The sequence below is a fragment of the Diadema antillarum genome, unplaced genomic scaffold (genome assembly GCF_040938485.1).
Source record: "Diadema antillarum isolate AM-2024a unplaced genomic scaffold, OU_Dant_1.0 seq00000900_RagTag, whole genome shotgun sequence".
Lineage (NCBI taxonomy): Eukaryota > Metazoa > Echinodermata > Echinoidea > Diadematoida > Diadematidae > Diadema > Diadema antillarum.
This window is the reverse complement of record NW_027271760.1, coordinates 186,119-330,297: the sequence shown is the minus strand read 5'-3', so window position 1 is coordinate 330,297 and position 144,179 is coordinate 186,119. Positions and strand designations below refer to the sequence as shown.

The following is a 144,179-nucleotide window of genomic DNA, read 5'->3' as shown; positions in this document are numbered from 1 at the left end:
GTGAATGACCCTTGCAAAGTATAATTCTACTTCTTAAATCATGAAAGTGTTCTGCACGTGAATGTTACCCACTGTGTCAACCCACTGTGTTCATCTTCATATCAAATGGAGTTCATCTATACTTGGTTCAGTGTGGTTAAAGGGTGTGTACAGTTCTGGTCGAGGTGAAGATTTAGCTTTTAACGTTTTGTGAGATATTCAGAAACCACTCTATGAGATGTCAAAGAGCATGCAGTTCTAAGGGGTATCAAAAGTTTATTCGATGAAATCGGTTTTGAAATGGCTGAGATATCCAAAAACAAGGTGAAACAAAGAGATACTAATAAAGTTGGGGCATGTCGCCTTTTATTATTAGCACTTTTTTGGATATCTCAGCCATTTGAAAACCAATTTTCATCAAATAAATGATGAGTCCTTCTTAAAATTACATGCGCTTTCATATTTCATAAGAGGTTTTTCACTATCTCACTTAGGAATGTTCAAAACATGAATCCCTACCTCAAGCAGTACTGTGCAGTCCCTTTAATTTTAGAAGCATCTTTCTCATAAGACATTACGTAATGAATAAAATTATGTATGTGTATATAATATTTTATATATATATATATATATATATATATATATATATATATTAACATATCAAATGATTATGGTGAATATCAATAATCATTCATGTTTTATATCATTTCATATTCCTAAGATGTATCATGAGATATTGATTATGATTGACTGGTAGAACTATAAACTGTGAAAAAGAAACCAGTAGCTATATGGACTCACGTGCATTATTCATGACTGATAATTCCCGACAAGTTTCTTATCCAGCACAAGGAACATCAAATTGAACATTGGAAGGTGTTTGTGCGCTTCCGATGCGGAGTACTGTGTGCTCATCTTCTCAATGCATTTCAACGTAGATTGGGACATTATGGAGGGATGCCGCGGGACTGTTCGTCGCTTCTGTTGATTCAAATCATTTCCCCCTCTCTTGCGTCGGAATCCCCCGCGGTTATTTTTTTCTCCCACCTCGCTCGAGTGTAGCCTAAACATCGCACGTGGGCTTCGTGACTCGGTTTTGTGTCGAGAGAAAAGGCGTGCATCCAAGCTGCTTTAAAGTCCCATTCTGTCTCCCAGTACTCTTAAAGGGATTGTACAGGGAGATCTGGCAACGCTAGGGTAATAAAAATAGCAGGACCCTCTGGTAGAACAGTGGCAACACTGAAGAGGCTACCCTGGGTAAAAAAGACATTATTATTATTATTATCATCATTATTATTATCATTATCATTATTATTATTATTATTATCATTATCATTATTATCATTATTGTTGTTGTTATCATTATCATTATTGTTATTTTTATTGTCTTTGTTATCCGTTATTAGTTCTAAAGAAGTGTGGTTCCTCTTTTCGTACCGTGTTGGTTTTCATTAAGATATGGACGATATAGTTTCTCTAAATATCGATATCCTTGCGTTTATAAGTATTTCAGTGTAAGTATGTAATCAAGTATATAAGTATGTAATTCGTATGTCTATTAGTACAGCTCATAATCTTCTTCTTTATTGTTTCCATCTATTTGTCACATATCCGTGTAAACTGTTATGACAACTGGACATCATGAACATGGGTCGTAAATATGGTAAAGGACGAGATTTATCATTGCGCTGAAAAAAAAAATCACGTTATGTGTTTTCGTGCTTTTGTTTGAAGGTATTCTTTGAGTGTGTGTGTGTGTGTGTGTGTGTGTGTGTGTGTGTGTGAGTGTGTTTGTGTTTGCGTGTGCCTGTCATGCTGTATGTTTATGCGGGATGTCTTTTTTCCCCCTCTCTTTTGTTTTATGTTGAGCACACGTCAATGGTCAGCGTTGCAAGAAGGAAAATATGGATTGGCAACCGCAATGTGAGAATTATGAATAATCGATCGAACCAAATTCGTCCTTGCGCATTATTGCTCGATGGGCGCAAAACGTGAGGTCAGCCTAGGTTGTCAGAGATGTTTACTAAGAAAACAAGGAGAAAAATAAAGCAAGTATAAAATCTCAACGGCAAAATATGGTGGATGGACTGTGATGTCTTCTTTCTCTTTTTATTTCGGCAAATTCAACATTTCCTGTTTTATTATCTTATGTATATTTCTAAGCAAATATCCTATTTATCGCTCAATACTATTTTGTATAAGCATACGTTCGCGGGGTTTATAGTTGCACTGAAAAGAAATGAGCTAAAGAAATTGGCACTTTTAGTTAGAGTCTGATATGTATCTTATCGCTTATATCTTTCAAATGTTGATCAAATTTGGTCAACGTTGGTCAAGTGTAGGCTTAATGAAAATTGCCTTGCGTGAATGGGTAGGGGTTTTTTTTTGAGAAAAGAGGAAAGTATCGTGTTTGATTTTTAAATTATGAGGTGGAATTGCGTCTCAAATTTACTGACCACCGCTTGTGAGTAATAATAATGTGCATGTCTTTTTCCCAACAAAGAGGCCTACATCTAATGCTTTCATCCCGATATATTCCGAAAGGTTTAACGCAGACGACAATTCCAAGTGTAGTAATAAGAGATCACTTTTGTTTTCTTTTCCTTGCAGTTGGGTGTACTTTCAAGATGAAATTATGATCTTTATGTCACCTTTCATGAACACCAAATAATAGTCTTTCACCGTTTCAGCTATTGCTGGTGATGGAAATAACACAGTCTTCATATTGTTGTGTACTGTACATTTAAATACGATTGTCTAAATAGATGATTTCGAACGTATAGAAATGTGATACATCTTGTAGGATCATTTTTATATGACTTACACAGTTTTGTCTACCATTGTATACAATAGGCGAGTGTGTGTGCGTGCGTGCGTGTGTGTGCGTGTATTTCTTTTTTTTTAACATTTAACGAATTTCAGTGTGAAATAAGATTGCTGAGCTTTTGCTTGTGGAAATATATCTAAAAGTCATATACATCCAGTTAGCTCTGCGCTTTCTTTTATACATATCTCCAACTGTCCAAGGAGATGTACTCACGTGAGATACAATTAAGACTCACTCTGTCTCTTTAGCCATTGCATAGAGTGGGTCCTGTGCTAATACTTTGGCGAGTATCGTGGGGGAAAAAAGTTTAACAGAACATTAACCTCTATAGTAGAGAGTTGCGTCTCTCTACTAACAGTACATGTATAGTATCTGAACATTTAATCAAAATTGTTTTCTACTCCATTTTAATCAGCATTACATTGTGGTGAATGCCACTATATCATAAATGGTTGTCTTAAGTAAAGGGAAAATATTATAACAGAAATGTGCAAGCGAGTTTAGAGATACTTGAATGAACAAGATGAAATACCAGGTCAATGTTCCCGTGAATGTCGCATAACGCTGCTTGTGCTTCACAATGCTCATACCAAGCATGGGACAGTCATTCTACCGGGTGCATTTTTCAGCGGGCTGGATGGCAGCATTAACTTTAATCCTCGTGCTCTTGCTACTTGCGCACAGTAAATGAGGGATTTTGGCGCACGACTGGCCACACACGCGCTTCGTCACTGCACACCAGCCCTCGTAATCCCCGTAAGTAGCCGACGGCACTTACAGGACAGGTTCAAAAGTGTGACGAACTTGCCGAGAAGGTAAAACATGGATAATCATATTACATGTCCAGTTCATAAGAAAAAAAAAGTGACTCCGTTCTTAGCTGAATGGGAAGAAGTGGATTTCTGAAATAACTAGATGATGTCTTCTTTTGCTGACTTAGCAACTGTATCTTACATCTTTCCGATTGAATATATAGCATTGTAACAGATATATAGCGTCATCTGAGCTATATCATGCATTCAAATTGATAAAGCGAGATATCTTAGTGATATTAAGAGTGATTTGTGCTGATGGTGCAATCGAGTAGCTTTACAATTGCTGTTATTAGTTGTGGTTTCCTCTGAATGCAGTAAAATGTATTGCATCTCCTATTTGCTGACAACGGCTTGTCTGGGCTTCTTCGTGTCATGAACAACCCCCCCCCCCCCTTGACGATTTCTCCCCACGATCCTAGAAGCAAGTGGCCATTACCTTTGGTCAGCTAAAGTAGGCTTAATCTGTTTATCTCACTATGATCCTTCCCCGATCGTTGCTGATACGATCAGACAAGCCAAACAGATACATCCCAAATGTGCAAATATTTGTATGACCTTTGTTTGTGTCTCCCCTCTGATCCATTCAACATGATGCATGTAAAAAAGCGTAGGCTATTCCAGGACAATTAGCAGTTGACTGAGGTTATGTACAGAAGCGATCGAGGTGTGTCGTGGTGAAAACGCCGTTAGAGCACATTGTTTTCTCAGAGGTCGAGCAACGTTGGATATCGCGACACCTCAGGCGTTGTGCTTCGAGTGCCGACTGCTCCGTGGGCTTTTAAATGATGAGTGGTACATAAGTTGAGAACGACGAGGGAGAAATGAATATATGAGTGTCCGTGTGTAACTCTGTATTGTAGTGCCATGGGCGCGTATTACCGCGTATAGTATATAGCAACAATACCACAGGACAATGGTAACCATCATACATACATCCCGCCAAGCTTGTCGGTATAGAAAGCATGCAACTTGTGGAATATAAAGTGACACAGAACGATTCAGAATTTCATCACTATAGAATAATCTGATGATGAAATGTTCAACGATTTGGCACGTATAAACTGAAATAAATAAACTTTAAATCACATACAAACTGGTTTTCTCTTTACTTATCCTCCCCCCCCCCATTGTTTTGCGGTCCCTGGCAAGCTTGTAAGAGCATAATTGATTCGTCATCATCTTTCGTATTTTCTCGTGACAAATTTGGGTTTTACACCTGAAAATGAAAGCAAAATGATTTGATCGAACTTGAATGTGTCTTCAATCTCTGTATACATGGCAGTTTTGTCGTCATTGGACACATGTCATTCCGACCCATTATCATTTGAAAATACAAATATGTATGTATGCAAAATCATAATCATAATAATAATAATAATAATAATAAGAATAATAAGAATAAGAAGAATAATAATAATGATAATAATAATGATAATAATAATAATAATAATAATAATAATAATAATAATAATAATGATAATAATGATTTCATATGATTTGAATGGTCTGTGTATAGGGATAGGTTTTGTTTTAGACACAATCATGTCGGGACAAACATCTGGAATTTTGCCGAGATTCGTCTCCACTAGACATACCGTGTCCCGGTCACTGAAAGTGAATTAATCCTTTGTTTTTGTTTTGGTGGGACTGTATTGACTTGCCCAACAGACAACTAGGTCCGCGAGGAAAACGTCATCTGCGCTGGAAAAAGTGATGCTAATATTAATGTATACACTGCATAGAGAATCCCACGCGAGGGGGGGGGGGGGGGGGGGATGGTATTGGAGGGGTAACCTAATGGGGGAGTATGCTTGATTACAGGGTCAATGGACAACTGAGACGAAGAAATTGAGCGGACGCGTCATAAAATAGGAAAAGACTTTCGCACCAGCTATCAGGAAGTGTAAGTCGCCTCCCATCTGAAAGGCGACCCGGTGTTGATGATCTCGTTGCCTGCTTCGCTCAAGCCAGCGAAAGTGAAGGACAACAGGAGAATACATAATGGAGACACATTTACCGACAAGTCTTGGAGGGATGACAAGCATTTTCGATTTGGAAAAAAAAAAGATAGCAAAGACAAAAATGGACATGAAATGCGATCTTTTCTTTTCCTCTTTCACTCAAAGGAGGGACAATAAGGCGAGAGATTTTCTCTGCCACCTTTATTTAGAATCTCTAATGGACGTGTCCATGTCACGTGACCTAGCTGTACACGTCATGATCATTACCGAGTGTCGTTCCACGAATGTAAGTGTCCCCCTTTCCATGTTTCCCCAAGAGCAACCTAAATCACTCGGGGAGTTACGATAATATATTTTCAAGGTTCTTGTCTCGTTATGTAAAGAAAAATATGACAACGTTAACCCACGCGAAAAAAAAAGAGCTCACAAATGATAAACGCTAAATGGAGTTTCTATCACGTCGTTACTCGGACCCTGTCATATTGTCACCTGTTGCAAGAAAAAAAAAAGGTTGAGATCAGACATAAGTCAGAAAATCAAGCATAATTAGTCTCTGAATGCTCGATTCTGCTTGGTTGATACCTGACTTAGGTTTGATTTTCTGACTTATGCTTGATTGCATCTTTTTATGCAACAGGCCCAGAATTGTCTATGTTCTTGCGTCGACAGATGTTGCATTTTTTGTTTATCTGATGTGTTCACAACACTGTATGCATTTCGCTTAAGTGTATGTGAGTGAGTGTGTATGTGTGTGTGAATGTGTGAGTGTGTTTGTGTGTGTGAGGGAGTGAGTGTGTGTGTGTGTGAGTGAGTGTGTGTGTGTGAGTGAGTGTGTGAGTTGGTGTGTGTGTGTGTGTGTGTGTGTGTGTGTTTGCGTATATTAATCCATATGCGGGGCCTGCCACGTACCTGAGCGATTTCATACGCCCTTGGTTTGATTAATTATGACACAAAATTAATCATGACAGAATCTGAATCTAATATTTGAAAGGTCTAAAGGACATCATGAATAGCCGATGATTGATCTGTCATATTGCCTGTTTGTTGACTTGGAATTATTGTCAATCCTTAATCATTTATCATCCATTAACATGATAACATACGCCCCCTAGGCAACGGAACCTTTTGATTATCATTCCTTGTTGGCGAAGGCATTTATTTAGGGTTTTCTATATTATTTAATCAACCACGAGTTTTAACAAGATTTAGCATACCTAATCTTCCCCACAGACATGACCAGTGTGTTTGTATAGCATATTTTAGAAACAATTTGGCAGCATGTTGTCATTTGTCTCACACAGAAGTCTTGAAAGTGTGTGACGGCATACTTTCCGAAATCAAGAAGGCTTCACTGTTCTTGTTTTGCATACATTAAACTCCACTATACAGCTCACATGGCTCAGCCAGTTAAAAGGGATGGTACAGTTTTGGTGGAGATGAGAATTTGGCTTTTAACTTTTTGCGAGATACCAAGAAAACACTTATGATATAGTACAGAACATACCATTTTAAGAGGAATTCAAAGTTTATTTGACGAAAATCGGGTTTTGAATGACTGAAACATCCAAAAACAAAGTAAAACAAAGCGATCGTAATAAAGTGTGGGTCCCACACTTTATTAGAATCGCTGTTTTTTGATATCTCAGCCATTTCAAAACCAATTTTCATCAAATAAACGTTGAATTCCTCATAGAACTACATGCTCTTTCACATTTTATAAGAGGTTTCTCATCATCTCACCAAAAAATGTTAGAAACCTGAAATTAGGTCTCAACCATAACTGTATGATCCCTTTAAGTTTGTCTTTTTTGTTAGCTTGAAAGTTTCTGAAATAGTCAGTGTCTTTGAAATAACTTGTGGAGTAGAAACTGACAAATAGATATACGTACATGAGTTGATAAATACATGAAGAAAGAAAGACAGAAAGAGAGACAGACAGACAGACAGACAGAAGGGGAGAACTGAATGCGTATATAAATATACGAATAAATAAATGACGCTAAAGTATCGTGCTATGGCTTTCCCGTTGTGGTGGCAGTTTGACTTACTTTTTGAAAAACAGGATAACAATCTCATAAACAGAATCCCAAAGGCATTCAAAGACGCCTTGCGCTTTCAGGTAATTAGAAACTGGAGAAAAATATAAATTTTCAGCGCTACACCTGTTGGTTGATTTAGGTGGACATCTTGTCTGAGCTATCCTGATACTACAAAATGTCATCTCCAAAATTTGATATCGAAGCAACAAGGAGACTATAAGGACATCGGGAATGGATGGCGTGTAAGTTTGGACTTTGGACTTTAAAGTGGAGTGAGTGGCATTGTTACATTTTTCTAAAGCAGGGGATGTAGATATTTTCGAGAATGCAAACGCAATCAAAAATCTTTTGTTGTCATTCTTAAGGAGAGCCAATCAATGATAGAATCAGGATATGGTGTGATATTGACGGCGATAGGATTAACATGTCCAAAACGCTCCGTTAATCCCAAGGATTGGTCAACATTTTCTTAGCATGAATTCGCGTGACGTCTTTTCTAAACTGATTGAAATTCGACGCAATGACGCAATCTCGATGATATATATATATACAGTATATATATATATATATATATATATATATTACATAAAACATGTTTCCTGTGGATATATTTTGCTGTGTGAATATGATGACGGTAAAGAATTGAAAGGTTAAAAATATATATTTCTTCTTATTTTACTAATGATTTTCCCTATAATGGCCTTCATGTGCTTATAAATGAGTGCTTCAAGTTTCTCTTAAATGACGTTTCTTCCCGAACACTTTGAGGTGGATGCGCACCAGAAAAAATCAACAACCCAGGAATGCCACCCCATGATTAATGTGATAGAGCCGCATTCCAAGAAGACAGACCATATTACCGTGCTTGCTTGTGACGTCAGTATCTAATTTCCATAGCGGATATTATTTTCGCTTCGGGCGTCACAAACGTCTTCTGCAGCTCCGTCGGGACATCTCGTGCCACTGGACAGCGGGTCCGGACATTAAAGGGATGGTACAGTTTCCGTTAAGATGGGGCTTGAGGTTTCCTACGTTTCGTGATGATGATTTCTTGAGATAGTGAGAAACCTCTTATGAAATATGAAAGAGCATATAATTCTAAGAGAAATTCAAAGTTGATTTGATGAAAATTGGTTTTGTAATAGCAGAGATATCTGATGTTGAACAAAGCGATCCTAATAAAAGGTGTAACCCATCTTTTATTAGGATTGCTTTGTTGTTGTTTTTTTGTTATCTCAGCCATTTCAAAACCAATTTTCATCAAATAAGCTCTTAATTCCTCTTAGATATTGTATGCTCTTTCATTATTTCATGAAGTAGTTTCTAAGTATCTCGAAAAAAAGTTTAAAGCTGAACGCTAACCTCAACCAATACTATGCTATCCCTTTAAGGGGAGAGCAGTTGTCCTATGAGAATCATTTGACTAATAGTATCTAAGGAATACATTTGTGACATAAATATGTGTAATTTATGAATACATACACATATACATGAATTATAAGTAGTGGACATTGTGTTAATTCATTCATCGTTTTATATCATCATACATAAGTATTTTGCAAAATAGATAAAGAGCTTAATCGTATCATAGAGTTCCCAGTTTTGGACAATGTAATATGTAAAAAGAAAATTCTGAAAATACTAACGTTAAAGTGATTACAGGAATCATGCGACTTTAAATATCTACATAAAAAACTGAAATGTGTGTAGATTATCGAAGATGATGCATAATGTTTGATGCAAAAAAAAAAACTTAGTATAATTAGTGGCGACTTTGCATAATGTTTTGACTTCCTGTCCTTCAGCAGGATACGTAAATGATATCATATTTTCACATATCTTTAGGGCTATGTGAGTCATAAGTCGAGAGTCAAAAGCTAGAGAGTTGGTGATTCACTGATCAACATGGTAGTCTTTTCTTCGTGACGTCATGATAGAGACCCCGTGACGGCTACAATGACGAACCCATTCGATGTCTCGCTACTTCTTCTCTTTCTTGCCCGTTGGCATTGGTGATGATGATGGAGCAGATATTATATACTGACTTGCAAATCTTCCAAGGGAGTTTGACTGACTCTTTATTTGGGTAACGGTGATGCTGGATGATTGTCACAGTGACGTGTCAAAAGATTCCAAAAGGGTTTAACAATTGCTTTTCAGCTTCTTGCGATACTGTTCACGTCTTTTCGCAATTAATCTCCATCTTTTAAGCTGTTTTATAATGAATTAATATAGTATTCTTTCATGTCATGCATGTGCAGGGTGAGGTTTTTTTTATTTTTTTCGTCTATCAAGTCACGTGACTGGTTTTTAACCAATACCATACGTCGTCCATATTCTTGCCATAGTGAATATTGAGTCAACTCTTCGGCTTCGAGTGGTCAAAGCATGGTTAACCTATAAGTCGAGATCCCGCATTGGTGATGATACATATGATGACGTTCTTGCATTGCTATTTGACATGGCGCCATCGCATAGATGTTTTCCCCTTGTTCTTTGTTACATTGCTGTAAAAAAAAAAGACTTTGTCAGTAGACTCGTCAGTCTCGGAACTATAGTCATTGCACCGTTTATGTTTTATAAGCATTCTTTACTCACTTTCGCCTCGTTTTACACGGTGGTGTTCAAAGTAACGTATTTTGCAGTTGAAGTGATTAGACCCTTTGCTTAAAATTCATCATAACATTAGCTACTGAACAGTAGGCCTACGTTACCAAATTGCTTTGGAATCACGGTGACTGTCTCAATATTCTTCGAAATATGACAGCAACAAGACAAGTAAGCTCTTGCTGGTGAATCATGTATATGGTTTAGAATTCTTCCAGTACATAACGACGAATTTGATCGCAAGGATTTTCTCCTCGAGCGCTCGCCGCAGGAGGTAGACGAAGATGATCAGGGGCAGTTTTGATGCAAGGACAGATGCAAGTACGATGGCAGAGGATAATTGTTGTGTATATGGATATTTCTCTCGGGCTTGGTCAGCATGGTAATTTCAGTAATTGTTCACATTTGATTTTCTTTTTCTTTGAGAAGTTGATGTGGCAACTCATGATGTGAAGAAGGATTTATATGTGAATTTGCCTATTGCGAAGATGCCCGAGTATGCCGTATACTATTTAGATGGCTGCCGCAGATGTAGTTGTACATTTATTTATTGTTGTCTAGTGTTATGCTGGTGAATACTGCGGGATTCTTTAAGTATAGAAGCTGGGAACACCTCTGAAAAACATCAACCCCCCTTTCTCTCCCTGGGAGCGCCTCCTGATCTTTTCGATGGGTGTAGAAGGTGATTCCAGAGGGGAGGCAAAGAGGTCGCAGTCTACTCCTTCACTGAGCTTTACACCTGTACCTCGCTAAGTGTCAGGTGACGGTCACGTGACGACACATTGCTTCGGTTGGAAATTGGCCAGCTCGTATAGTTACAATTCGCTCGTGAGGTGAGCTAGTGAAGCTCACATAAAGTACCACCGAAAAGGTGAAGACATTCCTGAAAACCAGCCACTAATATTGTCAAGTCAGCTGATGTAGTCTAATTGACATGTAGGGCCCTATATACATCAATAATGCAGATATGAGATAACAAGAGTTAGGTTTAAAAAGTTAATGATTCATCACCTTTACATGGTCTGAATCAGATTTAAAAAAAAAACAACCTTACTACCTGTTTGTCTGATTTTTAGTTTGATTTTTATTCGATTTCTCAAAACGAACTAAACATGGTGCAGAATTACACTTTATGTTCGCTGTAAGAAAAAAAAAGTGCAATGAGGACAAAAGCCTTGCCTGAGGTCATTGGGAGTCACGTGATGTTCTCGCTTAGACTGCTTTCGCTGTAGTCGACTTTGGCAGGTGTATCCGGAGCTTAAAAGGAATTATCGATCAGGGTACATACTAACCAGTACAGCTTTATAATGGTATCACGTTTCGCATTAGAATGCATGCCTATTACAATGTCAACATCCCATACCTTCATTACTACCGTCATACCACTTTTAGGGTTTGAAAACTATCTGTGTGTGTGTATGTGTGTGTGTGTGTGTGTGTGTGTGTGTGTGTGTGTGTGTGTGTGTGTGTTTCCTCCAATGCCTGAATTTTTCTGAGTAGGACAGAGAGAAACGATGCACGTGTATTTTAATTCTAAATATTTACATGACATACATACAAACATTGTCCAGGACAAGTTTTATAATACAGTATACTACAGCTTCGCTTTAGGTCCCTCAAGTCCTTAACATTATGTTGCAAGTTAGAAATTGCCGATATCAGCTTTTTTTTTTTCTTATTCGTTCGGTTTTTCCTCTTCTTCAGCCACGAGAGCTGATAAGTTTTTCTTCTTTCATCTGCCAACCGATGTCGATTCTGTTGGCCCTTATATCAAACAGCTCTAAAAGGGAAAAAGGCGACTTTTACCCTCCCTTGAAAATCAGTCAGGAAACTGTCGTGCTCTAGATCATTACTTACGATCTGCAGTTACCTTTTGCTTTGTTTATGATGCACTCACATAGATTATTTCAGTCGGTTCGTATAAGACTTACACATAGAGAATCATGCGATAAGGATTTGGCTGTATTCCTTTTTATGACGCAACTCCATTAAAAAAATTATTCCACTGTGAGTTTTCGACTCTTGCGTTTGTTTTCGTAATGGCTACTATACTTTCTACGCTGCTCTCGTCTTTTTCTGATGCATCACCACTTTAACTAATTATATGTATTATATACATTATATGGTCACTATAAAATGATGTACGTGCTTTGCTGTTTTCGTTTTCATTAAGTCAATCATAAATAAATCTATATCAAATGCATTTCGTTGTGATTATTCAAGTGAAATTGTCAGAAAGAAAGTATAATGAAATGCGATTTCAATCTATGTGCCATTTATCACCTGTTGCCACTAATGAAGTATCTTTCTTTGATCTATTTATCAATATGAAAACACATTTTTGTCAGTGTAAAAAAGATGTAGTTCCGCCTATAATCTTTTACCACGTATGATAATCAGTACTTGCCAGGTATGTATTGATGCCCTGATTTCGGACTGCTCTTGTATGATTTCAAGGTTGTTACGTGTTCTGTTCTGGTTTTTGCGTATCTCTCGCTTTGCATGAAGACGAGAGCGTTCGTGTGCATCCGATAATCGTGAACACAGGAAATAGTCGATGCCCTCATTGAAATAATTTGTGTCTCGTCCGAAACTTCACTCACTCAACCGTGGCTGCGGAAACGGGTAATTTCGTTTGGAATGTCAGTGCACTCCAAATTGCGCGCACACGAACCAGTGATCGACATGCGCAGCCTAGATGCCCAGTACATTTTGTATATCCGCGAAGTTTGTCCCCTACTCGCAAAAACCAATTCGAGAAGCTGAACTGATCCGCCTCGGAGGATGAGTACTTAAGTGGAATAATTTGCATTGCAATCTCGTTTGCGGTTAGGTCGGGAAAAGTCATGCATGTTTATCCCTCTGCGAGTGATATCAGTGGCACGGCACATATAAGATAGAAGGCACCTACCCCACACACCCACACACACCCACAACACACAGCACACTAAGCACAAACTTACGCTGGTACACACATACACACAAACAAGCAAACAAACAAACAAACATACATACATACATACATACAAATACGACTGACTCACATTTTAAAGGTCCTGTATAGAGAAACAACAATGAGATGATTATGTGCACACGCGTACAATATCATACACAAAATACACAAACGCACAAGGGGAAGGACAGGATTTGATGTGATGTGAATAGTATACTGTAGTTTTCTACTGATACACGGGGTGTGAAGGTACTAAGTGCATGGGAAATGGATATGATATGAGTATTCTTGTAAAGAATATTTCCACGTCTATTTAGTCTTTAAAAAAATGAAATAACCAAGAAGCTATCATCAGATTTCCTGCCTGTCATTGGTACGAGATAGTGTGCGAGGAAGGAAAAAAAATTTCAAGAAATCGATTTCGTTAATAGCAAGAGAAATTTAATGAGGTTGTCTTTAATCTCGGTCTATTCCTGACACCTGCCATCTTCGGCACAGTCAAGTGATGTGTGTTTGTGTTTGCTTCTTTATGTTAGGAAGGACTTAATTTCTGTATGCGATGCACGTCTAAACAAAAACATTGTCATGTAAATCAACAGCAAAACGAAACAAATATAAAGTAGTAGATGGCAATCAATCAATCAATATTTACTTCAAAAAAAAATATATGAATAAACTTAAATTGTACTTGCATTATGGAAGAACATAATGTAGATAGTGATATATAACAGCTATAGAGGAAATGCAGATTATCACCATGTTCAGCTTTGCTTAAAAAAGGCTAGCTGACCGTGTAACGTGCTACTAAAAAGTTCTTCTAGGTTTTAACAATTTTTATCTTAGACTTTGTGATTTCATGGCGCTGAAGTGATCGTCAACACCGTAGGACTAAAGTGTGTATTTTGATCGCAGGGATAAGCCTTAACTTCTTCATCACCACCATTAAAGGGATCGTACAGTTTTGGTCGAGACCTGATTTCAGGTTTCTAACATTTTTTTGGTGAGATAATGAGAAACCTCTTATTAAATATGAAGGAGCATGTAATTCGATGAGGAATTCAACGTTTATTTGATGGAAATTGGTTTCGAAATGGCTGAGATATCCAAAAAAGAGCGATTCTAATAGAGTGTGGGACCCACGCTTTTAATTACGATCGCTTTGTTTTACTTTGTTTTTGGATGTTTCAGTCATTCCAAACCTGATTTTCATCAAATAAACTTTGAATTCCTCTTAAAATGGTAAGTGTTTTCTTGGTATCTCGCAAAAAGTTAAAAGCCCAATTCTCTTCTCCACCAATACTGTACCATCCCTTTAACATCATCCAAGCTGTAATAGGCCTCACACCTAACGACCGAATTCTTCTCAACGTGATCAATTGTCTTCTCCCTCTTCATTTATTCTGAGAAGATATTATTTTGCCTCGTCTTTTCCCATCAACATACCAAGCAGTCTGCACATGATGTCATCTGGTTTCCTCTGACAATTTTCTCATACCCCCTCCCAAGTAAACGCAATAATCGTATAAAGTCGGGCCTATTGGATTCGGGCTTCTCTTATGGAATCCGTTCCACTAGGTTGCGGACCATTTCCCTGGGCATTTCACAGCTTCGTGGAGGTCGCGGGCGATGCTCCCATTCGGAGTGACCTATTGTGACGCGCCTTCTCTTTTAGAGTGATTTTTCGTGGAAACATGCTGTGAAATGAAGTTTGTATTTTGAAGTTTATATTTCGCGTCCAATATACAGCAAAAATGAAAATAAAAAAACAACATCACACAAAGCTAAATTGAATCAAAAAACATGACGTATAATATCAAGTTGCTTGCTGAGTTTACACTCAAAGTATAGTAGTAACCAATTTGAAAATGATGTCCATATTATTTCTAGAAAAAAGAAAAGTGATGCATATAGATGGATGATAAAGATAAACGGTTGCGTGATTTTGATTCAGTAACAGTAACCACAGTCAGTACCTATAATCTACCTTGTGTAAAGAGTCCCTTAGATGAGAATTTCAAAGCAGTTAAAAATGAATCTGATAAGAAAATGAAAAATTGTATAAGCACAACAGTGAAAATTTGATATTAATCTGTTCAAAATTAGTGAAGTTATAAACTTGTAAAGTTTCGCTTATTTTCAAAAAAAAAATCTTGAGCAGTCAATATGAATATGCAAATAAGTGAACTGATGGTGTCATGGTCTTGCAACTTGTAGTTTGCTCACAAAATCTTGAACTTTCCGGTTTATGTTCAAACGCCATTATGCCTTACAGTCTCAAAAACCTATGTCGGACTAATCATTCAGCCAGGAATAACATTGCATTGCACACTTTTCATCAGGTTTTTTTAATGTACACGATCGATGGAAAATTGTGTGGCAATGACATCAGCTCACTCATTTGCATATTCATATCAACTGTTCCAGAACTGAGTGGCAAAATTCAGCGAAACTCACAATTTCATAACTTCACTCACCAACATACCTACCAACAAAAATGACATTTCGTAAAATGTGTGATATTTCCGGTGAGAGCTTAAAGACGACTTCCAGACATTTTAAGGTGAAATGATGACATAATTACTTGGGTGAAACGCCGCACTACGTGTAGGTCGTCACATGGCATAATGTGATACTGTTCCTGTGGACTGGATGTTGTGGTGGCGATATTTATTACATAAAACATTAATTTACCACATAAAGATTTTCTTGTGTGGTTGTGTGCGTGTGGGGGTGGGGGATATTTTCATCAACTAGACTCAGCCCAGATATACACAAGCACATGACACGTTTACCGACAATGATAAAAAAAAACAGAGAAAGATTCGCAGTTTGATTTGACTTGACTTGATTTGATTTAATTTGATTGGATTTGATCTGATCTGATTTATTCACAAAATGCATTTACGTTGCGTGCACATTATACACAAAATAAATATACGAATAGTTCAAAATTATACCGCTTCTTCTTTTCATATACACTTACCATCCTAACCCCGAAGTATAAGGAGGGAATGATATAATAACTGAATGCTTATTAAAATGAATAATGATTGTATAAATAACGCGAGTATATATAGTGGCTTCATACCTTTGCTTGTCCTGACAAGAGGCTTGGATTTCAAAGCTATTGATTATCTATCGCAGTGGTTTTGTATGGTCTCGCACCAGTGCATAAAATTGACCTTTTCCTCCCGTATATCACTGCATGGAAGCAATGAGATGTTGCTTCCTTGGTGGAAATAGATCAATGCAACCCGAGTAGAGTTTGATGACATTTTCTTGATTCTGGTAATGAGGTTGAGTTTCATCACAGAGTCCACCCCAACTGTCATCTTGACACATTTGCCGTCAAAGTTACAAAAGGAATACATTTGTTTCACAAAACATAAGCAAGCTTTTGAGAGAAAGAAAAATTTTGAGTACCTCAAAGATGTAAAACATGTTAGTTTACATTAAAAAGAAGACATGTAACAATTTAGATATTTCGTGAATAATTTTATGATATATTTACATACATAAATCATTAATCATAATGCACGCCTAAATATACGCGATCAGACAGCTAAGAAATACACAGAGAAAACTCTCGTAATGTGAATTTAAAAGTTATCTAGCGATTGTTAGTAAATAAGATGCGCACTCGGATAAAAGTCATCGAAAACAGCAACAATGCAAGAGTCAAATCAATGATAATTATATCTACGAATCATCAATCCACTGGCTCAGAACACTCAAACGAAACGAGCCAATTGGGCAGAACGAGGGAAAACTCCCTCATGACGTGGACATTAATTATGATGTGGATACGGTTATAGTTTAGCTCCTATCGGCGTGTGATTACAGCTCATGTCAGTGATGTATTGGTCGTCAAGGACTTTCTCGCGGCGGCTTGAAAGCAACTCCTCAAAGTGACGATGGACGGGGAAACCCCCATCCCCACATTGTTGTGGTCTGTTATAGTATAGTTCATGGATGAAAGCCACTTGTCAGACAATAATTATACCGGTACTCGTTTCTGTTCAAGTGCTATAGCAGAGAACAAGGTTTCTCATCCATGAGCCGACTTAATTGATAAAAAAATGCGTATCGATACTAATATAGTGTACATTGATGTTCATTGTCCTGCTTTATGTAATTGCATTTTTGTTGTGATCATTCCCACATTGTTGTGGTCTGTTATAGTATGGTCCATGGATGAAAGCCACTGTCAGACAATAATTATACCGGTAATATCGTTTCTGTTCAAGTGCTATAGCAGAGAATAAGGTTTCTCACCCATGAGCCGACTTATTGATAAAAGAAATGCGTATCGATACTAATACAGTGTACATTGATGTTCATTGTCCTGCTTTATGTAATTTTCATTCTTGTTGTGATCACTCCCACATTGTTGTGGTCTGTTATATAGTATAGTCCATGTATGGATGAAAGCCACTGTCAGACAAAATACCGGTAATCGTTTCTGTACAAGTGCTACAGCAGAGAACAAGGTTTCTCACGAGCCGACTTAATTGATAAAAATGCGTATCGATACTAATACAGTGTATAGTGTACATTGATGTTCATTGTCCTGCTTTATGTCATCGCATTTTTGTTGTGATCCATAGTAATCAGTGGAACACGCAGTAAACACGGAAGGAATATTACGACGCTTTCTTGAATTGCACAGAATCACAGTAAACATTCTGCAAAATTCCTCACGTGCCTCAATATGCATATCTTTAGATGAGGCATGAGACATGGGCTGTGAGACAATGATGAGATCATGATATGGCCTTACAAGTTAGAAAAAGGAGGAAATCCACTAACTATCCTGTTTGATCATGGGAATAAAAGCGTCTAGTAGAGTACGATTGCCAATGTCCAAAACTCCACAATGACAATTATTGTTAGTGTCCTTTTTTTATCATCATCAACATCACGATAGTATCATTATTTTGCAGTAGTAATAATAGAAATAGTAGTAGTAGAAGTATTAGTAGTAGCAGGTACCTAGCAGTGGTACTTTTACTTATCATTACAACTGATAATCATGATAATATTGCCATTATCACCATCATTTACCTCAATCACGTGTCAATATTATTATCGTCATCATTATCACTCCTGCTAATAAACTAGTACAACTACTAGTACATACTACATGTACTACTATAACTCTGTTATGTTGTGGTTCTTCTTTTTTTTCCAGCTGTCGGAACACTCTTCTTGGTTGTTGTTGTTTTTTTCTGTGTATTCCTCCAGATATCACGAAATTCAATAAATCAAAGACCACGGCAGGTATTAAGCGATTTCTTTCCCCTTTAGATTATTGAATATCATGACAGAAATGGACATTTCCCCTCCCCCCCCCCCCCCAAAAAAAAAAAAAAAAAACATAATGTGGCACCTTTATTACGCAGCTTATAATTGTATAGGCATTACATCACTCACAGAACTCTTGATTGGGGAACCTGTTGCGGCGAGGTACACTTCTCAGAAACGAGGCAGAAGGTTTAACCGTAGATGGCGACATTTCATTACCAGCTGCAGTCAACAATGAGTGATCGTAAATCTGATGCCGTGATAGCCTCACAGACCAAATGTCATTCAGGTTTTATTTATTTGATATGCTATATGTTCATTCATTAATTTGTTCATGTGTTGTTTATTTCTCAATTTTCTATTCATTCAATCGTTCATTCAGGTTTTATCTAGGTAATACTTTACACATTCATTCATTTATTCGTATATGTATAATTTATTTAATAATATTATTTGTTTCGTTTTTCATTTATTCATTTTCATATTCAACAAAAGAATATAAGTGCACAAAACGTAATATGCAAAAGAAAAGCAGTATGCATATTCTACATAATAAATATCGAAAATTAATATGATGTAAGATAAACAAATTGTTCAGCCTAGATGCAGTGAAATGTTTTAGTGCATTCCTTCATTAATTCCTTTTTCATTCACTATTCATTTTCACCTTTCCTTGAGCTAATGCATGGTGGGCCCACAATTTGTTAATTGCAACATAGAAAAGAGTGAACTTCAGCAAGTGTGAGGAGTCCTCCAAACATTTATATTGACACTTATGAATAATGTATCCATAAAACCCGATATATACACGGAGCAAGAAGCCATCCGAGTCAGGGTGATAAATCACGCATTCCACTGCCCTTAATTTCTGCTTTCTTCTATCTTGTCATTATTTTCACTCTCCCTCTCCTCTCCTCTCTTCTCTTCTCTCTCTCTCTCTCTCTACTCTTCTCACTCTCTCTCTTCTCTTCTCTCTCTCCTCTTCTCTCTCTCTCTCTCCTTTTTCTCCAAACCCCTTCCTTTCCTTTTTTTTTGTTCTCATAAACTCGTTTTTTAACATATTTCTTGTTGCAGCGTTTTTCCCCCTAATTTTCCCCCCTTATTTCTAATTTGTTATAACTCCATGTATGTATGGTCCTTTTCATTACCATGTTTCCATCACATTCAGACATTGTAAAAAGGTTACTAAGTAAATTGTTAACTGGCCAGGTTTTCTTGCCTTTCTACCTCTTGAAACATGTCATCGGTAAATTTTGTATGGTTCCCAGTTCTTATTTCATATGAACCATTGTAATATTTATTCGATTTCGCAAACTTTTTAAACCCATCTGGTTTTCATGTGATTTCAGTTTTTCAGGAACCTCCATCAGATCAATGACATTATGTATATGTCACTTTTGCACTTGCACAATGGTTCGTACCGGATATACCTCTTTTTATGTGTGATAAAATATATTAGAAATGAGAGGAAGGATAGAAGAAGATGGAGAGAGAGGGAGAGAGAGAGAGAGAGAGGGGGGGGGGTGCCGAAAAGGGTTACCATTATAATCGTAATAATTGTGATTAAAAAGGTTCTCCAGACTATAGTATCGATATACAAAATTGAGACTCAGCCTGTAGCCGTGCAGCTCCTGTGAAGTGTATTGCTAGCACCTGTTGCCATCGATCAGCCCAAATTTCTTTGACATCTACTTTTGTTACACTCCATTACAACTACCTCGAATTATCAAATGCCTTTCCATACTATAGAGTCCGATTTGCATGCATTAGTTGCTGCTATGTACGGCAAGCCTCGGACAAGCTCTATTGTTGACAGAAATAGCCTTACAGGTGGAGATAGAATTTAGATTTGATAGTAAACCTATGCAATGTTTAATAGGCAAGTCTACTATTACAGTATACTAGTACTTCTGCTGCGAGCTCCTACAGTACGCCTATACAGGTCATTCAATCCACCTGTATACTCATTTCATGTCGATAGTAGAATGTATTTCGATTTCATTAGATATTGCTATGTCGGGTAGCACCGAGACAAGGCTCAGACAAGCTTGCAAAAACATTGGGAAAGATCTGTGTTATAGAAAGATACGCATACATTTTGAATGTGTTATGGCAAAGTGGCTCATTTCGTCGTGGTGCCGAATATGATACGAGCGATACCATTCAGGTCTTTGCAAGTATAAAAAAAACAGCTGGAGACTTCGTTTGATATACATGCTGGTTGCGTGTTAGTCAGTGTTGCTTGTTTGTCTGTTTGTTTGTCTGTTTATTTGTTGTATTTTTTGTGTTTTAAGAGAGGAGTGGGAAGAAGTAGGCTGTATTGTCACAAGTCTGCTCGCTTTCTTTTCAACTGAAATATCTTCTCTAACTGCACGCAGTCGTAATCAATTCTTCAAAACAAGATTCGTCTCAAGCGAACGATAGTGCTTGAAAGAGTTACGATAATTTATCATAGCAGTATCTTCCCCCACCAATATTTTTGTTTTTCCGTGACGATGGTACTGCCGAAGTTGCCTGTGCTGTCTTTTCGACTTATTCAAGTGATTTCCTTGCGAGGGAGGGGAAAGAGAAGTAGCAGCCTCCTGTTATGATGCTTTGTAACCGTCATGACAATTAGCTTCACGTGACAGGCATATCATATTACGCATTGATATGAGAAGTATAAACTGAGTGCCGCTGAGGGCCCTCGGCAAGTATTCAAAGTGGTCTACGATTTCACTCGTAATATACATCTACCTCCTACCTGTTTTATATATTATCTTCGATAGATGCTTTGCTTACTTCTTACTCTTTCCCCCCTCCCATATTCCCCCCCCCCCCCGTCCCTCTTCGGATCATCCCGGTCCCTCTTTCCATGCGAGAACACACAATTCTTTTTTTCCCGAGTAAAGATGTTTTTCCTTTTTCCTCGGCTGACATAAAAAGAAGACACGTCCCTTCTCCTTCATTGTTACTGCTCTTCTCTCTCCCTTCGTCTGTCTTTTTCCTCTTCCTTCCCCTAATTTCTAGAGCAATTTTACCTCGGGTACCATCATTATTTGTTGGGAACGTGCAATTCGAGTCATTTGCAGGTTTTCTGGCGCACATCTAATTAGCCGCGATGAACACGAAACGCACAGTCTGATCACATAAAGAGACAGGCGGGCCGCGAGAGCGGGGGAGAGCGCGAACGGCCCATACTCGACAGTAAGACAACGGCCAACGCACAGCAGCCAGTATTTGGATGTCATTGCATTTGCCCATAGATTTTATGCTTTTCTCTTCGCCACGCAATTTCATCCCTCATTTTCGGACGAAGCGTATCATCATTACCGTCGTATTCGACTCGGTCGGCGGGCGGTTGTTCGCACAACAGGTCCTGATCAATCAACCACCGCCTCGCACGCCATGTTTTGCTGCAAGATATCGCTAAAATCGAAGAGGAAGACGTCGGATGGCGAGTACATCACCCCCTCCGAATCCGACACCTTCGCAGGTAAGAATTATTGGCGACGCCGCCGTCGAGTTGGTTAGCACCCTGTCTGTGAGCGTTTCCTTTTGATTTGAGTGGATGCTGGAGATTTGGTGTTTTCGCTTACATCACGTCTTGTTCCTTCCATCGGGAAGAAACAGTTTAACACTATATATATTTACAAATGCCTGCAAAATCATCATCATCATCATCATCATCATCATCATCATCATCATCATCATCATCATCCTCATCATCATCTTCATATCTTCACCATCATCGTCATCATTATAACATTGTCATTATCATCACCACATCTTTCTTTTAGAGCGACGCCACTGAATCTCATCCTGATGAAGACATAGTTACAGAAAGAAGAAGGCAAGGACGGTTAAGAGAGAGGGAGAGTAAGGGGAAGGGGGAGGGGGAGGAGGGGAGGCAAGAGAAAAAAAAAACAACAACAACCATGAATCACAAGCGAGTGAAGAAGGGAAAGGAGGTTATGGCTGATTAAGCCTATTCTGCAGCGCTTTGCACTGCGACGCAGCAGATAATCAGCTGATTCTGTGTAACGGTTCAGCGCGGACGCTGATGATTTACGCAACCAATCTCTGCACGGCATATATAAGTCTAATGGTGGAATCGCTGACTACTGAGTGCTGTCCTGAGTATTATATATATAAGATATGAATATATATATATGAATATATATATATATATATATATATATATATATATATTTTACAGATATTTCATATGGTCCAATTTGCATCTGTCTGTTGAGGTCTATAGAGATCAGTTGTTATGATTCTGAGTTGTTAGTTTCTTTTTCCTATATATAGCGCCAGTGATGACATATACCGGTACGTAACTACACACTTATCCTCTTAATGACTCCAAAACAACATAATGATAGAGTTCACGCATCAATAATGAACATTATTATTCGATTCCACACCATTTGTTTCATTAGATTTGATAAATTGAATAGATTACAGGGGCGGATCCATGAATTTTGTAAAGAGGGGGCGCCTTTACAAAATTAAAGGGGGCGTACCCCCCCCCCACACACACACACGCACACTTTCCCCCTTTTTTTTCTTCTGTTTTAACAAAAAAAAAAGGGGGGGAGGACACTCGCCGGTGCGCCCCCGCCTGGATCCGCCACTGGATTTAACAAACAAAATGATGGATTTAATATCGACATCGTGCACGTAGCGTAGGATATAATGGATAGCAATATTCCAACATTTTATGTGTTTTCACGTTACTGTGATTTCCGGCGACCACCTAATTTATGTAAATTAGGTGAGTTGATGACGGTGAGGCTTCCTAAGTCGGTAAGGCTTCATGAAACGTGAGTCTCTCACTGCATACATACTTCATATATATATATATATATATATATATATATACATATTATAGATAAATTATCTTATTATATATCACTTACCAAAATAAGTAAGAATATAAACATATATATATATACTATATATATATATATATACTATATATATATCACTTACCAAAATAAGTAAGAATATAAACATATATATATATGTACTATATATATATATATATACTATATATATGTTATGATACAAAATATTTCAACACGTATGCCCCCTTTACTACTGCTTATTTCTGTGTATTTTTGTTAATGCGCATGCGCAATTGTTTGTTGTTGTCATAGAAGAAATCATAACAAAAGAACGCTTTCATCCACTGAGTTGATCCGAGTCCAATTCCTGGGACTACCAAAGCCGGCACTGATTTCACTTCAGTCCCGAGCATTTGAATGTCTAAAAGGATGATACCGTCATGAGGAATGTCTTGACCTCCGGCTCCTTCTATTCTTACAGGACTTAACTGGACTTCTTGCTTATGTCACCGACGGGACAAATAGGCGTCCACTCGGTATTTAAGTAAATACAAAAGAAATATAAATATCAAAGTGGGAGAGCAATTCTCTAAATCTGTTGTTCAAATAAGAAGACTGGGGGAGAAAGAACGACGCATTATTAGCAATTGTTTTAAATTAAATAATAAATTTATTTATTCATTTACTTTTTAGATCTGAATAACAATTACAAAACAATATATTTTGGAATACATGAATACAAAGAATGTAATTAAAATTTAAACCTAAAACAACGCAACACTGTGTTCAAGGTGAAGAGCTAAACCATAAGAGCTACACCATCTTCATCGTGATCCACTCAGGCTGTGCACACCAGAAGAAAGAAAATGATTCAACAATAGTAGGAGTATATGAGCAACGCAGCCCTAAAGGAGGAGAGGTGAAGCATGGCCATGGTGAATCGTTAATAGGACCAGTGAACAGCACTACGGTGATAATTTGTGGTCAACCGTGTATGGCTATCTTAGACACTGGTTCTCAGGTAACGACGATCACAAAAGACTTTGTCTTAAGCAACCCCCACCTCCAGAAGCAAGAAGTCCAGTTAAGTCCTGTAAGAATAGAAGGAGCCGGAGGTCAAGACATTCCTCATGACGGTATCATCCTTTTAGACATTCAAATGCTCGGGACTGAAGTGAAATCAGTGCCGGCTTTGGTAGTCCCAGGAATTGGACAGGATGGACAAGTATCTTGCTTGTTAGGCACCAATGCTCTACGTGCATCCCGTGACAGAATTCACACGATATACGGAAAGGACTTCATGGGAAAAGTAAAGGAGATGTCGACTCCCTACTTCTTGGCGTTCCAGGTATTGAACTGTGATGGCCTTGATCTTGCTGACGAGACTGGATACGTTGGAGATATACGGTTTGAGGGAAAGAAACCACTAACAATAAATCCAGGACAGCGCATGGAAATCAGGGCCAGTACTCCAGAGTGCACATGTGGGCGCAGTTTTATGGCTCTGGTCGAAGGCTATGATTCGCACGGTATCAAAGTAGATGCTACATTCTCTCCTGTCGAAAACGAGAAGGTGACGGTAACAGTGTCCAACATGTCTGCAAACACAATGACTTTGAACAGAAATACACCACTTGGGAAGTTAGAAATTGTAACTCAAATGCCGGAGATCCAAAATGAAGCTGATGGCAAAGAAATTGAGTTGGAAGACTATGCCTCCCCTCAAGAGATATTGGTGAATATTTTCAGTCAAGAAGTCAAGACACAGATTCCTGATTTGAACCTACCGACTGGTGAGCTGACGCCTCCCGAAATGAAGGCACTGGAGGAACTGTTGCAGAGAAACGAAGATGTCTTTTCCAAGGGCCCGGAAGACTTTGGATGTACTGACACAATAGTCCATGACATCCCTCTTATTGACCCGACCCCCTTTCGTATGCCTTACAGACGAATTCCCCCATCTGACTTCAGTGAAGTGAAGGACCATTTGAAGGAGCTTCAAGCAGCCGGGATCATCAAACCAAGTAAAAGTCCCTTTGCATCGCCGATCGTAATCGTCAGGAAGAAAGACGGTAGAATTCGGCTCTGTGTGGATTACAGGAAGTTGAATACCCGAACAGTTCGCGATGCCTTTCCCCTCCCCAGAATTGATGAATCCCTGGATGCGCTGCACAAAGCTAAATACTTCACAAGCCTTGATCTGATGTCAGGATATCTCCAAGTCCAAGTGGCACAAAAGGACCGGCAGAAGACGGCCTTTACTACTCCAATGGGACTGTATGAATACACAAGAATGCCTTTTGGACTGATGAACGCCCCAGCGACTTTTCAGCGTTTGATGAATACGGTATTCGGTGACATGCATCTCAGCGAGTTATTGATATACCTAGATGATGTAATCATCTTTAGTTCTACTCTGGAGGAACATTTGAAAAGACTGGAGCACGTCTTCACCCGGTTGCGGCAGCATGGCCTAAAACTGAAACCAAGTAAATGTCACTTTCTAAGGAAAGAAGTGAAGTACCTCGGGCATGTCGTTTCAGAGGAAGGCGTAGCTACCGACCCGGAAAAGATCGCAGCCGTGAAAGACTGGCCTATTCCCAAGACGAAGAAGGAAGTCAGAAGTTTCCTCGGCTTTACAGGATACTATAGACGCTTCATTCGAGATTATGCAAAGAAGGCTAATCCATTGTTCGCTCTGGTTGGAAGCAAGGTGAAACCAGGCAAACGATCAGCCGTAGCAGATGTCTGGACCCCGCAATGTCAAGAAGCGTTTCAATGTCTGAAGGAGACTTTGATATCGGCTCCAATTCTTGCATACCCTGACTTTGAACTGCCTTTTATTCTACAGACTGATGCATCCATATCTGGTCTAGGAGCAGTCTTAGCGCAGGAACAGGACGGGAAGGAGCGAGTGATTGCTTACGCCAGCAGAAGCTTATCACCCGGAGAGGCAAGGTATCCAGCACACAAGCTGGAATTCAAAGCGCTACATTGGGCGGCAACCGTGAAGTTTCGAGACTACGTTCTTGGTAGGAAGGTGACTGCAGTGACAGACAATAATCCTCTAACGTATGTGCTCGGAAAGGCACACCTCGATGCGCACGGTCAACGCTGGGTGAATGATCTGGCTCAATGTAACCTCGATATCAAGTACCGACCAGGAAAGTCGAATGATAATGCTGACAGTCTTTCAAGACTCTCGTCAGAGGATGTTAGAAGGACGCTGGATCTCTCTTGTTCAGGAACCACTCACACAGAAGAGGACCCGTCGCCAGTAAAAGTTGTTCAAGTCAATGCCATGGAAGTGCGTGATGCAGAGGAAGAGGCTTCAACGGTGGTTCCAGGCTTGTCCCTCTGTGAAATCGCCCAATGTCAAAGACAAGATACGACTATTCAGCGCGTCATTGAGCTGCTTCAGACGCGCAACAAACCCAAATCACGGGAACTGAAGGAGGAAAAGGTCCCTGTGAGGATGCTGGTTCGTCATTGGAATCGTCTAGAGATTTGTGAAGAGGGAGTACTATGGTATGTCAGGCCGGATGACCGCAAGCTGTTGGTTCTGCCGAAGGGCATGAGGAAGAAGATACTGCATAGAGCACACCGAGATATGGGCCACCTTGGTGTTGAGCGGACACTGGCTCTCATGCAAGACAGATTCTTCTATCCAGGTATGAAATCTGTTGTCCAACAATATATCTCACGATGTCGACGATGCACTGTCAGGAAGACTAAGGAATGCAAATCGAGAGCCCCACTGATGCCGATCAAGAGTATGAGACCACTTGAACTGGTTTGCCTTGATTTCCTAAGCGTGGAGTCGTCAAGAGGTGGACTAGAAAACATCTTGGTGATAACTGATCACTTCACCCGACACGCACAGGCCTTCCCCACCAGGGATCAGACGGCATCAACTGTTGCAAAGACACTTTGGAGTAGATACATTGTACATTATGGCATACCAGAGCGCATTCACAGCGACCAGGGCAGGTGTTTCGAGGCAGCTGTAATTAAGGAACTTTGCGAAGTCCTTGGCATGGAGAAGAGCAGAACCACACCATATCATCCCCAGGGGAATGGAATGACTGAGAGGTTCAACGGAACTCTCCTAAACATGCTTGGAACACTAGAACCTTCACAGAAGCCTAACTGGAAAGAATATGTGGAGTCAATGACACATGCCTACAATTCCACAAGGCATTCATGTACCGGTTACTCGCCATTCTTCCTGATGTTTGGGCGTGAGCCTCGCATTCCTCTCGATCTCATGGCTGGAAACGACGATGTTGATGAAGACGAGCCCCAGGAAGTATCAGCCTATGTTGGCGATCTACACAACACGCTACGGGAAGCTTATCGCACTGCCGAGAAACAAGCGGACACTGCCCGCAAGAAAATGAAAGGGATCTACGACACTGCAGCGAGAGAAGCACCGTTTTGCAAAGGCGACAGAGTTTTATTAGCCAATAAAGCCATTATTGGTAGGCAGAAACTCGCAGACAGGTGGCTGGCAACTCCATGGACTGTAGAAAGTAGAATGCCACAACAGGACGTTTATGTCATACGTAACGACGAAGGCAATTGCAAAACGGTCCATCGAAATCTACTTACTGCCTGCACGTTCTCAAGTGATGACGAGGAAGAGGAACTTGCGGTCGAGGAAGCGGCGCAGACTCTAGAAAAATGTCGAGGCTCAACAAGAACGAGGAGGAAACCACAACGCTATGGAAGCGAGCACTCCACCTCAGTGTCTAATGCAGGCTAGTATGTTTGTCACTTTAATGTAATAACTTTGTTCATCTAATTCATATTGGTTTAATTTCACTTATTGTTGAGGACAACAATAATTTTAAAGCGCGGGTGAGTGTTATGATACAAAATATTTCAACACGTATGCCCCCTTTACTACTGCTTATTTCTGTGTATTTTTGTTAATGCGCATGCGCAATTGTTTGTTGTTGTCATAGAAGAAATCATAACAAAAGAACGCTTTCATCCACTGAGCTGATCCGAGTCCAACGTTACCGGACACCCCGCACTCTCGCTTGTTTTGTGGATAATTTATCCACATTTAACACCAGTTAATATCGGTGGCTGAGGCATACTCTCGCCATATCACGGAGTTTGTCAGGACTTTGTTGTCTGTCTCCTGTTTTAACGCCTGGATCACGATGGAGATGGTTTAGCTCTCTACCTTGAACACAGTGTTGCGTTGTTTTAGGTTTAAATTTTAATTTCATTCTTTGTATTCATGTATTCCAAAATATATTGTTTTGTAATTGTTATTCAGATCTAAAAAGTAAATGAATAAATAAATTTATTATTTAATTTAAAAGAATTGCTAATAATGCGTCGTTCTTTCTCCCCCAGTCTTCTTATTTGAACAACAGATTTAGAGAATTGCTCTCCCACTTTGATATTTATATTTCTTTTGTATTTACTTAAATACCGAGTGGACGCCTGTTTGTCCCGTCGGTGACATATATATATATATATATATATACTATATATATATATATATATATATATATATATAAATTCAGAGGACTACACAGGATCAACGATACATTTAGACAACACGAAACAAAACAATGACTGAACTAATACAATACAATACAATACAATACAAAAACAAACATGCAGGATAATTGTCGAAGGTTTGTATGATGATAATTGCACAATTTCTGAAAAGAGACTGCACTTTGAGACAACGAACTTTTGGTGCATGCATTATAATACTATAGTAAATGGTACTGGCTTGGCTGAAATTTCATTAATCATCAACGACTGCCAATCTATATATATTTTTTTTCTTTTTGTCGGTGTAACTTAATTCTTCCTGTGTGTATTGATATTGTTTGAAGCAATATATAAAACGTTTGATCACAAAACATGTTTAGCTCCACTTCATAAGTAAGTCCATTGTCAGAAATAGCGAAATAAAGCCTTTCCAGTGATAACTTTTTACATGACAAGAAATATTCTAGAGTTATTTTCTTTGTTTTGTAGCAACGTTAATTCTAAATATTGTATCTCAATTCAAAAGAATACATTTAGCTCGTTTTGCAAACTATTTGTATTAGCGACAACACAATACTACGTGAAATCTTAAAGCATCAAGCATTTTCTCCTTCACAAAGTGTCTGAGCCACTGCGTATTTTTGATAAAAGGGGAAGCTCTTCCAAATAAAGATGTAAACTGAGTGGATGCAGCAGTGTTCATAGAATTAACAAATCAGTGAAGTTTAAGAAAAGTAATTTAATTTTGTTCAAAAGTGATAATTTCTTCTTCTTTTTTTTTAAATTTCGGTGCCGTCAACACATCCCATCACATCACGACGTCACGGCCCCAACAACGATATACAGAAAATGAAAAGAGAATTCCCTAAGATCTTATGTTTCTAGCATAATGAAAGAGCAATTGACTTACAGAAACTTACAGGAATATGTCATTTTCACACAACTAAATCTTGTTGAACTCTCTGTAATTATTTTCTTTATAAAAATTGTTGTTCTGCAGTGATGTCAAGAACTTTTGTAGTCTTGTCATCCAGCGATGGCTTCACCGAAATCATTCATATCAACTTTTGAACGGTAACGTCCGATTTTCCTCAAACTTTGATGATGTGTTCTATTAATTAACATCGTTGCATTCAATTCCCATATAATTTTTGATGAAACTTTCCCTTTAATGTTTGGAGGAAGAAGGTAAATGTTTAGTATTTGATTCAAGTATCAGTTCTAAGGCAACGAGGATGCGTGCAGGATGTGTTAGAGATGTTAAAACTTAAATAAGGTTGCAGAGAGGCAGTATCCAAATAGCACATTTCCCCCCACTCTTTCACATTCTGCTGAAATAGGGTCCTAAATCGAAAAAAAAATAAATAAAGATATAGCGACTGGTAAACAGTAGCACCTCTGTGCAGTCCAAAAGTTTAATCTTCTCCAACACGTCACCAATCCTTACTATTATAAAACCTGTAATTCTAATAACAAAGCGATTGAGAAATTCCGCACGATTCATGTTACCGTTAATAAGAGGACCGTTTTGAATTCTACGCAGAACGCCATGCTATGGCTACTGACAAATCAAACTTCCTCTTCACTTGTCACTTGCTTGTCCGATTTGAGTAAAGTAGGCCTATACTTGCTGTTGCATAGATTTCTTTTCCTTCTTCTTTTTAGATCAATTTCATACACAAATCTTTTCCCCGGTTGGCATTTTTTTCTTTCCATGCAGTATTTGATTAGACGCCATTTTGGTTCTGTTTTCTTGAATATCACAGGAAGACCAAGAGCAACTTCATGCCGGAGAACTATGAGGCTCTTGATGAAAAACACATAAATACGCATAAAAAATGCTATAAATGTGTATAAAATATGCTATAAATGTGCATTAAATGCTACATACACGTAACTATATACTTTCCTTCCAGCTTCGATCCCATTATGCAACGCAACTGCTCATGCGCGCGAGTCTTCTCCACGCGTCACGTGACATAATGCACTGAGCAGAAACCCGATACTTCAAGCGCTACCGACATATAACAAGTGATGCAGTCATGCAAATATGGAGAAGGTTCTTGCCGTCATCAGGTCGATGCAAAGCCCACCACACCTTCTGTGTGCCTTAGGACGCCATTTTATTATGCACCAGAGGCTTAAAGGGAGAGTTTGGCTTTCATAGAATCAATGAAACACAGGCAATATAGCCTCGTGGAACTATGTTTCAGTCAACAAGGCATCTCAATTGCACTTGAATAAGTTTTTGCCACAATTGGTACCGGGAAAGTTTTCATTGTCAGTTTGGAGATCACAGCCCCCTCCCCTAAACACAGTATTATTTAGGGTACGCACATACTCATTCCCTCCTTTTGAAAGCACCCCCTATCTTCGGAGGTGCAAAATTTCCTGAAACCCCTTTCGCAGGCTTTTCCTACCTTGAAGACCACTCTAAATCCGGGACACTGCTCAGTGCATGCCCCTATCTCAGGTGAGTTCTCAATCCAACCCTCTATCATATCTCAAGACTGAGTAATCCCCCACCTCATCTCAGGTAAGCTGTCATTACAGTAACTTAGGAGAGCTTTGTGTGTGTGTGTGTGTGTGTGTGTGTGCGTTCAAAATGAGATCTTAGACCTTAAAGTCATGACATGAACTTTGATTTACTTCTTTATGTTTTTTTTTTCAAGACACCTTTTAACCCCTTTATAGATTTATCAGAAGTCCAAAGAAAAAGTGAGAAAAAAAACACCCCTTTAAAAAAAAAAAAAAATCTCCGAATGACAATTCGGACTTCGAAAAGTTTAGCCCTTTGTCGGAGATTTTGGGAACACGCATGTTGTCCCTCCGACCGTGGAGCGAAGTGGACCACATTGCATCCTCAAGTTGGTCACTCTCACCGCATAACATCTTATCATGTTGCAGAAAGCTAGATGGAATTGATAAAAGTCCTTTAATCTGCACGATTTCAGGAAGAAATAAAAAAAAATCCAATATCAGAATCAGTTCTACATTTCGCAACTAAGAGACTTTTGACAATATCATTCTGCCACCAAAACAAAATAATTATGAGTAACATCGAACTCGAGTGAAACAGAGTTCTTTAATGTACTACAATGTATAACACGTGTAATGAACAGTATGAATATCTTGTGATTAAAAGATGTAGGGATTAATCAGAGGGAAATATTTCTGTGTAGGCCTACAAAGTTTTCATATAGTTTCGTCATTAGTACTTTGTGTCCTATCTCCATTGCATAACAAATTTACATTGGTATTTTTCTCCTGGTACCTGCGTTTTTCAATTTTTGCTTTTGCGGTTCCACCATATTTCACATGTGATGAAGAATTGTCTTATGTACATACATGTATGCTGACACACTTTTTATTCATGACCCGCTTTATATCATATTTTGTATCTTGCTTGTTTGTATTATTTTTGTTTTACTTAGTATATGTATAGATGTCAAGTGAAATGTGAAGATAAACGTGCTGTAACTGTTCACTGTGTCTCGAGTGTAAGACCAGTGCAGTTTCAGTTGTTCAATTCAAAACCAAAGACAGCGTTCTAGCGGGATGTAACATCCTCACCCTATGTTTTGCATACATCTGGTTGCGTGATTTCCATTTCATGAAAGCACATAAAGTTTTTTTATAGTTTCTTATTTACTTTTTTTTAAAGTTTTTATTTGTTTATTTATTCATTTTTTTATTTAATTTTTTTTTTTTTGCTGAGTGTCCGGTTTTCACGTAACTTCTACCATTCGATGTGATTGATATTCTATATGTATAAAGCAAGATTTAACACAGGGTGACATTTCACTTAACCCGCAGAAGACTATATTATAGTCCCGAGTCTACTCGGGCTGATGTCTATGGGAAATGCGTGAGATAAGCAAAATCGGGTTTGTCCTCTCCGAAGAACAAGACAATAGAGATAAAAAGGGCCCTGCCTGTACTGGTGCAGTACTTCGTATTGTTTGACTCCAACTGGCGATCTCACCCTGACCTGTCAAAAGTTAGTCTGAAGAGAAAGAATAAATCCTTACATGCACAACAGTAAGAATTTAATCAAAACTGGATAAAAAGAAGAAGTGATATTGTGGAGTGTCACTAATTTCACAAAACAGTTCCTGAACGATCAATATGAATGTATACGTTATATAGTGAGCTGATGATGTCGTAGTCTCACAATTCGCCATAGACATTGTACATAAAATCTTGAAATTTCCTCTTTTTTTTGGGGGGGGGGGGGCATACGCAAGTATGCCCCAGTCTCAAAAACATATCAGACTGATCATAAATTTAAAGTTATTCAGCTAGGAATAACGTTATGTATTGCACTTTCATCGTTAGTACCAAAAAAATAATAATTTTCATCAATACTTTTACACGATCAATGGAACATTGTTTGGTGATGACATCATCAGCTAATTTATTTGCATATTCTACTAGTAACTGCTCAAGTTTGTTTGTTGTGGTTGGTTTTTTTTTTTTGTAAAATAAGCGATTGAAAAAATGACGACTCCTTTACTTTTAATCCGATATGATCAAATTGTCCCTGTTGTGTTTGTAAAATCTTACTCATGTATTCAGACTAAATAATCATTAACTGGTCCGGAATTTGAGAGTCTGAAAGTGACGTATATCCTTAAGAGGATTTCTCAGCACGCCGCAGGCACTTATAGGGAACACTCGTCTTCAACTACTTAAAGGAAACAACTTGTTCAGGGAAGTGTTCAAGACAAAGAATAAGAGACAGAGACGATGAGGCGTACAGACAAACAACCAGACAGACAGACAGACAGACAGACAAAGAGAGACAAGGGAATAGTTGTTCCTAGCTCACATGAACTTTATTGTCTAGCTTGGAATTAGACAAAAACTATAGATGCAATGAACGCGATCAAGGTTATCTCTTCGTCATCACAGACGCTTGACATTTTACTTGTAGGCCTACACTTATCTTAAAATCTTAACTAAGTGTGGGTCTGCGTAACTAAGTTGACCGATTTGTTGGTGGCCACATGGCTCATTCTTTCACGTCTAAACTTAATTAAGAAAATTTGATGAAGAGAAAGGGTTTGTTTGTCGATTTATTCCCTCCCTCTCTTCTCTCTCTCATCTTGATCGGGAACTTACACTCGGGAGAGACCGTTGAAATGTCAGGAATAATGATAAAGGAAAGGGAGAATAACCACAATTACTGCGGGCATCGGTTTTTAAGGCCACATCGCTCATTTGCAAACCCGTGCAATTCCCATCAAATTTCAGCTCCACTGTACACGTCATCTTGGCGTCAGTATTTTGTGCGTGGAATTCTACAAGTTTACATAAATTTCCCCCCTCGGTGATATTTTCTTTCTTGCTGTTTTTTCTTCTTCTCCTTCTTCTTCACCCCTTCCTCTCATCGCGAGCTGTTACTCTCTCTTGTTCCTTACTGTGATACCCTAAGTGATCCATCCTCAAATCGTCACCAACACTCCGTGTCCTCGCGTATTTCATGGCATCTTATAACTCGAGGGAAGCTAACTTACACTATGTTCGTGATTGTGAAACAGTGTAAGTCCTGCCCATTTCCATCTTGTTCTTTTTTTCCGTTCGTGACGACGTCCGTCTATCACTCTATTCCAAAACACAGCAGGCCTGAGTTCAGCTCATTTACCCACCGGTCAACATGCAATAAGATATGAGAGAATGTTTAGAGTAATTCTCGTTTATCATATCCGAATGCTATTGTCATACATACAGGCTCATGATTACCCCCCCCCCCCCCCAACCCTCCAGTTTCCCACTATCTTCCGCATCCCTCCTCAACGACATTCTCTATGTAGTGAACGTAAGAGGAATATACGTAAACCCTTGGCATCAAGGCATACTATCATAGAGTTGAACAGATTCATTATGACTGATGACTTTTATTCGATGGGATTTAGTTGCGAAATAATAGACAAAGGTGTCTCTCCATATGCATGAACCAACTAGAGAGCTGTGAGGTGGAGACGCTGTAGCCTTGTGTAATGTATCATCATTATATCACATGCCCATACAGTCGCGTAAAAAATGCGGCTTTTGGATTTCACAACGTTTCTATTATGCTAGATTTGATAAAACTTGCACTTGTTGGACTAAACTCCAATTATTAAATTTATTTTATACATGAATACAACATGTGTTATGTATCGTGTAAGAAAAATGAATGCAGGGATGCAAAATGATAACATGGAATCAAAATGATTTTTTTTCCGTTTAGCGCATATAGGTAAACACAAATCATATCAGTGTCAATAGTTATCATGGCAACCTATGAATAGCTTGGTGCCTTGAAAACAAGAGAAAAAAGCCATATATTTGTTCGTTGATTGGATGAAATCATAGTTTTAACCTCAAAAAGTTCGTTTACTGTAGATCTTCTTTATAATCATTATTATGCAGTATACTCGAGTTGTTTTCCATGTCTATGATATGTGTGTGTGTGTGTGTGTGTGTGTGTGTGTGTGTGTGTGTGTGTGTGTGTGTGTGTGTGTGTGTGTGTGTGTGTGTGAGGGAGAGGGAGAGAGAGAAGGGGTGAGAGAGTCTAAAGTTGTTTCAAGGGCAAGAAATGTGTCGGACAATCAGTGTATAATTTACGCTGGTCATCTATACACATCTTATTTTTTATCAATTGCATCAACTTTGAGAGACATGCTTTATTCTATGAAGCAAAATGACAGATTATGTCTGAAGAGTCTCCATTAAAGGTACTGTTTACTATTGGGAGCAGTGATTTAAAAAATGTTCGAGATATCACATTTGATGTATATGTGTAGGTCAGTTATATCACAAAACATCCTTCCATGTAAAAATTTCGCAATAAAGCCTAAAATACAAGGAAATATCACTATTTTTCTCAATAAACCATAACTGTATCAGACGGTTTAGTCTAGAAACATTTCTACTGTAACTATTGTTCACATTTTGTATATTTAACAGTACTTAATACTTACTGTATTGATTTAAATTTTTACATTGGTTGTTTCTATCCATATTGACATTTTAGAAATATTTTGAAACACTTAAGCCGGGTTTTTGTTTCATCTGCAAATGGTAAATAATGCCTTTAAGAATAGGGTATGGGTGTCACGAAAGGCCACAGCAAAGTTATCGTTCCCAAGGAGCCATGGGATCAGGTATAGGGTCTTACTTACTTTTCTTCTTCTCCCATCAACTGTCAATGAGCATTTTGATGAGTCAATAATTTGCTCTGTGATATCTGGGTCTTTATGAATTCAGCAGAATCTTGATACTCGATGAGTCTTTCTATATTTTTCTTAGGGTTTGTATACAGCAGAATTCTCGCAGCAGTGTTAAGTCTATGAAGGTAAATGTATAGAGATGCACTCAAAATTACTCTGCGTCGTTCGGTCATCTGTTGGTGCCTACTGTGCATGATGAGGGGAATGTATTTCGATACATTAACGCTTTCATACCCAAAGGCAAGACTTACTGCGTATAATAGCAGGGGATTTCGAAGCAGAGGTCCACAGGGAATTAATTGCGAGGTGATTTGTGTTATATCAATCTACTGCAGATCAGGCCATCTGTATAGCTATGCGCAACACAAATCGCATGCCATCCTATGTACTGTTCCATCCCTTTAAAGACGAGTTCAAAAGATTGTTATATTGCTGGTGCTCCTCTTCTCTTGCTGTGTGTCGACCATACGTCACAATGCTTGTGTTAGTGATAAGACAAATCATCTGGAAAAAATGTTGTCTCTCAGGTCTTTCATAAGCCATTGATTACATGTGAGTCTGAATGTCACAGATAAAGCAGTATTCAATGACGTAATGGCTTTACCTTGTACGCGCCACACTCAGCTGGATGCACAAAAACGGCAAAAAAAAACCCATCTCATTCGCTCGTAGGCGGAGTCGGTCGGGAGTTGTTGTTCTTGTTGGGCTTCTGAATGCTGCTGTAAGTAATTTGAAAGGGAGAAAACTACACCCAAAGCGGTGTTTTCTATGCACAAACCTCATGTTTTGACAGGAAATTCATCATTTATTCAGCTGATGGTAATGAAAGCAAAAATGCTGATCCATCAGGAGATGAAATGAGATGATGGCACGACGGGTAATAACTTATTTTGTGATAATATTCCAGAAAATTGGAAACAAGAGTTTATATTCTGATTTTACTTGTACAGATAATATTACTTGCACCATTTCCTTAAGTAAATGATTTTATACTCGCAGTTGATTATTCGGTAATAACTAGGAACACATAGATATTAAGATATATCATATCACCATTTATAATACAAAGCGCAGTTATATAGTGTGTAAATATTCTATTTTCTTTTTATTCACTTTTTTTCTGCGATTGCCCTAAACCCAGCATCAGGGATTTGGCTCCATTTTTTTTCTATACGCTCAAGATTTGCTGTAAATTGTTGACATTGCCTCTTTCTATACAACTTGGTGGGTTTAGTGTGAAAGGTTTGAACGTGACGGTGACAAGTGTGTGACAAAGCAAGCGCGTAGATTAGAGCTGGCGACGGAACAGGGGATACCGTCATACCGTCATATGTTCCGGCTGTGTCTTAATGTCTGTCTTAAAGGGATACTCACCTCCACGTTCAATTTTGATAAGTTGTTTTTTGTTTGTAAATGTCTGTGTGTGGTATTTCATATAATCGAAGAACAAATCAAGCGTGACAGGCAGAAGTCTCCTATTGTAGCTGAGTAGAGTAAGCAAATATTAGCAGCGGCGCTATTAATGTGCCTTATTTTTATCATCATTTCATTATCATTTTCATTGTATAGACTACTAGCAGTATAGGTTGCCCTTGGAATGACTCTTATTAAATGCTGCTGTTGGTTCAAGAAGGCTCTGACAAGTAGACTGCAACCAGACCAACAGAACGGGAAAATGATATATAAATATACGTGTATATAATGGAAACAAACAAAGGGAAAACTGACCAGAAACAAATGGTAAATAGCGAAAACTTTGAGCAATGAAAATCTCGATGGAAATCCATTTTCTTTGCTCAAAGAAGATACAAATCGAGATCGAGAAAGTGGCAGAATTCGAATGCACTGCATATTTTCACAAAGCAGTGATCTGTCAAATTTACACATGACACATGTAAATCAGATGAGGAGATGACGTTATGACGTCATAGGTCTCACATCCTCCTACAAGACTAGTACTCTTCACTGTAAAGTCCTTTAAGTAATGGGGATTGAAGTACAGATAATAATTGTATTACATAATTTGCACATAAGCTCATTTTATTCAGTTCTACTCGGCTCAGTTCATTTTAGTTTCACATTTCTCATAACGGGTGACAACATGAGCACAAATAGATTGATATATTGACTACTAGACGGATACATGTAGGTAGCTATATATAATCATGAATGACATGAACAAAATACATTGTACATAATATATAGGGTGGTAGATATATAGAATAATGATTTCGAGCAGTGTGTTTATAAAGACACACACACACACACGCACACACACACATATATATATATAATATATATATATATATATATTTGTGTTTATACACTTATAAATTGTGTGTATGGGTGTGTGTGTGTGTGCGTGTGTGTGTGTGTGTGTGTGTGTGTGTGCAGTGACACAAATTAGTGTGAATTAGGCCTACATAATGAGTATAACTCAATATGTTACAAAAGCTATTGTCTGTTTGCATCATAAGACTGGATGCATGAAACTACGAGCGTACACGGTGCATCATTATTTTGCAGCAGTGATCGATGGAACGATTGTAGGTTTTCATGACAATATGGCTTCACTCTTTCCCATGACATATACATGTAGTTCTGAAGTGTACAACTACGTGGAGTTATTACTCTTTCTTTTCTTTTTTTTGCGGGGGGGGGGGGACGAGTGCCTTGTATATGCTGACAAGTAACACTTTTTCAGTATACTTTGGTAGATTTCTTGCACACACATATTATTGCATGTATATATTATGTGTACATAAAATGTATATGTTATTATATCGCATATATATATATATATATATACATGCACACACGACGAGTGAAGTCGTCCTTTAATTGCTTTTGGCCATGAAACCGAACGCGCTCGTTTCAAGCAGACCTACCCGATTACCATGGCAACGAAATCCAAAATTTTCCCATCGTTCATATTAATGTCGAGATAATGGAAGGGGGCTTTTTTTTTCGGCAGTGTTATTTTTTTTTTTTTGGGGGGGGGTATCCCTGCAATATATTTCCTATTATATCTATGTTCTATTCATTTTCTTTTTTTGAAAACATAATACTACATTTCGAGTGGTGTTATTCTTTATTCTGTTGATGATGAAAGCAATGATTGCTTTGTACCATAATAATAATAATAATAATACATACAATTTCTATAGCGCCGTTCTCCACTTTGATTAAATGCTCAAGGCGCTTTACAATTGTACATCAAAGCAAACAGATTGAAAATACAAGTACATCACAGTAATAGAAGAAGGATGAAGAAGCAGAAAAAAAAGACATGAAAGTCTGTCTTCAAAAGACACTGGTCTTCAAAATGCACTGCTAAACAGATAGGATTTTAAATTACTCCTGAAAGATGTTATAGAGCTCGAGTCTTTCAGCTCACGAGGAAGTGAATTCCACAGTGTTGGTCCAGCGTGAGCGAAAGCTCGTTCCCCCCAAGATTTCCTAGAAAACGGAATATGTAAGAGACCTGAAGTTGAGGATCGAAGAGTTCGTGAAGGTTGGTATTGACGAAACAAACAAACATTGTAATCAGGAGCTGTTCCCTCAATAACATGATAAACCAAAAGAAGTATCTTAAACCGAATACGCTCCTGTACAGGCAACCAATGAAGACTCTTCAGGATAGGTGTGATATGACTGCGTTTACTTGACAAAGAAACAATACGTGCAGCGGCATTTTGTAGCTTTTGTAATTGGGCAATTTGCGAATTTGGTAGATTGAAAAACAAACCATTACCGAAATCAAGGCGTGAAGAAATAAGTGCATGAACAAGTTTTTCCGTGGCAGAGCGAGTCAAATACTTGCGAATAAAACCAATATTGCGCAATTGATAACGGACTGATTTAGAAATGTTGGTGATTTGATCGGACATAGCCATGTGAGAGTCAAACATAACACCCAGATTGCGACATGACTTTGACAGAGGAATATCATTACCTACAATCGAAATACAATTAATATCCAACTTATTCAAGTGAGATTTAGAACCAAAAAGGATAAATTCACACTTGCTGTGGTTTAGAAACAATGAGTTAGACCTCATCCAAGCATCAATATCAATGATGCAATTTTCTAGACAGCGCAGTGCATGAGATGCTTGGATTTGATGTGGTGGAAAAGATACAAAAACTTGTATGTCGTCTGCATATAGATGATACCGAACAGAATGCCTTTGAAATATTTTCCGCAGACCGATCAAATAGGGCCTAGATAGAAAAAAGGGTGGGCCCGCCAACAGAGCCTTGAGGTACACCACAGCCTAATGGCTTTGAAGACGATGTGACACCATTCAAAAGAACAGACTGTGAATGGTGTGATAGGTATGATTTAAACCATTCGAGAGCTTGTCCCTGGATACCCAAACTTCTAAGTGTATTGACAAGAATTCTGTGATCTACAGTGTCGAAGGCCGAAGACAGATCCAACAAAACCATTGCTGTGACGGATCCGGAATCCATTTCCCTTAAAATATAACTAGAAACATTTATCAAAAGGGTCTCCACACTATGGTGAGGGCGATAAGCCGACTGTAAAGGATCGAATAGACCATGTTCCAGCATATAGTCTGAGAGTCTCGAGAACACAACTCTCTCTAAAATCTTGAACAAAAATGAAAGATTGCATACAGGACGATAACTTGTCAATGATTCCTTATCCAATGAAGGTTTTTTCAGCAAAGGACGGATCAGAGCTTTCTTTAAAGATAAGGGTACGGTAGCTTGCTCGATACTGAGGTTAACAATTTGAGAAATAATCGGGGCAAACGTGGGTGCGCAGTCCTTTAAGAGAATGGTTGGAACCGGATCCAATGGACAGGATTTAGGAGGCAATTTACGAAGAAGGAGAAGTATTTCATCAGTAGTTGTATGTTGGAAGGTTTCCAGTGTGGAAGAGGTAACAGGTTCAGATTCAGATAGTACAACATTACAATTGAAATTATCTCGGATTTTTTCAACTTTCGAATGAAAAAACTGACTAAAAGTTTCAGCCATGGCACAGCCATCGACATGTTTAGGCAATGGAGATGACTGTTTGCGGTTCAAAAGTCGATTGGCGACGTTGAAAAGCTTCTTATGATCATCTCCGCAGTTTTCGATGAGTCTGGTGTGATAGATGCGTTTGGCTCTGGACACAAGGTAGTTTACTCGGTCTCTCTGATCACAGAACAACTTTCTGTCTGTCTGCAGCTTTCCATTGTTGCGCCATCTCCTCTCAAGTCGCCGCCGCTCTTTCTTTGCTTCAGAGATACCAGAGTCATACCAGGGACTGTACTGATGAGACTTCACTTTCCGAGTCTTGGCTGGTGCGTGAATGTCCAGTAACCTGCTAAGTTCTGAATTGTAGCGGTTCACAGCATCATCAACGTCGGCTGTTGACAAGGACGAAATGTTACTGTCAGACACGTCGTTGGCGAAATCAGTCCTGTTGATGCCTTTTATGTTGCGAGATGAGAACGTAGCATAGTGTAATTGATGTTCAGGTGTATATCTTATCGTTTTGATTAGATTCGTTTTTGTCTTGTGTGGTTTAGACCAGACTTATAACTATTTTACAGCAACCTAAGGATAACGAAATTGATGTTCAATGAATATGAATTTTTCCTAGATCTGGCCTATACAAACGTCATAATGATTTTCATAGTTCACATCAATTTGTTATCATCACTGTTGTAGTAGGAATTATTAATGTTGTTATGGTGATGATGATTATTATCTTTATTATTATTATCATCATCATTACAATCATCGTTATTATTGTTATCATCATTATTGTTATTACTATTATTGTTATCATCATCATCAGAGATATATTATTCTCATCACAGTAAGAGATGGCAACTAACAACACAAAGTAAAGAAGTGGTATTATTCTCAATTTGCGGAAGTCATGTAACCAATTTATCATTATCTGAGACACTATCATATAATCAAATGGACTTATTGCCGAGATTCGAAAATTGCCTGATGAAAGATTTATGGGATAAAAATTGATTCCTAATTGTACACAGTCTGCCGAAACAAGCAATCTTAAAAAAAGAAACTTTGTCAGGGGAATCATTAACAAAACGAGAACATTGTAAATGTTCTTTAAAACCGATTAGTGAATAGAATTGAGGAAAATTGTAGTTAGATTTATTCATATACACTGAACATGAAAATAATAATAAGAAGTGGTTGCTATGTCATAGTCTTAGAAGGCTCTCAGTGGCTTGCACAAAATCGTCAATTGAAATCTATATGGCAAGATAAGTCAAACCAAAACATCAAAACACTGAGCACATATATGAGCTCTCATGCAGGACTTTGTTACAAATTAATTAATAACACGCACAAGGCATGCAAGGGATCAGTGCCAGCAGTCTGGAAACTTTACCCCCGGGGATATCGATTAGGCGTTCATATCATCTCCGATTAGAGGGAATTTGTGCACCTTTTCAGGTGTTTTTCTCTCTTTTTTATGTTGTTCGTGACTCTTTTTTATTTCCTTAAACCCCTTGAGAGAGTTTCAAATCGCAGTGAAAGAACCCACCGTTGCCGCTCGACATGCGGTTAATCAGTGAACACCGGACGATGTTCTCAACACAACTTTACGCGCATCTAAAATGAGAACCTCACCTTATGTAAAATGTGCATGATGGGTCACGATCGACACTCTAAAAAAACCCGAGTCAGAACTGACCCGGAACTGGGTCCGTTGGGGTCACACACCGTTCCAAGTCAGAAATGACTTGGAATTTGGTCATGAAGACCCCGAATGGGGTCACCCTGACCCAATTCATGACTCTGAATGGGTCATATCTGACCCCATTCCTTGTCATTTCTGTCCCGGAACGGTGTGTGACCCCAACGGACCCAGTTCCAGGTCAGTTCTGACTCGGATGTTTTAAGAGTGGATAAAAACATGAGCGCCTCTCCCTAAGAAATTACATAACCCATTAAGTCGGCGGGATAATTTTTGATCATCTTGTCAACATAAAATCACGATTAATTTGCCATCTGCGAATTTCACTGCATATTTTATACTACCACATGAAACAATAATGAAGAATAGTGAAAATCGTAATTCAAGGATACAGCACCAAATCACGAGAATGTGGTTCTGGGTCAATGAAAAATGGATAAACATATTGATTGTGATATTCAAAATATTCGTCACTATTATTGACGTATTATAATGTATGAAGATCTTCCCTTATCCTACACCCACCAGAGCCGATAAATTTAGGAATTAACAGGGAAAATGAAGTCGGAAACTTAGGATCATTTTCAATTTTTGCTTCTACATCCGAAGTCTTTATAAATCGGAGGAGAAATTCGCCAATTTCTTTAATACACTCAATATGTAAATCTGCGTCAACGAACTGTCCATGACTATTAACATTTTGCTTTAAAAAAAAATGTTGACTTGGTAGCTAAAACTGTATATATATATATATATATATATATATATATATAGCTACTTTTGATGCATGTGATAGTTAGGTAAAAGAGAGATAAAGAGGGACAGACAGATAGACAGACTGGGGAGAGACAGAGAGACAAAAACTATTGGAGATCAACTCCATTGCTAAAGAGGATTATCCTTAAAACTTGACCGTCCTGCCATGAAAATGACTTTATATACTTCCTCATCCTAATTATTGCGATGAGGTCTTGCTACAGCAGTGTCAGAAAATATGATGAAAAGTTTCATTTAATGGAGACGTCAAATATTTACCCGAGTGTTATCTTTTGTTTTGATGGCTTATATGGTTATAAAAAAAACCCCTGAGAGTCAGTTTAAAGAGAGAGGGTACACCTAATAGGTTCAAGCCAATAATCAAATTTTGATGATTTGATTAGGGTCTGAGAACGTTCATATTAGTTCTTAACGTGGCAGAATTGTTAGAGTGATGAACTGCCTCTATAACTCACCAAGAGTATCCGCAAGGCAACGGCTAAATCAAATTACTCATCTCAACAACATTTGGGAATGCAAAAAAAAAAAAAAAAAAAGGAGTCCCATCCTTTATCCCTGAAACTATTCGCCCCCCCCCCCCCGAAATGATTATGTATCTGTACTTTATACTTTGATTTTACCAAACTTCTGTGGGAAATAAGCATGCTCTTAGAGCTTTGTAAAGCATGTGTAAATGTGGGGGAAATGAAGAATATCGAATGAAGAATGATCTTTCATTTTATCATTGTATCCGGAAGAATGTGGTCAACAAAAACGCACATTTAGACTGCCATTGCCGCGTCTGTCTACAGAATGTTTATGTTCATATTCAATAAAGCATCACAGAAGCTAATTAAAATTGCAATATTTCATCTCTCTATCGTTCACGGCGTGGTGAAATATATTTAAAGCTACATATCGCAATCCAGCTTAAGCCAATTCAACTCAAGAACTCGACTCAAATCGCCTCAACTCGACTCAACTCGTAAGCCAATCGAACAAAAGAACTCAGATAAACTCAAACTCAATTGAACAAAAGAACTCAACTCAAATTGTTTCAACTCGACTCAATTCAACTCAACTCGACTCGTGCTCTTGTCACAGTTCCCATCAGAGCAATAACCTGATTCTTGTGTAGCAGCAGGTTATCTAAAACAAGTTTAGAGGACACAAGACTTTCACACAAGGAATTAAGACGAGTCTTTATAGCTCTTCAAACGTCCACACTGAAGAAATTCGCTAATCATTATTCATCTTTGATATTAATAAAATGCGAATTTGATTTATTTGTGGTTGTGGAGAAGTTATACAGATTTTAAGCATGCCGGGAGTGCGTAACTTCTCCCCATCAAGCATTTCATATTCTGACTAATTCTTATTGTCTGATGTATATACGACTGTTCAAGCTGACTCTGACAGAATACAATACGAACACACAAACAAACTAGTAGACATTATTCCTTAAAATCGAACATAAATAATGTACACAAGTTACAACTTATTGAATTTTTCATGTGTTTGCGTGATGGACCAAGAATAATTGATCTATTTGCTATTTGAAAATTCGAGCTGAGGTGATGATGTTATAATAATCATATCAACTCAGTCTCTTGTACTTGTTTACTTCACACAGACACACACACAGACACACAGACACACACACACACACACACACACACACACACACACATGGCACACACACACACACACACACACACACACACACACACACACACATTTTGCTCGATAATGTAGCGACCTCTTAACTTTCACCCTAAAAGTCACGTCAGTGCTACGTATACTTCTCCTCTACTCATAATCATTGTTATAACTTAAAAATTCCAGAACTCTCTTATCTCATGGTCCGAAATTTGATGAAACTTTTACCATTCTGTTTGACTGCGTACTCACTACATCTTTCAAAGCCCAGCTGAACATGGTGTGGAAATGCACGGCAAATATGGGGAAGGAGACTTACAGATCAATACGGCGCGTATTCTCATTTTGCTCGGAAGCTAGGAAATGAAATGCGTTGCTTTCAAACAAGCTGTAAAACCCAGGGTTTCTACTCCAAGACTTTGGAGTACCGTTGAGACGTTCTGCTTGTATTGGTGCCATTCGTATTGACGGTGCCGTTGTCAAGGTGATTCCTATGTCAAACCTTCCTATATGATGATGTCATCATCATATCACATAGCAATAGTCTCATTTCCAGACCCCAGGTTTTCCAGAGGAAGGGGTCAACGGAAGGCAGATAGGCACTACCAGTTGAAAACAATATCACCACATTAATTCAACCGGTAAAAGAGCCCTGCCTCGATTGTTTCAAAGCGTATTCAGCGCGCAGTGTGATCGGGGTCGATGAAAAATAAATCAAAATGCTAATGTGAAATGCTTCACGAAAGTCCCGGCTGGCTGCTCGCGGGAGACACCCGAAACTACTCGTGTTTGGTTACCCCCGGGTAATGTATTCTCAGGTGATAAACGTAAATGCTCATCGCGGGTCCTCAAAACTGGCGCCTTTTTTACAAGCGAAAATTGAAAAGCGGAAAGACGCGCCTGCTCTCTCGCGAAGTTTTTCCCTTCCTCTTTTCCTTCCTTCCTTCATTCCCTCTTCTCACTCTATAATTTTCTCTCTTCTCGGGCTCAAGGAGTGATATTTGCCCGGATAGTCATGACAGTAAACTCCATTATTATGACCCGAAAAGGAGGAATATAATAAACGCGGGTCGTTGTCGTTATATTTTCCAGCGAACTGTAACGCATGTCATCGTAGAGGGCTCTTTGTCCCGTTCGACCTTGTGTGGTTGCAGCTGACTCCCTGGGGATTATGTGCTTGCATATCGCAATGTAATAACTGAATACCGGTATAAGAGTTCATGACGGCTGTTATGTATTCATGTGTGTTGTACTTGCTGGTTGTTCATGTGTGTTTAAATTGAGAGTGCGTGTGTGCGTTTGGGTGTGAACATGGTGGCAAAAACAACATGCTTTTTAGCTCCCCTACTCTTCCATTTTTTTTTTTGTTTGTTCGTTAGTTTTTCTTTGCCGTTTTGATGTACACGTTACTCACAGAATAATGGTGATGAACAATGATTTTACACTGTAAAGTTCTAGTAATAGTTGTCAATCAACTTGCCATAGCAAAGACTGTAATCATAATAGTAATAGTAATAGTAATAGTAATAGTAATAATAACAATAACAATAATAGTAGTAGTAGTAGTAGTAGTAATAATAATAATAATAATAATAAAGATGATATTATTCAACAGATTTTTAATGATATCAAAATATTAATGATAGCACTGATAATGATATAATATTTTCATCCACATTATTGCAATTACCATCATTGCTGATCACTTTATTATCATTATCATTGTCATCGTCATCGTCCTAATCAGTAAGCCTATCGTCATACCCTTCGTCATCATAATAACTGAAAAAGAGCGGAGCTCATGCTGTTGTTTTAAAGAAGAGAAAGAGAAAAAAATTGAGGCCCTATACAACAAATAATTTGCACGCCCCAGACATTACAAATATTAAACAAATATAATAAATCTTAGAAATATTAAACAAGAATATTAAATATACTATGATGTCTCCACAAGGGAGCTCATATCGTCTCCACGAGGGAGCTCATAATGGGCGTCTCCGCAAAGGAGCTCATCACAGTCTCCACGAGGGAGCTCATATATATAAAAAAAATACAACTATTAAATAGTAGCCCATGTATGGGATCATCCGTCTTTCGTATGCAAATGCCCAAAGATTAGTCACGGTCTATGACACCTCCTTGCAATCCACATCTCGACGGAGAGCTTTGAGAGGCGCAGTGCTGAAAAATAGGTCTAGCATCTCAGCCACACCTTGTGCGGCAGGCATCTGCAGGCGTACCCTAGCTGAATGACCTCAGTTATCGAAATTTGATGAAATCATGTGTAAACTCGGTTGAACTATAGCCGTTCAATTTATGACCCTTTCTCACAAGAGAAGAGATTCCTTTGATGAGAGGGACAAAATCACACTTGCTTTGCATTTCTATCTTTCTATTTTGTTTATTTGCCCACTGGGTTCTGCGCATTACAACATTGACGACGCGTGTGTTTTCGTGTCATCCTCTTGTATCTGAATGAAAAGAGTGTTTATGCACCTTGCGTTTTTGCTTATTTCCTTTGTGTCTTTGCACATAACAAATGTCATTTTGTCATTCAGAAATCAACTGCAGCTGAGAGAGGATTAATCGTGATGATCTTTAGGCGGAAAATATTCGCGCACTCGGATCTCGGTACCTCCTTCATACAGATACAGAAATGGTTGACTACATGTGATTGCAACCAACGAATTCATATCAGCAAAGAGAGTTTCACGTGGGTGAACGCCATTATCATATAAAGCCTAAGTATCAGTGTAAGATGTAAAGATGATTGCATTCCACAACGTAATGCATCTTTGACGCTCACTCATGCACCTCTGATACAGTTGACAGTCTAATGTACAATCCGAGCAGTGTTTGGAAGTAATTAAGCTGGTAGAAATCGACCGCTGCATCTGAGGTCCGACTGACTAATGTAAATAGCAAATCGTGAGGGACTGTAAATATGATCGGTCAAGGAAGACAAATTGCCCTTGTCCGTCTATATGTCTGGGTTTTTTTTTCCCTCTAGCAAAGGCCTCTTCACCACCTGAGAAACTATGCATGGGTAAAGGGCTAAAGGCTTAGTAATATTTCCATATTCTTATAGTGTTTTTTCCCCTTCTGAGGACTTCGTTACGACGCGTCCCGCAACTTACAGCTAATTGAGTTCAATGTATTTTGAATGCTTAAAATCGAGGTTCAAGGCATTTTGTTGCTGTGTCTCCGGTTATAATAACGTCCTTGTGCAATAACATTTTTAATTTCATATAAAAAGGCATAATTTGAAAATGTTAGTTATAATAACAATTAACATGAACGGATCTATGCTGAAATCAGACTTTAAACGCATGCATCACAAATTATAAATTTCACAATTTCAGCCTATGTGGCATGTTCCACGTTATTATATCTTTGTGTGCCGGGTCTGGCGGTTATGAATCAGAACTTCAGTTGAGAACATAAGACCAGTGCTCGTGAATCAATTTCCCAGGTAATATCTATTGCGTAAAAAGATCCGTGCGTATTTCCAAAAATTAATCATTTTCAGATATTATGATAGCCTATTTCTATGACGTTGAAAGCTTTATATCCTTTTCCACATTCCTATTGCCCAGACTGGTTATCAAAATCACACCTCAACTCAAATGCCATGCATATAGGATCATAGAATACTGATATACAGCTTCATGACCAATTCTGTCGATGACAAACGTCCTTTAGACTTTACCAACATAGAAAGAACATGTTACTACATGTTGTCTAACACTTTCCTCTGAAATCAGCAGTCGAGTGAATTGAATTGTTTGATACAATAGAGAAGGGCCTATATTACAGGGAAATACAAACATAAGATTCAAAAATTGTAATCCAAAACAGGACTAGGCCTATTTATAACCTCGAATTAATCATAGACAAATTGTTTTTTTTTTCCTCCTCTATACAAGCTATAGTTTTGTTTTTCTGTTTGCATGATACATGTTGTTCTTATTATGGATAACCAAATAATAAGCAGCAATAGTTGATTAGGTTTTCCTCTCCTAATGATGTGTGAGTATACACTTAAGAATAAAGAATTTTCTAAACCTATGACGACTTTTAACGTGTATGCGTGAGTGTAAAAGTGTGTGTTGTACAAGGGAGGTGGGAAGACACCTCCCTGGGCCCCACTTCATAAAAGATGTTATGTATAGAATATAGCAACTCTTGGTGGAATGGCAACTTCCCATATAGCAACAGCCAATCAGGGAGCTGGATTATCGTCGTTACCATGACAATTGCCATTCCAGCAAGAGTTGCCATCGTATCAACTTGAACTTTTTATGAAATGGCGCCCAAGTTGTACGTTGTGTTTTGTGTGTCGTGTATATTGATAATCACGATGCGTGCATGGAGTCAAATGATTCGGTCATTATTTTGTGTCGTCAGAAAGACTTGTTACAGGTGAATGATTATTTTGAAAATACCATATATCTCATCTTCGTCCATGATAAACATGATCTGCAAATCAGGAATTTATTCTTTCTTGGAGTTCGCAGAGCCCTTATTGTCCCAGATGTTTGAGTGTACAAAGGGCGTAAATGTCATAACCCAATTTTATGGAAGTATAATATACACTTTTATTCTCCGATCAAGCGTCGTATCGCCCCATTGGTGGAATAATGTAACCATGGAACATAATCACCGCGTGATGAGTTCGAATTATATTAAGATCAAGTAAGGAACATTTTAACTGTTGTTTTTTTTACTATGAAAATTACACTAATCTGAAAATCTCTCTTGCTTGATGGCTAGACAACCCATGATTTTCATGGAAATTTGGAAATGAAAAGAAAAAAAGAATGTTAGGTATTATAGGGCTTGTTATTCTTGTCTCATGGCATGTATTTTCAGACACACATTTTTTTTTCTCTCTCTCTCTTCGAGTGTATCGGAGCAAGTGAATCACTCGATAGAGAAATTAGATGGGTATGATTTACACCACCTCCCTCTCCACCTCCCTCTCTCTCAGACCCCCCCCCCCCACCCTAACTGTTTCACAAGCGGCATAATGAAGTGATGGTTGCTATATCACATAAGGCCTAATATACTGGCATGTATATCTAGAAATGCAATTAGAAAAGTTTATGCCTATAACTGAATTATTGATGATTAATACTAGTCAGTTATATTGCGTTTTCGTGGACTTGGGGCTGAGAGAGTAAAATGTTCTGATGATTAAGGCCAAGTAAAATAAGAAACCAGTTTCTCGTCCTCGCGCGCATCGATTTTGGCCGCCGCATCGATTTTTTTACTATTTACTATTTTCAAAATGGCGCTGAAAATACCAAGAAATTCATAATTCTCGTCCCAGCCCGCTCCCCGCCCGCATCGATTTTCAGTTGCCGCATCGACTTTTTTGATATTTACTATTTTTTCGGCCGTGTCTGTAACTTGCTAGCTGTCCAAATCGGGTCCCCAGGCCATCGCACGCATGAACACATTCGAATGTGTAGAGGCCCGTTACGTACACTCTGCTCTGTAACGTTGCATCTGACGGCGATGTATTTTGAAGAGAACATGAGTGCGCTTTTCCAGCAAATGTGGAATTATGAAATGGGCGTATCTACAAACTAAATAACTTTTCCACGGATTCTGGTTTGTATCGTATTTCTGCGGGATACTTTTCTTTACGACGTAAATTCACAGACACGGCCGTGAATCGTATTCAACATCTGTAGTGTGGTATACAGGGCAGGGGAAGCTCGGTATATAAAACAAATACTGCTATAACGAGATATCGGTTATTACGAGGAAATTTTCCCGGTCCCAAATTTCCTTCCACACAAGTCCATGTAAAATGCTACTCTTATAGCGAGATTGGCTATAACGAAATAGCTGCTATAACGAGATAAATTTTGTGATTTCCAAACAAAGAAAAACATAGCCAATCAAACCTGATATAGCGAGGTAAAGCAAAATGTCTTCGGGTAAAGCTTAACTTCGCCTGTGCTATCACGGTCCGAGATTGTAAAGCTCGATGCGCCAAAAACTGTCTTGTACACACACATTTTCTTCATGACAGTTCACTCTACAGCTAGCACCGCATGTTGTACGTGTATGTGTGTGTGTGTGTGTGTGCACACTGATACATGCAGAAAATGTGGTGGGACGGCCGATACATGACATCATCATGACGTTTAGCAAGTGTGAGGCAATCTGATGCTGTGATTGGCTTTCTACGTAGGGAATTCCCCATCTACACACACACATGCAGTCATAATGTACATACAGAATGTGTCACACACACACAGCATTGTGCAGACCATATTCAAGCTTTCCACACACAACACCCATACCATAACCACATACCAATCCACAGACGGTCTTCACACAATCGCAAGCTATGTAGATTTACAAATTCAAACATCTATTCTACAATTAATAAGAAAAACATTCTTGATATCGGATTTCATTGGCGAAAAAACATCTTCTTACCCATAAAGGTGAGTAATTACCTCACACACATTAGCAAGTTATCAGTATTGATTGAAAGATGATGGGTAGTCCCACGTGTGCAAATTAATGTCTTTATGTTATGCCTTCTTTTATGCCTACTGATATAACGAGATATCGGCTATAACGAGGAACACGACTCGGTCCCGACCATCTCGTTATATCGAGTTTCCACTTGTACAATCATCATCCAAACGATGAGTGATTATCAAATGTCTTTTTAGAACATGAATAAACATCTTTGTTTAATGCTATAATGCCATAAATCGTATCATTTTGACATTCATGTGCAATTGTACAAGCCAGTTTCCAGTTGAATGTGCTACAATTGTACTGTGAAGAAATGCATATACATACACTGTACCAGCTGTGTGGACACAAAATGTCAAAAACACAATAGATAAAGCAGTGTTTTGAATATCATGGAATTTATTTCAGTCGTACATTTGTTGAAAGACATGTTTTATACCTGTTTCAATTAATAGCACAATACATCAGAATTGCAAGTACACTGGTATCAGAAATGCCATTACAACACTAAATACCAGTATTAAGATGGTCATTTTCCCTTGACATCTGTAATGGAAAGAAAAAGCAAATGTATTTCTGCATGCATGAAGTTTCATTTCAAGTATGGTACATATATCTATTTGTTTTGTAAGTGTTTGAGAGTGCAGGCCAGACATACACTTGGGACCTGGTCTCTCATAACACAGCTACCACTTAACAGAGTGATATTTCATTTCATAAATTGGATATAGAAAATAGTAAAGCCCTCTCTCGTTACTTTCCTCAGAATTACCGGACGAGAAACACATATTACTTTCATTTTGACAATCCTCGAAAAAATAGTAAGATATCAAATAGTAAGGACCTCCCTCATCGCCTTGCTCAAAAAACCCGGACGAGAAACTACTTTCTTTTTTTACTTGGCCTAATCAAGATTCAGAAGTTTTACTGTCAACTGATTTATTTGGAAAATATATTACAGCCCCATCTAAAGAGATGTAAGATATATATGAAAGAAAGATATCATTCAGAGGGGTGAAGGCTCAGGTTTGAGTTTCTTCCTTTTGTCTCCCTCTGCAAATGAAAATTTGTGAAGATCGCCACTGCTGATCTGTAAATTAACAAAAATGTCGGAAAAAAGGAACCAGTGGGACTCGAACCTGTCATTACGCGGTCTCTGTTGTGCAGTGTCACGGTCCTTTACCTCGACCTGGGTTGTTTCATAAAGCTGTTCTTAAAGTTACGAACGACTTACGAACGACTGGTGATCACTTCTGATCAGTGCTATACTTTACTTTTCTAATACTCAGTACTTATCAGAATTTCAATAATTCAGCGCAAGAACTGATCACCAGTTGTTCTTAGTCGTTTGTAACTTTAAGAACAGCTTTATGAAACACCCCTTTCTCTCATTTTTCTCCTTCCCCGCAGTCCGACCTTCGCTCATTTTTTTCTGCTTTCCCTTGAGGCTTGAGGTGTCCGAGCTACACGAAGTTACATGCTGGCAATGCTTTGAGTTGTAGGCTTAGCAGAAAGGGGCATTATCATCATCACCGAGTTATTTTGTTATAATGATAAAATAAACTTACAATCTATATGGCCTAATAGATCTATATACCCCTCCAGCAGAGCCATGCAGAGAGCGGAAAATACAAGAAAACTATAACTAAAAAAAAAATTTATAGAATGTCCGTCATAACAATTGCGTCATATGCCTATACTGAGTCATAATGGCAATTTTTACTCAAGAGCGTTATGGGCTTATATGAATACAGTATAGGCCTATGCATACACGGGGTGTCATGTTTTATAGTTATGAACAGCAGCTATTCAAACGTTATAAGCAACAGGTACAGGAATGGATCAGGCTTTGAGCTTTTTAAGCCAAACCCAGGAAATTCTGCAGTAAAATACTGCTTTCGCCTTACGAACGTCAGCAAGCAACTTTTTAACGCACAATAATTATCCGTGTTACCGTACAATGCTTGGACAATGATTATTAAAGGGACTGTTACAGTACTGGTTGAGGTGAGGATTCAGGTTTATAACATTCCTAAGTGAGATATAATGAGGAACCTCGTATGAAATATGAAAGAGCATGTAATTTTAAGAAGGATTCAACGTTTATTTGATGAAAATTGGTTTTCAAATGGCTGAGATACGATCCAAAAAAGTGAGAAAAGGCGACAGGCCACGCCTCTTATTAGGCTTCCTTTGTTTCACCTTGTTTTGGGATATCTCCGCCATTTCACAACCGATTTTCATCAAATAAATTTTTGATTCCCTTTAGAATTGCATGCTCTTTAACATCTCATATAGTGGTTTCGTAAAACCTTAAAAGCTAAATCCTCACCTCAACCAGAACTGTACAGTCTCTTTTAAAAAAGCAAGGGCCTCAGGGGAACCGCAGCCAACACTAGAATAGGTCACTCGGATAAGTGCCGATATCAATCAGACCACACAACTATAAATGCATCATAACTTTTCTCATCTTTTACGTGTATTTAAAAACTCTCCAGGGTTAAGTGGAAAATTAGTGGGATTTTCTAACATATTACTCGCATGGTTACCATGCAGTAAATTTAATGTGCAGGAAAATGAAAACTAATCACAATCGATATTAAACGGCTATAGAGTCTCCCCAGTCTTTCATTGCATAATCTTATCATTTATCCGTTTTATTATTGATACTTGATGGTAGATGTTTTCTTGCGGAAAAAATTAGGCCATCATTTGAACTCTTGATGCGCCAGACAACATTCACTTTTTACGCACTACGTCATATATCGACTACGCGTATTTTAGCGCACGCGTACGGGCGCTTTGTTGCCTTGCCAAAATACTAGTAGCTTTGCCCGGCCAGCCGCCGGTAGTCGACCATGCATGCACACTATGCCGTTGCAAATTGGTTTTTACAGCGTAGTCAATGCATCCCCCTGTAACGTTTGCTGATCGTGAAGAGCTACACACACGCGCGGCGGAGCAGACGAAAGACGAGGGTGTAGGTGTGTTCAGCCGACGTCTACCGGCGGTTTGATCGTTGGAAACCGTGCATGATTAGGTCGGACCGGATTTACTACTTGGAAATGCACTATGATATGTTGATCGTTCGACTTGTTTGTTGATTTTCAGATTAAGATTTCATCCAGAACTGTGTTGTTTGTGCTGAGTTTTTAACAGTAGAATCCTTCCAGTATAAAATCCACCATGAACTTTGAAATACCAGAAGGTTTGACGGACTTGTTGCAGGATTTCACCGTTGCCGTGCTCCGTGAAAAACCGGGCGATCTTGTAGAATTCGCGGCTTCTTATTTCGGCAAATTACAGGAGAATAATCTTAAGCTTGGAGGTAAACGTGGAGTAACATTCACCGCCCCGGAGGATGCAGAATCCGACATAGATGACGAACCCCCAGGTATTAATGTTGTCTAGATTCATGGATAAGTTTTAAGTCAAAATGGTAATGTATTGTAAAGAGCATCACTCACTTAGCATCACTCACTTAGCAGTGCAGTCAGTGCACGCGCAAATCAGCGGATCATCGTACAGTAGTTCTATAACTGAGTAGACGTCTACCTCGCCTCGCTGCTACCATACACCTCCTTCCTTATGTGCGTTTCAATCGGCCGGGTCTTTTTACTTCATATTCTTCTATTCGATGTCTGCTCTCATGCCCTTGTTTGACTGCCTTGAAAATTGTGGGGTGCTGGGGTTACTGGTTTCCAGCCGGTACCCCCAAGCCAAGCGAGCTAGGTTAGGCCATGTTCGATGTTAGGGTTGTTATACCAAGGTTGTGTCAATGAGTGTTTGAGTGTGTGCCCAGCTATATTGATTATTATGGTTAATATGAATATATAATCAGTTTTCTTTAAGAAATAAAATGGGTCCTCTCAGCCCTCTTTGCCATACAGTTGTGGAAACAGACAATGTATAGAATCTGGATATCTTTACAGGAAAAAGAGTTTAGATTTGAATACACCCCTACTGCCCTAGTACATGTACAGGAGTATGGTAACTCTAACGTTACACATCGACTTGACCGAAAGATCGGTCTGTATCTGTCCGTCGGGGAATGTTCCGCGGAGACTGCGTCTGGCTTCACGGATCCCCTCCATACAGCGTTAATGGCAAAATATAAAAGAGTCCTCTGGACAGACGGATCTTTCTGTCTACACATCGACCACCCTTTTTGAAACCGAGAGGGAGCATCTGGTTATTCTCCATTGCTAAGATGAAACATATTTTTTTTTTTTATGTTGTCAATCAAAAGCAGTGGGGAGATAATGCTATTGACTTCATTATACCAAAGTTCTTTGCAACTTTCTGACTAACAGCCAATAATATTGATTGTGAACTTACTCAGGCTCATCAGACCCTGACAATGAAAAGAAGGTACTAGTATGGTAGGTGTTCAACCCACCGACCGGGTCCATAACGACCGGCCGCGCATTATAATGGCATTGCGCGTACAGAAAGAAAATGTACGCATGGGACTACGCGCAACGGTGTTCGATTCTTCACTGGGCTACGCTACCGAGTAAAATGTGGCGAAAACAACTAAGTATTCCCTCTAAATTACCGAAATTTAGCAAAATCGAATAAGGTTTATCGTGTAACTACATATAACTAGGCCGGCAGTGGCCTACCTTTGCTGACTCGTTGTGGATGTAGAGTATCCTTCCGTAATAAATTTGACGATTTTGACCGCAAAATTGTCACCGCCGCTTGTACGATCGTGCACACACGTTACACGTACGTACACATACACGACATAAACATTTTGTCGCCCGCTACGACCGTACGAGTTGATGCAGAAACGAGAAATGAATGTGAAAAAACAAACCGACTCATCTAATTTATTTCAATTACGATGAAAAGTTTCCTAATGTAAATCAAGTCAAATTCATCAAACAGTCCTTCAAAAGTAATATCGAAGGATTCTAAATATATTCAAAAATTATTGGGGAAAAAATGACGGCTAGAAAAAAACAGCGGCCTGTCGAAAAAACGCATTTAAATGCCCTTTATACGTATTGTCAGGGTGGTCGGTTGAAATGAGCAGGGCAACTGAGTGCGGAAAAAATGACACCCCACGCGTTCGAAGCCGCCATCTAAGAGCGCGTACCTCAGATCGCATTTTCAGTGCGCGCTTGTGAATCCGGAGTATTTTCTCCACACGTGAGTAAAATTTCAGGCAAACTGTGAGATTTTTCACGTTTCTGTTGATAGAAAAACGTTAGGTGTCCGGTATTACGAACACCCAACCATACTACATTGTATCTCCTTCTTACTGTCTGTAGTGCAGTTTACCAATATCATAGGCCTATTAATGTATTATAAGTTCGTCTGCGTAAACTAGTCGTTGGTACATACAGACCCAGAATTTGGAACCCTGGAAAACACAGGGTAAACTTTAAGTGAATACTACTAGTACTGTATTTAAAGTGAAAACATAGTTGTGGTAAGGGTTTAAGAACCTGTCTTGCACCATTTCACTTTGCTTGCAATATATCGAAAGAGTCTACCAAGAAACTTACCTGGCTGAAGCAATTTGCCAGGATGATGAGTTGTTTTGGAGTATTTTGAGATCAAAAGTGTAGAATAATAAAAGTTGGTATACCAACTTTTATTCCAAAAGGATCCAGGCTACACTGTATCTTGGTCTCAGGGACAACTCGGCCCTATTTTAGACAATTTACACACAGTTCGTGATTGGCATATTTATACACGGTAAAAAGTGTATGCGCACGTTCATTTTGTATGCGCACTGTACAGTATGCGTGCCAAAGAGGTTCTTTGATGCGTGCGTAGTATCAACTCGTCCCATAACTGCGGCCAGCCAGAAGGCGAAGCGCTCCCATAATACAACACTATACAATCTAAAGGGACAACTCGGTCCTGCCATCAGAGTGAGGCCGAGTTGTACGTGTATATTTTGGAGTAAAATTTACAGTTCTGCAGGTATATGAGAACTATGTTTTACCTTTAAAGTTAATTGAAACTGTTGGATAACAGTGCAGACATCTCCTCAGTGACATCTCCTCAGTGTATCTGTTTTTACATGAATTTTAGTTTTGCATTGATGATCATCATATGCACAGGCAATTATGAGAGAGAGGGAGAGTGCTAGTGGCCCCCCCCCCCAAAAAAAAAAAGAGAGAAAAGAAATGAAAAGCATGCATCCTTTGCAACACCTATACTGCTGTATACAATGTGTTGCGAAGACGGTCCATTCACAAAACCGGTTTCAGTTGTTGCCACGCATAAGTAGCCCTATTCTCAATGCACTAATCAATGCATTGATCTTAGTAGGGATTACAACAAACACCTGCATTTAGTGCCACTGCAATGCCCGTTCTGCCAGGTGAAAGGTAGTTGCTCAGTAGTAAATATGCCTATAATTTCAGTAAATTCACTATAGTGGTAAACTCTTTCAATTTGCATTTTGACAGATTAATCATCTTGTGACCCTCTGATAACATCATTACGCATAGTACTAGTTTATAGCCACAGCCTAGTACTGTACATGTACAAGTGCCTCTAGACATGGCTTCTCCAAATGTTATATTTTAAATGACGAGTGGAGAATAGCGCGAAAGACAGTCAAAGATATAAAATTAGACTTTCATCTGTCACCCCTTAATGCATATTAGTAATGCACAAAGTTTTTAAAACTTCTGTTAGTCTTTTATTGAATGCAGTTTATAGACATTTCAGTTTTGATATTCCTCATTTCTAGTAAATATTTGCTACATTTGTTGTTTTACTTCATGCATAGTGCATACAAATATCTGCAGTACAATTTGTACATGTGCACTGTACGTACTTGTGAAAGTGAAATGCATCACAAATTGTCAGTGCTCAGGATGCTTACAACTACACCATATTAATTCATGTACAGATGTACATGTACAAATGTATGTTGGAAACTCCTTGTGTGACCTTTTGAGGCAAGGCTTGAAGCCTCCTGCTAAGTAATGAACTGAGATTGACTTAAGCTGCTAGAGCACTATAATGGAGCTAAGATGAGCAGGGAGAATTAGAAGAACGGAAACAGGTAGATATCAGGGGTAATAAAAATGTACCTATAATTCTGTACGTGTACATTCAGAGTACAGTGGAATACAACGTTTAATAGTTAAGTCCATTAAGTACAATGTACATGTACACTGATACAATAACGCGGTTGTCATTAGACCTACCATTTATTCATACTGCTTTCATTGTGAGAGATTCCTCCCTGTATCAAGTGCACGATCAAGATGAGTAATTTGGGGGCACGTTGTACAGTTGTATGAAATATTAGAATGTTCTGTCACACTTACACCAGCTGATATTCTGCTTGATTTTTTTTTTTTTCATGCAGTAGTGTGCAAAGTCATAACTGTTTCATGCAGACTCTATAATGTAAATGTTTGATATTTGTGAAAAGCCGTCCCTAAACAAGTACCTTAACTCTAGCCTATTTACAACTGGAGGGCCTGTAAAGTGGTGCGTGCCACATCCATCCACCAAGGTCTTATCTGTTGGCCTTCGCATTATTGTGCCAAATATACTGTACCTGCAATAGATAGATGCACTTCATGACTCGAGTGGGAAGATGAAGAAATACTCCCTTTTGCTCCTGAAGAGGATTTTCTGCCCCCAAGCTCTTTACCCAGTTGCCAGCCTATTGTTTGACCACCTTTCCTCGTACTCCACAGATTGATCTGCCTGATCAATACTCTTCAAGAGGCTTTTCAGGCACAGTTGTCAATGACAGTCATTCACAGCAACATGACAATTTAGCCTGCGACCTGTCACTTGAGAAGCAAAGAGCTGTTAATGCGATATGCTGGCAAAAGATTATCAAAGAGATGCTGCTATTCTGCAATATTCAGCTTACATGAATCAGATGACTACACAAAAGTACATCTCGAGCCAGTCTGCATGTAACGTGAATACATTTATGAATAAAGGCATACTTGTTGTAAGAAGAGTACAGTATGCTCAGTCACTATGTTTTTTGATATATGCATTATTCATTATGATACATTATGTGCCGAGGTGAAATTGTTTTCAGTGTCATATCCTGAATTACCCTATGTCATACATTGTACGAATGTCTTTAATTCAGATGTACCAGTGCATGGCATGCTCCAGTGACTCAGTGTGGGAGAGATGTTCTGAAGTATTCATGTACAACATATTGTACAAAATGTCCTTGTACATTCATATACTGTACATGTAGTACATTTATTACATGTATATAAACCCTGTATAATGATCGGAAAGGTTGTGGCTTTCTTTTGTAATCTCTGTCTTCCTTTCTTGTTTTTTTTTTTTGTTTAAAGGACAAGTTCACCTTCATAAACATAAGGATTGAGAGAATGTAGCAATATTAGTATAACACATCATTGAAAGTTTGAGGAAAATCGGACAACCCGTTCAAAAGTTATGAATTTTTGAAGTTTTTGTGCAGTAATCGCTGGATGAGAAGACTACAGCAGTGTAGGAATACCTTAGATGTCACATGCGTACAACAATATAAGGAAAATATAAAGAGAATTTCACAAAATTTCATCTTTTGAAAAAAGTACACATTCCCTTGACTCGTTACCGACATATGTTATGGGTAATATTATTCCCCCTGCCTTTAGAAAGAGGCAAGTCAAGTGCTCTTTTATTATCCGAAAAAAGTGAAAATATGTTGAATTTTCTTTACATTTTCTTTATACTGTTGTACGCATAATTACTCACAAGCTGTAGTAGTCTCCTCATCCAGCGATTCCAACACAAAAATTTTAAAAATTCATAACTTTTGCATCGATTGTCCAATTTTCCTCAAACTTTCACTGATGCGTTCTACTAATATTGCTGCATTCTCTCAATCCTTATGTTTATGAAGGTGAACTTGTCCTTTAATATTTTGTTACAAGACAGCAAGTGATGTACATTGAACATAATATGTAACAGTACATTGTAACACCCTTTGTGGATTCCTGTACCCAAATGATGTGTACACACAGTGCTGTCCATGCAAGCAAGTACACTTCATGGAGTTTAATACAGTACCTGTGAATTTACTTTTACATACAAATATACAATGTAGGCTATATCACATAGTACAGTTCAGTCTTGAGTTGCTATCTTATTCTGTATCTATAGTACAGTACAAACTCTACTTTGTTTGTCCTGTGATCCAGGCCAACATGAACATATAAAACAGACAGTATGAGTGCGTACAAATTGTAGCTACAGCAGACATAAAGTTGTTTATGAAGACCACACTCTGTAATCCTTGAACTTCAATATACACTGTAATCCTCATTTGAGGCTTTTGTGTAAGTTTTACATTGCAAGTGCAGACCTGAGTTACTGTGGAGATTGATATTTTGTGTTCTTAAAAGTTAGCTGTGACATGCCTTGTATAGTATGAAAGTGCCTACTTGTACATGTAGTCGCTCTTCCAATATTTTATACGGGAATTTACAGTTGTAGTAGTGCACTTCCAAACAATATTTATGAATCACATTAACATTTTCTGTACAATTGTACGTTCCTTTCTTACACCCCATTTACACAGGGCAGTTAGAGCGCTTCATGATCGAGCACTCCGTAAGCACTGTTAAACTCCGTTTGAACAGACAACCAGGTCCTGAAGTGCTCTGAAGTTGTGCCCATCTCAATGTCAGGTTCAGGAGCTCTCCTGAATTGTTCTAAACTCTGTAAAAGGTCACCAACATTTAGAGTGCTCCGGAAGTGGTATATGTGGTGTGCACTGGGCATACAGTTGTATGTTAGAAGTTCCTGTGCATGCAGTGGTCATCATGACAGTTGCAGTGTACTTCTACTGTATTTTCATCTGCATTCGCACAAACTCAAATGGGCCTTGGTAGATAATAAGCTGAAGCGCTTCGGGAGTGCTCCTGAGCCCAACTTTGTCCACATGTAAATGGGGTATGAACTATCATAGTGTACTACTAAGACATACATGTATAAAGTACTACGACATATAAAGTGCTCTACAGGTATAATGTCTTTTTCCAAAAACTCCCCAAAATAGTGAATTAAGTAAAGAGGGGTGCACTGGTCAGATGGTCCAGGACCAGTAAAAATCACTGCTGGACCAGTAACTTTTTCAGGAATAGACCAGTAAAAAATGGAAAAACTGGGTACCTTCTGGTCCGATAGACAGGTTGGACCAGTAGAAAAAATGGGTTAGTGTGCAGTCCTGGTGTACATTGTATGTGTACAGTTGTACATATTTTGTTGGTGATACAACGAGTATGCCTTTAAAACTTTAAAATAAAATTTTCACCTGTTACAGTGTATGTCGTAGTACATGTAGAGCCTTCCATTATATCAGCTAACTCCCTGATTTCTAAAATGTTGTACAAGGTTATATGCCTACATACACTGTAGAAGCCAGAAGTGCAGATTCAAGATAAAGATTCTGTAGTTACAAGTGTACATGTATGCACATCATTGAAGGGCAAAGCATTCATACAAATTGTAGACCTTTAGCTACAAAACTCTGTGATGCAAGTGAATGGGATCACAGTTGTAGCAGTGTGACATACAATTTTGTACTTTGATCTACATATGTTTTTGAGTGATGCTGGTATCGTCTATACAGGTACCCATAGTGACAATATCAGTGTGTACGTGTCATACAGAGAAATTAAAACTTTTGCCCCTGGTGTGTACATTGTACAACATTGTGTATGTGTAGTGTTAAAGGTAGATTTTTATAATGCTGCAAGTGCACAATACATTTGCTGTACATGCCATTTACCAAGCTCTACCAATAGCTTGGAGAACTCCGCAATACTGAGAAACTTCCCATCCTTGAAATTTATTGATTGGAACTGCAAGAGAGTTAGGGAGCTACATTGTACACAAGCTTGTACATAATCCTTGTAGCAAAAGCCTCATGTAGTGTATGAATAGTAGTAGATCTATGTGTTATGGTAGTGAAGTATTAAAGTGTTAACTTGTGCAGTCTCACTGTACTTTCTTGCCTTGAATCTGTATAAAAGCCCAACACAGGTGTAGCAGACTCACACAGGTCTGTAAAGCTCTCAAGATAAACGTTATTGCATAAAATATGTGACATCAAGTCTCTCAATGCATGATTCTGGTCAGCTTTTGCGACAGTGTTCAGGGATTATATGAGTAAACTTTTAAGAAGTGACAATAAATTTTGTTTTCTGCAGCTGGGTTCATGAACTCTGCCAAGAACAAGACCAGTTTAATCGTGCCTAAAATTCAGGATTGCCTGTACACCATACAAAGTACCTATGGGTGTGTGTGTGTAAGTTTGCAGGATGTGAACTGCAAATCTATAATTTGGGGAAGGTACTTTGTATGACAGTATACCATTGTGAATGCATTATAATGGTACTAGTGAAGAAAGTGGACATACTTTTGCCTCAAAACATCTGTGACTGTAGGTGTTCAATACTGGTGGATGAATACGTACAAATTGTACGTTGCATGGTCATCACACAAATTTCAGCAGCCATTCTGATCTGCAATAATACTGTGAATTACTGTGAATTACTTTCATGATTGCTAAGTGAGTTTGTACATATGTACAGTGTAGTTACATTGTACAACTTTGGGTATACAGTGTGGACAGAACTGCATGAGCTTTAATACTGCAAATTTGTGTAATGGCACTTGTTTGGTACAATGTACATTTATCTTGCATGTAGTAACCCATCTGTTTTTCTGTCTTTGTCTTCTTTCACAGAGCTTCCCAAGAACAGATACGCAAGAAGAAAATCAGGTAAGAATCAGTCACTTCTGTCTAATTTAATGCAGTGATATATCAAGCCATAAGGATGCAGACAGAAAATGCATTTGTTTTGTTTTGTCCTGTTTTTCTAGTTTAAAAGGTCAGCATTTATATTATGTATACATGTTCTTTAAAAAAATTACTCATTTAGTGAGTATACTTGATAAGTTCAAGCAGAATTTAGAATCTGAAGCTGGTCATGAATAAGAGTAGACAAATAAAACAAAAGGAAACAAAAAACAAAACAAAATATGTTCAATACCTTGCACTCTATTAATATGCATGCTTTTCAGCAGCATGTCAACATGTGACTGGTTTGTTCCTTCAGCCCATGTGATGTGCCTATAAGAAGATATGGAAACTTGGAGAGGAATGTCACTGTACTGTTCAATCACACAATCCCCAGTCTCAACTGAGCAATATCCTGATATTAGGTTTTCACTATTTTTTTCTCTTGTTTTTGTTTGTTTTTTGTTTGTTTGTTTTTTGTGTTTGTTCGCTTTGTAGGGGGGCTGGAAAATCCTGTAAGCATTCCAAGAAAAAGAAAACAGGAAATTATTGTACACCTTTATTCTTCGGTGTTAAGCCCATGGGAAATTCCACCTAAATCTTGATAGCCCTTTTTTGTGCTCCGATATCTGTACATACAGTATGTCTATATTTCCTGAGGGAATTACATGGAGGTTGGGAGTGCTTGCCAAAGATGGCTTCAGTCTTCACTTTTAGAGGAAGTTTAATACACTTTGTACTCCTCATGCAATATGTCTTGTATTCTCAAGAGGTTAACAACAAGGAATGAGGGTGTGTGCATGCTTGTGTGTGTGTTTGTGTGTGAGTAGGAATGAAATGCACTCACAAATGTGCATGTTGAACATCAACAGCCGATGAGAGTAGATTGAAGGGAGGGCACTGCACTGGTGATGGTGATGAACTGCATCCACCAAAACGCCACCGCTTTCTCCTCTTGGGGATTCTCCACATCACTGCATCACTTCTTTCCACCAGATACCGTTCTCGTGTATCCATTGCTGTAATTGGATGGAGACCTCTCCCTCCACGATGTTTTGGCTGATGACATCAAATTTCTGCTCAACTTTTGGTTCAGGGGTAAAAACCAGTTGAGTGTATCTGTCCCAGTGGATAATGTGTCTCTTTGACTCTGTGGATGCATGATTGTTGTGATGACATTAACAATCTGACTTACCTTCTTGCAGAAAAACTCCCTCGAAGCATAATATGATACCCTTGAGTGATCCAATCCCATCAATTGTTTGGATGATATACACATACAAATGTATATGTGACTCGCTACAACAAAAGGATCCGAAAGTCTGGGGATTCAAAAGTCGGAGGAGGTCGATTTTCTAAAAATGACATGACATTATTCCCTTACTCTTCCACTTTAATTTCATAGATATCAAGACTCATAAAAGTACTCGGTTGCAGAGATATCAAGGATTTTATGAGATTATGTTGAGTGGTCTAAGAAATCAGCGTTTCGAGAAAACCGCCTTCAGTTTTTTCCTTCTGATGCAATTGTGATCGAGGGGAGGTAAGGCAGTTTTCACCTGTTTACAATAGAAGGTTGCGCGTGTTCACTAAGATGCCACGCACTGACCAGTAAGATCGCTCCCTCATTGCTAGGGGCAGAGTCTATCTGCGGCGCTAAATCCAAATCTTCAGACACGTTTCTGTTCCGTTGAAAGTCAGAAAATCATGGCCCAGAAAAACACTAATTTCTTGCCTTTCCTTTAGTCATTTATCTTCAAAATTTCGGCAGATGATAGACAAAACATAACATTATAAAATTATGCCCAAAACAGAAATTGATTGTTTTGACCGATTTTGATGATCTGAATTCAAACTCAATTTCTTTGGCTCAGCCTTCAGCGACTTTTCGATCCTTTTGTTGTGGCGGGTCACATATAATACATGTATCAACCTGTCAGTGTTCATCAGTACTTTTATCAGCAGAAGGATTCCTCCTTTCAATAAAAAGAAAAAAAATCGACTAGATAAAGTTGATACAGATAAACCTGTTTTGGAAGAGGTGTACAAGTTGTCTGATGTACAGACAAATCTTCCGTGCATTAATTTGTTAATTTCTGAATCAAAGACAGGAGAATTCTTTGCTATTCTACCAGGGATTGAAATTGGTAAACATCCTCTGACATTCATTGTACAAATGAACTGATTGATATTCACAAAGTCATGAAACAATTTGTATAAATGGCATGAATGCTAGCGTGTACACGTATTATTATGGGTCTACATGTAAATGTAAAGTCTTCGGCTAGAGACATTATGTGAGACAAACAATCTTGATATATGCCATACACATACATTTGGACCTTCTGCATTTGTGCCCGAATGTGTTCTGCAGTTCATTTGAATTTTGATTTTCCTTGTCATCATGTATTTCACTTTTTGTCCCCGCCGAACGAGTTCGAGCACGGGACTATGAAACCGGCTCCGTACGTGTGTGTGTCCGTGCGTCCGTCTGTGCGTCCGTGCGTCCGTCGGTGTGTGCGTCCGTGTGTGATCAAAATGTTCAATTTGCTACTTCTCTGTCATTTATGAGCCAATTTTGATTCTGTTTGCTTTATATGATAGCACTACATGGGAGCTTTAAAACTTCTACACAGAATTTCAGTTGTGACCTTTGACCTTGACCTTTGACCTATATTGTACATTTTGCTACAAAATGCTACTCCTTCGCCATTTCTAACCCGATTTCGATTCCGTTTGCTTTATGTGATGGCACTAGGTGAGGGCTTCAAAACTTCTACACAGAATTTTGACCTTTGACTTCTTTGACCTTTGACCTTGATTTTTTACCTATATTGTACATTTTGCTACAAAATGCTACTCCTTCGCCATTTCTAACCCGATTTCGATTCCGTTTGCTTTATATGATGGCACTAGTTGAGGGCTTCAAAACTTCTACACAGAATTTTGACCTTTGACTTCTTTGACCTTTGACCTTGATTTTTGACCTATATTGTGCATTTTGCTACAAAATGCTACTCCTTCGCCATTTCTAACCCGATTTCGATTCCGTTTGCTTTATGTGATAGCACTAGGTGAGGGCTTCAAAACTTCTACACAGAATTTTGACCTTTGTCTTCTTTGACCTTTGACCTTGATTTTTGACCTATATTGTACATTGGCTACAAAATGCTACTCCTTCGCCATTTCTAACCCAATTTCGATTCCATTTGCTTTATGTGATGGCACTAGGTGAGGGCTTCAAAACTTCTACACAGAATTTTGACCTTTGACTTGTTTGACCTTTGACCTTGATTTTTTACCTATATTGCACACTTTGTTACCAAATGCTACTTCCGGCGGGGACATATATTACGCACCGCGTAATTTCTACTTTTCCTTGTTATTTGTTGCCAAAGTGCCTATTCACTCTTGCCAAAACGTACAAGTGTATACTATACAAATCATAGCGTGATATGCATGCTTCTAAAACTGTCATGTTTGTGTGATAATAGACTCTTCAGTTTTGTGCATTACTACACTTAGTGCAGATGCTTGAGTTCTATTCACCAACAGAACGTAAATTGCCAAAAATCATCAAAAGAGCACAAGCAATAATGAAGTGGGACAGAAAATCATTTGACCCAAAAAAGGTGACTTTTTCTTGTCTGTGGTTAGCATTTACACTTTGTTTACGAGGTCAACCAAATGTAACGAGGAGTGTCTGTAAAATGTCACTCCCCTGTGAGATTTTTCATAGCCTCATCCTATTCCTAGAAGTTAATGTAATATATTTGCTGAACTACTGTACTTACAGTCATGTCCAACTGCACATACTATCTATTATAATAGCGAATATTTTGTATCATGCAAAATACACCAGTCACTTCCTCCAGATATGAAAGAAAAAAATTGTTCTCAATACATTGTGCAAATTTGTATGCTATGGAATTACTAAAAATTGCATTGTTGTTTAGGATAGGCCTACTGTAGATGTAGCTTCATATTATAATTTTGACCATCTGCTTTTTTTACATTGCACCTAAGAGTGACTGATATTGAAAATGCCCTTGATATAAATTACTCTATCCAAGAATCCCCAAATTTGTGAATACGCAAAGGAAAATGGTCACTAGTCAAAGTGGTTCATGACTGTGACACTTTCATGTACAAGTTACAACTTTGGTATGACGAAATCTCAGCTTTTTGCAAAGCTGAATTAAAAAGCTTGATGGAATACTGAAGAGCATGCTTATTGGAGTAATTCATTTCTTGTTTGTGTGTTTATTGCCAGTATGGCGTGAAAACCAAAGAGACATTCATAAGCCCTGAAGACATTATACTACAGTTGAATGGACTGGGAAAATACACTCCTTTAGGCTGCGAGAAAATGCTCGGTAAACATTCGCAGTGCTTTTGTATGGACAAGAGTGGACGAGTGTTAATACAAAGGTATCAGAGGGTCACCAGTGCTGATCGTATGGTATTGTCATTATTGGATCTTCCTGTGCCGGTTTGTTGACTCTCTTCCCCAGAGCCTCCAGAAGAGAAGTCAAATAATTAAAATGTTTGCATTACGATCCACTTCTAGTGAGTGGTATGGTTGCCGTGTTAGATAATAAAGGGTCCATAAATACTGACTTTACCATGGAACGTCATTACAAAGTTGTAGGTAAAATGCCTTACATTATGATAATAAAGGAAGATGTGCCCAATATACAGCAGTATTGTGTCCTGCTAAATTGTATGACTCCTCTTTGTATGTACGGTATACTCTGCTAAGTTGGCTTTTGATACAATCTTGCAGTTCCTCAAGTTTTTTAACCTTCATGGATACTCTATGTACATTAAACAAATGCAAAAAAGGTACGAGAAACAGAAGGAAAGGGAAAAACGAGGAGCTATTCTGTACCCGATCATGTAGCATACCGTACCTGATTGATTTGATTGAGAACATACATTGTATCCAGCCTTACTGCAAGTCTGGCCCCCAAAGTACCACCACAACAGCAACGACAACAAGCTATTAGAATCCACTCTACTTCTACTGCTCAACTTTTGCACTGAAATTCAATATTGAATACATTTGTCGAATTGTTGTGAACAAATACAGTACCTTTATACCAAGAGAATTTGGAATTGCATCAAATCAACTGCACGTTTTCCCTTGGAGAATCTCGGTCTCATGCGTGCAGGGATTGATTGACGACCCTTCAGAGTGAAGGCATTATCCGAACAAGATTGCTATCAAAACTCGCGTACAGTTGTAAAGGAAAAAAACAAAAACAAAAAGCCCCCCCCCAAAAAAAAAAAAAAAAAGAAGAAGAAGAAAGAAATGATGACTGGAATGTTCTGCTTTTATACATGGTATACAATATGTACATTGTAATTGTAACAGAAGCCTTACTAATAGATTGGCCATCCAGTGCATGCCAATTAAAACGTGAACCAACCAGGTGCATTGTATGATATAAAAAGTTTTTCAAATTTTTCCAACACATCACGAAGTATTACTTATTGAGCATTCATTATTCATGCAGTATGGCCTGTTTGCTTATTTTTTTTTTAACCTTTGATCCTTTTTCTTCCTTTTTTCCCTGTTTTTAACAGGCAAATGTGATTATTTTCTGATTAATAATGAAAGGGCATAAAATGTCTAGTCATAGAAGCTGAGTATAATAATAGCTGAATATTTCAGTAGTGAAGAAAAATATTACTATAAAAGCAAGCATTTTTGTGTATTTTTTCATGCTCAGTCAGACAAGATGAATTTTGATTGTTTTCAGTTTTGCAAAATGAAAACATTAAACAGTACATTTAACAAGCAGAGAGATATGCATGCTGTATTTTCTTTGTGTTTGTTTTTTGTCGTATGAAATGCGTGCAGATATCTACACTGCAAAAAATTTCCACTTTTACAGTAGCCAGCTAGACTTGAATAATATTTTCAAGCAAGCTTTCATACATTGTACCTCTACCTAAATCTTTGAAGATGCAAAATATGATACTATTTATGCATTCGTGTTTCATTGAGTGCATGTGTACAGTATAATAGACCAGTTAATCAAAATAATATTGTGAAATTTATGATTAGACCATTACAATAGAGGTTGTTCATGTTAACCAGAGGCTTGCTGTAGTCTTGCCTTTAATTGAAGCAAGTTATTCATGCAGGATGGATAACTGTTACTGATATAATGTACAATATAACAAAATTAACTGTATAGCTCAATATCTATGGATGTGTTTAAAGTTTAACAAAGTTCCCAGTCTATTCCATTCATGTGCTTGATGCCTGCATGCAGTGTCCCTGTATGCATTGCTGAACAAATTAAAATTCATAGTAATTCTGTGTGATCCCCAATGCTATAAAATCCATGTGTGAGAGCCCTTGTTACATGTAGATACCATGTCAGTCCCAACCCATTTCAAAGACTTCAACCATATTCACACTGGTGCTTGAATATAACATGAGACTGATGCAAGATGGTGTTCTTCGTGGGTCTTGCATTAAAACATAATCAATGTTTTAGCTTGTGTCTATCACAAAATGAGAACTATAAACAACGGATTGGCGCTTTCATATTCTAGCCATTGAATACCATCCAGAAGCAAGTATGAGGAAGTTTCCCATCTTTAATACTGGTATAACAAATTCATCGGCAATGTAGTGTAATAACACCAAGATTACAACAAAATTTCCTGTGGTCTCTCTAGAGGGTGCTGTAGAGAGGAATATCGCCTGTTTTCAGTCGCTGAGGCTGCTGGTGAGGACAGCCAACCTTGCTTGCTTTATTGTTTATAATATTATTTATTACTCCTAGCTTTGCATTAGATATCCTTCTAAACTTCAGTGGATACCACACTGTAAGTTTGTCCTAAAGAAACTAAAAGTCTGGCATCTATTGTACTCAATTTTGTCTACTTTATTAATATAAATCTTGATGTATCAAATTAATGAAGTCAGAAATATGTTCACATTTGTTGTTTGATATCATGGATAAAAAAAAAAACAAACAAACAAAACTCTGTCATGGAGATTCTACCATGCTTTACCAGGTTGGCAACATTTGCCTGTCAACCTCTACTAACTTTTTTATCCCTCACTTTAATGTGAGACGCATTCACAGCCGTTGGCTCTGTCTTGTATTGGCTCTGTAGTCAAGCCTCCTGAGTATGAGGATTAGTTTTTAGACAGTGTTGATGCGGGATGCAACCACATCGCCTTAATCAAGAAAGAGATGTGAGTGTTCACATTGACAGCCTTTGCGCACAAGTGGTGGACAAGTTGCATCTGCTCTGGGGTCGGTGCGGGACAGGCTGCCGATGTGAATACGGTATTAGACTTGCAGAGATCCTTGTTCCACACCAGCCGTTTTGGCAGAGCAGGCAGAAAGCATTAGGATGGCACAGTCTCATTCGGAAGGGTCGTTATTGATTGCAGGAGGGGAAATGCGTCAGAGACACCAGAACCTCTCAAATGGCACCTGGACTTCTTGAAAACGATTTTGTGCCGAACATTTAACCATTGGATGGGGGGGGGGGGGGGGGGGGTTGAGGAATGAAAGCCTATTGATGTGAGTTACACAACTAGAATTCTGGCCACTTCAAGGCAGATATTATGATAAGTAGGTGCACTGTGCCTATGACTACCCCTTTGTATGGCAGTCTATGATATCCAAATATATGAGAGTGGGAAATCATCAGATTCTGTTTTCCTCTGTTTTGGTGACAGTTTAAGGCAGAGAATTGATCTACAAACAATTTTTTTCAAACCAATAAATTGAGGAGTGGATACACATATGTTTCGGTTATTATCCTAAAATCAAAAGAAATAAGTGTTTTCAGTTTGGCAGTGTAACTCTGTCTTTGTTCATCATATGTGTGCTTGTGATTACTCTGATTACAATTTGGCATTGTAGAATAGAAGTGTAGCTCAGGGCCAGTTTCAGTTATCTTTTCTTGTTATACATCAGTACAAATGTAGGTACATGTATACATGTGAGAAAAGCTTTGTAACGTGTGTTTATATCCCCTAAGACTTTTTTTGGGGGTACTTTTTACATTTTTATTTTCATACTAGTTCTCAAAAGGCAAACAAATTCCACTCTGCAAAATATTCCATATTGACTGAATAGATTTCTTTACAGTAAATCATATTTCATAAGGAATGATACAGACATATGTTTAGGCACATTTCTAGGAAGTTTGGCTGAGTGAGGTCAGTACACATCAGTACATTGTAATATAATAGTAATCCCTCCCCCATATCCCCACGTCTTGTCTGCCAACAGTGATAATTTCTGTTTTTCGTTTCATAGTATTACACTGTACATGATCTGTATTCACACATTCACATACATGCATTTCATGCATAGCAGTGACAGGGATGATATTTATGATGATGATGATGATGATGATGATGATGATGATATTGATGATAATGATATTGATGATAATGATAATGAAAATAACTGGAAATAAGTATTATAATTATAATTGAAAAAGATGAGGATTGTGATTATTTAAAAAGATACCGACTATCATCGTCATGATCTACTGGTATTTTAGGAGTCCAAATTTCACCTTACCTCTTTGTTTATCAAAGTGCAGTGTCACATGGCAATAATACATAATGTCCTCAGGAGTATGGTATGATCCGGATGTCGTAAAAGTGCCAACTCTCAATCTTGTGCACCCTCATTTAACCTGGGATGCAGGAACAAAAAGCAGCATAATGGGGTCCCTAAGGCTGTCATAGCCATTGCTGGGCCTTATCTGCCTTCACCCATCAGGCGATGGATTTCTTGGGCACTCATCAGCCCTGTAGCCATAGATACCCAGGCTGGGATTGCCCTGCTCATCATTCTGGCTTCATTTCATCCATTCATTATCTCCAGCAGAGCATATCCACAAGCAGTCACATGCTATCCGCCATCAGGCCCTGGTCAGGCTTGACTTGAGCCCAATAACCTGGCTCAAGGTTGGGATGGCCAGAGGGATTAATACATGGGTTGGACTGGGATAACTGGTGCAGGGATTAAGACACACAGAGGGTGACTAATGTGAGGGCTATATAGCCTGTCAATAGTCTCTGGAAGTTTCATCTTAAATTAGTGCATGCCATTCTCAGAGATAGGTATGCAAGCTGCTTGAAATTTATTCAAGTCTTCAAGACTGAATTGAATAGTATCCTTTAAATGAAACAAAGAATTTTGTAAAGATAACACCTGGTCATGTATTACAATGTTCATATAAATACCTTTCAGGTTAAGTTGTCCTTCAAGATCATATCTGTATTTCATCTTTTGGGTTGTTTGGTGTGTGTTTTTTTTTACTGATTTTTTTTTCACATATGCCTTTGAAGGAAAAGTTACAATTTAATTTTCATGCAAAACTTGCATACAAACTTTGCTTCTTGCCTTCTACCAGTAAACTGATGTCTTTTCTTAACTCTTTATGTGCCACGGTGGAAACCCCCTGTGTGCCACGTTATTCTGAGACAGGAAGGTAGTCATGCTTTGAGAAGGAATTCTGTTTTTCCAATTTTTATGACTTCTACAAATTTCTGTTAAGATGGGCATAATAGCTGGCAAAGTTTAAAGAGGAATGCCAAGCTTTGTTTCTATATAAATTATATGACGAATCTTTTTTCAATTTTCTTTTTAAATGACCACTTGCTACATTACTGTAAAGGCATGACTTTTGCACGTAAAACCGTGACAATAACTTAAAATGTACGAGCAAATCTAGTTGGGAACACCGCTTGATAGTCAATCACCACATAGAATGCAAGCCGTATATGAGAGAAACAAAAGCACGAGATACGCTTTCATTGTGCCGCGGGATTAGCAGTGATTAGCCGATTTATCGATCGGTTTTGGCGGCTTTGTTTGTTGAGCAGAATATGCGAAGTTGGCACGCCGTCGACTGAGTCGGACGTGCGAACGTGGCACATAAAGAGTTAACTTGTGATATTGATGAGCATCTCAGTGTTACAGTGAGGTCCACGAGGGGTTTTAGCATGTCGCTGCGACATGCTAAAATTTTTGCGCGACATCCTTCAAAACTTGCGACATTCTAAGCGCCATGCCAAAAAAACTGCGACATGCTAAAAGTAACTAACTCGCAAATGACTTATAGAGTGCTCCTTGTTGAAAGGAGCAGCAGTTTACAAGCGTCAAAAGTTTCTCCACAGTCACCGCACCGATCACAACACAACGCGGCTCAACAACAAGCTACACTGTACAGTCTCGCACAACACCACATCACACACTTGCTCACTCCCGTCTCCCTCACCTCCCTGCTCACATTGTGTATGCTATGGGATTGCGCTCCCTTTCGGGATCCACACACACAGCAATTTGTGTGAAGTAACACCTATGCAGCGGCACAGACAGCCGCCTGTATGCATGTGAGAGGGAGAGAGAGGACGGAAAGAGAGGGTCGGAGGCCGAGGGAGGCTGAGGAAGGCAGCTGACACGTGCTCGCTTGTTGTCACGCTTGTTGTCGGGTTACGCAAAAACAAACGATATGAAATGCATGCCCCCCTTCGCCAAAGGTTGTATTTTTTATATATACAATTGTATATATATATATTTTTTTTTTTTGCTGCTTTGGTTTGTTTGTTCGTTTGTCTGCCTGTCTGTCTCTCTATTCGCAAAATAAGTCAAAAGTTGGGAACAGATTAGGATGAAATTTCAGGAACAGTTGGTTGGTAAAATGGCGCAAGGAACAGATGATTAAATTTTGGTAGTGAGAAGGCCGGATTTATGATACCACTGGAATTCAACGTCAGGATATCCAGGATTTTTTCTTAGACTTTGTTTCGTATATTTGAAAGGATTCGAATCAATTCTATAGGAAGCTTGCCATCGGCAATAGCAATTACAATTGTACGCAAAATTAGATGCGTTCAAAGCATTGCCGCAGAGAGAAAATTACCTCCATCTTTCGTTAAAAAAAAATCAAAAACAAAAACGAACGATGGAGTAAGCAAATGCAAATTGTTTAATCTTTTTTTTTGGGGGGGGGGGTAGATTCAGCGGGTTATTTTTTCTCTAAAAAGCCATGCGTTCCATTTGAACCTTTAGTAAGTTAGATTTTACTCGAGCGCCGAAGTTGAATTTATCCCAAGCATCTCGTCGCAACATCAAGTTTCCAATGTGTATTCATTTTCGCGTAGCTTTCGGTGCTGCAAAATTTTGCTAGGGCCTAAGTTTACTACTAAACTAATTTCTGTCGTTTCTCACACCTCGTTTGGTACGATTTCTTCCATTTTATATCACTTTATCCGTTCCCTTTATACTTTGAAGTAATTAAACGTAATTCCGTGTCTCGCACTGTTATTTTTGTACCGGCGATTTCTCCGCTTCGCTGCAATACTTTTTCGAATCGAAGCGACGGAGCTCGGAGTTTGATCCCAGCAGCCGCTTCGATGTGCTGTTTGTTGTATTTTCTAAATAAAAATGTTTGTGTTGTTGGGAGGTGTTGATACTTTGTATTTGTTATTTATTTTCCTAGGTATTTATCTCGAGGGATTAGGGCCTATGCGTGTTTCTTAATGTTGATAGGAAAAGGCTAAAATGATCTTGAGTGATGTCTGACGGTGATGATGATAACTATGCTGGTGACTGGTGTAAAAAGACGGATTCCTGTGAATGCTGAGCGTATGTGACGTTTGTTTATTTCCCTTTCCCTCTTACTCTTCTTTCCCCCTTACTCTTCTTTCCCCTCTCAAGAATGATAAAAAAAAAGAAATTACATACACCTCACAACAAAAAGAACCACGTGCTATAGCAACCTTCGTAAAGTTCAATCTAAATGTTCAATATCAGCAAAGAATAAGGGGAAAGCACGAATGACAATAAATAAAAGCGAAGAGATCGTGTATGCAGTCTCTTCGGCTCGAAGAAACTTGACACCCCACCCCTCTCCCTTGTGGAAATTTCCACAAAAGCAGGTGCCACACCCAGGTGCGTGCCAGACGAAAGAATGCGCGCACTGGAATAAACAGCGTGTAAATATCCTGGAAATATCGATCGAAGAACCAGCTCATGAGTTGAATTAAAGGAATCATCGCAAAGATATCATGATTCTATTTCTATAGCCTTTCTTTTGGCGCATAGTAGGAAACATCGAACAGTCGATTATAGTGTACTTGATCGAATATCTAATGTTCCCTGAACAATAAAAAAAGGATTGACTATTCAGTCAATTAAAAATGAAATCACAAAAATACATGAATTAAAGGTCTCGTATGACCAGACAAATTCACTACGAGTAGGTCCAATGAGATGCAGTCATCACCTGGTTAGACAGTAAAATACAACGTGTAATGGCAATTAATTCCAGTTCACGCTCATCAAAACTGCTTATTACTTTTCAAAGTTTTGGCTATCAACATTCGTTCGTGGGTGTATTTTGTTTGTTTGTTTGTTTTGTGTGTTTTTCCCTCGTGAAAGGCGTAATGATTTCTTCGTATCGAACGTAAACTGCATGTTTACCGTAAACAAGCCATTCAGCTCAGCTCAGCTATGGCGCATTCGATCCATCGAACTTGCAGTAACCTCTCACAGGCAGGATCGAGCACATGGCGCAATCCTTTAAACTTGAACGTGAAGCCACGTGTTTGCATCGGCGCTTCCACACACAGCGCGGCATTTTGCGATCATCGTTAAAAATAGCAGAATTTCCGATTCCAGTCAGGGGAAAAGGAATTGGAATACTTCTGAAAATACTGATATTTAAAATACAATAAAATAAAAAAGCCTGAAAACAACGCATGATTATGTTTAAATAGTAAACAATAATTGGAAACACAGAAGAGAGTTTTGCATCCGCTCACACAGAAGCTCTCTTGAGAAGATGAAAGCATTCCCTGTCCCCTGCTAGATAGTGGAAGCTTCCATAATCAGCCCAGCAAGTTTTTGGAGGTACATACAGTTGTACTTGCACTTGTACACATTCATTGCGAGAAAGCAATCAATCAACGCTGAACATTGCGTAGTTTGGCATCTTTATCGTGCTGGTGACCAGCTCGATCCTTCGGCATGTGTCATAACGTTATGTTTAGAGCCTGTAGGCCTCATAAGTCGACAAGTTTAATTCAAAATAGCAAAAAAGAAAAAAAAAAGGAGATTGAAAAAATACGAATTCTGGTGGGAAAATACGAATTTTGCAGCTGCTGAGTACTAATTTTTGCTTCCAAAGGTTGGCAGCTCTGTACTTTGGAAATTTAATTTCTCTCTGACACAATGTACACCTTTCAAGAAAGAAAATTAAGTGAAATATTGATGAAAGGCTTATTGTGGATAGAATTACCTAGATCTGAGTTTTTGTTAAATGTCATTCAAGTTAACTAAACGTCTGTTTACCAGTAGGCTGCAAAAGTGCAGTTCTCACTTTTCTACACTCATCTCATCTACTTTGTGAGTACACAGTTATCTTGGCATTTCAATGTGAAACTGAAAGTAAATATTAAAAACAGTCAGTGGGTGCTGTACTGTAGTACAAGTTCAAGATGTCCTTGTCATTTATCATAGCATCCCCATTGAGGAGTATATCTATTTAAGATATATTCAAAAGGTCTTATGAGTAAGGAGTAGGACGATATATATAAACATTTCAAGAACAATTTAAAATCTTATGTCATAATCAAACAATTAACATTTAATTTTTCAAATATTAATGATTTTTATCCTGGCATTGCAGAGTGATTATGGTGATCAAAGTGTTCAAAATAAGGCTAAGATAGCACCAGAGAGCATCTAGAACCCCAGAGCTTCCAGGGCCCTTAAGCGGGCCCTGGACCCCGGCCGCAAGGGACTTCGCGCTTCGCGCTCGTGATGTGCGCTTCGCGCACATACAATGTACTTTCACGTGCAATATCACTGTTTTCCCCTGCAACATGCTAAAATTTCAAGTTGTGGACCACCCTGGTGTTAGAAAGAAAGCAGAGTGCTTTCCACGTAAATCTGAGTTAAAAGTTCATGCTCTATGATAATGTGCACTCATTTCTAACTGTCATCTTTATGTTCTTTTTATCTGTTATACTACAGTATGTGCCGAGAAGTATGATCCAGAGGCCGACAATGATAATGACACACAAAAGGTGAGTGGACACCATTCTTATTGCACTAACAATGCAAGATGAAACATAATGCGTAAATTGTATAATAAAAGAGGAAATATGGAGAGATAGGATGACATGTAGGGGAAAGGAAGACACATAAATGTGCAAATTAATAAATAGGAATTAAGGATAGTAATCTGTAGGAATAAGAGTAGTTTTCTTGTTTTATGTGTGTGTATGTACATGTGTAGCTGTTCATATTTTTTTTGTGTATCACTTTGTGACTAATTTCTATATCAAGTCAAAAGTCGAATAAAGAATATGAAAATAAAAAAGTGTGTGTGTGTATGTGTGAGCAGAGTTACTTTTTCACATTAGATCTACCCTTTTTTTTTTGCCACTGCCTCTTGTCTTTGGTTCATTAAGTATGAAATAAAACCCTTGTGCCTCTCCACCTCCAACAGGAAAACTTGCATCTACGCTACTTTTATTTCTATCACACTCTCATTTACTGTCGTATCTGTGCTGCATCATTATGCAGTTATGGACTCTGTAATGAAGTGGAATACCGTCAGCCCCGCTAAATCCGAGTATGCTATGTGGGTGTTCAAAAAGGATCCCATTTCCTATAGAGGATCCCCGTATTTATGGCAATCTGTCATTGGAAGCTTTTTGATGAGGGTACGGCACAGACGAGGAGCATGCTAACCCACAAGGAAGTAGTTTCTCTGGCGGCAGTGTAGCTCGTCTGCAGAGTCGAGGAGCATTTAATGAAATGAAAGGCCTGATTTGAAAACTGGTCATACACATAGGGCCACAGATCACTCTTGTCATTCCATACATCAGCGGAAAGAAAGCATCAATATTGCAAACCACCAGACGCTGATACAGAGTCAATTGGTGAACTCACGTACAGGCAACGGACCTGGAATGGACTCGTAAACATAGAGACTACTCATTGGTAATTGATTGATACCACTGAATGTCAAATTTTTTTTGCTGCCCTCATTTTGTTGATGCTTGCAGTGCAGTAGATGGGTCCATTTTCTATCAGTCTTCATCACAGCCTTGCTAGGCATCACGAATAAGGAGGTAAAAATAGTGATCATAGCCCCTCTGTCGCTCCATGTAAACTTTCAAATTCCCCTTTCCATGTAGGAAGGCATGGTTCCAACAAGTTTTGACCTGGCATTGTAACCCCACAAAACAGGCCTGAAAAGGATTTCAGTAAAGGTCTAATTCTGAAACAGGGATCCTCAGTTTAAAAAAGAAAAAAAAGAGAAGAAAAATAAAGATAATTCGTCAGTGTCAAATGTTCCTAACCAGTCAAAATAATGACAGAAAGTCAAATTACCTGGAATTTAACCTTTGATACTAGGTTTGCCTGTAGAACAATGAGAGGATTTAAAACTACATGACAATCACTGTGAAAGGATTCTCTGCTTACCATTAACGTAAGTTTTGCACTTATCAACAAAATTCTACCCATGATTATGTCAAAGTATCAAAGTAACTGACTGACTATTCTTGAGGCTTCTGTAGGGTTTTTATTTCATGTACCCTGTGGATGAAATAAAGAAAGCAAAAGTTTTATTTTACCCAAAAAAAAAAAATCAAATATGCCATTACTGATGCAATGTACTTTATTTTATGTTTCAAAATGTTGAATTCAGATTGGAAAAGTATTGACTATAAGATGCAATGTAAAATTGATTAATAATGATTCTAATGATCATCAGCTACATTGATCTTAACTTTTATTTGATTCTGCTCAAATCTGCTCCCATCTGCATGCTCTTGTTTCTTTCCTGTTTTGAGGTGAACTCCCTGTGTGTTATGCTTTCTTCTAAATTAATTTAGCGGCAATGAGCTAGATCTTTCAAATGCTCCTACAAATGTAGCACATGATTGATGCCTTGCCCGCACTCTTTAGCAATGTGAGTATAGACGAGAGGAGTGTGAGTGCTTTTATGTATACATTCTACGAATTTGCAATGAAATCTCACCTCATGCCATTTCCTGCTGTTTTCGTTCTCTATTCTCCGTGTGCAGCTGGTTTACCCCAAGACTGACGAGCAGAGAGCCCGTCTCACTCAAGCTGTCAAGAATATCCTTCTCTTCAGGGCACTAGATGATGTAAGTCATGATATTGTTTGTGGGTGTGTGTATGTGTGTGCATATCAATAGTGACAAAAGATTGATTGAACAGCAGAGACGGAGGAAGAGTGAGAGAAGAAAGTAAATGAGATTGAGAGAAAGAAAGAAAGAAAGAAAGAAAGGAAGAAAGAGGCAGAGAACGAAAGAGAGAGGAGGTATATGTAGACGGATAGAGAGAGAAGGTGAGTCAGGGACAGCCAGAGAGAGAGAGAGAGGGAAAAAACAGATCATGAAAACGTCCATCGGAGAGGTGAGGAATCCACATCTAATTAAGACATTGAAGGGATTACTGCTTCACAGCAGAGCAATTGCCCTTGTGTGTGAATACATGCATGATTGCTCACCAGCCCATTGCACCATTAGAAGTCAGCTTGAATACAAGTCTGCTGCATATGTGATTAGGCCTGTGATATTTTAGAGCAGCAAAAACAAAAAACAAAACAAAGCAAAACAAACCAAAACAAAACAAAAACACAACAAAAAACAACAAAAGAAAACAAAAATCAACAACAAGAACAAAGAAAAAAGAAACCCTAAGTCTTCTAATTAGTAAGAAATAGTAATTCCTATATACAATCTTTTCCTTATATCTGCATTTTTGTCCTTTTTTTTCTATTATTATGATTATCTGCTGAAATTCCTGATGTTGTGAAAAGTATATCTCGAAATATAGGTACAACATAAAGTGTGATCAATACAACTTTGTTTATTGAACAATAAGCCATAGTTTGATAATTTTTGAAGACTTGACGATTGTCAAACATTAATGACTTTCATAGTTCTTTCAACGTCATTCTCTCGTCGGTATCCCATTATAGCGCAGGTCTCAAATTAGTAAAAAAAAATGACAAAGTTGGATGAATTTTCCCTCAACCTTTGATGGTAATTTCTCAAAAGTTTGTATCGTGAAAAATGTTAGAGTGTAGTATTCAGTGCTCCATCCATGCCAGATACCGGACACTATTTTTACAGGGACAATCTGACACATTTACAGGATAGAAAACTGTTGGGCTTCATGCATGCATTACAAAATTTTTTTTTTCTGCTACTGTAAAACGATGAATGTTTGCGTGCATTTTAATTTCGCAAATTTTGCGAGAGCCAAGATTCATGAAATGAATGTGCATGCGAAAGTTCTTGTCTACACTATATGCGTTGAATGCCAGTGGCAATTCGCGAAAATTTCATGCCGCAAATATGTCATGTTTTACAGCACCAGGTACTTTTTCTTTCTATATTGGGCTTATCATTTATCACTTCAGAATGTTCTGAAATCCAAGGTTCATTGGATTCTCAAGTTGCATTCTCATTTCTTGACTTCTGCGCTAGATGTGCTCTGCATTACTCGGTATGCCTCAACTGGACCTAGTGGGAATAGTCTCGTCGCAAGGCTTATGTCAAGAAAATGTTTAACTTTGAGCTGGGGTGGGGGGGGGGGGGGTGGGGGTGGCTACTTGGCCTGGGGAGAACATACCATGCACTGTGAAAGTGAGACTGCTTCCTCACCCCTATTATGGGCAAGTTCCTTCATGCTCACACAATAGAATGCTGCCCTTGGCTTCATCTGTTCCCTCCTTTGCCACATACTTCTTCCTGACATTTCACCGTTGGGAGGGACTGCGGCAGACGGACGTGCAAACTGATTTCGCACAAAGTTGCTGTCCATCAATTTGGGGACCACTCTTGGATGGGTAGCCTGCTACTGGCGAGATGAGAAAAACACTTGTGAAGGCATAGTTAGTCGGGGCCTGTCAAAAGGTGACGGTTTACATGCATCTGAAGTGATAGCAGTGAGGAAATGGGACAAGAGTACACCAAATAGGAATTTGTAGCAGAAAGTGCAGCATCCGATTCAGAGTTACACACTTTTGATCTTTTATATCTTTCATTCTCACCAACTCCCCATCCCACCCCCCCCCCCAATCCAAGTGAAACTTTCAGTATTGTCTTTGAAAAAGTTCACGCCTCTTGGCCAGCTGCGAAGATGAGCTGGCGAAACTGCAGGTACATCTGCCAAGGTGCCAGAGAATGCGAGGTGCTTGTAATTTGATCAGGAATGGAAATTGGAAGTTTGGTCTGAACTCTGGGTTGACATCCAGACAGAACTAATTAGATTTGCTTCTGTTTGTTCCCCCACCATTCCTCCCACCCCTTCTCCCAAATCTTTCTTTCTGTTCCGAATCTTCCAACAAACCACATAAACCGAAGCCCCTTCATATGCATATTGTTTTTTAAGGTATCTCATAATGTCGCGCTTTCGTATATTTTATTTATCTATTTTTCTTAGTCCCTGAATGAATTCATGTATACATGAGACAGTAGCCATTATTGTATCTTTATGCATGTGGAGATGGGTTGTGGCATTTATTAGGTTGGTGATGTAGAGGTACCTTACAGGTGTAGCAAGCTGACAAATCCAATCAACTCTATGCTGAAATATATGCAGCACCACACCAGGTTTTTCTTTTTTTTTTCCCCTCCCTGCCTGGTGGTACAGTACAATGTCTATTCCACAGTAGAAAACTAATCTAACGTGATGTGGTGTCGAGTGCCTTTTTCTGCATGTGTGTATGCAAAGTTCTGCAATATAGGTTTTGTGTGCTCAGTTTGCACTGTGCAAATGTACAAACTTGTGCTTTGCTTTGGGAAATGCCAAATTATGTTTGTTATGTGCTTAGTCCCGATTTCCTTCAGGAGCGGTACATGCACCTTTAAACAAGTTTTTCCGCTCAGCTGATGAGCCATCTTGCTTGGTGAGGGTAACCTCATGGGGGCAGCTATAGATAGAAATGACTTCATCATTTGCTAGACTGTTTGCATCACATAGATGAGCTTCTAATGTCCTCTTGAATAATGCTTGAGACAGTCAGACAAGCCTTTAAAATGCAATGCTATAGAAGGTGACATAAATTCCCTAACCCTATTTCAAAAAGTCTCAGTTATTTTATCAGTTTTATCTTGATATACCAAGTTTGTTATTAGGCCATGAAAAATATTTGTCATTAACTGCCAATATCTGAGTAAAAGATCATTTGATACTTAACCATTGCTTCACAAAATGTATTATATGGTGACTTCATATGAACACAAGTTAAGTAATCGGAGGAAATTCAAATCATTTGTACTTTGATGGTAGAGCTACAGGAATAAAACATGCTTGACTGGAATGTAATACTGTTTACTTGGTCATAACCCAGTGATAACTATTCAAGTGTGAACTCCTAAGAATTTTCATTCTGCCCCGACACACACACACACACACACACACACAAGCAAGCATACACTGGCACGCTTCAGATCCTGCCAGCAATGATGGAAAGAGGCTGAAAGGAATTTATTATAAGGCAAAATGAGGCATAAACATGTGTTGTAAGTCCAGTAATAACCAAATTACCTCAGATTCAAAAAACCTGCTTCATATGCACTTGATCTGCATATTGCATGTAAGATGACATGGAGAAATGATGATAAATGAGAGAATGTCTGCAAGTGCCCACTAAAGGCTTGTCATTGGAATTATTATACTGTGACATTGAAATTTGTGATCCTTCTATTTACGATGTGTGGTAGAAAATAATGAGTTTTGCCTCAATAATGTCCATGCACAGTTGGTTTTATCAGTCTGCACAGCCTAACCATGAGTATGACATCCACTGTAGCATAGCTGCACACTTTATGTGGTTGCAAGAGTTTTCATAACACGTACAAAGTGGTGTTCACCAAAATTGTACATTTTCTACACTGAGGATTCACATGTGAAATCCTGTCTCCAAACTTCATGCAAAGTTAGAACAATCTCTGATGAGCAATTTTACCGATCCTGCTGGGGATTGCTATTAATTGGCACAGTTGCCATTCAAGTTTCGCCACCACAGCGCAAGATCTTCAATTTGGCAACACTTCACCATCTATGGTCTTTTTGAGTTTGGCATTATCCATTGCACGCTATGTAAAGCATGGATCAGATAAAGTTCTTCACATCTACCCTTCACGTTTAGTCATTCACCTATTTAAAAGCTCATTATTCATCATGGGTCTTACAGATCATAAGCCTCATTTTTACTCCAACAAGTTCAAGAACAAATTAAGGAGATGAATCACTGTAAACAAGGAGACCTTTTTTTATGAGACGATTTTTAAAATCTCCCCCCCCCCCCCCCATCCTCACATTTGTTTGCATTGTCAGGGAAGAGGAAGAATCCCCTGTGTATGATCGATAGGTCAAGTACATCTTAAAGCCGTTGTGAATTCAAACCAACTCTTACGCCGTATGCAAGATTTCCTCAGTAGAAAGTCACACAATATCCCAAGCTAGAAGCCCTAGTATACAGCGTGTAGGATCGTGCATCGAAAAGCGCCTGTCTCTCTCCCTCTTTCTGCATCTCCGCTCCTAATGAAGAAAGGAATTGAAATGTATTGATTGATCAATTTCCGTCACCCTCTTCGTTTAGTGACTAGCCATCACCTGGCAACAGGATAGGAGCCGAGTCGCCCTCGTTTGGAGGCACGAGTTGGTTTCGATCACACAATGCCAGTCACTGCTATGGTTACGATATACCGTCTGATTTATCGACTGTAGAACTCACAAGCCTGTTGCTAAGGACCTTTAATACTGCCCACATTTGGGTAAACAGTTGCAGAGTGTGTTAAAGAAAAATCCATTTCAAAGCTGGCAATACCTCCCGGTGCCTTGTCAACAACATGCTTTATGATGATAAGCAAGGCACAATATATATGATAATGTGGAAATTATCTCTTTGGAATGGTTCCCCATATTTGTGCACGCTTGTGAACAAACAGCCTGGGGGACTAACATGTTTGTTGTTTGGTAAAGTTAGAGAGATCTGACCAGAAATAAGATTGATAATCTTGCCAACCTGTGCTGTATCCATATTCTCACTTAATTTTGAGCCATTTCCTTTCATATCAAAATGCAAATTTACTCTCTGTCTCTGTTTAGAAAGAACAGGATAGCAGAAACCCTCTTTGCACGCCTCAGAATTTCCAAAACTTTTGTAAAATCTTCATACTGATTCATTTTGATTCATTGCTTGAATCCTGTGCAATTGATCAACTGTCAGATTCACTTCCCTTCCTTATAAGTAGCTGCTCTCACCAATTTGTTACAATTTCATTGGAGGTCCCTGTGTAGTAAAGGAACATCAACACACAGACACACACATGAAAACAAGTCTTCAGAGAAACTGGCTTCCATGTTAAGATTGCCTACATTTTTAGTGTGATGGTACCATAATAATTTGCAGGAATTTCAACAAAATCTAAAAATCTCACCAAGAGCATACTGTAAAACCAGAAATTTTCACATGCATTTCAATTTCTTAGAATTTTATTAGAGCTAAGATTCACAAAAGTAAAATGCATGCAGGTATATGCATTGAATGCCAGGGGCAATTCATGAAAATTCCATGCTGCAAATATTTCTGTACTTTACAGTACACAGTGTATGTGCTAAAATATCATATTGGACTGGTATGAAAGGCAATATATCCTTCGAGATTAAGTCTTGCACAAAGATTGAGTATTTGTAACAGTTTAGCCCTCAAGAAACTCACTATTCAAAAAGTTACTTGCATACAATTTGTCTGATGTTTTGTGATCAAGAAAGAAATGCGAAGTTTTTGTTTGTTTCTTTCTTTCTAAGTGATTTTTTTTCATCTCTGATCTAGAATTAGCATTGAACACAATTGTGAGTAGAACTCATTGAAATCAAGCTTACAGGTATGTCCTTTCCCAAACATGAAGAAGAACATACAAATGCTCTTTGAATATAGTACTGGTTTCATTTTTGTGAGCCTTAAAGACATGATCAAGGTTAGAGTACGTAGTAGAAAACTTGTAAATTTGCAACAAGGTCTAAAATGATCTCCCTCTTCTTTCCAGCAGGGGGATTAAAGGATCATAATCACTTTGTAGGATTGTATTCTTTCACTGCAGTTCTCTTTTTCTTTTCTTTTGTGTTGCAATTGCACAATGCAAATTGCTCTACATCAAAATTCTTGATGCATTAATGTCTATCCTTGTCATGATCCATACCAAAGTTTATATGCCATAGTCATTGCATGGGACTACATCGTACTCAACATCTTTAAAGCAAATACTAGGGCTCTACTCTGTTATGTGCTAAATAGTAATAGACAACAAGGAATCATCTCACTTTCACGGTCTGTCCTTGTTCACTAGTATCATCCTCTCAAAGCCGCTAGACAGGTGACCATCTTTAACTGGCTGGAGGATCAACAACTGACCACGTAATTGACACAAATGAAGTGGATGCTATTGGATGTTTTCTTGATTTATTCCATGTGACCCAGGCTGTCAAAATCCCAGAGGGGAGGATATTTTTTTGTTTCAGTTTTTTTTTCTTAAATTCTAATATTGTGATTGTAACAACGCTAGTGTATAGTTAAAACCATACATCCCACCGTCCACACGTCACCTGTCGAACTCACGGAGAGACATCACATGGGGAGGTGCACTCTTGCCAGAGGTCAAAACTTGGAATATGGCATGAGCTGGAGTGTGCTCAGGATGTCAGCCGTCTGTTGAAGCACCAAGAAAAGTACACTTTGCTCTGACCGCCCTTCCAGCAAAGGGTTGTAATGTCAGGGAATGGTCAAAAGTTATATTAAAAAGTGTGCTCTACAGTGGCAAGGATGAGAAGACGAGGGGGGATGGGTGGGGTTGGAGTGGTGGAGTGGTTGTCAGAGAAGGTTGAAAGAAAGTGAAAAAATTTAGGCATCATGTGTTAGTACTATGACAAGTTCATTGTATGAGCAAAGTTGTTTGTATTCCATGCACAGTGATTGAAGTTGCAAAGAATATTCTAGGTGGTCAATTCCATTGTGACTTATGGGACAAAGTGACAATTTTCGTCAATTTCAAACCAGTATTTTGAGAAAATAGTTGCATCAAATGCATTTTTCTTAGTTCATGGTTAGATCCATCATATCACAGTTTATGAAAACACCATACTTAGTTTGAAAAGTATCATTGCATTACGTACAGCAACGAAAAATTGCTGTTGTGACTTATGGGACATTTGAGGACCACCGTTTTTCACATGGGAAAGCAAGTTCTGAAATATTTTTACACACAGAGTCTCTGGAAAGATATTTTCTTTCCTGAATGTAGCAAAGGGTTGGTGCTTACCCTGTGCCAAGTGGTATGAATAACTACTCATTGGTACAGTAGCAGGATAGGGAAAACCAGTGTGACTGATGGGACACAAAAACGTGACTTATGGGATGCTATCAACTACCACATTTTGAGATTGAGAGAATTAAATGCCGCAACAAGTTGTAGAACATCATAAAACCAATTTATGACCAAAGAACATTCAGAAAATAAGCCATCTGAGAATTACACAAGCTGTATTGTCATAATAGTGTATCAGAAATGATATACATAAATTCTGCAAAAATTGGCAATTTTCATGAAAAATGAAGGTTTTTCAGACATAACTCCACTCCACGTTCACTGATGTTCACAAATGAGGTATCAAAATATTCGTTGTGAAAGGCTGCTTTGAGTAAACAATACCAGATCATCTAATTAAGCTTCATTAATCATCTATACTCAATGGTTTGATTTTCATAAAATGCAACCTTTCCGTGGAATTGACCAGGTGGTGATTGGAACAATTCCTGATAGGTGGTAATGGGAACAAGACAAACAGATACATGTAGCACGTTGTGCAGTGTTGTGTTTTTGTTCTGTTCAAAATGATTAAACAGAAGCATATTTCATACATTCAGTGCACTTGTGCTTATAGACAAAAATGTCTGTATTCATAGTCCACAGTACTTACATGATTATCATTAAAGGGAGATATTTATCATGCCATCATAGGGAATTATTTTTCCACCATTGTTTCGTTTTGCTTGTTTGTGTTATTTTTCTCTTTTTTTTTTCTTTTTTTTTTTTTTTGGGGGGGGGATCTTGCCTTGAGTGTTATCATAGCACACACATTCTATCATTGTGTGACATACTTTGATTCTAATGAAGTAGAACATGCCAATGTAGGAGCATCGCATACCACTCCTGTTTAATTCAAATAAAAGCAACATACTTTGATTCTAACGATGTAGAACATGCCAATGTAGGAGCATCACATACCACTCCTATTTAATTCAAATAAAAGCAATCATCACATGCTACTCTCAACAAAAGAAATGCCGAATGCTGTAGATATATTATATGGATCCAGTGAGAAGAACTCAAGCTCTAATATTTACATTTACCCACTCATTTTCTGTCATACATGTACCATTTTTTTTCCCGTAATGCACTGCTGTATAAGTGCTTGAAATTGTCAACCTATTGAGGAAGAGGAACATGTTCAGCAGTATTGCACACTTTGTAAATGGGCCATGTTGTTCCCATACACATGTATGGGATACAATATTGTAAACATGCAAAAAAGTTCATTAGTAAGCCTTACACATTTTTATTTATACAGGGTGGCCCAAAAAGAACGGAACGCATAAGATCTTTAATTTCAGCAACATTGTTGCAAATATGTCATCATGTTGCATACTATTAGAAAGGACATTCTGTTTCCAATAGAATGAGACCGCGCTGTTTAATTTCAGTTAATGTGTTACGATTTTAGGCCCATTTTTTTGTCAACCCTTGCAATTTTCAAAATGTAATCATTTTGCACTCCCAGAGATACAGAAACCAGTGAGAATTCGGCTTACCGTAGAACCAGTAGCGTTCGCAATGTGCGGAATGTGGGGCGGACAGTGTTATTGTTGTCAGGTTGTCTCATTCACAATGGTAACGGACAATGACAGCCACATTCCACACATTGTGAACGTTACTGCTTCTATGGCAAGCCGAATTCTCGCTGATTTCAGTGTCTCTGAGAGTGCAAAATGATCATATTTTGAAAATTGCAAGGGTTGACAAAAATGGTCCTAAAACCATGATGCATTAACCAAAATTAAAGAACTTGGTGTCTTTCTTTTGGAAAAAGAATGGCCTTTCCAATAGTATACAAAATAATGACATATTAGGAACAATATTGCCAAAATTAAGAATCTTAGGCGTTCCGTTCTTTTTGGGCCACCCTGTATATTTACTGAGATCTACATGTATACAACATGATATTCACCATAAACATTATGTGAGGATAAACATATTCTGACATTGTCCTCATTTTGCAAGAAGTGAGAACAACTGCAGGAACAGAGAGATAATTGACAAAAAAACAAAACTAAAACTAAACAAAAAACTGAGTCAGCAGTGGTTATAGAGAATGCATGCAGAAGAAGTGCGCCTGCATGTCTCGATCACTCCATATTTGAGAGTATGGGGGCAATAAGAGTCTTCTGCTCCGGCAAAGTGGAATATTTGATCGGCAAACACAAAAATATTATTTCAGCTCTGAATAATGAGGTGCTGCTTGGCTCAGCTTCCAGTTTTTCTTTTTGTTATGAGGGGTGGGGGGAGGGAAGTAGAAAGTGGGACAACCACCATGAATGCAGCTCGAGCCAGCCGCTGCTTAGATTCGATTCCCCCAGCCTTTACTCCGGGGAGCTCAGAGAGACGTTTGCAGTGTACTTGATACTGCTTGATCACGTGCCTTCCGTGTCGAGTCGCGGGGTAATTTCGTATTTGTCGAGCGCAATCTGATGAGCGTATTCTGGGTCACAAGAGTAAATCTCGGCCGATCCACTGTAAAAGGAGTCTTTGCCAAGAGATGTACAGCATTTGCTGAGCGTTGACAAGCCACAGGCTGAGGAGAGACTGGGATGTCTGGAAAAGACAAGTAAGATGAGATGGTATGGGACTGCATGTACTAAAATCTGCGTTCCATAAGCTAGACTTCAAAAATACATCGGGGTTGCAGATATCAAATAAAAGTGCTATGTTATACTGCAAGGAATTTTTTATTGTGACTCATAGCTGTCAAACAAAAGCAGTTTACTGTAAATTATGAAATCAAAGTCAGATCATGGGAAAAATAGAACAGAACTTCAGAAAGGTTTTCATATTAGTAATATTCCTTTATTTTGTTCTGTCAGCATACATGTATTACTGGACAACGTTTTCTCTTGCGTAGAATGCCCATTTTAATAGTGTGTGGCTCCGAATGATGATTATATTTTTTATCATTTGTTTTGCATGATGACCCCAGAAATGTTCGTGACATTTTGTTGTTTTTGTTTTCTTTTTGTTCAATGGCCCTAAAAGTCTTGTGATTTTTTGAAGATTTCATTAGTAACTTCATTACCAAAAAATTTGCTCTAACGGGCCGTTTTCCTTATCAAAAGTTTATGTGTATCTGTCAGGTTTTGTACTTGTACTTGACTATTAACACAAAAAAAAAACATTCAAAATTCTGACTTGCACCTGGAGAGCTGCACTTGCTGAAGCTGTAAGCAAATTTTCACATTGGTTTTATATAGATGTGCCCAATATATGTGACAATGTATTGCTTTATTTTGGAATGGACAGAATTTGGCAGTATGGGCTTGGTAAAAGGCATTTACATGTATGCCACAGGATTTAGAAATTTCTTTACCATGCTGTGTTTTTATGTACATTTGTTAAATTCTATGCATTCTTTTCCTCAGCAGAGTAGGGTCAGCAAATTAACACTTCTGATGGGCATGTTTGTCTATTGTTCATGCATAGCATTGCACAACAATTGTTTTATATGCATGTGTTCGGAGCGATACAGAGCGACTGGTGTGTTCCTCAAATATTGCCCATATGTCAAAGGTGCACATACCTCTATGCTCTGACGCACGTCATTGACAGTGACAAAGAGCTTTTCTCCAGTGCCATCTTAATTTTCCGTGGCTGAGAGGGATAAAGCCACGGTGCACGTGCGGGGGAGTGATGCAACAAGCTTGAGGCCAGAACCTTGAAAGCTATAGCTGAGGGCTACATGTGTATAAGTGGCATTCGTCATTCTGTTGTTCACTTGTCACACAAGCTCCTGGGTCCATTTTCCTGCATCTGTATAAAAATATGCAGCGTGTGAAATATGCCTGCGTAGTAATCATCAATAACTTCCACAACTGTCACTTAGTTGCAGATTCGTGCAAGATGATTGCATCATAGTGAAATGATATTGAACATAGCTATAGAACCAGAAATATTCACAGCATGAAATTTTTTTTTGTGAATTGCCACTGGCATTCAGTGCATACAGTGTAGACAAGAACGTTCGCATGTATTTTGATTTTGCAAATCTTGACTAGTTAAATTTGCAAAAATTTCATGCACACAAAAATTTCTGGTTTTTAGCAGTACATTAATGAAAACAATCAGTTACTTTTTGTACATACTGGCTATCCAAAGGTGTCTTTAATTCAGTAATTTGAGACATTACTTTCATAAGATTCCCTTATTCCTGCAAATGAAATCACATGTTTTGTAGATTTTCTCTGCATTTAAACATTTTCATATATTGGAACATGAATATTCACTGAATGTGCAATTCTTTTTTTTTTGGGGGGGGGGGCAGTAAGGCTATGGCATTTTTACACATTAAAAAAAAGCATGATCTGTCGTTGTCTTTAGTTAGGATATCCTTTTCTGTTCAAACGACCAAATTTTTGTTACGCACAAATGATATTATATAGCAAATATTGATATTTTTCAACCAAACATCCAGAAGAAAAAACTTATTGCACCCATTGCTGTAGGATCTGAACAAATGACTGGTGTTTCAGCTTATTAACTCCATTAGTATTGGTGTAGTTCTACTGCCATTTGTATGTTTCGGATCTGTTGTTTTAGTGTCCCCGCTTTTATTCGTAATACAAAATGTGTAGTTTTTGCCAATATTGGCCTTCAGAAGCAGTAGCAGCTCCTGTTTTCTTGACATCAGGGTTGCAAGCTGAAAACACAGTCTGTATGATGAATCACTTTTTTTTTTTACACACACATTGGTATCATAAATGCTTTTTCTCTTATGTAATCAGGAAACACTCTAGAGACACATAGTTATGCACACAAAATAGACACAACAGTGTGCAATTACACAGCAAAGTACAAAAAAGCATGGATGTACTAAAATGAGTATTTCATTCTCTACAGCCTTTGTGACCGCCATTGTGATTGCATTTTTTGACACCTACTATATGCCACATTTTGCCGTGTATCTACCAGTCTGTGAAGGTTGATTCATGGAATGATAGGCCTATATAATTCAAAGGCTTTCTTATCTAGAAACTACAATTTTCCCTTTGTGAACTGAAGAGCAGATAGGTTGAATAACCACAAGTACAAATACATAGGGAAATATTAAGTGCAGCATTTAGGTTAGTCATGGTATTGAAGAATAAATGAAAGTTTGTGGATTCCAGTAATCAAGTTACTTCAAAGTGTTGTCTTTTTCTAGAGTACAGTGCTTTTGATTAAGAATAAATGTCATGGACAATTTCTATGAAATGATAACAACAACAACAAATGACAATGACTCAAAAAATGAGCGTGTATTTTAAGGTGATGAAAGGCACATGTGTCCGTGGTTCTAGAAGACAGAGTATGATATTTTGAATGATAGCACATGATTAAAATTATAGTTTTTTATTTGTATTGGTGGGCTTTGTTTACAAATACAATACAAAAATGAGCCACAAAGTGCATAATACTGTATATGCCATATATCTAGTGAGTCTAAATTTTCGCGAATCGGAACTTCCCGACGATTTCACGAGTGGTAAAATTCACGATCGTGGAGTACTTTTACTGTACTGAACGGAGAAATGTCTACATCTGCATCACATTCATATCGGGATCAGAGTCATTATTTTTGCTTGTCTTTAATTTCGTGGACAGCACCTGACTCGTGAAATTTGCGAAAATAAAAACCTTGCGACTTGTAGACAGTGATACATGGATTGTAGTAAACAACATTTTAAAGAAATAATTATGAAATGACAGTTTGTGAGTCAATTCTGTGCCTCATTTCAGTCATCATGCTTTATTTGGATTGAATATTTGCTTGGCTCTTCTCAAACTCTTGTCTGATGTGAGTTATAAAGATATGATACCATTTCATATTTGATCAATATTTGTTTACTTTGTCGTTGTTTTTATCTTACAGAATCAGATGCAAGAAGTCATTGATGCAATGTTTGAAAAGAAGGTAAGTACCTGAATTTGCCAAAATAGCATCAGTAGTAGGAGCAGGATTTGATATTGGGGCTATTATGGTAGGAAAAACCCTTCTCTTTTCACAATAGGATTTCTGCTTTTAAAATTGCATGTATTATTCACTGAATACTGCGGATGGAAATGAGTTAAAGTATTGATAATCATGAAATTGTTATAGATCTTGCCCAGGGTTGTTTTACTTTGTGTTGACACATTCATTGTGTGCTCTTAGGCTGAAACTATCATTTTGTTTGTTTTTGGTTTAGACTAATTGTTTGTGAGGCCATGAAATCAGGAGTAATCTCCTGTCATATGCCATTTTTCTCGCTGCATTGGGAGAAAGTTTTGGGGAAAAAAAAGATGAAGAGGAATATCAGGTAATTTGTGTCACAAGTAATTATCTATAGGCCTAGATAAAAAGGATTGACAATACCTCAAAATGTTATGGAAGACCACTCAAGTAATAAGGGGGCATATCTGCTGTAGGACTTGTCAAACTTTAATAAGATTTTCTTTCAATGCATGAAGCTGCAGATAATTTCTTTTTTGATGTTTTGAAACAACTTTCAAATTGTTTGTAAAGACTTTCAAATTGTTTGTAAAACTGCAGTGTATGACACTCACACACACAATCCCCATTTATTTGTCAGTGGCAAATGGTGAATCTCCCTAAACCACCTCAATTGATTATTTTGTATTTCATCTTGGATAGTTTATGTCACTGATTCTTTATTTTTTGAAGCATGCTTTTTTCACTTGTATGTTCCTTCTTGCATCCTAAAACTGATATTGTCACCAAAGCGTCAGCTTTAATGTACATAGAAATTTCACCATTATTTTTCTCGACTTTGCCAAGGTGTATACTTTGTGCCAGAGGGCTGTTGTACGGAATTGAGTTGGCATCTGTGTACTCAAGAGTTGCTCAGAGAACCGCAGAAGCTGTGCTTCAGCACATCTCTCTTTTCCAGCTACTTCAAATCTCCAACTGAAATATGACCCTGTCAGAGAACTGCCAGTGGCCTAGAACAAGCTTCAGTGTTCAGATACATCCCATTGCATTAGGATGGATTACAGAACCAACTCTTGCAAGCAGTTTTAGTTTTCCCCCATCTTCCTCCCAGGGCCCTGAGCTGTCATCCGGTATGAAGAGGTATGGGAAGTTATCATTTCCACTCTTGTCAGGGTCTTGAAACTGTGGTGGGCCTAACACGTGTGAGTTATGCGGACGATGGGGTCCGAATGTGCCTCTGATATATGGCTGTGTTTTCCAGCTTCCAACTTCCCCGAGGGTACCCTCTTTTGTCTTTTTATTTTTATGAGCGAATGAGGATTTTGATTAAATCTGAATGCACCTGCAGGGCCGTGTAATGCTACACCAGTCTGCATCCATGTAGTGGTAATACAGACGCGCAGTGTTTTCCTGCCCCTCCGAGGGGGGTAGAGGAGCGCATCATCAGTACAGGAGCACACCATTGGGGACTATTTTGTCTCCTGTCACTCGTCGTAATAGATCATGCGAATATGAAATCGGCAGGTTTGCTTTTGGCAACACGCGGGAGGAGGGAGTGATGCCCAGCGTGCTCCGGCAGTGAGACGTGAAGCTGCTGGTGCGATGGCACTAGAATGTGTGTGCTCCCACAACATGCACGTATCCTGTCTCTGAGACCTTGACCCAACTCTCTGTAAATGCTGGCTCACCCATTTAAAAGAGAAATACCTGGACTTCCATATTGTATGTACGTGATGTGTAATTGAAGTGTACTGTAAAAGTGGAAATTTTCGCGGTGTTGAAATTTTTGCGCATTTTGCGCAACCCGAAACCAGTGCGAAAATAAAAGCACGCGAATATTTTTGCTTGCCATATGTTCCAGTAGACGATGTCTTGATTTCGCGGAATTAAACACACGCGAAACTCCTCTCAGCTCGCCGAGCGCGAAGAATTAGTCACGCGAAAATATCCACTTTTACAGTATTGGATGTGAACCATTTGATGCAATGTTAGATCTTTACCCTTCATCCAGATATATGCAAAATCAGAAAGAAGTGCTATGGATACAGTGACTTGAAAGGGATCGTATAGTTTTGGCTGAGACCTAATTTCAGGTTTCTAACATTTTTGGTGAGATAATGAGAAACTTCTTATGATATGTGAAAGAGCATGTAATTCCAAGTGGAATTCAATGTTTATTAGGTGAAATTTGGTTTTGAAGTGGCTGAGATATCCAAGACAGAGCGATCCTAATAAAAAGGTGGGACCCACCTTTTATTACAATGGGTTTGTTTTACTCTGTTTTTGGATGTCTCAGCCATTTCAAAACAGATTTTCATCAAATATAAACTTTGATATCTCTTGGAATGGTATGCTCCGTACTATTTAATTATTGGTTTCTTGGTATCTCACAAAAAGATAAAAGCCCAATCCTCATCTCCATCAATACTGTACTATCCCTTTAACTTGATTTTTTTTTTTTTTTTTTTAAAGGGGGGGGGGGGGATAATGATATCTAACTCATTAATAGCAAATTATTTCAATGCTCTTTGTGAATCAGTATCCACGGGCAGCTGGTATTGTTGATCACATATAAATGTTATTTTGATAGTAATTAACATGAAGAGCTTAGGTACATTCTGTGGATGGCTCATATTTCTCATTTTCAGCCTGCCTTGCCCTTGACCTTAGTAATGCCTTGGTGTGATTAATCCCAGTGGTAGAAGAAGATGTCAGTCCCCAGTGGCTGTGGCATGATTTGCCATATGGATGTAATTGCCATATCAATGATTGGAGATGCCAAGCACATGCTCTCTCACAAGCACCAGGCATTCCATATCTACATTCTCTATGCCATCCTCGCAGTACGATTCAAAATATGCCAAGGAGGACTATCAACTCGACCCCTCTCCCTTCCTTTGAACCAGCCCTGGCTGGCTACTGGGTCAAGAGCACCCCAGCAACCTGGTTGGGGTTTGGACAAACCAAAGATGCATCAAGCAAGGAAAAGTCAAATGTCTCATGTGCCACTTCAATTCAAGGGAAAGGTCTGCTGTACAATACAAGGCAGTGTGTTGTTGGCGCTACATCTGGGACACTGGTAGTGGTAGCAATTAGAACCCCCACCCTATCCAAAGAACCCATCCTCGTGATCGATTTGGCAGCTTCAACGTCGTGTGATTGATAATTGCTACAAGGTTCCAAACTGCTGTTGTTGATTACCGTTGGTGTGTCATTTCATGGTTGAATGGCGTGCAAGGATGCCTTCATTTTTGCTTATTGCTTCGTGTAAATTCAAAATATGCATGGTATGGAAGACATCTTCAAGTGTCGTTACCAAGATCTATTGCAAAAACAAATGGTAGATCTTGTGGAACTATTAAGAAAGAAAGCTTTTCATATCTTTACATATGGCTACACATTTCAATCTCAAATGCAGAGACGGTTTCTGTATTCAGTACAAATGAATATTGAGAGAAACTAACATTGGTCCTGAATTGTTGATCATACTGTAAATATGAACATTTCAGCTGCGTAAACCCTTCAAAAACATAGAAGGTTGTACATTATTTTAAAAAAAAAAGCTCCCAAAGCACAATCTTTATGATAATAGATATGTTTGGCAGCAAATTTCATTTATTTCAAGAAAATTGAATGATTGGTCCGACAGTCTTCCTTTCACATATGATTGAATGATCAGTGGTGATATTCTTATGATTTGTCCAGAATTGTTTAGATAAGCAGTGTACTATAAAATTTGAGTATGCACTGCATGCATGAGGTGCAAAAGCTGCACTGTGTGTGATGGAACGTTGCCATCACAGAAAATACAAGTAGAAGGTTTGTACTCTCAAATTACTTTTATCGGCCTGTGTAATATAAAAGATGATGACTTTTGTTTGGGGGAATATACAGTACAAAATGTTCTGCCTCAAGGTTTGCAGTCCAATTTCAGGAAGGGTAGAGGTCCCACAGTAGCAATTCATAACCTTCAGATGTAATTTGTAGATCCCTCTCTCACCGGTTATCGACATGATGTGCTCCCCCACATACGGGATTCATGCACTTGAATGTATGACAAGAATATTGAGGATCACATTCTTCTGCTCTTCTCTCCTTGTCTTCCTCTCTTTGAATCTATCTCTATCCGTCTATTTGTCTGTCCTATAGCTGGTGGAGAAGATCTATTCTTGATACAGGGTTCGCATCTTTTTACATTATGTAGTACACTAAGACCCGGGGAAATAAATTATGTATGGGCACGACACCGAAGCCACATTCAACAGGTTAGGGGTACACACCATGCATCACCGAGTTTCTCCAGGGGGCTAAGAGGGATGAGAGATCGATGGATGCATACCTTTTCATTTGTGCCACTGATGAAGCTTGGTCAATTTGTCTTGAGGTGGTCCTGTAATGAATCAGGAGGGCTTGCAAAGAGATGCGTGTCTGTGGCGTCTGATGTCCCATGGGTGGGGGGGGGGGGGATGATTCATTAGTTTTGATGAAGTTCTCATTACAAGGATGAACCCTATGCAGTAATTACCCTCAATTATTTACAATTGGTGAAAGCTTTTATCTGTTGCGTAGCTCTCTGCACTTAGAAGCAATTAGGGAAAATCCTAGCATGAAATCCATTTGCCCATTATCATTGCTGTTCTTCAGTTTTATAGTATCCCTCAATTACTCAACCTTTCAGGTAACTTAAAATCTATTTGTAAGGGATGCTTTCTGTATCTCAAGACTGAGGTTCTAGTATCTTCTGTCATACACAATAGAAATATCCAGATTGATTCATATGTGCTCAGAGTGTCACAATGAAAAATTTCCGTATGACTGTGTATGACATTGTGCAGATAGCTTTGTGAATGACAAGCCTTCCTGTCATTCATGGTCATGGAGACAGCATTGTCAGTCAATGTGCAGGCGATTACCTACACTTGTATGTGTTCAGGGTTGAATATGTTACTGTTACACAGAGATGGACTGATTAACCAGCAGCACAGGGCGGCATTCTCCTGCACAGGGGAATAATTAGCTCTGTAATAGCGTTCTGTAGCTGTAGCTAAAGTTGTGGGAAGGAGGAGGTCACGTCAGATTGCATGCAGAAGATCTGCTGGAGATTTGTTCCTATTACAGGAGAGAAAAGGGGCAGAAAGAGGCGATTCGTGCACAGATGCTTAATTGCCCAAACGGGGGGACGTGCCTGTGCAATTTCGAATGGTAGGAATCAGTCGGCTTCTCATTGATTATTTGTGGCATGCCGGAATAGATACGACTCCATCTGCTCATACTCGATGGGTCAAGAATCCGTCTTCAACACGACACGAGGAGGCGGTCAATAGGGTGCGGACTGGACATGACAGGAAGTGTGTTGGAGGGACTTCTAGGCTGTTATACCTCACACACCCTTTGATCTGAGTGCCTGCCTTCCCCTTACCTCCAGTAGCATCGTTTATAGGAGGATGCACATGAACCTGTGTTATTGTGCAGGATATTGTAGACCAGCTTGTCAATTTGCTCTGATCTTGAAAGTGACAGAGATTATTGCAAAATACCACTTCACCTAGAGCTAAAGTCTCTGAGTTGCAAAGGTCAAAAGTTAGGCCAGCTCTGAAGAGGCACTTCTGTCCAGAATATGATTTGCTGTACATGTATCAACTCTTTCTATTCCTCCTCAAATGAACATGTCATAATATGATACACAGTGTACCTTGGTACAGCATTAATTATGCTGATGACATTTTTTTTTGCCTTGATGTAGGCAAGATACTGGAAGCTTTAATATCATACACTATAATGAGGATCCCACTGTGCATAGAAGAATGGGAAGTATATACCAGCTAACTCTGTGCTATGTTGCCAGATAGACAAATGGAAAAATGAGTTAATGGATAAAAATGAGTGAATGCACAAAGGAATTGATAACTGAATGAATATGAAATAAGTATACAAGTTCTGATTGGTTTACAGTGGTAGTTCTCGTCATAGGGATAAACAGAGTCTGTCTTGGATGAACACCGCACAAGTACATGTACTAAAAAATCTATGGGAAAATAATGATACTGATGAGAAATATGACAGCAGCCACATTTGCACACACCTAGAATTAATGGTTTATGAAGATTGATGTTTGCAAGGTGATGTGGAAACTGTTACTTTATGTGTGTAGACACACAAGAACTTGTTAACTTTCGTGATTGCATCATGATGCAAAAATCATTCCCGCTTGATTTAAAAAACAAAACAGAAACCTATCGCAGTGATTTATCCTGTGGTATGCGTGTGACCAGCACACAGACATCAGGTTTTTTTTTTTTTAATTCCTGTGATATAGCTGGCCCCAGTAGTTCTGCAAGCTTGGATGCTTAGGGTCACATTCAGTTCACTGTTTATTCGTTTTTTAAAACTCTTGTGATAATTTGTCCTGCACTGTGTGTGTGTGTGTGTGTGTGAACAGTGGCAAATAAAATCAATTTTGCATCGCAATGTGAAAAACAATGTCAATGTGGCCTGTATCCAGACTCCAATGACTGACGGTAAGATAGAAATTTGACCAGCCAAACCACGTGTGCCAAGTGCGGCCAACAGATGATACCCCATCGTGACAGCATGCAGAAGCCTCAACCTCCAGTATCAGCACTCTGATTTTTTTTTCCTCTCTTAAAAGCATTTTATGTTTTTACTTTTAGATAATTACCTTTCAACAATACTCAAGTAAAAAGTCTTATGAAACATTTCCCTCCCCCATATGTGTGTTTTTAATGATTACAGTTTTAATATGAAAGAAAATAGACAATGATAAAAATGCTGTTTCACAAAAACAAACAGTGACAGTTATTTGTTTTCACCGTGGAAGGAATTACATTGCTATAAATAGTTTCATTTCATAGTCTGTGAGGGCTCTAGAACCTGTGCATGTAGAAGGATGTTAATGCTGTGTAGAATCTCTGTTGTTAAGGTCCTTCTGCCACTCAGCTCAGGATAGATCCACTTTCCTTCCCAGTAGTGATCATGTAGACAGGAATGTAGTGCAGTGCATTTCGTCGGCTCGTATGTTTTCACAAGTACGCGAGACTTTCACGTCTCAGTGTGTGATGCCGTTGAGATGAGGTCTCAGTGTGACTCATCGACAAGTATTAAGAACTGTGATGATAGCTCTGTATGCAGAGGGTCTTTCAGAGGTTGCCGGGTGATCTTTGAGGATATTGAGCCGGAGGATATTGAGCCGGTTTTGTTCTACAAGCTTATCAGTAAACCCTACGATGTTCGTGTATGCGTCAAGCTCCATGACAAACGGGCAAGGTGGGCTTACCTGTTGCCGTGGCATGGTTAATCATTAGCTTCTCGCACAACCAACAGAGCTGGTGCCTTTGTGTGCAGAAGACATTAAATTGCTTTTACAAAGTCAAATCATTTAATAGGGATGGTCTTCCTCCCTCTTTCCACCATGCAACATGAAAAGACTGCCACTTTATCTGCAGACAAAATGAAGCCTTGTAACTTGCAGGTCAGACAAGGCAGATCCTAGGCGATGTAGGAGAAAGCTCTCTCTAGAGTGCTCACTATCCTCATCAGTAAGGATGTTGTGATCTCTCTAGTAGTGATGAGAGTGATATGAGGGATAATGTCTTCCCCTGTTAGAATGTGGGAAAAGGCTTAGATTTTGCAAAACACAGGTTCATGATGCACATTTTTTTATTTATTTTTTTTTTTAACTCAAAGGTATATGTACAAACAGAGGTTAATAATGCACAATGTGTTAAATTTATACTTGAAGGCAGATTATGTACAAAGTTTGCTGCATACAATTGTAGGTGCCTATAGGGCTGCACTGTGTTTGCTCGCCTAGTACCTCCTTGGTTTTGCGAGTTGCATACTACATGTTTACGGGATATACAGAAATGTGCCCTAATGCAGCTCTCTGCCCCCACCCCCTTTTCCCCTCCCCTCCCCTCCCATCCCCCTCCCTTTGCCTTTCCTTCACTCTCCTCACAACTCCTCCCTCCTTCACCTTCTCCCTTCTTTCCATTTCCCTCTCCCTTCACTCCCTCCTGCATTACTCCTTTCACTCTCTCCTTCACAAAGTTCTCTCCTATCCCCTCCCCTCTCTCTCTCCTGTCGCCTCCCCTCCCCTTTTATTTCCTCTACCAGCCTTCCACCCCTCCCCTCCCCTCCCCTGCCCCTGGAGCACAAACAAATCAATGCATGCTGGAATTTATGGCAGGCTGCAACTTCATAAAAGACTTTTAATAGCGAGTAGACAATGACATTTATGCATTGAGCAATCCGTGGAACGGGTGAATGCAAGGTCATGGAGTGGAACAGTCACAAAGGGTTGTGGCCAACATTTGTAGGTTAGAAACTATTTGTGTTAATTTGCTGTAATAGGGAGATAATTTGCATCTTCCAACTGGGGTCTCCACTCTATCCTTGATGACACACCTTCACTGGCAGTTTGCAAAGTATACACTTGGATATCAAAGATGACTGATTTACATACCTCATAATCTGTGCTGTCCACTGTGTTATTTTATTTTTTTTTATTTGAGAGAGAAAACAAACAAATAAACAAAAAGACAAACTTCTGAAATTGTAATGACTGCATCTTATGCAAATTCCAAAGTCTGTAGATTATGTTTTCATAATAAGTACTTGAGTTCATGTCAGTAGTGCAACCATTGCAGACCTTTGTTATGCATTTTGGGGTTTATGTTTATCTGTCAAATATTTGCATATTATATCATTATCAAAATACAGTACGACTCATATTTTACAGACAAATTGTTACATTATTAGCTGGTGATTATAAAGGGGTTCTATTCTGAAAATTTTACAATGAAGACAAGCCTTTGTGCACATATTTGTACATACACACACACTCAAAATTATTTTTGCAAATGCTATGAGCATAATGTTGCACATTTTTTCTCTTCCATCGATATTTATCATGATGATAATTAGAATATATTTACAATTTGCCCTCTTTACTGAATGCAGCCACCACAGACCAACTGCCAATAGGCTTCATTGACGCTGTTACAAAATAAAAGTTCTTTTATGCTGGTGGGCATGTAGGGCAACAACGAAGGTTCTCCACCTCTGCCTGTCCAGGGCCAGCCAAGTCACCATTCCTCAAGTCTGGTTCAGCCTTCAGGGTCTTCAGCACATTCTGCACAGTTCTTCACCAGGTGTTCCTGGGCCATCCATTGCAGTAGCTGACAATAACTACCATTATTTCTATTCTACAAACATGACAGCTAATTAGCTGTTGCCTTGATAGGCGTTTTCACATCAGCCCGATGTTTTGAAATAGCGCGCTATTTTCTGACTAGGGAAATTGGAAAATATCTCGACTTGGATTTTTATTGGGCTGATGTGAAAACGCCTGATGTTTGCTGTTATTATCATAATGTATCATTAACCTAAGTTAATTCCTGCGAGGCCCATTTTTCATTCTGATGCAATCATCATACATGCAGCGACACAGTTGTTGGTGCAAGGTGCAGCGCATAGTCCTATTATGCCCACTCCAGTGCAACATGCACAATGTGGCCTACAGTACAAAACCTTTCCACAGGAAGCATTTCTACCCTCATGTAGTAACTCTTGTTCAATGTTTTTTTCTACTCATTTCAGACAACTCCTGGCGACCACGTCATTGACCAAGGAGATGATGGTGACAACTTCTACGTCATTGACACGTAAGTCCCCTGAGATTTCATTTATCGCCTTTTGGTGTGGTGCTAAACCTCAACAAGAAGGGCCCTGTTAGCAAGGTTTTAACTCATTCTCATCAGATGTCTCCTCGGGAGACCATTTGATGGGTTGAAGAAAGCAAAACCAAAAACAAATCTCGGAGCGCTTGCATTAGTTGATGCAATTCATGTAGTCTCAAAAGCTCAGACCTGTTGTTATTTTTTCTCATGAGTTCCAACACTTCACTGCATACCGTAAAGTTCTGTGTATAAGACGCACTATTTTTTCGTCGGAAAACGTTGAAAATCGGGTGTGCGTCGTATACACGGGTACAGTCGAATCACGGAAAAAAATCCGTTATGTACACCCAATTTTATAAGGCCAACTTGGGGCCATGTATGCCCATCGACGTTTGGAAGGTAAGCAATCACTAAAACTTACGGATAAAAGAGCGATCTTTCAATCTGGACACACACAAAAGCTGCAAATACGAGATAAACTTACATTGGCCTTGTGCAGTAACGATGTATCAATCTGGCCATAGACAACAGCTGTAACACTACAGCACTGCTGTATGCTACCGATGTCAGTCTACCAAGCTACCAACAGCCAACCTAGTAGCTGGAATACGCGATGTACAGGTATCATTACTAAATTACCGATACCGTCAAACTTATCAATGTACTAGTATCAATATGGCCATAGACAAAAGCTGTAAAATACGGAGTAGGATCGACACTATGTCACCGTAAATATGAACGATGTGTGAAGCATGCATGCATGTCCATGTCGTTCGTTTGCTCTTCATTTCACGAGTGCGAGGCCAACTAGGATAACACTGTAGCTAGCTAGCTAGTTAGCTAGCGCAAGCCTTTGGCATAGGCAGCAGCTGCAGAGAGGCTTTTGCAATGGACTCGCGTGCACACAGCGATCGGATCGAAGCGCGCTTGCCCGTTGCGCGCTGTGTGTGCAAGTCTATTGCTCTCTGTGTGCGTGTGCTGAAATTATAGCGAGCTGCCTTTTGCAAAAGGCTAGCACTGTGCATACAAGCATGGTACAAGAGACCAAGGAGTGTGTTTGAAGCTCCTTGAAGAGACACACATGTTACTGGTAACAGTGCATGAGTGAATTACCGTACGCACCGTACGTCTTGCCGTATGATCCCTCTGCTACACTTGTTGATGTTTTTCTTATTTTTCGTAATGAACCTTCCAGTCTGACATGTGTCAATATGCGAGACACCCTCTGCTATGTATGACAGCAAAGATCGCTGTACACTCATGAGTACGATATGCATGACACATGTACCACGATTGAAAGGCGAAACAAAAGCAAGTGAGTACCGAGACAAGTCTCGCATTTTGCGTCTTCCATATTTTGTTGATGTCCGATGAATATCGTTAAAAGAAAATATAAAAGGAAACGAAAAATAGAGCAAATACATGCTACATTCTAGGGAAATTTTGAGCTGAAATAATATGTATGACACATGCAATATTTGCGTGGACATTCTCGTGTTTTTTGTTTTTTTTTAATTCTAGGTCCGAAATTAGGGGTGCGTCTTATACACGGGTGCGTCTTATACACGGAACTTTACGGTATATGCTAAATGGTATGTCATCTGAAATTGGTTTAAAGTGAGGAATGAATGGATATCACATCCCCCTCTGTTTATGATGGATAGAGAGATGAACAGACAAACAAATTGATAGACAAGCTGACAGACAAACTGACAGACAGAGATAGGGCCTCTATGAGTTCCTGGAAGCTGTGAATCTGAATCCATGCAATGCAAAGCGTTCATATATCTCCTGGAATGAGACGATGCAAGTGCACCATGAAACAAGAACATCTAAACTTTCTTCCTCTCCTGGCAGGGGATTTGCATAGATCCCGTTCGTCAGGCGTAGGAGAAACAAAGGCAATGAGAGAGTCAGAACAGAGCCTGCGAGACGCCCAGACTAAGGACAAACTTGATGCAGTGGACAGTAAGAGGAAGATCCCCCTGGCTCTGCCGTATCGAGTATACATGTAGTGCTGGGGGATCTGAGCAACAAGTTGTAAAAGCTGATCTTAGACTGCGTACAAGCATTAAATTTCAGGCTTCAAGGGAGATTGTTCGTATAACTTGTACCCTTGAGGTGGGTCTTTATACACCAAAAGCTGTGAATGTTGTATCAGTATTGAAAGTCACATGCTGTGTCAAAGTGCAGTTAATGCCGCTTACTTACCTACTAACACATCTAGAACATGTTCCATTCTTTTCCTCTTAAGTATTACCTTGCTAATGTTACCGGTATATGGCAATATCACAACTTCTTAAAGATAGTATTGCATATCTTATCGCAATGTGCTGTACAATGTCGCAAACTGCAAACAGTGCAGGCAGCGAAAGTAATGGAAATACCGAGTAGGGTCAGCAACAGAGAAATTAGTAACAGTAAATATCTCAATGATGCCATCTCACAGTCTCAAATTATGATTAATCAGGAATGAAATTGCACTCGTGCTGTACAACTAACACAAAGTTTTTTGATAAAGAAAACAAGTAATAACAGTGGTCTGAATCATTGGATTCACTTCACCAGCTGTGTTGGATGCGCATAATATTTTTCCCGAGGTCCATCTAAATCTCTGGGAGGAGATTGCATACACAAAGTTGAAATGTGCAAGTGCAGAAACCTTCCTCAGCTACATTTGGGTGTTTCGTTAAATCCCGGCATAGTCAAGAGCACCAACACAACGTGTGTAAAGCGACACCTGCTGCTGTACTCCTGCGGATTCCCGAAATCCTTTTGGAGGAGTGATGATGCCATGTTGCAGGGCAGGCGCTGACAAGGACCACAATAGGACTTAGCAATGAGAGAAGTTTGGGAAGATGTAGATTTGTGGTTCGCTGAGCCGTCTCCTCATCTCACTTCTTCCTCCTCACTGTGGATGATATTGCTGAGGGATTTCATTGCCATGGCAACCCTCCATCTGACGGTAATTCAAAACCGGACCCCCGCATGCATCAACAGTACGCTCCTTTTCTCATGCACGCTGACACTCTCTCTTTGCGGTCCCAAGCAACTGGCAGCACCCCTTTTGTCATTCTTGTTTTTCCATTCTCACCATCTTGTTCCCAGCTACCCTTTCATGAAGGGTCATGAAGAGTGACTCTGGGTGTACTGTTACACTTCCTGGAGGATTGGATGTGCTGGACTGAATCCTGCCATTTTAACCATCAGGTTTAGCAAATATAGTTTGTGGATGTAGTTGCTTGGGAAAGCATCTCTCCCATTTTTGGAGCCACTACCCAGGTAAACCGGAGCTTCTGCTAAGAAAAAACAAAACAAAAACAAAACAAAACTCACACACACATACTAAAAAAAAACCAAAAAAACTAAATGAAACAATGATGGACAATGTGAAAAGAAGGAGGGGGAGTGACGATGGAAATGAATGTTAGCAACAAGATATGAAAATGACAAGGAGGAAAAGAATAAAATGGAGACAAGAAGAAAAATGATAGAGTGAGACATTTACTGTAGTCACGAAGTTTTTCTTTTCTTTATCATGTATGTGGGATACAGCTTTTCCTCAAGCGCTTTGAGGCATTAGATAGGGTGACTCAAGTTGGAATCGAGTCAATCAATCATGCTTTGTGCCAGATTTTAATTCTGTCCGTGCTCAGCGTCTAAACATATCCAGGATGACCGAAGCGTGGCAGACCGATTTGCTGAATGCAGCTCGTTTCTATCAATATCTTGTCACTTTACATCTCGTGGAGACATCATTTGTGAGTTGCAGAGAAATTCTTGGGGTTTTTTTGTGTATTTTGTGACCAAAGTGATTGTGTCATGGCCTATTGATTGTCAGTACACAACAACAACAACAACAACAACAGTAGTGAGTGTACAAACTAGAGTAAAAGGAATTACAAAGAATGTTCAGCAGAGCTCAAGGTGATGAAATTGCCTTTAATAAGGAAGAGCTCCCTGTGCTGGGGAGTCACAGCATCTCGTTCAGGTACATGTGCCCCTGATCGATGTGGTGGGGGCAACAATTACAGCATCCAGGTGCTGGTTGCAGGAGGAACGCGATGGGACCATGGCATTTAGAGATTGAAAGAGGGAGAATGGCTGTATGTCATCGTTGCAACAGGGAACATTCAGAGAAGATGAAATGAAAGAGAGAGTGACCTATAGGCTTCCCTAGAAGGAAAGTTGTGCGAGGAGGCGGAGCAGGAGGAGGGAAACTGTTAGTACGCCAGCAGAAGGATAAAGATGTACATGTAAGTGCGTGTTGTCTACGCAGATATTTTGTCAAATTATTTTGCACCTAATGCTCCCTTCACTGTATGGCCATTGAGACAAACTGTGATATGGAGTTTCATTTGAATGAAGTTATGTGCCATAAGCCAACCAAGCAGAAGGATAAAGATGTACATGTAAGTGCGTGTTGTCTACGCAGATATTTTGTCAAATTATTTTGCACCTAATGCTCCCTTCACTGTATGGCCATTGAGACAAACTGTGATATGGAGTTTCATTTGAATGAAGTTATGTGCCATAAGCCAACCAAAATGTCCACAGAAAAATTGCACACTGGAATGCAATGATTTCCAACTCCTTAAGGGCTTTTTACACTTGTAGAATTTTGCTTAGCCCCGGACCAACGGTGGGGCTAAGGGGGGGCCTTAGCCCCACCGTTGGTACGGGACTATCCTTAGCCCACTTTCTGTTTACACTCGTTTTTGCCAAAGTGGGCTAGCCCCACCGATAGTACGGTACTATCTGGCCCTGCAAAATAGCAGGGGTTAGCACCACAATTGCGGTGCTAGCACCGCAATTGCGGTGCCAAGCAAGTGAGTGTAAACAGAACGAAAAAATAATCCTGGGCTAAGCGACGGAGACGAAATCCGACCCTCACTGACCAATCAGAAACGAGGTAATCAAGTGCTGCCGGTGCGTGCGTGTACGTGTACAGTACACAGCGTAATTATGAATATTCATGTGGTTTGGAAAGTCCGGGGCTAAGAAATACGAGTGTAAAAAGGTCAGTTTTCTCCTTAGCCCCGGACAAGAGATAGTACGGGACTAATTGGCGAGTGTAAAAAGCTGAAAAAATTGGTACGGGACTAACGATAGTCCTGGGTCAGAGAAAGTCCGGGGTTAAGAAACACAAGTGTAAAAAGCCCTTTACAGCGTTCGCTCTGATGATTTGCAATGAGATTGCTCCTGATTTTTTTTTCCAATATTTGTCATGCGACCTTCACTCGCTGTCTGTAATCCTTCTGACAACCACACAAGAAACCTGTTTCCAGCTGCTAGGGCTGTTGCTATGTACCACAGCAGTAGTCACTTCAGCAAACTACCGAAGTAATTGCGCTGCACGTAACGTTAAAAAGTCACTATTTCCATGAACTTCACTAATGTGCGCTTCATTGTGAATGGAAAGCTCAAGCGTGGCATTTTTTTTCTGTGTTGCCAATTTGCTTTCCCTGCGAAAATGGGCCAAGCGTCACGGAGGAAGATCAGCTTCTATGCATCTACAAGAAATGGGAAGAGGAGTCTTGGATGGTTGATTGTGGTAAACCCATCAGTTTTGAGTCACAAATTCACGAGTGATGAATTGCTACCGCTTGAAAGATTACCACCCTGGAATCATGCGCTTGTTACCCTTGTTTCCCAGGGTCGTGGGTTTTTTTTCTTTTTCTTTTTCACAGAAATTTTGCATCACACCGCACCTAGGACACGTAGTGGAATGCTGCCAGTTACCTTTTAGCAGCAGATAAAGCCATGGAAATTTTGCCACAAGTCTGTTTTACTCATTTTACTGTACTTGCCTTGCACTGTCCATGGCCAGAGCTAACATAGTACCGTATCAGCAGTTATTTTTGCGTACCGATATTTTCACGAATGACGAGGTCAGGGACATTTTCGTGAGATGCTGTTTTCGCGAATGGACACTGAGGCTATCATAGGTGCTCTTACCCTAGCGCATGGTGACATTTTCGTGTGTTGTTAAATTCGCAGTCAAATTGTGATCTGCGAAATTTGCAAAAATTAAACCCTTGCGACCTATAAATATTTTTTTCTCTCCAGTGATGGGGTAGCAATGACTTTCATTGATGAGACAGGGGAAGTCTATACCCCATCAATCTGATGTACCTAATTCGAGAAAATGAACCAATCTAATTGCAACCCAGTTTGTCCTCAAGTACTACTACTACTATAACTTCAAAAAAAAAGGGGAGGGGAACCTGGTAGAATGGGTTTCTTAATTCAGAGAGAAAATCTGTAGCTGTCATCCTGACAAGGTTTGCTCCTTCATCATCTGGACGTAGACCTTCCTCATCCTTATCATCTTCCTATTTTTCCTCACTTTTTTTTTCCTTTTCTCATTTCCACCTTTTTTTTTTTTCATTAATCTCAATCACCTTGTGTATTAATCATGTTTGTATGCAAAGTACCTACTGTAGGCTTACTGCTAATGTACATGTCCACTTTTGTAATAAAGTTGCCATTGCAATTTCTTACTTTTCATTTCTTGTCACTATCTTTCTCCGTCAGAATGAGACATTGTTTATGTCTTTCATACTTTTTTGTTTTGTTTTCTTGAACCATTTATGGTATACGAAAAGGATTTAGGTGTATTTCATTTCAATGCAACTTCTTATGCCTATTAATGCAGCCAGTTACCTATAGGTTCTTTTGTGAGTCTGTGTACACAACATACACTCTTTACAGTCTTATCCATCATGCTGCCTTAACTTCTAAAACCTTGCTTCTACCCATTTATCAGTAGACAATGTGAACATGTAGCTACCCTTGCCTATTCCACTGATTAAAAAAATCACAAAAAGAGTATGACGATAGAAAAGATACAGAATACTTGAAGTATGCAGACCGCAAGCTGTTCAAAAGAACCGTGAACGCCTCTGATTATGGATGCGGAACTTGATCACACAAACGCGCAAGCTGTTGAAAGCATCAACTGGTGTGCATTTTAATACACAGCAGCAAACCTTGCATACATAGATACATAGTTTCATAGGGGGCAAACATGATATTGGCTCATTGTAGGATCAATACCACTTGTGAAGTGGTCGACAAGTCACCTCAGTTTTGTGGTCACAGGGAAACTTTTACGTACTTAAAGAATTATGATAGTGTCCTTTATTCACTCAGTAGAGCACCGTGCTACGTTTGAAGAGGAGAACTGTGTGGCATCCCTCTGCCCAAATCCTGTACCTTGTGCTAAATGATATCTCTCAATCATACCCACAAAAGTGCAGGAAATCTGTCAGTTGACAGTTGGTTCAAATTTGCAGAGTTACACAGTGGATTCATTCTATATCACTTGCTTTGGTTCAGGTCTCCAAATGTTGGTGTTCTTTTCCACTAAAAAGGATAGTTAAAAAAACAACAACAAGGTGACAACAAAAACACTACAGAAGGTTGACGCTTGTGCAAATTGAGCTGAACAAGTATTGAATATGAATAAAATTTGAAATACTGGAGTTAATGTAGAGTAGATACATATGAAACAGTGCAATCACGTAATGAAGATGCACTGCAGGTACCGTATTCAAAATGTTTTTCCCACTGCCAGTGTGATATGTGATATATCTTCAAGCTCTTTTCATCTCAAAATACATCATGCATGTATCTGTGATTTACATTTTGATGTATCCAGAAAGTTATCATTTCTTCCTATGTTATAAACCCTGAACATAAGGTCAGGCATTTTCTGTCTGCCATTTCCTGGTTCACCTAGGAAATTGTGTTTATCAAAGTGAAGGATTGGTGCACTGCTCTAAGATATGTTTTCAGTGCAGGCATATCTATTAGTATAACAGTCTGTAGATTCAATGTGCTTTCTTTCTTTTTTTATTGCTAACTCAGATCATAAGATTGCTGACTTCATTCGTAGGTTTCCCTGGGAGAGAAAAACGAATGTCAGAAAACATTGACGTACACCACACTGGTACGTTCATTGCTGAAAGCTGTCAGTAGAAAGGAAACCCTTTCACACTACGTCTTTTCTCAAGGTGATGCAGACTGCCAAGACCATTACTCACGATAATCACATTTTCAGTAAATTATCTCCAACACATTTGTATGTGATACGTCACACGTAACACTTGCTTTCTCTTCATGTGTTCCATCATACAGTGGCGAGTATGACATCTTTGTCAACGACAACAAGGTCGGTGCGTACAAAGGCACAGGAAGCTTCGGGGAGCTGGCTCTCATGTACAATACACCAAGGGCAGCGACAATCGTAGCGACAACGGAAGGAATCCTGTGGGCTCTGGTAAGGCTCCAGTATTGCAAGCATTTCCCTTCCCTTCATTTATGTCCACCTGTTTGGAATGTTGTATGAGTTGTGTTATTTCCTCAGTATATTGCAGAAAATTGGGTTTTTGTTTGTTTCGCTTTATTTCATGGTCTTTTTTTTTTTGCTGCCAATTTAAACTGAGGCTAGCTAGCGTGACTTATGCTGATCGCGGTGTCCTGTAAATATGCGTGGGCCTTGGCAATAATGGCTGTATTGGCTGCAACGTATCACTTGACAGGGTCTAATAAACGTCAATTCACTGAATGGCTATTAAACCACATTTGCGTGCCCTTTCAGTATCACCCTCACCCCCTAATGGTCTTTTAAACTCCCACTTCTGTTTGACTTCACCGAGTGCCCAGTCATGCCTGCACTTCGACATCAATGACAACACGGCTAACTCGGCTACCTCCATTCAAGGGAAGGAAGGAAATTTTAAACCATTCACTGGGAGTCAGTTCTGACAGCCTCATTGATGGACGTTGTACGTGAATTAAGTGCAATTCATAAGTGTGGCCCCATCATGCACAACAAAATGTCTTAATGTCAGAGTTCATCCCATCAAAGATCTCTGTGTGCTGATATTCTCACTTCTGTGTATTCATTAAATTAACACGTATACTAGCAAAATGGTGATAAATATACAGCGTCACATAGTCATTTAATATTGAGAATTGTTTGAAAGATGGGAGAAGGAAAAAAATTCTAAAAATTGGTAAATCTTTTCATGTTTTTATTATGTTAGGTTGCGTGTCTGTTTTCCATTTTTCTTTCAATAACACAAATCTCATTGAAGATCTTTCAGTATATTATTGTGCTTTTCCTTTTTAAAGATTGCTGTATACCTTTGTGATTCAGTGCTAACTTTGTGTCACGGTAAAACAAAAGCTAGAGCTTCAGCTAGTTAGCTTCCTTCAGGTTCATCACAAGTCAAGTAGTGCCCAGCATTTGTGGCGTATGACAGTTTTGTCTCCCAGCCATGCACAGAGATTGACAGCGCATTCCCTCAGGACTGAATGTGAAAAACAAAATTATGCAAAATCCCTGAAGAAAGAAATACAAATTTATATATCTACTGCTGCATGAACAATTACCTGTTCTTTAGACATATGAATAACAGAGAATTAATCAGTTCTCTGTCTCATGGATACAGAAAGTATTCCCCTCCTATTACCATTACCATAAACAAGTATTTTGTTTTGATATTTGGTACTTGATGTCTCTGGGCAAAAAGTGGTCAGAAAATGTCACATTCTTCCCAAATAGCCACCTCCCCCTTTGCTTGTAGAAACAGAATTCTGTGAATGAAAGGTGATATCCATTTTGAACCATTTAAACTTGTTATATTTTTGTAGTGTGCACATTGTTAGGTATGACATAAATCTACAGTTATAGTGTGAAACATAACTTCCTTGATCTTTGGAAAATGCTACAAATCATATACAGAGCAGCTACATACATGTAGATCAAGTTTGTTTCCCCCTTTGATGGGTGCCATAAGGATCTGATTAGGTGTAATTTGCCATTTCCAACATGGGATCCCCTGATTATGGCATCCTTGATGCAGTTGACCAGTCGTATAAATCACCACTGACAATAATATAGCCAGTTGGTATTATGTAACTTTGATAGATTGGTGTGACTGCCCCTCTTGTGAGCTAGAGTCAAATTAGATATTAATGTTGCGGATGCTGTTATGTGTGCTCTGGCGGTGTAGATGGAAATATAACTCGATGCATTGAGTCTAAATGTACAGCTTGTATTTATTTTTTATGTGGAGGCTGTAATTGATTTTTTTGTTTTTTTTGTATGTCAAGCAGACTGGCCTCGTATGTAATTAATGTGCAGCTGTTATGTACCAATGAGTCTTTGTAATTACATAATGGTAAATTGAAGAGATTGTAACAGTCACTTTACGTTCACAATATAGCAATTGACTGTGATACCTAGGTTATTTTTTTTTTTAATACTTGGCAACAAGTAGGAGTTTCGCTATAAATTTAGTGACAACTAGAAAAGCACTTTGGAGAGCACAGACCTCCACCAAGCAGCTCATTTCCACCTATTCACATGTGCTGAAAATCGCCCAATTTCCCACTATAGAAGCCTTTTGTTTACATCATCAGTTTCCATGGTCTGTACAGCATCTCGTCCATGCAGAGCATGCGCTTAACTACACATTCATATGCAAACCTCAAATATGTGCGGCTTGAACTCCCAAGTTCATTGACCCTGTCTGCCAAAAGATGAAAAATCCTTCCAAAATTCAGAAAAATTCCCAGATCACTATCAAAATTCAGTCATCTACTCCTTGTGTCATTGTCAATTTTTCCTGCAAGTTTCATCCAAACCCATTGACAACTTATTGAGTTATTTTGCTAACATTCAACCCAACACCTACAAAAATAGTAACCTCCTTAGCAGAGGTAATAAAACATGTAAATCATTAAACATGTTGCTGTTTATTATTCATCACTTGTTTTTAAGCTAAGCATATCGTTGTGTGCTTGATGTCATCCGCAGATGAAAGCTTTGTGTAATATATAGGAGGGTCTTTGTAAGTGAGGGGGAGGACAACAAAGAGGTAACAGACCTCTACTGTAACTTTATACAATCACTCCTGTCTCTTTTTATTTCTTTGGGAACAAGAACACCATTATATTCATTCCATGAAATTGCACAAAGATTGCATTGGACCCCCACCATGTCAGAGATTGGACCTTTTCCCAGTCCTCATTCAGATCTCACATGATACAATACTCCTGGCGCGTGAACAAGAGATAGTATGATAAAGGAAGTAACAGACCTTGCATGCAAATTCATGCAATCTGGGAAACATTTGATAGTTTTAATGTGCATTGATATGTTGAAGTATTTAACACCATTAATATTTCCTTGAAATGGCAGTGGACCCCCAGCTGGTCTTACGTGTAATATATAGGGTAAGGAGCCTATCTCAGGGTGGTACAGTTGTAGTATTCATTCAAAAAGTGTCACTTTGCTTAACCCTAAAAAGACTGGGGGGGGGGGGGCTTTTTGGGCCCCCCTCGACATCTTTCGCGATAAATCTGGAGCGTAAAAATCTCGCGTCGCGACGTTTCATGACTTTTTTCTCTTAAGTCTCGCACTACTTTTGAGACGAAATTCGTGGTGCCTGGGTACGCGGTTCTGAAGTTACGCAATATTTTGTAAGTGCATGTCAGACCCGAAATTGCTCAAAAACGTGATTTCATGTACAAATCCAATGCAAATTCTGTTTCTGACCAAAATTCATAAATGTATCATTATTTTTACTTTTACTGATCAAAATTGATTAATTTCATGTTCTTCATGATCCAAATAATGTCAACGATGATTTCCATCGAAAAAAACAATAAAAAACAAAAAGTCAAAAAGTCAAAAACAATGAAATACATAAGAAATTTGTAAAACAATAAAAGACATAAGAAAAAAGTTTGATACCGCCGTTTTTTTTAATGTACATTCAATAAGAATCCTACACAGAGTACCTAAACCAAAAATTAGCAGTTTTGGACCTTTGATTACAGATTTACAGCCATTTTTTTAATTCATACATAAATTAGCATAATTGATTAAAAATAAAATTGAATATTTGTGAAATAATTACCTATTCAGTTTTGTAGATTACCTTGCGGGTGACTCACGTGCCAATTTTCCTTGCGATCGCACGGTCAACGGCCAAGATCTTGGGGGGGGCCCAATGAGCCCCCCCCCCCCCCCCCCCCCCCCCCCGTCCTACGAGGCATCAAAATAGCCCAGTCTTTTTAGGGTTAAAGGCATAATTTACCATTTATATAAGAAACAAACCCAGCATTAGTGCTTTAAATAGTTCTAAAATGTGAGTTAGGAATAGAAACAACCACTGTAAAAATTTGAATCCATATAATTGATGTTAAGTATTGTTAAATACACAAAATGTGAACAATAGTTATAATAAGAATGTTTCCAGACTAAACCCTCTACAGTTACATTTTAATGAGAAAAATACTGATATCACCTTATATTTCAGGCTTTATTGAAAAAAATATATATATATGGTAGGGTGTTTTGTGATACAACAGACCTACACATATGCATCAAATGTGATATCTTGAACATTTTAAAAATCACTGCTCCCAAAGGTAAACAGGACCTCTAACACTACCTCAAAGTGGCAGCATAGGTTTTTAACCTGTCTTAGCATTCCATCCATGCTGACCATTCCAAGTAATGAAGCAGACCCTGCTATGATATGGTATTGCCATCCTCTGATAGAAGATGCCTGTGGCATTCAATTAAAGAGACAACAGTTGGATAGGTTTCTCATTTCTTTCTCTCTCTCTCTTTTCCTGCCATGATGGGGCGATAGTTTCAGATGAATTTTTAAACAGAGGCTGCCCTGATTCAAGATGCAATTTATGGACGGATTGAAACAAGGGGCAAACCTCCAAGGGCTACAATTTTAGATTGAGAATGTGTTAATAGCATCTATACAAAATTCCAGTTATGTGAACTGCTTTAAATTTGAGTTGTGTTGATGTATCTTTCGATTCTACTAAGGACACCAGTGAGAAATGATTTTTTTTTTTTTTTTTCAGAGTAGAGTTGAATTGGTTAGTGTTGAGAAATGTTGCCTCTTTTTTTTTAACTGTCTTTTCCAAGGAGATTTTATACATTTTTCACAATGTCTATAGGTAGCATGGTAAGTTTGAGAATGATTACTCTTTGGGTTCATTTATGCTCAATTTGGCAGCCAGAATCAGTGTTTTGAAACCGCCAGTCTCAAACAGCCTTTATGGGGGCACTGTTTAATGCTCAAATTTTTCAAGCTAGAGAAAGAGCATGCAGATTTCGCAAACTTGTACTGTGCTTTGTTGAGAGCTACGACATTTGTACATTGACTGTTATTGCAGTTAGCTGTTTCGCAATCATGATTTTGCATGTATGCTTCCCAATAATAATGATTAGAGAGAAATTGCAGATTGTAAAGAAAACTTTTTGTGTATCATAGATTTGATCACAAACTGAGTCTGGGCACAACTGTGTTTTGCACTAATCATGTTTCAAAATGGTGATTATGGCCAAAAAAAGTTAAGCATAAATGTACCCTTTGAGAGCACAAGCAAACATAGCATACATACAGTGTACTGCTCTATGCCTCAATACAGCATGCAGATAACAGATGAGTCAAGAGAGAATTTCACTGCCAGCATAAATATCCCACACTTGATATATAACATACAGATATTGGAGCAGGGCTATATTCTTGCTGTCAATCAAACACACATGGGGTCTTTTCCACTACCAGCATATCCTTGATATCATTTCAGGGCTCATGGCACATTTCATCCAATTCAGAGAGTTGTTGAAAATTAATATTATGGCACATATCATAATGCAAGGAAATTCTAAGTACATCCCTTGTCCACTGAACCTCATCTGAGCACCTGTAATAATTGCAGCCAATTTCTCAGTATTTTGCTTGTGGGGAAGAAGAAAGAAGGGTCTTCTGTAGAATTATTACTCTAATGTGTGTGCACACTTCTAACTCTTGATTAGCTGACAGGCCAAATGTTGCCACTGACATGTTTGGCCAAAATTGAGAACCTGTATTAACATGTACACTGTACTGTAAAAGTGGTTTCTTTCACGTACAGCTACTTTTGCCGTTTCCATCGATGCCGCCTTTTTCGCGTGTGTTTAAATTCGCGGTCAGCAAAATCTATGAATTCACAGTCGGCAAAAACTTTTATTTTGCACGTATGAAAACCAAAATTATAATCCAATTATTCTTATATTTATTGAATAGAAATTGAAATTAAATGCAGGCTTACCTAATAACCCATCTCGAGTACTTTATAACATGCTTGTACCTACACCGATGTACATTGTGCGGTATCGCTGTGTATGTGTTGACCATCAATACACTCAGTGCGCGGAATCTTCGTGTGTGCATGTGCGCAATAGCATTGTAACAACCGGCGAGTTGAAAACATTTTCGTGTGATGTTGAATTCGCGATTCAACTTCAAAGCGCGAAAAGAGCGAAAATAAAACCACTGCGAAAGAAACCACTTTTACAGTAGATGTTTGGAAATACCAATGTCGGTGTGGTCTCATGTGAAATTTCTTGTTGCTAAGCATATGTGCACATTCGTGAGTGCACCATGAATGCATCAACTGCTACATGAACAGGGAAGTTCAATTTGCTTCAATGCAGAGTCAACAGAAAACCCTTGTGGTATTTCAGGGATTGTTTGCAACTATTGAAATAGGCAGTTAATGTCAGTATTTGCATTTAGAAGAGTGAATGCATAAGTGAATTCGTGAAGTAAAAATTGAGCAAGTAAATCATCGCATAAAACCAAGAGAAGTGTTTGTGTGTGTATATGGGGGGGGGGGGGGTGAATCAAGATGGTAATTATAGTTTGTCAAAGTGAATTCATATATAAAGGTGAATACATAAATGAATATCATATGGTAATGAATATACAAATGACAGATCTATATGATCATCTTACCCCGAGTAAGAAAAGGGGGGGGGGGAACAGGAACGGAAAAACGAACAGACACAGGAATAAGGCATGATGTGGGTACAAAACAATATAGGTGCGCTGAAATGGTAGATTTGAAAAGTAGGCTGCCTGAGAAAGTTCATCGGATGGTGGGCGGAGATTTCATCAGCAAAATGGCTTTAAAAAGATGGGACCATGCTCGATGGCTGTAAGATGCACTGAAAAGTAATTAGCTCTTGACGCAAGGCTAGAGCAGTCAATATCATTGACGACTGCTTGACACGACTCGTGTGCAAAGATACGTGTGCAGCTAGGTATCTCCAGATGCCTGCAGGGCCTGGCCCCAGGGTAACACAGCACCACCTTTCATGTATCGTTTCTTGAAATCAAGTGATGTGTGATGTAGGGAGGAGAGTTTCATTCAAGGAGAGAATTCCAGTAGATGACATTTGGATTTTCTGATGTTCATCAATACCGACCAGAATTTATTACAAAAGAAAAAAAACCCAACAATGGCAACAACATATGTGCAGAGAAAAGGACGATGTTGCCAAAGGGACGGGACTTGCCAGCAACTTTATAGTGTAACCGTTTAAATCCATGCGGAGATTATCATCAAAGCCTTTCTCACGCCCCTAGCAAATGATTACTGTCAGATGCAGGGGACACATTGTCCCACACAGGAGCATGCTAGAAATGCAAATGTCATTCATTGGAATACAGAGAAGATGCTTCTTAGTTTGCATATTTGAGAGATGACATAGAGAGAGAATTGTTTGTATATTAATGCATGTTGGTATCATATGTGATAGTTGGCGATGTATGTACAAGTGTAAACAGGCATCTAGAGATGCTTAGGGAAGATAGAGGAAAGGTGAAAGGTAGATGGGGGGGGGGAGCATTTTAACCCAATTTTTGCTATTCCCCTAATAAGTGTGACAACTCACAGCTCAAAACTTGTCAGTCAGGCTCATGCCCTCATTTTATACCTCAATTCATTTTTTTATTAATGTTAACTTGTGCCAGGTAAAAACTGGGTCTTCAGATAATTGATGGACAAATTCGCATCTGCACGCAAGAATAATAATTCTGATGCAAAGATGGCAGGCAGCCATACGTTGATGAATCCCCATTGTAAAGAAATGGTGTTCACACCATATCAGATATTGAAGTTTACATATCATTTATGCATATTTACAGTCAATGATTTTGAAGGAAGGCAGTGCTACAAATGCATATACAGTGCAGTAAGGTATCATAGCATTGAAGTAGGATCCTTCAACAAAAATGGCAAATGCATAATAAATTTAAAATGCCTCCTGGGAAGGAGACAAGGTCAAATATAGTGTGTACTGTGTAGGTGAAACATGTGTCTGTGTTTGAGAGAACATACTCGTTTTCAGCTTGAGAAGACAGCCTTAAAAACCGTTTAAATGTTTAAAGGACAAGTTCACCTTCATAGACATGTGGGTTGAGTGAATGCAGCGATATTAGTAGAACACATTAGAGTTTGAGGAAAATCGGACAATCCGTTCAAAGGTTATGAATTTTTAAAGTTTCTGCTCAGTCATGGCTGGATGGGAAGACTACTATAGCTTGTGATGTCACATGAGTACAACGGTATAAAGAAAGTATAAAGAAATTTCACCTTATTTTCACTTTTCTCGCATAACAAAAGAACACTCGACTTCTCTCTTTCAGAAGGCAAGGGGAATAATCCTTAACATACATCAGTAACAAGTCCAAGAAATGGGCACTTTATTCAAAAAGTAAAATTTTGTGAAATTCTCTTTTTATTTTCGTTTTATCGTTGTATGCTTGTGACATCACACACTGTAGTAGTCTTCTCATCCAGCAGTAATTGTGCAGATACTTTAAAAATTCATAACTTTTGAACAGATTGTCGGATTTTCCTCAGACTTTCACTGATGTGTTCTACTAATATTGTTGCATTCACTCAATCCACATGTACATGAAGGTGAACGTGTCCTTTAACATATATGGCATGTCATTCATTCATTTCACCACTGTCAGAGAGCTGTGTTGAAAAGTTTTATGAATAATGTATGCTATGCAATTGCACAGAAATTAACTTGACTCCATAATGGTGAAGGGGGCTGAGACAAATGTGATGTAGTGACTCACTGAATGGGTTGTTTTTTTTTTTTCTTGAGCTAGCCCGTGTGTCTAATTTTCCGGAAAACAAGACACAATGAATCAATGATCGACAAACATTTTTGTGTGTTTTCATTCATTCATTTCTCTTTTCTCCTCCCTCTTTTACTTCTACTTTTGATCTGCCAGTTTATTAATTCTCCCCTTATTTTGTCTTTGTCTTCCTTACTGTATGAATGGTCTAGGTAATTGAATTCTTGATCACATTTTCCCTCTGAGCAAAGTCCTTAAAAGAAAAAAGGAGAAAAAGGAGAAGAAAAAGAGGAGAAAGAAGGGAAAAAGAAGAAAAAGAAGGCAATGAAGAAGAGAAGGAAGACGATGAAAAAGAAAATTTATGAAAAAGAAGAAGATATGTGCAGGGGGGAGGGGAGGGAGGGGATCAATGGCATGCAGTTTCTTCAGGTTTGCAATTTACTTGATGATAGACTGAGGTATATGGAAATGAAGTAGATTTGTTGAAGATGACTCATTTTAGAGGGTGTAGTTGCAGTCATTTGCAGACCTTCTCAATTACATCCTAACTGGATTCATGCTATTGAAAAAAGAAATGTATTATGTGAAATAGTGTGCCTCACTACTATGTCATGTATGCGATGTAGCAGTGAGAAATTACAGTTTTCCTTTCTTTTTCTGCCTGTTGGTGTGATAGTTGAGGCCTTCCCTAAGTTGCCATGAGATGAAACAGTTGATTGTAGGAAAGACACGACATCTTGATTGTGAATGAGGGCCTGTGTCCACCATTTCAGTTGTCATCATCACCGGCATCACATCAGCAAGTTTCTCCTCACCCGATCCCTCGCGATGCGTTGGGAGCGACGGCCGCTGAATTTAAAGAGAAAAACAACACCTTTAACGGTACCCTCACCTGCATGCCTGATGTGTTGGAATGCGCAGTGGTTCGCATCATACCTCAGAGCTAATGGAGTAATGATAATTGAGGTGATAAGAAAGAGGGTGACATGACCAGAGGCGAAGAGCCTGATGAAGACCAAAACAAAGTGGATGGGATGATGGGGTAGAAGAATTGGGGGGGGGGGGCAGAATAGGGAATACTTTTTATTCATTCTCTCTCATTTTCTCGTGGGCTGCCTCCCTCTCTCTCCTTCTTTCTTTCTTTCGTTCTTTCCTTCTGCCTCATTTTCCCCCGGTCTATCCATCTTCCCGTATGGATGAGTATTTATATGATTGATGGGTGGAAAATGGTGTTTATCTTTAATCCTGGAGGGGATACACAGGTAGTATGCTCCTTGCCTGGGGTTTCTGTTTGTGCCCGCCATGCATGAATATGTAATAGGAGGTAGAGAATTCAGCGAGCCGGTCATTTTTCTCTGTCTTCCTTTAATTTTTTTTTTTTTTTTTGTTATGGGGGGGAGGTTGATTTTGAAGACTTCTCAATTCTGGACAGATGTATATTAATGTTGATGCAGGATGTGGCGAGTAGTTTTAGAGTCGTGATTAGTAATAAATAAAAAAAGTCAGTATTTAGCCAGAAGGCCTCAAGTTGCATTATTCCAAATCATGGAATGTGCATGTTCCCTTTCTTCCTTCTGGCTCTCAAAAGGTTTCAAGAGAATGTGTTTCCTAAGTTGATACACAAGGAGGTATCACTGAACATTACTATACAAAGTAGGCAGGAGAAATTACCAGCCTTGATGAATTGAAGCCACTGTGTACATATAGCAGAATGCCAGAATACTTTTGATGGTTCTATTTGGTTTCTTTGCTTGGTGATTTCTCATATATGTGATAGCATTAGCTGGAGTAAAGAACTCCCTGTGCATGTGATTTATGTTATGAGAATTTTGTAGTGTTCAAATATTTCATACAGAATATAATTCATCATCCACTCATTATGAATGAGCAGTGGGAGCATTCCTATTACAGCAAGCAATCGGGACGAGATGGAGGGAGTCGCCATTTCCATGGAAACGAGAGATGGCAATGAAAGGATGGGGGATGAGGGAAGAAGGAGAAGACTTGCTCAAGCTGGCATCCTGCAACCTGTAGCAATATGGCGATTCTCCGGCATGTTGATTTCCCCAATGTGCCACCTCGGTAGAAGTAATCCAATGCAGCACAGTTGGCTGACTCCCTTGCCGGGGCAATATTGACATATGTCTTTACACCTGGGTGCACTATTCCGCACGCATCCTCGAGGTGCTGTGGGAGAGTGATGGGATGTGTAATGGCAGTGGCGGTTGGCTTGGGATGGGTTCGGTAGGGGTATTCAGAGAGAGTTAACGAAACGAAATGAAAGGGAGAGCAAAATGCTTGGGGTGCATAGGTCCAGCAACAGGTGTGCTCGAGAAGATACAGAGTAAAGCTGATTTATGATGGCAGGGAAGCGGCAGGTGGGGTTAACACATTGCTGACACTCAATAGGGATTAGGGAGGGGGAGGGGGGAGGGGGGAGGGGGGAGAGGTTTGAAGAAGGGCGTGGGCAGTAAGAGGTGGGGGAGGATGGGGGAGGTGTAACAACCAGAGTGAGATAAAGGTCTGAGAACACCTTCTGCTTGGCTTAACTGAATATTGGTGATCAACAATCCTGCAGAATGCAGCCGAAACAAAACAGTTTCATCCCAGGCTATAGTACTCTCCATTTGTAAGTCTTTGTCGTCGACGCACACACATGCATTGGTATCATCTGTCTAGCGCCTGAACAGGTCGGCCTGAATATAAGGATACTTTTGTCCTTTCTCACTTCCTACCCCTCAGTCTCTTCATCTTCTTTGTTGTTGTTGTTTTTAACACTTTTGTATTGATATCATCCACTGTGTTTGATTCCAATGTCAGCTACAGTTAAAAGGTTTTACAGTAAGCTTTGCATACCAAGAAAGTAAATTGAATTGAATATGGCATTTCTGTTGGCCTGTGTGTATATTGCTGCCACCTTTGATATGAAAGTTACTTTCTTATCATTCAACAAGTGATATACAGTAAAAGTGGATATTTTCGCGCGACTAATTTTTCGTGCTTGGCTGGACCAGAGGAGTTTCACTTGTTTTTAATTCCGCGTAATCAAGACATCACGCACAGGCACATATGGCAAGCAAAAATATTCTCGTGCTTTTGTTTTCGCGCTAGTTTCTGGTTGCGCGAAATGCGCGAAAATTTCAACAACGCGAAAATATCCACTTTTACAGTACACCAGTTGTGTAACAACCACTCTCTCACACAAACACTTTTTTTTTTAAAGAGAGAGATAGATATTCTTGTTTTCCACTTTCACTGAATATTACAAAAATTTGTTAGTGCTGAAAATGTTAACCCATTGAGGACGAGTCCGGAGTATACTGTGGCAGGTGTCTATGGGAAATGTGTGTTGTAGCAAAATCAGTCCGTCCTCAAGGGTTAATGATACCACATACAGAGTGAAAGATAATACACATACACAACTATGATTTGATTCAGCTCAGTTTTGACTATTACATATTGAAAGTGGGCTGACCATATTTGCACGTGGGGCCTGTTTCATAAAACTTGTCATCAGTGACAACTGCCACATTTGTATGACAAATTTGCTCTCAGCCAATCAGATGCAAGGATTTCAGTAGCTTGTCACATCTATGACAACTTGTCACTGATGACAAGTTTTATGAAACTGGCCCCTGTTCTCCAGTCAACAAGTGAGATCCAGAGTAGATATCAACACAGAGTATAAACCCCAAAATCTCTTTCTCTCTCCCTGTGTCTTTGTGCACTCACAGGACCGGGCTTCTTTCAGGAGGATAGTGCTGAAGAATGCAGCGAAGAAGAGGCGTATGTACGAGGACCTGCTGGAGAAAGTGTCTATATTCAAGTCCTTGGAGGTAAGGAAGTGCCCTCAACTGGTTGCAGTGGTCCTAGTGCTGCTAATGTAGAGGAAGAAAGAAAGAAAAAAGTCCATTATATACAATTCCATTATATACAATTACTTTTTGAAATTTTCTTTGTTTTTTGTTTGAAAAAGTTTCCTGCTGATAGGGATAGCCTTACTTTAAATATTAAACCTCTCCCAATGACGTAAAGACATTACTCCCCACTCTGTTTTTTACTGTGTTTTTTTAAAGATGAAATATTCTGCAATATTTACCCAAATCTATTAAATATTTAAAAGCCACAATAGCTTTGGATATCCCCTACCAAAAAGGAAAGTGTGTAACAGAGCTTTAATCTTTATACTTATACCAGAATTTTATTGAAAGCTCAAAAGCATCAGATTCAGAATTAAGGTCTCCGCAAAAAAATTGTTCAGAGACCAAACTTGCGGCGGTCTTGTACAGGCTTAACAGCCACTCATTTTACAAAGTGATTTGTTATGTCACAACCATTGAGTAGACAGTTCAACAAATCAATCTGGGTTAGAAGTTTTTTTGACAGAATTCCTCTCTTGCAATGTTATAGTTGCAGTTGTTATTGTTTTTTTTTAATTGGCATTGCCACTAAATCCGTAACATGTTGGACTTTAAATGCATAATTGACCATAATGAATCAGTCAGAATCTGTATAATTGGCCATCCAGAGCTAAATTTAGACAGGACCTTCTCAAGATGTTTCCTTACCAGAGCTGCTTAAGGCTGTACGTGTTGTATGTAGGTGGAATAAGGACTGAGGAAGCCCAATTATTTAAATATAGCAAATCATGCATTGTGCTGTGCATTGTTGTTGTTGTTATTGTTTTTTTTTCTTGTGGTAAGCCCCCCCCCCCCCCCCCAAGCTGTTGTTGCATACATCACAATGTCTCTACTTATCTCGAGAGGTTTTGAAATCTGTGCCCTGTTGAATAAAAGTTAAGATCAACATATGTCAGAGAATCAAACATAAGTCTGAATACTTAAGTCTGATTGCTTGATACTTAACTTATATCTGTTTTCTTTCTTTTATTTTCCTGTGTTTGATTGCAACTTTTTTATGCAACAAGGCCCTTTGCGTATTCATGTGCATTCAAATGGACTTCTGTCCTCTCATCGAAGTGGTTCAGTGTTGTTTACCATTAAAAAAAATTACCTAATTTTTCCTTTGTGGGGCAATGAAGCACGGTATATTGTAGGAAAAGCAATCCGCTTCTTATGCCTGAGATGATGATGTGGCTGACAGCAACACCACTCCTATCCCCTGAATCCATAAGGAAAGAACAAATATACTGGTGAAAATAAGTCATAGTGAGTTACTGCTAGATATATAGCAAAAGTTTTCATGAAACATAATGGCTGCCATCCACAGCATGCACTTCAGATTGAGGTAGTGATAACATTGCCTCATGAGTATCTGCTGATTAAATGCAAATCGTGACTAAATTTTCCTTTTTGAGCATGAAATTGAGAGGAATGCATTGCATTCTGGGCTTCAAACTATTGTAGAGTCATAAGAAGCAAGCAATGATGTCCTTTTGTTTTAAGGGATGGGGGCATATACAGCAGTTGCTACATCATCAAACCTCCAAATTATTTTTGTACAGTTTTCCTACTCACAATAGAGAGAGATGAAAAGCAGTGACATCATTATCTCATCTGATTTGCATATTTGATTGTCTCCAATGTTACTGCATTGCAAAAGACACTTGAGCCTTCTAAATTCAGGTTGAATCATCTTCCTTTGAATCTGACTTGAAACAACCATTTGCCCTCTGTTTGTTTTGCTGATACTCAATATGTAAAAGTCAACTTGACTAACGAGCAGCATTTCACATTTACCCCGGGCAGGAGTGCGGGTTCTGTATCTTTTGTCAAAATCAGTCTGGCTTTACAGGTAGGGAAACACGGCTCTGAGTCAAGTTTGCTGGGACATAGAATCCGATTCTCCATGTCACAAAAGTGAAAATGTTGTTTGAGGTTGCAAAAGGGCCGTGCAGAATTTATATCATCCATGCTTCTGCACTCGTTGTGGCCAAGACTCCCCATCCAGGGGTGCAACCGAAGCTCTGCGTGAGGTCTTAGCAAATAGGGAAATGTTTTCTTAGGGTTTTCTTGCGCGCCCCACGCAGAAGAAAAAAAGACTCGGGCGAAACATTGTGAAATTCGAAACCTCGCTCGTCCCAACCCAAAACAGAGCTGTGAGTATGTAGGAAGAGAGAAAAAATATGAAAGATGATGATCGTGACCCCGTGTTAAAAGTCAATTTCAGGAAGATGATGTACTTTCGCAAAAGAAAAAAGATGTTGTTTCCCCCTACCCACAACTCCCAATATTATTCGTACAGCTTTCAAAGAGCTATGCACTTTAATTATTGTGCTGTCTGTAGCTCCATGCCCCTCCCCCATCTATGGGTAAAAACAAAAAATTAGAAAGATGAATAATAAAAAAGAAAACAAAAGCTGCAACACAGGGAGGGAGAAACATGCCATCCAAGACAAGGTGCATTAAAATTCTTGTGTTGTTTTGAAAGCTTCTTGTCATTGCCTTTGAAGTCCTATGTAGCAATGTCTGTAACTATGGCAACAGTGGCTACCAGTGCCTACCTCCCATCGTGCTTGAGTGAGCACCGCAGAATATTGATGTTTTCAGTAGGATGCAAATAGTGGAAAGGTTAGGCTGTTGCGTAAATGGGACATCAATTGTTGGTAGAAGCAAGCATTTGCTGTTGAGCAGGTATAGCCATAAATTGAAGATACTGGTAAGAGATTAGAGCACAGTGGTATCAAATCCATGCAGTGTAATGTTGATACATGAGTGCTTTATAACCAATAACTTGAAACCCTGCAGAAGAGCATTGATCTCTAATTCAAATTGTGAGGAAACAAAGTCTTCTTTGTATGGCTTGTATACTGCATGGGACATCTCATCGTGCAGTTGTATTGGTGCTTATTCACATCCCAATCAAAGTTGAGAAAACAGTGGCCATTTATTTATGTCCCAATTGAATGCTGATTGTATCAAGAATCACACCAATGCAAAAGATATGCATTTAAAGTTCATCACTGGAACCGGATTAATTGTGCACGTCATAGAAACATTTGTATGGTTTCCATGGCACAGATCATGCAAATAATGCTGCCTCTTTCTACTAAGTCAGTCTTCAAGATTTCTATTTTTTTTTCTCTCTCTCTTTTTTTTTTTTTGGGGGGGGGGAGGATGGGGGAGGGGTAGTTAACTTCTATAATGGAAACCTTTTTTTTCCCCTTAATAAAAAACATAGGAAAATCCATGAATATACATGAATATGTATAAACATTTAAAGTGTCAACAATGTCACCCAGATATAATGAGCTGTCAGGAAGTTGCAACAGTCGATGCTGTTTCTCTTCATTGTCTTGCCACACGGTGGACATTGTGGGTCATCCTTTGGTAACCAGCTGTATCTTTGGTGTCTTCCCCAGCGGCGATGCTTTATCTTGTGAGCCATGCAAGTCTTGGAGACCGAATCCGTAGGAGGAGGCAGCATTATTTGCATCTGTGTCATGGAAACCATACAAATGTTTCCATGATGCGCGCAATTAATCTGGTTCCAGTGATGAACTTTAAATGCATACACCAATCTGATTATACCCAGTTGACATGTTGACATTGTCATATATGTAAAGTCTTTCTCATGCTTTCACGTTCTGACCTCGAGATGATACTGGAAATAGGAGAACTGTGTCGAAGTTATTTTGATGTATCTTGTTTGGAGATCATTTGCTGTATGTCTTGAGGAAGGAATTGACGTTGCTTGTCTTCTTTATCTGGCTCTACTTTCATCATTGAGTCTTGCAAGTAGCAAAGGAGACCAAATGAAACCTGTGGAGAGTTGGAGACAGTTTCGATGTAATCAGATGCTTCACTCGACCTCAGCAGACTTGCATCTCCCTGGAGCTGCGAGAAATTTTGTCCGCTGTTATATGATATGTCAGTCATGGATAATTCAAAGAATTCAGAAATTAAAGACTTGTATGGTGTATGTGCTGTCATTCACAACTCTTTCATTGACTTCTTGTGTTGAATGGTAGGGTATTTATAGAAGGGAAAAAGGAGACGTCCTATGGAGGTAGTGTTTCTGTTCCTTTCTTGTTTTTGTTTTTTTTCCTGTTTGATAAGATAGGCATGCATATTGACTGTACTAGTTTCTATGTTGCAGCTAGATATGTCATTACTTTGAAATATGCAGGCACTGCCAAAATGTTTGTTCTATTCTTGCATCATTATACCTTGATCTCACGTGTGTTTTGTTGTTTCATACTACTTTCTCTTCATTTCTTAGCCGTACGAGCGCATGAATCTTTCAGACGCACTTGTAACGAGAACATACCAAGATGGAGACTGCATTATTGCTCAGGTTAGACATGCCGGAGGAGTAATAGTCGTGATAATTTGCAATTTGATTTTGATTCGATTTGATTACTTACGCAAAAATTTGCTGTGGGATATGGACATGTCTAGGCGATGCTGCAAATTGGTCAACCCTCTTTGTACGTCTTTAGTAATCTTGTTTGCATGATTTTTGTAAGGAGTTGTCGTTCACTGAAGAAAAAAAAAAGTAAGATGCTTGTTGCCATGGTAATGAGGCTTCATGATACATCTGTTGAAGACGAGTGTTGTATTACTTCAATTTCTATGTTCATGCCATAAGATAAAGAACTGAGTTAAAAGTGTGCTGGAGTAGCATCTTTGTGTATCCACTTATGGTGCTCCTTTCTACATCCCTATTAAATAAAAACAGAAACCAAAGGCCAAAAAATAAGAACATATTAGAAGGAAAAAAAAAAGCAAGCACTCTTTTGCCATCAATTCCAGCATCTTTGTGCTCTAAAATGTAAGTGATGAGATGAAGGAACCAGAAAATGAATATGCTACTATTGCAACATGGAAGGAGAGTGCAGGGTATGTGCGATAGGGCCGCGGGAAGAGATGTAATTTGCATACTGATTGGTTGCCATGGTTACCACCCCTGCAGGGAGACGAGGCTGACGGGTGCTACTTCCTAGAGAGGGGTCAGTGCAGGATTGCTATGAAGAGCGAGGTATGTTCCCATCCGTTTCCTCCTCTTGTAACACTGCACCCTTCCCACTACCTACCCATTCCATTCTTGTTCCCCTCCCCCCTCCCCCCTCCCCAATTCCATCTCGCTCCCTGTATCTCATGAAGTCTCCACTAAATTTTTTAAGTACGGTGCCACATATTTTCTTCGTGGTACAACATAGCACTCACTCTTAGATGCTTGACTGAGTCATTTAGGAGCCTGAATGAGTCATTTACAAACCTCCTTTTTACACAACACAATGGATGGTAACCTGCTATACCTGACCATGAATGTGGTAAAGGATAAAAACTTGACTCAATTTGTGTGCAGTTGTCCAGCATCTGTGGTCCCTTTTCTGTTGTGTTTTCCCCCATTAAAGTACTCAGATATTCAAAGAAAGAAGAAGGATAGAGAATGTACATTAGAATTAATCGATCGAAACTTAGGTGCAATTTCACTGTAGGATATGAGCCATGACAAGGTCGCGTCAATGACATGATTGATGTGATCACTATTAACCAATGGGAAGCCTATGTTGTACCTTCGAGGAAAATTGTGTTATGTACCACATTATTTCTATGTTGTATTATAAGTGGATGTTGTCCATGATACTTTGGTGTTACATTGCATGATATTTACTCATGTTAACATTCCATGCATGTCTGTCATATTTTGAATATTGGAAGTTGAATTGCGCCTAACCTGGATTACTATCTTAGTACTAATACCCCCATGGATGTGCAGTTTATGCTGATATCCACGTACAAGTGAACATATAATTGAATAACAAAATAGCTTCAAATTGATAAAATTCCTATGTCAAGTTGTTTTTATTGCAACTAATTGAAGAACACCGATCAATTAAGTGCTTATGTACATTGATTTGGGGCAATTAGTCAATCAGTTGCAACAAAAAACTATTTTAAAAAAAAGAGACAAAAACGTATGCGTGTTTATTTTATGAATGAGCCATACTTTGGTAATGGGCTTTTTACCACACATGATACATGTTGCTCACGATACACCAATGTAATCTTTGCTCGCAGAGAACAAACAGCTAATTGCAGAAAACAAGTGCATCATTTTCTGTTTATCAGCCCATCTAAATATCACTCCCTAAGAAAAGCGGATGTTTCATCACATTCTTGTGGTATAAAGAAGCGCACCCATCAGTAGTATCACAAGATAGGTATGGATCATCTATATAATGTAAGAGAGATCCTTTTTGCCTTATCCCACTGAATCACCATCATTTTGTAGCTCTGACGTGAATATCTTGGTTGTTAGCTTTTCATCCGCTTGGGTTACCACTGCATTTCATCCCTCGAGGTTTCATGGCTTGCTGCTCCACATATTACTCATCTATCCCTCAAGATTCTGCTCCTTTTCCTCCATGTCTGTGACTTTCGCCATCATTTTTCCAGCTGTCTGTTTGTTTGTCTGTCGTTCTGTCTTTTCTCTCTCTCTCTCTCTCTCCCAAATTTTTCGTGAACCGTGACATTTAAACTAAGCAGCCAAGGCTGTGGAAACGACCATCATTTAAAGCATTTCTCTTCTTTCTTTTTTTTCTCCCAGTGTCTTGAGGCATGCTCTAAAAACTTTTTTTTTTTTTCCTGCCCGCATTCATTCCCAACGGTATTTCTGCGGACCCGTGTTTTACGGGTGACAATAATTACTAGTTCTGTCCACAATTGCCCAGAAGCCAAAATATCAATTTGGTCTGTCAAAGGTAAAGATGTTGTTTTTCTGTGCGTGTGATTGCTCTTCTAGTTTATATGCCCATTGATATCTGAAAATTAACTCATTTCTTCCCCATATTGTGAAGGAGAAGCAAAAGTTAAGTGCTCTTCAGTTTGTTATTTAGCGCGCTCTTAAGGAGTGACCCACTTACGCTCATTTAGAACAGTTTCAGAGAGGGTATTAAGTCAAGTGGGACTTCTCTGACTGTCTTCCATATGTTACCGTCTGCCCTGTACCCCTGATAGTAAAATGTTTCTACTCCTCATGAGGGAAGTTCCAAAGGGCCCCATGTCAATTCGATCATGCCATGGTAACTCTCGTGTCGCGTTGCTTAGAAATGGAGAGGGATTTTGCCAACGGGATGCTCAGTCCCCATTAAATGTTGCCTAGCTTTCATCCCTCTCAGTGTTCACATGTGATCCGTGTTAGGCTCTTGTTTGAAATTTGACAAGTTTGCAACCTCTGCACCTCTGCCTTGACTTTGCTCGAATTGCCCCCTCCCCCCAATCTTCAATCAATACTTGCAGGTGTTTGCTTTCTTATAATGCATTTTACCAATGTCACATGTTCTCTACGCACGCCTCCTTGGCTTCTTACTACTTCTCTACAAACCTCCAGTTTGGCAGTAGAGTTTCTATGTATTCATCATTCTCTTTCACTCTTTCTATCTCTCTTTTTCTCTATCTATCTTTCTCATGCTTTCTCTCTCTCTCTCTCTCTCTCTCTCTTTCTCTCTCTCTCTTTCTCTCCTTTTCATCTTCATGCCTTGCATTTCCTGTTTTATCTGCATGCTCTTCTTTCCACCTCGCTTAGCTTGCTAGCCCAAGTCGATGCTCTGCACCGCATCCGTTGCACGCCACTCAATTTCATGCCTTCCTGCATCTAAGCCTGGACTCGCTCGGCTTCTGTCTACTTGTATTTGCCGTTCTCTTCGCTGCCTGTAACCGCCACCTGTTTACCACATAAGTAATGAAACACACTCACACACACTATATACATATACTGTACATACATACGCAGACACCAAGACTCCACATCCCACATAACCATCCTCCACCCACTTTCCCCTCACCGAAGATAAAACAATACTCCAACTTATATCACTCCTTTGTAAAACCTGTTACCCCATTCCCCTGGAGGACGTACACACATATGTCAACGTAGAGGTTAAAGGCAGCTCGCAAAATATCATCCTATGGAGGACATTAGTGGAATATTTGACCGACATTGAGCCGGTCGATCGGGCAAACAAGCTTGATTCACATCAAATGGGGTGGAAGAGGACAGTATCGGGACTCTGCAAGGGAGCACAGCTCTGCCTGGCTGTACTTTGGGTGAAACACCAGGAAGGGTTTACAAATAAGTTGTGGCTGGACCACTAAGACTATTAAAGTGGGGCAGGGAGAAACCTAGGGAAAGGGGGGGGGGGGTGGGGGAGGGACTGCCAGTAGTTTGAAAACTGAAAGAAGCTACCCCTTCATGTGTGGCAAGTTGGACTGGAAATAAGTTTTCAGGAACCCAGAGGATAGCAACTTCATTTCTGCCTGGAGTGCTGGAGACAGAGGGAGTAGTCTTTTATAGAAAGATTTAAATGCAACAACACTGCAGTGCCACCCCTGAAAGGGGGATTGGCACCAAACATATTCGGGATTGGGGAAATAAAATGGGCTTTATGACAAAACAACTGCAGATTCTTTGTGAATGAGTCCTTATTCCCTCGGGAGGTCCAGAGATGTGAAAATGAGGGTTTTTTTTTATTTGTTTGTTTTTTTATTGGGTGAATCGATACAGGGAAATATGTATATTGAACTACACTCCATTGCCGATATAAACACAGGCAGCGTATGTGTGTTGGCAACCCCCCAGTGTGTGCGTTCTGTGTCTGCGCACGTGTGTATGCATGATGTCCTTAAAGATTGACAGCCTCCTTGTTCTGCAATTTTTCAAAGTGCACATGTCTTTGCCTTTCTCGTTGAGATAGCTCATTCATGCATGTGAGGCACGTGTTTTATGCCATACCGATTATGATGTAGTGCAAAGCACTTGCCTTTTTTTTCCCCCTTTGTTTTGGTACGCTCCTGAATGTGATTATGCTACAGACGAGTATTGATCAAATGCCTCATGTGTGTGTGTGTGTGTGTGTGTGTGTATGTATGTGTGTGTGGATGTGTGACGTGCACATTCATGAGTAGATATAAAATTTTAATAGCCAATATCTCAAATATGCCGTAATGGATCCTGTCTATTCATTCTGTCATTGCTAAGATATACTCAGTAACCGCCGTAAATTTCTGCCGCCGTAAATTTCTGCCTAATATTCTGTCTGCCTAATATTCTGTCTGCCTATACCTGCCCTTTTACTTTTTCTATTCTATTTTTTCTCAATGTCCTATCTCTACTCCTATGCTTTCCCTTAAAGTTCAAGTGGCCATTCAATAAACAACATTTTTGTGTTCAATTCATTTCATTTCTATCCAGTGTTTTCAACAAAATATCAAATCAAAGTGCAAAGTTCTTGATTACTATGCAATATACTTTTTTTTTAAAATCTGGTAACCAATCAGAAGATTTTGTGAAAAGCTGTGGTAAATACTGGCCAATCAAATCAGGAGGTTCCACCTTTTATACTAACCGCTACCTTCAGTCTGTCTGTGTCATGTGATTTTACCTTCTCACTCGCCTGCTCTGTGTGTAAGTAATGCTTTCTTTTAAAATGCTTAAATGCTGGTGGGAAGAGGGCACAATATTGTTGGGATTTCTGCTGGAAACTTGTAACAGTTTGCATAGCCCTGCTTTTGCAAAGTTGTACATGCTGAATGCCTGCTGTATGTGTGGTCATTTTTGTTACAATACATAGCGATGTGTATGTCCAGTCTTTTCTGCATGACAGCGATATTTTGTATCGTTTGTGTCTGGCTCTGAGCAAAAGTTGTTATATGCGTCATGATTTATTTTCTATGCACCGCAGAAGCCGTTGAAGGGATGGTACAGTTTTGGATGAAATGGGAAATCAGATATTAACTTTTTGCAAGATGATTAGAAATCACTTATGAAAAAATAAAAGGCATACAATTCTAAGACGAATTCAAAACTTATTTGATGAAAACCGGTATTGAAATGGCTGAGATATTAAAAAAACAAAAAACAAAGTAAAACAAAGCTGTCCTAATAAAAGGTGTGTCCAACCTTTTAATAGGACTTCTTTTTTTTTTGTTGGATATCTCAGCCATTTTAAAACCAATTTTCATCAAATAAACTTTGAAATCCTCGTAGAATCGTATGCTTTTTCATATTTCATAAGATGTTTTTCATTATCTCACAAAACCTGGAAACCTGCCGCCCCATCTCGACCAAAACTATACTGTCCCTTTAATAGCTATTCATCCCTCCTCATCGTCGTCACTTCAGATTTTTTTTTTTTTTCAACAGAGCAATGGTTTCTGAATGCTTTTATCATATTGTATTCTCTTACTCATTTCACGAAGAGGCTTCTGTGTTTCTGAAAACACTGCAGTTTATGCTAAAGGCATTGTCTCCACTGCTCTCTGTAAGTTCCAGAGAGTATATACTGTATGTAATGTTGCCTTTTTTTCCTGAAACCCTCTGGTTACATGTGCATTATTCTTTAGAAGAACTCATGAGTCGCACCTTTGCACCAGCAATTTTGAACAGGAAGCATCTGATGATCCCCAGTCCTAGTGACACCCAGTAGGGTCATTTATGTATGCAGCTAAGACTGCGCAAATGTATCTATCATCATTTTTCAAAGTGTTCAGTTAAAGTTTGTGATTTTTTTTGCAGAGCTTTTATGTCAGCAATTTCAGTTAGCGTGTGATTAACATAGAACCTGACAAACACAGTGCTATAGCTTCTGACCATTCGAGCATTGAGAATTTAGGGTTTCTGGGACAAACACTGAACTAGGGCTTTCTTTAGCTCAGTCGGTAGAGCACCGGGCTAGCATCCGGAGGTCTCGAGTTCAAATCCCGATGGAATCCCATTTTCTTTGCTCAATTTTCCAATCATTGAGAAGAATGATACAATTACATAATATGATAACATACCAGTCTTTTAAATCAAAATGTGGGCATCAACTTATTATCTATTTATGTTTTTGTTTTGTTGCAAGAAAAAATTGTCACAAAGATTACTGTTTTGATGTGTAATTACCAATAAGTAGGCAATTCAGAAGTACAAGATCTGGGATTGGGGAACCACTAGAATATGTTTTGATAAAAAGCTGCCATTTTAAAATGCCTCTTGAATGTTGAAATCTTTTGTTTGTTGTTCTTTGCCATGTTGATATCCACTGCCGATGTTGTCTCACTACAAAGCCTCACATGGCGTGTATCTAAGCATCTTTCTTTCTGTTGAAAAGCATTGACTTACATTGACAGAAGCATTAAGAGTAATGAATGCCCGTCTACTGCCTGCAAGCAAAGGAAGGCGGGCGTGTGAAATATTTGTGAACTTTCTGCCACCACTTGGCGATCTCTGTCGCTGAGCCTTAACAATGCGAGCCATGCCTGTGAAGTTTTGAGTGTGCAGCATCGGGAGTGGTATCTCTGGTCAAAAGAAAAAATGATTCTGACAAAAAACAAAAAAAAGGTCAAGCTTACAGCCCTAACTGTTGCATTATTTCTTTCTTTCTTTCTCTTTTTAACCCTCTCCCCTCTCTTTAACCTGAACACACTCCCAACCCTTCACCTGTTCACACACCAAAAAACCAAACAAACAATTGATGATGTTCTTTCCCTCGATTCATTGGTCAACAAATTGCCATGGACATCGGCATATCCCTGGACTGGCATTGCTGATATGCCCTCTCCCCCTCCCTCTCTCTTGTACCACATCGATCCTGTGATGTTGTTGCTGCTGTGATGTCTCACTCGTTTTTGCATGACGACTCTCTTTTACTTCTTCAATCTCATCTACCACACAAAATCACCCTTTACAGCGATCCGTGAGTACCCGATGCATCTATTCTTCCTTGTTTTTCCTCAGAGTCTTGACTTTTCGGAGCACTTCCTTGACAAACTTGAAGACAAATTGTCCAAACTGTGTTGTTGATATTAAACTCAGCTAGTTTACACTTCTTGGAGTTTTGCATGACATGTTTGAAGTTCCTCTAATCTGAAATTCCTAACCTGTGTTCAGACTGTAGTTATTTAGTGTTTGATCTAATTTTTGACCTCTAATCAACAAAAGTTGCCTTTTTAACCTGTTAAAAGCAGGGTTATTCAGTATATAAAAAGTGGTAAAGCAGTATGATTGAAGTGCTTTTGTCACAGGTGTGTCTTGTTGGCATAACATGCAGTGCCGTTTTTCCTGCGGAGTCCAAATCATGTAGCTGACGAAAACAACAGGGCTGACATATAAGCTGGAAGCAAATGATTGCATTTAAGTCAAATTGAGAAAGATGGATTTAGCTGTCAACATTGATAGCTGAGTGTTTTGTGTGACTAAAATAATGACAGCTGAAGCTTAAGATTACCATGTGTCTGGATCATGAGTCATACGCCATGTTGCTCATATTGTTTGCCAAGCAATCCTCTTCTTTCTGTCATCTATACCATTTGTCATGTGTGCAAAGGTGGAGAAATTATCAGACTAAGTTTGTGGTGTAAATATTCTATGTGGTTTATGGGGAAAAAAAGAAGACTACTTGAGCCCCTTTGCTTTACTATCTTGAAGAGCATCTCTGGGGGAGAAAAAAAAAATCCACTAACTTTGCATGTAAATGTAAGGACTTTCAGAAATATTGAAGAAGCTGCAAACTAAACTGTGGTAACAACCTTGTGTGCAGTGATGTATATTCATGTGAATCACATCATATGAATTCATTCATTTGAGTGCCCTGTGATTTTCATGGAAAAGTGTACACAGTTTGTATTTTACCTATCATGTGCTGTTGATTAATTGTACACTGTAGCTGAGTAGTTGATCACCATGCCCCGTGAAGCTGAAATATTTACTCAACAGACTACCCTGATCATCATATAAACACAATCATGAATTTGCTGTGTGAAGTGAGAAGCAAAAAGCTGGACAAAGTCATACCTCAATGTGGTAATAGACAACCTATTGGAACAGGACAGACTGAAAAATTTGGGTTAAGTGTGGATCAATTATCCCTGTGTAGATCCCAGAGTTGTACCCCTGTCCTGGTAAAGAAAACAAAATAGGACATATAAATGTCAAGCAATCGTTTGACAAGGCGATATGTACATCCATTTAAATACCTTGATGTGAAAATTTAGAGATTACCTGAGTTTTACTTCTTTAAAAAACAACAAACAAACAAATAAACAAAAAAGAAAATCATGCAGTAAGAATCATCATAAAAGTGTAATGCCTTTGTCAGTTTCTAACAAGAACAAGATGACAAAGATTTAAACATTTGAAATTCTGACTTTCTAACCCTTGGGGAAACTTGATCTTCGGCGCATTTTTGGGTACAGATTTTGTCAATTTTGCCGGCCACGAGGCGTAGTTAGCTCTGACCTTGTGCAGCTATGCAGTGAAAATTAATTGTCTTTTGCCTTCTTGTTCCTTTCAAGGATAATCCTGATGAAGAGAAGGAAATTGCAATCTACGACCAGGGCCAGTATTTTGGAGGTAAGATTGCTTTGCTGCATTTCTTTTCTTGCATCAGTAAATGGCTCAACACAGTTTTTTTTTTCTGTTGTTGTTGTTTTTGTGTCAACTCTCCTCTTTGTACTTAACCTCCACTTTCGTCAACTCAGGTTCTGCTTTTGTGGCAGGGAGAGGTGTTCTATTCACACTTGATATATCTTAAATGCCAGGAAATCTATGTTGAATGACAAAAGATGCGAAGTTGTGAATAATCCTTACGTTGTTAGAGACTCTAATTGAGGAATTTTGTTATGAACCTGTACAGGGGTTTACTATTGGCAGTATAGGAAGCATGTTTTTGACATGCAGTTAGGGGAAAGAATAGAGAGATGACCATTATTACTGATTCAATGCAAATTTATGGACACTACTTTGTAGACTGAATGTCATCTGAATTACATACTTGGTGTCATGTGGTAGTTTGATCCAGCCAATGTGATGATTAAAACAATAATTCAATCGAACGATTCAGTTGAACAATTCAGTTCAATTCAATTCAGTGCAATTCAATTCAATTGCCATCTCTGATCGCCGATTGTTTTTGCAGAGCTGGCTCTTCTGACGAACAAGCCCCGTGCCGCCTCTGTCTATGCCGTGGGAGAGGTCCGATGTGCCTGTGAGTATCTGTGAGACATTGGAGTTCTGTCTTTTGTCTCTTTCCAAGCTTAAACCAAGGGCTTACCAGCTCCCATGAATCAAAACTTTTGCTTGTTTAAAAAAAGAAGAAATAAAAATTAAAAAAAAGCAAGGTACAAAGTGCTGACAGTAAGGAGAAAAAGGACTGAATTTATGTCTCGGTTAGATTTCCAGTTGAAACTTGTTTGACGACTCTATGATGTGCATGTGATAGGACAGATTTCATTCCTTACATCTTTAATAGCAATGTAAATGACTGGATTACACATGCTTGTAGTTTCAAACAAAAAACAAAAGAGAAAAGAAAATCATGTGACTTGGCCCTCAGCCAGTCACAATCAAGTAACAAAACCTTTGCTTTGAGTTTGTTCATTTATGGTGAATAACTTGTTTCTGCCATATGACCATAAATTTGCCCTTAGTATGGCAAATAACAAATGAAGAAATCCCAAGGTAGAGTTATGATGGTTGACAGATTAACTTGTGTTTCCAAGGTGAAGATTGCATGTTTTCACAGGGGATCATGTTGTTCTAATATCCCTGTAACTTGTAGATAACATGAAGATAACAATATTAGTCCATTATTTAAAGGGACAGTAAAGTGCCACTGTACGCCTGATTCACTTTGGCTTGCATGCATATACATGTAGTGAAATTAGACACAAAGAATAGTAGAAGTTTCATCAAAACCGCACAAACAAGACTTGGGACTTACATGCATGCATGAGATTCAAGTCCCAGCCTATCAGTGGTGCCCTGTGGCGAGGCAAGTGATCCTCATGTCCAAATCTTTGCGAGGAGACTTCAAGCTCTCGGTCCCATGTGTGGAAGAGACAAACTCATACCCTTTGCACGTAAAAGAGCCCACATTACTTCTCTCACAAAGATTAGGGAGAAATCCTGATGAAGTGGTCTAATACAGAAAAACAGGCTAATACAATGTACCAGTATATATGGTACTGTAAAAGTGGTTTCTTTCGCGGTGGTTTTATTTTCGCGCTTTGAGGTTGAACCGCGAATTTAACATCACGCGAAAATGTTTTGAACTCGTCGCTTGTTACAATGCTATTGCGCACATGCACACACGAAGATTCCGCGCATTGAGTGCATTGATGGTCAACACACACAGCGATAACGCGCAATGTAGGTACAAGCATGTTATAAAGTACTTGAGAGACGGGATTTCGGGTAAGCCTGCATTTGATTTTAATTTCTATTTAATAAATAAAAGAATAATTGAATAATAGTTTGGGTTTTCATGTGCAAAATATTACAGTTTTTGCCAACTGTGAATTCACAGATTTTACCAACCGCGAATTCAAACACATGCGAAAAAGTTGGCACCGATGGAAACTGCGAAAGTTTCTGTACGCGAAAGAAACCACGTTTACAGTAGATGAGGCATGCAGAGATCAGTCACTAAGTGGACTTTTCACTGCCCTGGCCAACTAGGAGATTGCTAAAGAAATAATCACGTTAACTAATAACTAATAATGCTGTCAACTGTTCTTACTCCTTTTCAATTTTGTGCTTGCCTCGTGTCTTCGTGGGCCAACCAGTCCTGGACGTGAATGCGTTTGAGCGGCTGCTGGGTCCCTGCATGGAAATCATGAAGAGGAACATCGACCACTACGAGCAAGAGACGGCGAGGCTCTTTGGCAAATAACCCGACCCCACGACCGATCCCCTCTACCCCCCTTTACCCCACCCTCTACTCAATCTTGAAAACCGCACCCTACACTTTACGCCTCCATGTCTGACAACATTCGAATTGCTTCCCATTTTGTGTAGCTCGTTGGTTTTAGGGCTGGTTTTTTTTTTTTTTTTTTAACATTTTGTTGTCTCTTGTTTCTACCTAAGTGAAGCTCTCCTTATCTTCTCTGACAAAAAAACTGGTATTTTTTTTTTGTATTTGATAGGAGTTGATCTCAAATGGCTGCATTTTTATGTCAGTGAATAGCAATGTAAAGTTTTGGGATATCCCACTCACTGACTTTCAGTCTAGCATCTCATGAAACATTCTTTGTTGTTCCCAAACTGAGTACGCCTCACTCGTATTTCCTATGCCAATTACTACCACAGATGTCTGCCCAAATGTTTGACAAACACCACATTCCGTCAAAAGACAGAGTGTTTGCTGCCTATTTTCAGACAAACCAAACCACCCGACTGAAAGATGCAATTTGTGCTCAAGGAGTTAGGGGGCAGAAATTCCCTTGGCCTCTCCGTATTTTGAACGGACAGGACTTGTGGGGGGAAGCCCCCATTTGTAGGTGCATTTAAAGAGCGCAAGAGCTGGGCAGACTTTTCTATTCCCGGATTTGGTGCGTGAATGCATCTGTAAATATAGCTAGAACGATGCATTGTGGGATTTTGGGGGCAAATGATCTAGTCGGGTAGGAGAAGTCACACGAATAAGAATATATAAATACTTTATGTATGTATCTCTGTGTGGATGATGAACTCGTAAACTTGGCAGAGCACAGGAGTATGAATCCACTCAGCAGGAAATTTGTGTCGACTGGCACGCATTTGAGATTTTACGGCTCCAGTCGAGTTAACGTTAAATGGCATATTGGGTTACCAAGAGCAGTGAATGGATATTGGTGCAGGCATCATGATGATGAAGGGCATGGGTTATTAGTTAATGTTATTTTCTTCATACGTCATGCAGATTTTTGATAGCTCAATCTCATATACTGACTGCATGTGAAGGTTGCGTGGATAGAGACAAACTTTTCGAGTGGTCGTTGTGGGATTCGGACGTTGGCCGGTACCGGATAATTGGTGTTTGAATTCATCAGTATTACAGACTGAAGAGGTGTAGGGGTGGCAGTTTTCATTGACGAGAATGATTAAAATAGAAAGAAATGCATTTTGTATGATTGAAATGGTGGCTGGGTGTGTACAGCAGGTTGGAAAGGGGTTAGATGGCAAAATTGGTTGAAATGGTTGTATGATTACATGCATTTTGTTTTATTTTTTTTTTTTTTGGGGGGGATGCAGCTGTTAGCTTTGAACTGTAATTTGAAATTAAATGATGTAGATTGGTACCTATAAATTTGTTACTATGTAGTTGTGAAAGAGATTTAATTACAGATTGCTGTTTGCTAGTTTGTAAATAAAATTATCAAAAAGAGTTTTACATTGAAAAATGAAAAAAAAAATGATGGCTGTTTATTGAATTTGAATGTTTGAAAATTGTTCAACCAGTTGTATGAATATTTTCACATCTGGTCTGTGAAATTTAGCTTATTGTTTTATTGAATGCAACTTTGGAGTATTTTGGTACAAGACAAGAAGTGCACTGTAGCCAGGAATGTATCAAGTGGCGTGCTGTATTGTTGAATTTGTATTCACATGTGTTCGTATGTGTTGATTTCACGCACTTGAAACTTCTTCCAAACCGAGATGTATCGCATCTCGCAGTATCCCGCCAGTCAACCGGGCTTTGAAATCACCATAAATGCAATGCAAATTTCTACACAGCCTTGAAAATGATGACAGAATGTCTCTGGCACAAAAAAAAAAAAGAAAAGAAAAGAAGAAAAAAAGAAAAGAAAAGAAGAAAAAGACTGCATATGTGTCGTAAATGTTACGTAAAGTCAAGATATCATCAGCAGGGAAAACCACAGTTGTGCTCTCAAGTGTATCTCAGCATTTTCGTACTCCAAGGTCAGTTCACAAAATTATCTAATTTTGTGCACACTACTCAAAGTGGGAGGGGGGGGGGATGGTATGACAAATATCAAGCAACAGAAAGTATCACAGATAACCATTGAATTGTGTTTTCTTCAAATGCTGTTTAAAGAGGGGAAAGAAAGTATAAGCACTCACAAATCTTGCCATGTAAGATTTGATCTTGACTCTGGTATTTCTTTTCTTTATTGTATTTTGGGGGGTGTTCCTTCATTTTTCTGCCTTGTGCGATTACTGTGTCATATTTGACATGAAAATGTCTGTGCGTGCTACATGTACTTTACAGGGTTTTCAAATTATCTGTATGCTAATTGTTTTACCTCTTTCGTCAGTTCAGTACCATTGGCGTCATTGCTGATTGTGGTCAGAGTGTTTCATAAATTTATCCAAGAATATGTAAATATTATGTTGAGTCATTTACATACCTTTGCCGTTGCGGCTTGGATTACGTTTCTGTGATATCTGTTTTGGGTTTTTTTTTTTTCATTCATTTGTTCATCCTTATAGATATAAAAGGTACTACCCTGATATGTTGAGCATTTTTTCGCGTTGAATCTCAGAGGTTCAGCATAGATTGCGTTTGATGTGCAGTTGATGTATTACATTTGGCGCATGGTCAGGGTACATATGTTTACAGCAACAACAAAAAATAAGTCAAATATCTACCTTGTCTTTGTGAGGCGAGTGGGTAGCTCCAGCGAGTGCTTAAATTGACTACTAACAAAAGTGAGAAATGCATTTCTGGCCAAGGCACAAGGGTGTACTCTGTGTGTACAATTATAATTGTGATGCTTTGCATTGCCTTCCATTCATAAATATGATTCTTGTCGCAGGGATGAAAAGTTCAGCCAGTCATAAGAAAGGGTGTACTTGAGGTTCTTTCCCCCCCCCCCTTTTGTCAGAACAGTACAAACAACAACAATAAAAGAGATCACTTCTTTCTTGGCTGATGCGCACAGTACAACAATGTCCTTTCCACCCACTATTCTGTGATTATGCATGTAGCATGCATATTTTGCACCCATTACTATTTCTTGAGAACTGTAATCCCCCACCCTCTTGCCGCCGACATGGGAGGAGTTCCTCATTTCCATAGCAACAGCAGAAATTTTCTTGAACTCCAGGCAGCAATCACAGCAACCCCCATGGTTACACTGTCCTCTGCTGTCAGAGGAAAAGAAGTGATGATAACGCAGAAATTTGATTTAGGAGAGAATTTACATACGCAACATATATATATATATATATTTCATTGATGCTTTCATATATATGAACGTTTTTCACAGATACTGGAATATCTGAAACTTTTGCATTACTGTGGCTTTCAGGTTCTCTTCAAAAGCACATTCGGACTTTCAGGCTCGAAAAGAGCAGGTCCAGTTCTACGTGTGGAGAAATGTTCTCCGACTTGCCATAATAGAGATGAACTGAAAGCAATTGATATCTTTCTGTGTAATTGATAAGTAGGCGGGGAAAAGCAGGGAGGTATTTTGTGGACATTTTCGTGAAGGGGCACACCTTTGTTTGAGGTAGGACTGTTAAACGAGGAATCCACCAAGTTGTTTGTTTATTTAGGAGGTTTCAAGACGATTCAGAGTTTTCTGGGGAGGAAGCTAGAGATATTGTTCTATGAATTTCTCTCTCATGTCAAAAAGTTTGTGTCACTCCCATGCTTTGGAAGCTGTTCATGTCTAAATCTGTTCTGACTTTTGCTTTGATACCGTATCCAGTAGCAGGAATTTTGTAATCATCCAAAAGTCTATACCAACTACACTCACACTATTGTTTTTATTACCAATTATCGGAGCACACTGAAAGGGTTTTTCTTTGTTTTTGTTTTTTTTTAACATTAGAACAGTGTGCCATGTAATCGTAAAAAACATGCAATTTTTCAGATAGAGTCTGTCCATGATATTGGGAAAATGTTATGTGTTTGTTTTGACAGCATTGATGTCTTGTCAGATAAGAAAAAAAAAATGTGTTAGTTATTTCCAATTAAAAATCAGATGAAATAAAGTCAACAGTCTACACGTGTCTTTGTCCTTGGTCATATTTGTTTAACCCTAATCAGGCTGGGCTTTTTTGGCTATGCTACATCTGGGGGGGGGGGGATTCCGCCCCCCCCCCCCCCCCCCCTTCAGATCTCGCCTACGGAACGCGTGAACGCGGCGAAAATCAGCACACGTGACGCCCGCGACGTATACTATCAAAATGTATGGTTGCTTTCTCCGAAAAATTTTTCTTATATTTTATATTAATTATTGTAATTTATGCATAAAATCAGTTTTGGGCTCTAAATCACTTATTAATGCTCTAATTAAGCTAATTTCTTTTAAAAAATGTTTCTTGTATCATTCTCCTGAGACATAGGATAAAAAAAAATCTGTATCGAAATTAATTTCTTATGTATTTGATTGTTTTTTGAATTTCCTATGTATTTCCTTGTTTTTCGACGTTTTGTTTTTGTTTGTTTTTTGGCCAAAATTTGTCACAGACATTTTTCGAAGCTTTATTATGCTAAAATAAATTCATTTCGTCCATTCTAAGTCAAGATATGAATTTTATGTGAATTAATTGAAAAAACACAATTTGCATTGGATTTGTACACAAAATCACGTTTTGGAGCAATTTTGGGGTTGACAAATTTTTTTCGAACGGGCGTCGCGTCAAAACGGTACGCGCGGGCGCAACAATTTTGGTCTCAAAAGTTGCGCGATACTTGAAAGAAAAAAGTCATGAAACATCGCGGCGGGAGCTTATCACGCTGCGAAGATATTGCGCGAAACGTCGAGGGGGCACGGATGTTCATGTCTGAATAAGAGAATATTAAAATCTCCCTGATTTGGGAATTATTTTTGCCCATTGAAATGCAAACACTCAGATATCTCCCTGATTGCTGTGTGGAATGTCCCTGATTTGGATATGGGAATGTTGGCAGACCTGCAAAAAGTAACCATTGGCATCTCTGCATAATACAAGTAGTGAGGATTTGAACAGTACACTGTAAGCATTTTTTATGATAATGGTGATTACCAAAAAATTCTGACAAGATGTCATTGA

General features: G+C 38.9%; 1 protein-coding gene across 1 annotated transcript; it reads left to right on the top strand.

The window, feature by feature from the left end:
* Nucleotides 1-54,435: 54,435 nt before the first annotated feature.
* Nucleotides 54,436-139,219, top strand: LOC139741045 (cAMP-dependent protein kinase type II regulatory subunit). The gene is made up of 14 exons (XM_071651633.1): nt 54,436-55,067; nt 63,390-63,425; nt 77,483-77,535; nt 79,549-79,632; nt 92,741-92,782; nt 102,419-102,483; nt 110,641-110,782; nt 123,203-123,304; nt 127,650-127,724; nt 128,343-128,408; nt 135,106-135,111; nt 136,709-136,766; nt 137,332-137,400; nt 138,980-139,219. The coding sequence occupies exons 1-14, from the start codon at nt 54,860-54,862 to the stop codon at nt 139,084-139,086; spliced, it is 1,113 nt and encodes a 370-aa protein (XP_071507734.1). The 5' UTR covers nt 54,436-54,859; the 3' UTR covers nt 139,087-139,219.
* Nucleotides 139,220-144,179: the final 4,960 nt, after the last annotated feature.

Excerpts from the sequence above, each read along its gene's own strand:
- LOC139741045 (XM_071651633.1), top strand. The coding sequence starts at position 54,860 with ATGAACTTTGAAATACCAGAAGGTTTGACGGACTTGTTGCAGGATTTC. Across the intron at positions 63,426-77,482 it reads ATACGCAAGAAGAAAATCAG|TATGTGCCGAGAAGTATGAT; the intron begins GTAAGAATCAGT and ends GTTATACTACAG. Across the intron at positions 110,783-123,202 it reads AAGGAATCCTGTGGGCTCTG|GACCGGGCTTCTTTCAGGAG; the intron begins GTAAGGCTCCAG and ends GTGCACTCACAG.